This window comes from Aptenodytes patagonicus, chromosome 2 (genome assembly GCF_965638725.1).
Source record: "Aptenodytes patagonicus chromosome 2, bAptPat1.pri.cur, whole genome shotgun sequence".
In the NCBI taxonomy this organism is placed as follows: Eukaryota; Metazoa; Chordata; class Aves; order Sphenisciformes; family Spheniscidae; genus Aptenodytes; species Aptenodytes patagonicus.
Window position 1 is genome coordinate 126,231,051 of NC_134950.1, and position 144,179 is coordinate 126,375,229.

Below are 144,179 nucleotides of genomic sequence, written 5' to 3' on the forward strand. Positions count from 1 at the left end.
GGGGGGTAAGGAATTCTGCTTCTGTAGCTTGCTGTACAGCTCTGATAACACATCCTGCATCCCACATCGGTTTAGCTCATCCTAAATAAAGCACTCCCCTAAACACCACACGCAGCCAGCCTGTGGCTGAAGCACACTGCAAAAACCAGGACATTTCAAAGGTCCTTATGTTACGCTGGCAGGCGACTGAGCTCTACGCTACAGAAAAACCTGCTGCAGCAGGGCTGTAAATCTTGTAGGGGTATTTTCATTCCTGGCTCAGGGGATGGGATTCATGGCGGGGGTGAGAGCTGAGAGTGAAGGGGGGTAAAGCTTCACCCCGGGGGTGCCAGGAGGGGACAATGTGGTTGTCCTCTCCTTCTGGAAACTAGGGAGACAGCCCTGGTCCGTGGAGCCTCACGTAACTGCTCATGCTGGAGCAGAAAGCCAGTGAGCCTGGCCTGCGACCTGAACACCATCTCCATGCAAGTTGGTTAGAAACACATATGATGTGTATTTCTTTTGGGCTTTGCTTCCTCTGCATCGCTTCTGCCCTAAATAAGCAAAGCGGCAGTGTATTAAACAGATGTATGCAATGGGTTTACTCAGGTGCTGTTTCTGGAGGAGGACAGACCCTGGAGGTCAGGGCAGTCCCTGCTGGGGAGAGGAGCAGGCCAGAGGGGAGAGGGCCACAGGAGGAAGGGCACGGCTCCAGCCTGAGCAGAAGCAGCGATGAGGTGCCCTTTGGGAGGTCGTGCAAGGCTAAGCCCGATGTTTAAACCCCAATATCTGATGCAGGTCTTGTTCTGAAACACAAATACCATGAGTTGCTTTCATGAGAGAAAGACCAGCACCCCGATCCAAAACGGGAGGCAGGAGGGAGTGCACTGTGCAGCCCCGACTCAGGCACCTGAAGGTGCCTGGGAGGAGGAGAGGAGCGGCAGGGAGCGGAAGGCGGTGGCCTGGGCTTGAAGCCACAGATGGCTGAAAAAAGAGAGCGGGGTGAATTGCTTTTTGTTTCTTCTTCCACAGAAAAGCCTTGCTGCAGCAGAGGAGGAAGAGGGGAAGTGTTTTCAGCTGTGAGTGGTCCCTCCTGTGACACACACGAGATGGCTAACCTGGGAAGAAATGCCAGGGATCTTTGCTCTACTTGCTTTCACATGGCAGCACATTTGCAAAAGAGATGTTTCAGCAGTGAGAGTTTAATCATGCTGATTTGATCAGGTGGCCGTTTTATTTTTTAAGAATTTAGCTACGTAAATGCAACTGTCTGAAGAGATTGGTTTATCATCATTATAGCTGAGCAAATAATTCACAGCAGATAATTTATGAGCAGCCTTTTGCCTTTGCCTCTTCATGAAGTGATTAGACGGTGCTCAAAGCACTCAGTAGTCAAGAGTTTTAAATCTATTTCCTGGGCTCAGTCCTCCCAGGAGCCTCACAATTTGGCCATATTTCAACAAACCACTGACTTTGTCCTCAGCTTTCTGCTGATGAGCAAGGCCTTTCAGCTGCCGGAGGTCAAAAATAGGTGAGAGCTGCCAATAGGTCAAGGCACTGTGAGGAAACGGAGTCCAGACAGCTGGGCTGGGACACCATGGTCTCAGGCCAACTGGGCCTTGTGGGTCATGCTGGGAAATGTAACCCAGTAGGACACAGGTGCCTGAAAAAAACCCACCAAAATCCTGCAGTGAGGTTCATCACTTATACCGACCCAGGATGAGACTGGAATTTTTGGCACCCCCCAGCAAGAACCTTCTGAACACACACATGGTGTGCACCCACTTGCGTGAATGTTTGCCAAGTAATAAGCAGCATGAACACAGCCAAACTGCATTCAGGAACAACAAGCAGACAGTCTGGAACAGAATTCGCTCCATCTTCTTTGTGGCTGGAGGGAAAAATTGCCATAGGCAGCATTTTATTAAAAACATAATGCCAAAAAAAAAAAAAAGCAAGCAAGAGAGAGAGACAGAGCTAAGGATCAGGAAATAAATTAATCAGTGTTCCTCTGGAAGCAAAGGAAGCCCTTGGGTCCCAGCACAGCTGGCTTGACAAGAGGACAATATTGCAGGTGCTCTACATGTGGCTCAGTTTGTTTCCAGGAGCATTCAGAATAACAACATCTTAATGCCTTTCTTTTTCTTTTTTCCCCCCCTCGGGAGCTGGGTCATGATTTTTTCTTCTTTTATCGTTCATGTTTATTCCAGTAGCAGTTGGGAATATCTTAGAAGGGGGTGAAATCCCAATTGTGCTGGGAATTGTGTGAACTGGTAACACGGAAGCACTCTGCACTGGGAAACTTTGCCACCCAGTTTAGGCTATTGCTTGGTTCTGTAGTAAACCTAAGGATTGCCTTCTGCATTGCACAGCTGGCACCTCCTTGCTGTGTATCCTGGCGGTAAAATGGTGATTGACATGCTAATTAAGAGCTGCTCACAGAAGGATGTTGAACACCATATTTAGGATAAGAAAGGTGGGCAAAAGCCTTAACTGAAAAAATATTAACAGGATATAGTGTACTTTATTTCAAGGACATTGTGTACTTCATTTCAAGACTGAAAGGTCTCTGGAGTTTGCCTGTTACAGTTTCCTAATACACTTTATATTTCTTTTTGCAACACTTGCTTGCCTTGTTATGCCAAAAGGACTTTGCCTTTGAGCCAGTGTAAACAGGATGTCAGGGCTTGAAGATCTTTGCCAATACACGACCAGTGGTGGGGACTGGTGAGGGGTGGCCACTGCCACCAGTGCGCCAGCAAACGCTGGGGCCGACCACAGTGATGCTGGGCTTGCCTAGGACTTGGCAGGGTGCTGCTGGAAACCACAGAGCTGTGGGCAGTGAGTCTTTGCATGCCCCTAGGGAAGCTGAGAGCTGTTTTTGTACCTGGCCTTCGCTGAAGCAACAGCTGACAAGAGAAGGCTGCACTGTTAAGGCTTGCTGGGGAGGGGGAGGCTGTAGGGCACCCCACCATCCCTCAATGTTAGAGCAACTACAGCAAGGCTGGTGCTGACAACGCTGCCTTCCAGCTGGCGGGGGTCCTGACCCGTCCCCACTGCACCCTCGGCAGCAGCCCTGCAGCAAGGCTCCCTGCAGGCCCCTCCACGCTGTCCTCGGGCAGCTGGTTTCAGCTGGCTGCGGAGCATCCTCACTCTGTAGCTTGATTTATAGTCTGGTCATACGGGGCAGAGGGTAGCTGGCTTAAAGGAAGAGCTGGTCACCTGCACCTGTCTGCCTGGGGGGGCATCTAGGCAGCGCCTGCTTCACAAAGCCCCCGTTGGCCAATTTCAGACTAAATGTGGCCGCTGTGCTTTGCACCACGCCTGACACTGGCTATGTGTGTTTCTCTGTTCGGAGCACCAGGTGTCCAGAGAGGCTGTGAAATCAGTAGCGTTGAACATACTCAAAACTCAACAAGGTCTTGAGCAACTTGATCTAAGCCACCTGTTTTGAACAGGAGCCTGGACCAGACGACCAGCGAGCACAGCACCTGGACTGGAGGTCCCTGCCAGCCTCAGTTATTCTGTGATTCTGCTTGACTCATGAACGAAGACACCTGGGTGCCTGTTTGGGGAATCCCCGTGTGGAGGTTCAAAAGGAGATATTCAGAGCAGCCAAGCATGAGCTCTGGTGGAGGTTTTGGCACCAAAATGCATTCCCTGAAAAAAATGGTGATGCCTTGAGAGTCTCAGATGCCTAAATCAGGCACCAGTGGACTGCATCCTCTGTAGAGGCTTAGAGTCAACCCAAGTCACACTCAAGGCAATTTTTTTGGTGGGGAGGGAGGTATCTCACTTTTTGTTTATGTGGTGCTTGTGTTCTGCATGTCTTCCATGGGAGGGATATCAGCTTAAGAAGGTGAAAGCTCTGAGTGGAGAGCAGTAGCTGTAAGGCACAAGCACATTACTCATGTGCTTCTCAGTGACACAGATTTAGTGGGCTCTCTTCGGGCTCACTTTAATACCAACACCAAAACAGCTGAGGTTTAACTAAGGCCTTATCATAGAATCATAGCTCTGCAGACTGAAGAGGAAAGACCCATCACATCAGGAGAGATGCTGGAGCTGAGTAATGCAGCCCGATCTGCCCCCCTGTATAACAACCAGCGCAACTAAGAAAAGGCGACAGGTGATAGTAGTAGGCGACTCTCTTCTGAGAGGTACGGAGGCGCCCATTTGCCGACTGGACGCACTCTCTACAGAGGTGTGCTGCTTACCGGGGCCTCGCATCAGGGATTTCACCAAGAGGCTACGAAGCCTCCTACAATCCACTGACTGTTATCTGCTGCTGTTGTTTCACGTGGGCATCAGTGACACAGCCAGGAGCAGTCTGAGGACTATTGAGAAGGACTACAGAGCCCTGGGAGCGGCGGTAAGGGACTCAGGAGCGCAGGTAGTTTTTTCATCAATCCTGCCGGTCAAAGGGAAGGGGTTTGAAAGGGCCAGCCGAATCTGCCGAGTCAACAAATGGTTATGGGGTTCGGCTACTTAGACCACGGGACTCGCTTTGAGAAACCTGGTCTACTGGGGGCTGACGGGGTCCATCTGTCAGAGAAGGGGAAGAGCATCTTTGGTCATAGGCTTGCCAAGCTGGTGAAGAGGGCTTTAAACTAGAGATGCCGGGGGAGTGGAACCTCAATCCATTCCATTCCTACCAGTTTGACGCCAGGGCCAGCAATAGATGCCCAGAACCCGGAGAAGGAACATAGGTGAGCAGGAGAGTGCCTGAAGAGCAGCACAAAGGAACTCCAGCCAGTAAGACAGCTTCATCGGGGGCCCAACTTAAATGCCTCTACCCAAACGCACATAGCATGGGGAATGAACAAGAGGAGTTAGAGACGTGTGCACGCCTGCAGGGCTACGACCTTATTGGCATCACGGAGACATGGTGGGATGGCTCCTATGATTGGAGTGTTGGGATGGAGGGATACAGGCTCTTTAGGAAGGCCAGGCAGGGGAGATAGGGTGTCACCCTCTATGGCAATGACCAGCATTGAACTCTGCCTGGGGATGGATGAGGAGCCGACTGAGAGCTTATGGGTCAGGATTAAAGGGAAGGCAGGGACAGGTGACATTATGGTGGGGGTCTGCTACAGGCCACCTGACCAGGAAGACCAAGCGGATGAGGCCCTCTATAGACAGATAGGAGCAGCCTCATGCTCACAAGCCCTGGTCCTCATGGGGAACTTCAACCACCCCGACATCTGTTGGAGGGACAACAGGGCAGGGCATAAGCAGTCCGGGAGGTTCCTGGAATGCGTCAATGATAACTTCCTTCTCCAAGTGATAGAGGAGCCAACGAGGAGAGGTGTTATGCTGGACCTTGTTCTCACCAACAAGGAGGGGCTGGTGGGGAATGTGAAGCTCAAGGGCAGCCTTGGCTGCAGCGACCATGAAATGGTGGAGTTCAAGATCCTTAGGGCACCGAGGAGGGCGCACAGCAAGCTCACTCCCCTGGACTTCCGGAGAGCAGACTTTGGCCTCTTCAGGGATCTGCTTGGCAGAGTACCATGCAACAAAGCCCTGGAGGGAAGAGGGCCCCAAGAAAGCTGGGTAATATTCAAGGACTGCCTCCTCCAAGCTCAGGAGCGATGCATCCCAACGAAGAGGAAGTCAGGCAAAAATGCCAGGAGGCCTGCATGGATGAACAAGGAGCTCCTGGACAAACTCAAACACAAAAAGGAAGCCTACAGAGGGTGGAAGCAAGGGCAGGTAGCCTGGGAGGAATAGAGGGAAATTGTCGGAGCAGCCAGCGATCAGGTTAGGAAAGCTAAAGCCCTGATAGAATTAAATCTGGCCAGGGACATCAAGGGCAGCAGGAAAAGCTTCTATAGGTACGTCAGGGATAAAAGGAAGACAAGGGAAAATGTGGCCTCTCTCTGGAATGAAACAGGAGACCTGGTTACCCGGGATACGGAGAAGGCGGAGGTACTCAATGACTTTTTTGCCTCGGTCTTCACTGGCAAGTGCTCGAGCCTCACCGCCCAAGCCGCAGAAGGCAAAGGCGGGGACTGGGAGAATGAAGAGCCGCCCACTGTGGGAGAACATCAGGTTCGAGACCATCTAAGGCACCTGAAGGTGCACTAGTCCATGGGACCTGATGAGATCCATCCACGGGTCCTGAGGGAACTGGTGGATGAAATTGCTAAGCCACTATCCATCTTATTTGAGAAGTCGTGGCAGTCTGGTGGAGTTCCCACTGACTGGAAAAGGGGAAACATAACCCCCATTTTTAAAAAGGGAAAAAAGGAAGACCCGGGGAACTACAGACCAGTCAGTCTCACCTCTGTGCCTGGGAAGATCATGGAACAGCTCCTCCTGGAAGCTATGCTAAGGCACATGGAGGCCAGGGAGGTGATTTGAAACAGCCAGCATGGCTTCACCAAGGGCAAGTCCTGCCTGACCAACCTAGTGACCTTCTATGATGGAGTGACTACATCAGTGGACAAGGGAAGAGCTACAGATGTCATCTATCTGGACCTCTGTAAGGCCTTTGACATGGTCCCCCACAACATCCTTCTCTCTAAACTGGACAGGTATGGATTTGATGGGTGGACTGTCTGGTGGGTGAGGAATTGCTTGGATGGTCGCATCCAGAGGACAGTGGTCAATGGCTCAGTGTCCAGATGGAGACTGGTGATGAGTGGCGTCCCACAGGGGTCCAGATTAGGACCAGTACTGTTTAATATCTTCATCAATGACATAGACAGTGGGATCAGTGTACCCTCAGCAAGTTTGCAGATGGCACCAAGCTGAGTGGTGTGGTTGACATGCCAGAGGGATGGGATGCCATCCAGAGGGACCTGGACAAGCTGGAGAAGTGGGCCCGTGTGAACCTCATGAGGTTTAACAAGGCCAAGTGCAAGGTCCTGCACCTGGGTCGGGGCAACCCCCAGTATCAAGACAGGCTGGGGGACGAAGGGATGGAGAGCAGCCCTGCCGAGAAGGACTTGGGGGTACTGGTGGATGAAAAGCTGGACATGAGGCAGCAATGTGCGCTCGCAGCCCAGAAGGCCAACCGCATCCTGGGCTGCATCAAAAGAAGCGTGGCCAGCAGGTCGAGGGAGGTGATTCTGCCCCTCTACTCTGCTCTAATGAGACCCCACCTGGAGTACTGCGTCCAGCTCTGGAGCCCTCAGCATAAGAAAGACACGGACCCGTTGGAGCGGGTCCAGAGGAGGGCCACGAAAATGATCAGGGGGATGGAACACCTCTCCTATGAAGAAAGGCTGAGAGAGTTGGGGTTGTTCAGCCTAGAGCAGAGAAGGCTTCAGGGAGACCTTCTTGCAGCCTCTCAGTACTTAAAGGGGGCTTATAAGAAAGATGGCGGCAAACTTTTTAGCAGGGCCTGTTGCGACAGGACAAGGGGGAATGGCTTTAAACTTAAGGGGGGTAGATTTAGACTAGCTAGAAGGAAGAAATGTTTTACGCTGAGGGTGGTGAAACACTGGCACAGGTTGCCCAGAGAGGTGGTGGATGCCCTGTCTCTGGAAACATTCAAGGTCAGGTTGGACGGGGCTCTGAGCAACCTGATCTATTTGAAGATGTCCCTGCTCATTGCAGGGGGGTTGGACTAGATGACCTTTAGAGGTCCCTTCCAACCCAAACTATTCTATGATTTAGGTTGGAAAAGACCTTTAAGATCATCGAGTCCAACCGTTAACCTAACACTGCCAAGTCCACCACTAAACCATGTCCCTAAGTGCCACATCTACAGTGAGAATTGAGCAACGTAAAAGTAGGAGAGCGCCAGCTGTGAACCTTCTTCTCCCTCCCCTCCCCTGAAACTAGTGAAGGTTTTACACTGCAGGGGCTAACGGGCCAGCAAGTTTGGGTATTTGCTAGTGCTGTTCTGCTGAAGGGCAGGATGGAGACCGGGGGAAGTGGTCATTAGCAAAGCAGGACACATGCAAAGGCCATTGGCCACACCGAGCATGACATTCAGGCCTCTGGTGGGAAGGAATGGGCCTGAAGCATTTTAGGATAGGGTTCATTTTAGGAAGAGCCCTCTCCCTATTCCGGATGCTCCAGAGATGAAAGACAAACTTGAGTTGGTGTTATTTTATTTGCTCCAATAAACATTTGATTTATAGAAAACAAAACAAAACAGACCAAAAAAAACCCCAAACTCTTTACAAAGCAAGTTAAGTGCTTGAAACATTTGATATACAAGAGCATATATTGTTCACATTCCTATTTCATACATGATGTACAGGTGAAATATTCCTTAAAAGAATAAAAATTTTCCTTTACACGTAGTAGTTAAAAAAAAAAAACCCAAACCATAAAAATGTCAGTATTGTCAGGAACTACCGGACGCCGTTCCTTGACCTTCAGCGTGGATGGAGGAAGAGAAACGGGCCGCGACATCCCCTCTCCCCCTACCCCCGCCCCGCTCCGGGCAGCCGAGGCGGCGGCGCGGCAGCAGCGCGTCGCTAGAGGGCAGCGGGCCCCGCCGCCGCCGCCGCGCTCCCGCCGCCGCCGCCGCCGCCGCCGCCGCCGCCGCCGCGCTCCCGCCGCCGCCGCCGCCGCCGCCGCCGCCGCCGCGCTCCTCCGCCGCGCTCCCGCCGCCGTCGCCCGCTGCTCGACAGCCCCGCGCCTCTGCCCGCTTTCCTTTTTTTCCTACAGAAAACAAATCCCGCCCCCCCCCCCCAAAAAAAAAATTTTGACATAGTCTCCTCTGAATCCCACTGCAGTTGCTGAGGTTTTGCCCCGCTCTGTTTAAATATTTCTGAGTTGTTTGGTTAAGGGGAGGGGAGGAAAAAAGCTGATACAAAACCACTTCAAAAAAAATATTTGTCATCATAAATCTTAACTCTTATTTGAATAAGCACGATTCCTATTGACTTACGTGGCAATGTCTTCTAGAGAAATATCGATGTTTATCTGTCAAAGGTGTTTAATAAATGGCACCAGATACGTCTGTAAAGGACTGGTTTGTTCTGGCTGAATTTCTATTTGCCAAGGCCTGCTTACGTGCCCAGGGGGAAGAAAAAAGTGGAAAAATCACTGCAAAACTCCTGAAGACAAAATTGTTAGCACTTATTAAACACATTGCTGTCATTTATATGGGCCCAATGTGATGTCAACTGTCTTAAACATTTTGGAGAACTGAAGGAATGTAAGCAATGTCTGAGGGATCCTGTTGGAATAAATCGTCTTTCTTGGGGTTTGGGTTTTTTCTGTTAATTGCTGACTTGCTGAGGGCAGCCCTATATGCAAGCAGTGCTGAGGGCAGGATATGCCATTAACCTAATGCTACGGAGCTTTCCCTCACCTCCGAGGTCCTTTTGCAAAAATAAAGGCACTGGCCGTTGCCTCTTACTGTTCTCTAGAAAGCGTGGAACAGAGTCAGACTGTGGTGTGTCAAGCAATTAGACGCACTGTACAGGGAAATAAAACGTTTGCTCTTACAGCAACACAATCAAGGTAAAAGGAAGGAAAAAAAATAGTACTGCCCGCACTCAGAATGCACAGCAAATATAAAGCATCTCCTTGGATTATTGCTGGCCCTGTCTTGTTTTGTATGGTTTGGGGGGTGGGGATGGGAGGAGGGGAAAACTCAACCCGCTGATATTTTGCAACCTGCTTGCAAGCAGTGTGAATTCAAAGCAATAAACATACAACATTAATGGCCTCTGTATGGAAACACACGTGTGGGAGGGACCAAACCTCCTCGCGCTCCCGTTCTGGGATGCTATGAAGACACTGGGGTTACGGTGAGAGGGCAAAGGCATCCCTGAACCTTCCAAAAGGTGCTGCAGACAGGAATGCGTAGGTACAACTGCAAAGCCAAATTGGCCTGTCTGCTGTGACACTGCTCCTGCAACTGCGAACGGCAGGGCCACAGCCGGGTGTTCACAGCACGGTGTTCACAGCACATGCTTTGAAAGCCATCTTCTTATCGCGTATTATTCCCATCTTTTTGGCAGAGCGTTTAGTGCACAATGGCTGGTGTCGTGCTACGCCAGTCTCCCCAGGCTCCTTCCCTAAGGGGGAGGGATCTCTAATGCACCGGTAACTTTCTGGAAGCACTTTTTTTTCTTTTTTTAACTCTTTTTTTCAGAGCATGGCTGTTTATAGATATATAGATAGATAGATATATATACATACACACACATTTTTTATATATATATGTATATATATATATAAAAATAGCAATTTCATAGTTATATACAGGCATTAATAAAGTGCATAATGTTATTGGCTATTTTCAAATCTCATTTCCTGAGGAAGTGCTAACATACATAGCTCCTCCTACGACATGATGCCGGCAGCCAATGCTAGGGTATGACACCTACTCCCTGGCTTTCAATTCCCATGAATACATCTCCCTGTCCGGAGCCGGAGTCTAAAGGGAGTAGTGACAGCCTCAGTCCTCCAGGAAGCAAGTCAAGGCACCGATCGAGACTTCTTCCTTTGCCAAGGTGAACGCGTCTAGGAGCGACTTCCCTCCATTTCGGAGCTCTCGGGTGCGCGCTACTTGGCGGTGGTCACAGAGCCGTCTTCAGGGATCTTCTCCTCCGAACAGCTTCTTCCCGAGAACTTGTCGTGGTGCTTGAGCTCGCTGAAGCGCTCCGCAACGCACTGCGCCGTGAGCCGGGCCTCGGGGTCATGGTCCCAGCACTCAATAAGAGTTTCACACACCATCTGGATGCCCTGCAGAGAGCACAGAGAGAGCAGCCGTGACGGGGCCAGTCACCGCCGAAGCCCCGGTGTGAGAGTTGCTTTAGTGCCCTCTGAAGTTCAGGGGGTTATTCACGTGTGTCCTGGAGGTGCTTTATGGGCTCTGCTGCTACTGTCATGGGGGGCACGCTTTTCTTATCTTTTTAAAAGAAACCCTAATGCAGTATTTTCAGCACTTTAGTTGGTACTGTCATTTCTGGGCATATGTTCTGATACTTTGTAACAAGAAAAATAATGCTTTGCACTAGTGCTGTAGGATCAAGTACAGGTTTTTTTTTAATAAATAGGATCAGAATTCTTGGATAACGTGACTTCCTGCTCAACCCATGCCTTTGCGTGCCTGAATTCTGTTCGGGTTTTTCGGACAAAATTCTGATTGCCAGCAATATCAGGCCCTGCATCAGCCCTTTATGAATTCCTTGCAGACTAACTAAATCTATGTGCAAATATGGGCCACAGTCCCACAAACACTTAAACACATGTCACTCACAGATGTAACTATTTAACCTTCATTTCAATGCTGATGCACATGTTTACAGGAGCAAAAACCAGTTGCATCTCTGTAATGCATTTTATAAACATGAGGTATTTGCCAGGAAATTGTGTGCCTTGCCTTATGACACTAAAAGCCCATTAAGTAGGATTTATCTTAAACTTCTTATTTAAAAAAATAACATTTCACAACACTGCATTAATTGCATAATTTACCTAATTGGTGATGTTGACTGATGTCAATGTTAATAGCAGAACGTTATTGTCTGTATACAAATAACATTAGTTTTCTGCTGGCATTGAAATTACAAGCAGTAAATTAAATTAAATATTAAACATTAACTTGAAATCAATAGTGCAACAAATCTCATTAAGGGGGGGAAAAAATTGTAATATGTAAATCCATTCCAGAATTTTATCACGATGAATAATGAGTTCATTACAAAAACACGACTGCAGAGGAAGGAAATGAATATGGAAGAGCCGTTACAGTAAGAGCAACTTCTATGGCGTTCAGAGCAGATCCTCAGCTGCTGCAAACCGTCACAGCCCCGCGGAAGCTGATGCATCACCACATTTTAGATAGTGCAATGTGAAACGCTGAAGGGATTCAGGCGAAGGCAATTAAATCCACCTTCATTAAATGTCCTGTGAGTGTGCTATCAGGCACCCATTTCCTGCCTTAGACTCTTAGCTGAACCCTGCTGGAGCCAGCTGTGCCCGTCCCGGTGACACACAAGCGCAGACGCGTGGTCCTCCCAGTCGGTGGGGTGCCCTGTACTGGAGGCAGGCTGAGGTCTGGGTTTTACATAGGGAAGAAATCTTTGAAGTCGAATGCAGGACACCTAGGTCCAAATCTGCGATCATTTTACTTGCTATGTAAACCCAGCGGTGATGAAATTCACAGTATATCTCACAGCTCTGCTCCAGTACCTGGAGCTGCAGCCCTCCACACGCTCAGGCTTGCTGCCATGAGAGCAGCCGTGGGCCTGCCCTGTGCCTGAGCACCACAGGGAACTTGAGTCCAGTGCTTCCCTGCCCAGGCGCCCTGGGCACGCCGGCACACCTACGCTTGCCGCTATGCCTGGCTGTGCATGAAACGAGTGCCTGGACACTTCTCTCCAAGACATAACTGGCGATACTGCCTGTGTCTACTGCCACGTAATGCAGTGCCCTGCCGTAGTGCCCGCAGGAGTAGCCCTGTCCTGAACACAGACAAGTCTCTGGGCCACCTAACACTGCCCCATGCCTGCTTCAAGTGCCAATGACTTTTGCTTTATAGGAGCTTCCATCACCTTCTATTACATGTACATCATCTGACTTTTCCCAAATGCAGAACAGAAATATTTGCTGACCATGTCTGCCTTTGCATTAGCATAAGCAGTATCCTTCTTTCATATCCAGCAACAGATTGGTACTGTTAGATTTCCTTTTGCTCTTGAGAAAACTGTGGTTATCCTCAAGTTTGCTAACCACAGATCTTCCTGTTGTTCTTCTGTCTCCCTAATCAGTTCTCTACCCTTCTTTACTATAATTTTTTTCACACATGAAACCATGTCTTTTGAATATCCCGAGAAACGTTCTCACACTGTTCCTAATTTTAAGCATTTTCTACTATTTAATTTTTATCTCCCAAATGATCTGGCTCAGGATTCTTTTCTGCTTTGTCAATTGGGCTCTCCTAAACTACCACATATGTATTACCAGTTTGGACTTCATTTTGGCTTTGTGGAAAACAAACAACTGCAGTCAACTCATGATCCCTTTTACCAGCTCATCCACAATTTTTATAAAATTTCTGCAAACAGTTCTTTCCTATAAAGATGAGCGTTAGTATAATCTCTCCTTCCCAGCTTAACTTGTCATTTAGAAGATGGTTGTATCTATGGCATGTCAATCATATCATGGAAATGTCAAGGTCTTTTTAGTACTCGTAACACCAGATATCCAGGTGTCCCTCAAAATACAGCTCTCTTCCCCAGTTAAAGCAGCCCTCCTCAGTAACCATACTCATCACAGATGACTACATAAGGAGCAAGTGGTCCAGGAAGGGGCTGCACTCTGCCATAGTCATCAGGCAGCAGATGCATTGTTCTTGGTCAGAAAGATGATTGATTTTGGCCACTCACTTGGCCTTTCCTAAGTAGGTGTTAGACTGTGATTTTAACATCTCAACAGGAATGAAAAAGGGAGTGTTACATTGCTCCTGATGGAAATACTAGCTGATCTTCGTTGCCTGGGCTTTTATAAATGTCCACGATGCTTTCCTTTTGTCTGTAAAGACCGCTAACATATTTCATTGACAAGTGGAATGACCAAGCCTCACGTCTCCTCTGAGACGATTCTCATTTTATCTCTTCTGATAAAACTGCTCAGAGCAAAGGTGAAGAAATGCATGCCTTTGGCTTGTTTCCATTCCGTTTCATCTACTGAGAAATCGGGCTGCAACTATTGCCTAGGAAGTGCAACCATGGTGTCCGTGAATGGGGAAAGCTGACAGAGTGCTTCATGACATGCAAGGGAAATGGACTGCTAATGCGCAACCTGAATAAAAACAGACTGGCTTGCTGAAGACCCATTTCCTATTTTCTTAAACCTGTCAACAGCTGGGATACAACTATGACTGCTCTCCATGATAAAGTACTGAGATTTGTTTTCTCTGCTGAAGGGGCCCATGTGTGAAGTTGTTCTCTCTGACCTTTCAGAGCCTGCGCACAGTGTGCTTTAAGGCCCTAATTATTCTGTAGCTGTCTAGATGATTGTCGCATCTCAGGTTTCCAATCTTTTTGTTTTGATCACTTTTAGATTACACTGGTGGGCAGCAGAAATCCCAGGGCTTTGGGCTAGGCATGGTGCAGAGCACCGTGGTGTCTGAACCACGGCAGCACCGGTGTCACCATGTGACAGAGCTCTAATCTGTGCAAAAGAGAGGTCCAGCCTGTTGGACAGGACACTGAGTTAAGGTTCAGGCTTCAGGCAGCAGCTAAATGTATAATGCAGCTCCCAGCTGCTCACATGTGGTGCTCTTACCTGATGGTTAAGCCAGGAGCTGGGGATCTCGGGTCGCCCTCTGTCTCTTAGGACATTGTCCTTCATGCTTTCCACACAGGGGTGTTCTCGCACTTTAGAGCCGAACGGGGGCTCGTACTCTTTCACTTCTGCCAAGAGAATAAGCAAACACAAGGGTATTCAGCTGGGCTGCGCTGGTGCCAAGTGTGAAGGGAGCTGGCTGTTCTCTGGAGGAGTAGGAGCTACTGATTAGCTGCTCAGTGCCACTGTTCTGCTTGACCAGCTCCAAACAAAGCAAAGCCGGTTGGCATTTTCAAAAATGTTTCAAATGTGTTTCTCCCACACGCCCCCTCCCTCCCCTTTTCTTTCCCAGCCAGCTAAACAATTTTCATTTAAATCCTTTAGTACATAATCATATTAGCAACAGTCAGAGCAGCAGAGTAACCTATAATGGTTTGTGAGCCTTTCAATCTGTGCTGAAGCAAAACACACAGGAGCTTCAAGGTGAGTTTTGCTTCAGTCAGGCTTGCAAGAACTGGTCCCCCTTAGGTCCCCTGGAGTCCACACACACTTATCAGGTGAAATATAAACTGAAATCTATCTAGGTCATGATAGATGTTAATGTGCCAGATTGCTAGGAGGAAACAGTTGCTTGAAAAGGACAAAGGTACAGTAAGGAGCAGTGCTGGAAGCTGCCGTGCTGCCCTTGTTTATTACTGAGCTGCATTCCTTTATAGAAAGTAGTAGTCTGCTCTTATTTTAGGCCTCTTTCCCAAAATGGGTCAGTTTTGGCCCATGATGCAGGGGGCACAGCTTCCTGAAGGGGCTGCTGCCATTCTAGTTTTTGTTTGCATGTTGCATATTTTCTTCGCTTTTCTTTGGAGAGAGAAAGGAAGAGGCAGACATATGGGACCTTTGGAGAAAACTCAAGAAATCTCTGAGAGCGGAAATATTATAGTAGATGCTGACACAGTGTAGAAAATGCTGTGGTTTCTTTGGGAACAGATGGAGACTTTACTCACAGGCCTAATGACTTGCTAGTATTAGATAAAGATTTATGAAGTTGGCCTGTTCTGCTGCCTCTTATTTCTTTCTAGGAATTAATTGAGGGCAAGAAAAACTGAAGTGTAATCTACAAGGCAGTCTGAAGAATGCATGTGAGTGCCCAGAAGATGTGTGAAGAGTGATGAACGAGACAGGAGACACAGTACTGTTGTGTAATGTTACAACCAAAGTTCAAATGCAGTGTCCAGTACTGCTCACTCCTCTCAAGGGGCATTTTATGGTAAAAAGAAGCTCCTAGAAGGGTGATAACAATGATTAAAGGCCCCCCAAAAATGGGAAGAACCTCTAAAGCTTGGCTTTGTTTACTTTGGAGAGAAAGGTAAGGGGTCATATGATAAAATACTGAAAATAACTAACGGGTTTAGTTATCTGACACAGGTCAGATCCTTCTGTCATGTCTCATGATAAAAACAAGGTAGTATCGAACATAACTAAAAGGTGGACTTTTCTCCAAAACCTTAGTCAGGCTGTAGATCTCACTTCTACGTGATGGCCACGAGATGAAGACTTTATCAGGCTACAGAAAAAGAATTTCTAAAGCTTAAAAAGAATAGCCAAGTTATAATAACAAACATTTTGGAAGCGATATTAAACCTTGTGCTTCAAATGTTCAGCATTTAGAGATCCAGCTGCAAACAACTGTGTGTGCAGTGCAGCAGATCACCCCACAGATGCCTCCTGCAGAGCTCTCCTTCCTTCTCCTGAACCATCTGGTGCTGGCCACTGTCCACACAATGCTCTGGAGAGTGGCTATAGTCCCGAAACACAACTCCTACCTTCTCATACGTAAATCACTTTCTTTAAGACTCAAGGGCCAAAGTCTGCTTCCTTTCTTTCCTCTACAAGAAGGCATACCAGTTTCACCCGCATTAATCTGAGTTAGAGATTACTCAGCCAAAGTAAATTTACAAGACTTTAGCCCTAGAAGTTAATTGGGAAGTTGCCATCTTGCTGGTCAGACCTGGATTACTTATGCAGCAGATGCATAACGATTACAAAGCAGATACCTCTACTTTCAAAGCTAACCAAAGCATTAAAGTTTGCTGGGAAAATTTAAATAGCGTGACCTAGACAGCCATTTCCTACACCATCTCCATCAGTCATGGTTTGATTGTGGTAGTGGTCATGGACACCAGCCAAGGCTCTGAGATCTTCTTGCAGTATGAGGAGTCAGAGGAGTCCGAATGTCCAACAGAGGGAAGCTGGTGCTGCGGTGCTGACCTGTTCCCTCTTGATGAGCTTAATCCAAAGGCCATTCAGGTTCATGAGATGGTTCAAGTGGGGGAAGGGAAAGCCTTCCCGGGGAATTGATAGGTTTGTAATACATTTTCCCTGTTTCAGAAATTCTTTCTATGCTATGAGCCTTCCTCTTCCAAACATAAAGAGTGAAGAGGTTTTTCAGGTTTGGGTTTTTTGGGGGTTTGGGGGTTTTTTGTTTGTTTGTTTTCTTTTTTTTTTTAATGGTAGAGAAAGAGAAATTGAGGCCAGATGCCAATTCACAGTAATGACTTTATAGTACTACAGTTGTGCCTTCCCTCGGTTTGAAAAGCATGCAGCATCTTCTTGCTATTTATTATCTTGCTTCTCTTTCCCTTAGAAAGAAAAGCCCACCGAATCCTCTCACAGTAGATCATCCTTATGCTGTGGAATCTCAGGTGTCAGACACATTTTGCAGAAATAGCTGGGGCTATTCATGGATCATGTTGACGTGCTACAGTAGATGTAACAGATGTCAATTTGAGGTAGGTTAAGGTGTTTGTGCCTAGCTGCTTGTGCACGGCTGTATACAGATGCTGAATCTATTTTTCATGCCTTATATGTTTCTTTTGATTGTTTTTAGACCAGTCAGGCACTAAAAATGACAACTGGCTGAAGTACCATAAATACCTCAGGTACCATGAACTACAGCACCTTTAGTGTTCAGTAATGGCAGAGTTCCTTCAACTTTAACCTCCAGCATTTAATCTTTATGGTTGTGAGCTATCTTGCACTAATAATCGCTGTACTTCTGGTTTCCTTTGACAATGGCCTGGCCGTAACTCTCAGAAAGGCTGGGACTGGAATTTTAGCCCCAAACAGAGACAGTACTGAAAATCTATTTGTTGTGTCTGATGAATGCTTTGGAAAATTTGGCCGTGGCTTCCTCGTGAAAAATATGCCCCACTGATGTAATCTTTTTCTACTCTACTCTAAGCTCTTTGCAGTGAGATTCTCTTCCTTTGGGTCAGAACAGCACACCCACAAACCCTGTTGACACTCCCTCATGTGATGTGTCTTACTGATTTCTGTGGGGCAACTTCTCACGCTGGAAATGAAGGCTCATTTGTAGAATCAAAGCAGGAGTGAGGTGAAAGGCGGCCAGCAAAAATCAACTGTGAAGCACAGTCCACAGCAGTGGGCTTGTGTTCGGGAACTTTTAGGTCCTTTTGAAATGCCCCTCCCTTCAGAGTTTACAAAGGGAGAGCCACAGAAGGGATAAATCAATTGATGGTGGAGCTACTGTGACAGCTCATGCACGCGCACACACACAGACACACACCTCTGTGTGTGTGCAGATTGTGTCTTTCTTTACGCTAGAGGAATTTGGGTGGTGGATCTACTTAGCTGTTGCACAAAGGGATAATAACGCATAAAGCAGAGGCTCAAAAGCCATTTCATGGTCAAGTTAAAGGAGCTGTCAAATGCTTACTTCACATTTTCCCTAGGTTTCCCCATTCCATTCCTTCAGAATACGGATGCTAGCTGGGAAGGGTAAGGGTGTGTTGGGATGGGTGAACTCACTGCGCAGTTTCCCTTGCACAGACATGTTTTAAGTGACTTCACATCTGATGATCAAAGACACAGCCACCCTTCCAAAGGTTTGGGAGTGCACGAGCTCTGCCATCAGTGTACGGTTACAGGCTGCTTAGTCACTGTGTGCTGGATCCTGAGGTGGGAAAGTAGAGGAACACAGAGCACATCAGTGCCCAACATGGAGTGTAGTGCAGTGATCTTATCTACTGCTACCTGGGCTTGTTGAAGGACAGCACTTGCTACCTTATGTGTAGTACTGTGGTGACATTTAGAGAATTTCTAGGACATGAGTTACTGTCATGGGGTGCTGCTGCACTGTGTGGATGTACCAGCTCGGGGTTATATGCCACCACAAGCCAGTGCAGACGTGCCCTAACTGCGCTCTGCTCCACAGAAGGAGAGGTTTAAATCAGGCCCCAGCTGCAGCCACCTCAGGGCCCAATGCGCAGACACAGCCCCACTGTACAGGCTATCAAAATGCTCCCTGCTGCCAGAAACTGTCACCTTTCCACGTCAATATGATGAAAGCTGAGCATTTCATGCTCATGTTACCATGAGGTACAGGATGCACAAATGCTTAGTTACCAAACTGTGGCTCTTGGCTGACTCTTTCCAAGTAAGCATAAGATTAATCAGTGATTTTATTCACATTAAACACAGGTCTGGTAAAGCAAGGCTGCCATTTCAAACAAAGCCCTGCTGCTATACTGAAGCCAGCCACCGCTCCAAGCACTACAATACTGCATGAGCAACGTCGCCATTTTCTGAGGGGTTTCTCTTCTCTCTCTTCACCAACCCCGTGTATCCAGAAGTTCCTTTTCCTCTCCCTCTCCCCTGCCACTCCCAACAGTCCCCCACCCGTAGCAGCTCCGATACAAAACAGATGGTTTTCTTTTCTTTCTAGGAGGCTGTCAGAGAAATTACACTTGCCTCTGTCGCCAAAGCTGTGTCGCTCTGAAAGCAAGTGGTTGAGATGAAAATTATATTTCTTGCAACATGCAGCATCTGGTGCACAGCTGTTGCGCTGAATGAAATACCAAGTTAATGGCAGCGTGGAGCAGTTGAAGTTCTCCCCAAAGTAGTATCGCTGAGTTTCTAAATATGCCTCTTAAATTATACTCCAGTGAAAAATCAGTCAAACTCGATCTTTGCCTCTGTCTCCCTCTCCCTCGTGCCCCATTTCTGCTTCTCCATATTTAGCACAACAAAGTAACAATGAACAGCATGGCCTTTCTCAAAAGCCGATCCCCACCTGCTTATTTACTACGGCAGCTTCACAGTATGGATTATGCTGCTGGGTATTTTTGTTTAAACGTCTGCTGACTGAAAAGGCCTGGCATAGCATGGAGACTGTGTTTGACAAAGCTGCTGTAGCGAAAGGACCTGCCTCCATTGCCTCCCACACTCACTGAACACCTGCACGCTGACAAATGAATCCTGAGAGCTCCCTTTGAAAAAGAAATCAGTCACTGTACCTTTACGTGGCTGAATGGCAATTAGCCCCCCCACATGCTTCCCTCCCTAATTAAAGTTGCTAATGCTGCTATCTCAGCTTAGACTGCCACTCCTGCCCCTCTAAACTGCCACAGGTTTCTCTAGCGACAGGGAGCTGACACCACAGTCAAGCCTGCCCTGCAAAGACGGTGCCTACATCTTTTAGGCTCCTTTGGAAAGGCTGGCTGCAATCAGGTCAGCCTGCTCCAGCTTATACGTGAGGTCATTTCTCTCAGTGCCTAACACTATAGGAAGAAAAGAGGGGTTTGCGTGAGTGGAGGCAGCTCCTCGGGAAGGCTGCGAGGAGAGGAGGGAATCTCACGAGTGACAGATGGAGAAAGAAAGCAGAGGGGGAGCTGTAGTCATGAATCACTGTAAGGGTATTTCACCAGCTGGTTGCAAAGATAGCCAGACTGCACAAACCAGGGGAAAATCTAAGAAGGAAATGAGAGAAACCGTGCAATGCTGCTGCAGCTCAGTACCAGTGACAAGTTAAGGGAGCTACATCCTGGGAGTTGTATTTAACTGCTCTGCATGAAGACACTAAGCCCAAGTTCCACCCCCACAGATCTGCCCAAGTACTCCTGTGGTTTTGCTGGGGGCTTCAGCCCCTGAAAAGATGACTGAAATAGAGAAATGAAATTCAAGAAATGTGTTTCTGGGGATGAGGATCACTGAGGGATGAAATGAATAGGGAAAATCAGGATGTGGGTGGAGGTTAAGCTCCATCTTGAAAGCGAAGGGGATGCTGGGCCACAGAAATCTTTCCTTTTCCTGAAATGAGTTCAACTCTTCTTCTCAAGGTTATAACGGGTCAGTCTCTTCTAGCTAAACATGCTGGTGATTTTCCTTCCTTATGAAACTCCCTTTATATCCTCTTTTAGGCAGCTGCCTTCTGAGAACAGCAGCAATAAGGTTTGCTCTTGCCACAATCTCCATTTCACTGTACTCAGCAAATATGAACAGGAAGGGACTCGGGCATCAGCAAAGATAAAAGCCTCCACAGTGAACCGGTCATATTTATATTAATAAGGTGAGTTCCTAAATGCAAGAAACAGGGAGAGCTCAAGAGACAGGGCAAAGATCCTTTTTCTCGGGTTTTAAATCTCCTCAGCCACATTTACAAAGTGCTAATAAAAGGCTGAGATTGTGCCAATGCATTTAGAAACAGGCATGACCATGACAGTTAAATGTGGATAGGTTTGCCTTGGAATATGCCAGACTGAGGTTCAGTTCCTGAAGCACCAAATGTTTTTTCCCTGAAATGTTTGACTAGAAAAGAATTTTTTTTCATGCTTTTATGCTAGCACTAGCTGTTTGCACACATACTTGCTTTGTAGCTTTCCCAGCAGGGTGCAAACAGGGGCAAATCTGTTGCCCACAGTCCAGCCCACCCAACAAGACTAAATGCTCGTCAGGCATAGGAGGAGACTGAGGTGGAGGCATTCCTCCCGCCTGCACACGGACACCGTGATGCAGCCACACAGCCACTGTTGCAGAGTGGCTTCAGAGACCTCCATGGACACCCTTGTGGTATCCCACGGATGTTAGCAGAGAAACAAGGAGCAGCTATGCACATCTTCCCATGGGACATTGGTTTCCCTCCTGTACACTATGTTCCCCATACTGTGGTGCTCTAGCCTGCAAGATTGTCCTGTCTCTGTGGCAGCCCTTCGAGATGCAACCGTGCCAAGTCCGAAGAAAAAGGAGCCTCTGTGGTTTTGAAAGAAGGATAACAAATCAAATCATAGTTGCATGTCTACTGTAATACCCACATTAGTGTTACCTTTTACAGTCCCACTCCTTAGACTGGCTGTGAGAGCCCTGGACTGTGCAGCAGTTTTTGTTAGAATGAATGTTAGACAATACCAGCAGACTGAAGAATTTTATATGTAACTTAGTCTCATTTTAGTCCCTGAAGTAAGGTGAAAATCCTCAAACATGGCAATATGTAATGCAGATATCTCAACAGCAACTTTTCTGATTTCTAGCACATACCAGTGCTGCACACTGGGAATTCTGGGGCAGCTTTAGGCAAAGCAGAAATGGAGATTTTTGTTTCAGTGAACAAACTCTGAATATGAAGAAGCACAGCAGCTCTTCCTGGAGCTGTTCTGATAGTTCCAATCATTTTTATTTTGTTACTGCACTTCATACAACAAACATCCCTTGATTTCTCATATGGATGATCTCTTACAACATCACAAAAAATGACGAGCAGCAGCTGGGGATTTTGGGAAAGAAGGAAGGTTTCTGTATCACTATGATGGCTCTTACTGAAATGATCAATTAGTAAATGCGACACTTAACTGGCCCTCATTAGGTTTCAGAATTAACATTCTATGAAAGTAAATGGGAGGCAGTTATCACTTCTTGGTCGTAATATTTCAAATTGTCTTATGTTTCTAATCATTTTGGGTGAGGTCAACCAGACTGAGTCAATCCATGGCTACTCAAGATGTTATAGGAAAAATCAGACATTAATTATCTTTAAAAGTAGTCTACCTAACAGCAGATTTATCCTTACACCAATCCACGACCGATTTTCTCATTCTCTTAGGTGCTTACCCTTCAAGCCTGCTTATGCACATGCGCATCTCATACTACCAAAGGCCTGTTAATTTACAGCATCCAGGTACCCTAGAACAATTGGTGGGAGTTAAAAAGAATCATCCCCTCCCCAGACAACCACAAGAGCCTGTCTGTCCAAACATACTTTTAGAGAGAAGAAAACTGATGGCACTTACCTCCGACGCCGTTACAGCGAGATGTCATTTCCCAGAGGACCAAAGCCATGGAGTACACATCAGTTTGTTTGAAGGACTCCACGTTCTCCAGGTTCATCCTGGATTCCAGAACCTCAGGGGCCATGTACCTTGCTGTGCCAACCTATAGGAGAGGAGATTGGGAAGAGCTCAGGAGCTGCAATTGTAATTCATGTTTTGGATTCTGCTGTGATTTAACTTCAGCTTTCACAGAAACGGTGCCATTTGACATGTATCCAAAAATGCAGGCCATACTTGGCACAGGTTGTATTTTCTGCTGCCAGGGGAATCTGGCATTGTTCTGACTACCAACTTACTTGCACCTCCCTTGGTAAAGAAAGAAAAAGAAGCCCTTTTTAGTTCCTTAAGCAAATAATTTTGACACTAACAAGCTTTCTCACTCTTTGGCTGTTCACAGATAAACTCTGCCCTTTGGGCCTGAAGCAATTGCCACTGACCGAGTGTGTTTCGGATGAGCAAGAAACACATTGTATTCTTTTGCACTGCATATTACAGTGTTAGCTGTTTCTTTTCATGGTAGGCTTAAAAGGAAAGTGGTAAATGCAGGCCTGGCAGAAGAAAGCAAATACACAAATACTGAATGCAGAAGCACACATTTGAATCGAAACTAAAAATCAGCCCCTTTGTTTGAAAAACCGTTCTCATAAACTTTATTCATACTGTGCAATTTTTAGCAATTATTTTAGCAGCTTTGCTGAAATCTAGATTATGACCTTGCATTACAGAAGGCAAAGTTTAAACATCTGTTTTTATCACAAGAAAGGATTTAAGGAAGAATTTTTGGATCACTCAACAGTTGCTCTCAAATGACAAACTCTTCACAGGGTAGGTATAAAAAATTTACCCCCCTTGAAGAACTGCAAACATAATAAGTCTTTGATCAGGCAAAGACAGTTTCAGATTGGAGACTGGTTAATCACAGAGATGAACAAGCACAAGTGGGTGATGCAGTAGGACCTGTGATTCAAATGAGCTATTTGTAGACTGCACTACAGAGCCCAGCGGCAAGCAGGACTGCAACAGATCATTTCAGTTACTGGGTCTGCAATTGCAGGCAGCCACATAGTAAATGTACGGTCCCTGAGAGAGCCCTACAACATCCATTTTACAAGCTTCTCTAAACATGTCTTATCACCCCAGGCTCAGGGCAAATGGGAAGAAGTTCCACAAAAAATGCAGTGCACCGTAAGAAGACAGCAGGAAAGATCAAGGACATAGCTTTGTCATAGGACCCTGCAACAGCAGCAAATTTCTGTGTCAGAAACATCCAAGTGGTTGTAGGATCAAAGCCTTTATCAACAGAGGACAGAAAAAACCCTGTGCGATCAGTCCCAAAGTTAAATTCCCTCTTAGGTGGACTCTGTGATGAATTTAAGGCCAAGCATGTGAGCAACAGCCACACCCTGAATGGGTACTTGGGACAATCATGTCTCAGCACCACTGAATAGGCCAGCATCTCCCTCCCCTACAGAACATGAACCTATGGAAATTCTGCAGCAGAGGCTGTTCCTACCCCCAATCCGTTCCCCAACACACAACTTCTTCCCCAAGCAGACCCCATCCAAAGCTTAAGAAGGGTTACCTGTATACTATGGCCCACAGTCCCACACCCCCAAATCCTGCTGATTTTAACAAGAGCTAATGGTGCCTAAATACAGATTCTTAACATTGTCACAATGTGCTGTTCTGGTCTGGCATTTCACACTCTTTGCAGCAGTGAAAATTATTCTGCAGCTTTGCTGGACAATGGAGGATCAAGCCCTATAACTAAAAAGTACGGTGGCAAATGTGGAGAAAATTTAAAATTATTTGAAGAATTGTATCAAATCAATCCCATTTCCATCCTGCTTAGGATTTATCATGTGCTCCTCTCTGCTTGTGTCCTTTTATCTGCATTTAGATTATTAGGTCTTTGGGTCAGAGATACTTTTCCTGTATCTCACAGAAACCTGAGCCCTGAGTCTCAAAGCCATTTTAGGTATCTAAACTCCAGCAATTCAGAGTTGGTTGCCCCTCTGGAGTATGGATATGCTTTCTCTTTGCAAAGACCAGTCTGGTTTCAGTTCTTGCTGCTCCAAAACTTCTAGTGAGGGAACATCTCTCTTCCTGTGGTACATCATTATAATTTTTGTGACTTTTGGATCTTTTTTACTGGAGGCCTTACATTTCTTTCAAGCTGTTGAGGGATGCTTTGTGCCCTGAGGTGTGTCAGTCAGAGGGGTAGTAGATATCCCTCTTTATCTGATTAGAGAGACCATCTGTTACAAGGTTGCTGATGCTGCTGAGGTGAGGAACTGATGGCCTTGCTGGCACCTACCAGTCCTTTGAACACAATGGGACAAAGGTCCAGACTTATGTACTCACATTAAGTAATGTCTGCAAATATTATCCATCGTGGGTGGCCAAACCGAAAAGACTGCAAAGGTTCTAATGGGGAAAAAGACGGTTTCAGCCAGTCACTAAGGGCACTGGTACTGTATGGTCAATAACGGCTACATTTGCAGGATATGGAAGGTAGTTGGGTAGATGGGAAAGAAAATGGCTTTGTAACCCCAACAACTTGCCTTGAATATTACTAAGGCTGACCAGAAAAATGGTAAAATACTTACACTCTTTTATCTATTTCATAGGAAGCTGGAGGTTTCCTTGATTTAAGATTTGGGTCAGCTCCATTATATACCTTCAAAGATTGGACCTCCTGGTAGGAAAGGTTTGAGTCAAAGGGTAAAGTTTAGAAATTATGCATAAGGCAAATTCTGGTGCAAGACCCCTTTAGCAAAAGCTGCAGCACTGAAGTTGGCATGTTGGAGAATTTGAGTGGGTGGTGCCTGTGTGCCCAGAAGAAACAAGGTGGAGGTTGAAGTGGAGCCACTTCACATCATCTTACTCCTCCTCACAGAGAAGAATGACACTAGCTAGGTCACCCTCAAACAAATTCAATGAAGCTAAACAAAGTAAAACAGTGGGCCTCATCACCAGTGCCCAAGGACACCGATTCCAAAGCAGTAACCTGCTCTGGGCAGCACTGTACTCTGCCGTCAGTGTCGGTGTGGACTGTGGAAGTGGCAGTATCAATGCTACCCTCCTACTTTCAAGTGTCTGTGAGCAATGCCAGAGAAATCAGCTTAAAATATGAGTTGGCTTTAAGCAATCAAAGTGTCTGTGGGGCTGAGTTTCAGAGCACCTGCCTTACACTGCTGAATACTCTGTTTTCACTTTATTCCAAATGGAACCAGTCTTATGACTTACAATATGGTATGACTTCCCTGAACTCCAAAAAGGTCTGGCATGCTGGAGAGAAATTAGATGTAATTGTGAGTGATGTTTGTATTATTTTAAATACAGCTTCCTTGGTTATCATTGCCGGTGCTGGTTAATAAACCCTTTCAAAATGAGATCAGGACAGTTGCCGCTCACTAAGGAGACTTTCAAAGACAGAACTTCATTAGATAAACAACAGCAAAGCTCCCATGAACTTCACAGAGCACTACTGACTGAAGAAGTGTCCCTGAAAATGTTCTAAATCAAAATATTAGTTCCATGTGAAGTAAAAGTCAGTGTAAATGGACAGGCTTTGATGGTACCTATGTATGAAAATATAAATATAAAAATACATGTATAAATATATGTATAATTAAATAATTATGAATTAATTAACTTAACAAATGGTCTGAATTTATACGGGAGTTTTCATTAGAAGAGCCAATATTTAGAGATTTACTTGAAAAATTTCATCTTCAAAGCATTCATAAACATCCTCCTGGCATCCTTGTGAAGTAGATGAGCATTATCCATGTTAATTAGTTGAAAAAGCAACAACAGGGCAATTACTTTTATTTGAGATTCTTGCATTTGGAGAAAGTGCCATAATCTTAAACAAGTTTATTTTTGGCCTTTTAGACTTATTATCTATCACTCTAGTTATCTGCTTATGCCTCTCAAAGATAGAAGACTGACTTCACATATGCTGGGATACACCAGGAGTGGGTCTCCTCACACAAAACTGTAATGCCATCAGGCATGAAAACTGTGGCACAACCTCACAATGTGAAGCACATCCTTATCATATGTGTGTGTGTGCACTGCAGCAGCACCACAAACAGTTGCTAACGAGCTCATACACACTTAGTATAAGTGTATAAAGAGGATGGTTGTCTTGTATACATATGCAGCTCTCTGATCATAAAAAAACCTTCATTGCACATTTCTCACTGTAGCTTTAATGTTACGTTTAGAGCCTCTTTGTTTATAAATACTGTCACTTTCATTTTTTAAGATTTTAAATAAATATGGCAACATAGAATTCTTCCTCTTTTCACCCCAGGAACTGACACACCAACTGGTACAACACCCCCCGCTTCAAACTTTTGACTTACCTGCCCACTGTTAGCCAAGTCATCCACAGACAGAGAAGGGTCCAGTCTCAGGGATAACCCAAAGTCACAGAGACAGCAGGTTAAATCATTTTTCACCAGGATGTTGGAACTCTTCAGGTCTCTGTGCACGATAGGTGTTTTGGGGCGACCACAGGGTGTGTGATCACTATGCAGATGGGCAATCCCTCGGGCCAAGGACCCACCCAGTTTCCAGAGGTCCTCCCAGCTGATAATGTGCCGTGTGAGATATTCCTGCAAGTTTCCTCTAGCATGGAAGGCAGTGATCAACCAATACTGTTTACCAAGATCTGTCTTACGCTCCTCTGCTGTCAAGAATTGGAGGATGTTCTCGTGCTTGAGGTTTACATCTGAAAAAATGTCTTTCTCAGTTTTCCAGGAAGCATATTCTTCATAGGGGAAAATCTTGACTGCCACAGTTTCATACTGCTCCGATGTGTTTTGCTTCAATTTGGCTTTATACACTTCAGCAAACCTTCCTTTGCCAACAACAACATCCAACTCAATGGGCAGCAGTTCTGTGTTGTGGTTGATGTTGTTGGCACAGGTAGAGCTGATGTCTGAGCGGTCATCATCTAACATAATGGCACAAACATCACTGCAGTCCTTATGTTTCCTGGGCTTAACATTCTTCTCCCATGCCTTGTTGAGCTTTCTCTTCTTATGAGTGCGGTAGGCATAAAAGATAACAATCACAGCAACAGAGATCACCAGTAATGGGACAAGACTTATGATTGTGACTTTGGAAATTTCATCTTTCTCCTCTGGCTTATGAGGGTCATCTGTAAAGAAGAACAGAAGGCATACATTAAATGATATAATAGCTTTATGTATACAGGAGACTGTCAATAATTATAATTTTTATCCAGAGTGCAATACATGATCTCCTCCACTAACAGTAAATAATAAAAATTATCACTGCTTTCTTACCTCAAAATGTTGTTTGGTATATAGGCCTCCACTTACCAGGACTTCCCTGCCTGCTTATTTTATAAAAAGCCAGAACTGAATGAGCAAGAACCTAATGTAATTTAATAGCTTTGTTCTTCTCTCAGGCTCTTAATACATTATGGATGAAATCTTCACTTTCCTGAATACAATAGCCAAAGTCTCCTGCACTTATTCTGTCAATGTATTCTTGACAGATCTGCCCCTTTAACCAGTAATTACTAGAACACATTAATTTTTCTAAGAACTGGATTGATAAATAAATAGACAATGCAGCATGTGAATTCCCGCTTGCCCAGTTATCACTCTGGATCCAGTATATTTCAGTGGGATCTGTGTAAAGACATCTTCAGGAACCCTGTCCGCACACAACTACTGCAGGCTAATATTCAGGCGCAATATGTATGTCTGCATACACATCTGAAAAACAAAACTGATTCTGATACTTTGATGTATGTGAAAGAGTGTTGCTAGAACAAATTCAAACACCTGCGTGTACACAGGTGTTTGACTCTTGCAGGCACAATCAGGCATGTATGACACATCTGAGAACTGTCACCCCCCATGTACTTTTTGCATGGATTTATGTAACTGAAAACATCCTCTGTGTGTCACTTGCTGGCTGTACACTGGCTGTTTTGTTGTAAAGCAGTTGACGGTTCACTCCAAACTCAGCTGGTGTAGTCCACACACTAACGTACTCTTAGGTGGAACATATAGGGATAGGGAATAGAAGAACAATAGAGACATATTCTACAACAGGGAGATGTTCTGGAAATGGTACAGAACCATTCTGTACCATTGTTGGTACAGAACCAACAATGCCTCTGGTTCTAGAGGCGAGAGATCTATCACCTCTAGATGTGACCCTTCTAGTTCAGTTTGGGGAATTTTTTGGGAAGGTGAACAGTTTGAAAGAGAACAGTTTTATTCTGAAAAAAGATTAGAGAAGGAGGGTCAGAGTTTATCTGAACCGGATTTGATTGGACATGTGGAAACGTTCTCTCCCCGTCTATTTCTTCCTTTGAGTCAGAGCAAATGTACTATATTATCTTTCCATGAGGGAGGGGATTAATTGGAAGAAGCCCTGGGAGTCTAACCTAAATGAACTAAAACAACTGAAGCTGCAACTAGAGTTAAGCAAGTGGCTTGTGTTGGCAGCATGGCACTCTGGCGGATGCTTACAGCAATGTCACTGACTCAGGTTCTGTGTATCGGGCCAAATAAGTCAATAAGAAAAAGAAAAGCTTAACAAGCTCCGAAGGGAAGTTGCCACTAACTACATTAGCCACTAACCTCTGTTTCCCCTAATCTGTGCCTCTCAAAATGAAGGTGAGCAATGCTGAAAGGCGTGGCGGAAAAGAGTTTACAGTTAGAACAAGAAGTACCTCTGACCCTTCAATTTCACATATAATCACTTTTCCATTGGTAACACAGTTAGCTGGCAAGCAGCAGGAGCCATCAGCTATTCAAAAGGCAGGTGACGGGACATCTGAAGAGTATGTTCTTCTTGATTTGGAAGAAGGCCTGAATCCTGAACCAGGATGTGCTTCCTCTGTTTGAAAGGTTCATCAACCAGATGTAGAGCAAGTAATTAAATCCTAGCCTCTCTCACAGGGTTTCAAGGAAGAGGAAGTGCCTTTCTAGCACTGACATTCCCAGCTAGCACAGGTCAGTGGCATTCACTAGCAGCACCTACAAATAATGTATTTCCTTCATTTATGCAAAAGAATCTTTTAAGCCAATCCCTTCTTCCACATCTATGCAAACCACAAATCCTTATTCTCAAGTGATTTCCTTTGGCAACAAAATGTTAGTAAATTTGAAACTTTTTAACTTTTAAATAAAAAAAATACTTAAAAGTTCATCACAGATTACAGGCATCCCTTCTGCTTCTCAACATGTTGAACAGGGGAAAAAAAACCCCAGGTTTTTATGGCCCTTACTGGAGGAATATATTTAGAAAGTCTAATGTCACTGTCAGTAAACAGAAGATTTGCATTGCTTACTCCCATGAGCATTCTTCGCTCTCAGAAAATCTGCTTTATAAAGAACTTGTTTCCACTGGGAAACACCCCAGTGGAAGAGAACTGACTATGTTATGGGATGGCCATTTCGGAGTTTTGGCTGCAAGCAGGCCACAACTGCATGAACGCCACTATGATCTGTAACAATCAGATAAAATAGTTTTGATGAATGTTTGGAGTTCTGTTGTTTTGGTTTTTTTTTTTCTTGACCACAGGAAAGCATGCTTGAAGTTTGGGCTCTGCTCTTGAAACTGAGTAATATGTCATCTATATCATACAGTATACTTTTTAACAACGATGAACATGCCTCTTTAGGGCCCTTCAAGCCCTTTTTCTTTGCCACAGTGGTGCAATATGTAGCCCAGATTTTTGAAATACAAATGTCTTTCTAAATGAGGGAGAAAAAACCCAAGATGTATTAGTTCTCTTTCAAATTTCTCCCCATGAGTCCAAGCAGTTGGAGGTAGTTGGGTGCATGTTCGGCTCTAACTGAGAAGAAACTCACTCAAAGCCGCCAATCCTTGACTGTTATGGCTACCTGTCTGAGGGTCTCCGATCATTCCTATAATGCTCTAGAGCAGGCTGTATTATTTTGGCCTACAGCTGAGAAGTCTCCAGCAGACTTCACAGCCCCTTTGGCTTTTCCTCTTTTTGCAAAAGAAAAAGCTCTGCTGGTGGTGCAGGGGGATTTCTGGGTGGAAGGGAGAAACTGTTGATGTTGCAAATGTCACTTGAAAAAGAATGAAAAAAAAAATTTTAATCAAAGCAGAAGCTGAGCAGTTTGGCCACTTCCCCTAAGCACTGTATCGTCCTGCACTCCTGCTGCAAAGTGACACATCTGCTTTGGCACCATGCCTTGGAGGAAGTGGGAGGCAGGGGGTGAAAAGCACACGGCTGCACATCCCCACCTAAAGCAGCAGGGACGAAGGGTGTGCTCATTTTCAGTTTTTAAGACACTAGACAGGTCCCACTCAAGGCTTGAGAAGTGCAAGAATGAGCACCCAGCAGGGAGAACTGGGTGTCAGGACTGACGAGGCTGAACCCTGAGCTTAGAAGAAGGGGACTGAGCTGCCTGCCAGCAGAATTAAAGGGGACAGCAGCAGCAAAGAGCTGGTGGCACTGAGGGCTGGTCCGAGCAAGGCACTTCTGGAACTGCCTTTGATTTTGACTGCTGATATGAGCAGAACAAAATCACCCCTTCCAGCAAAAGGTTGGGGTACTTCTCTGTTGAATCTGTGTACAAAGTCAGGGCAGGATCAAAATTCAGAGCATATCTGTATGTTTGTATAGCGGCTAGCCAACATTTTCTGGCTTGACTACAGGGATCTAAGAATAAATATGTTCATTTGCTTATAAATAAATACCTATGACTCAAACCCCATAATTTCAAAAATGGGAGTGCAGCTTCCTCTTTCTGAGCACCGGAATGAGCAAAACCTGGCTGCACAGGCAGGCAAGGAAATGGTTAAATGAAATAGCCTTTCAGGTTTTGCAAACATGCTCCTAAATAACTTTCCCCACCCAGAACTATTATTTAGGCAGATCAGTCCTTTCTTAAGCTTCAAAAGAGCCTATTAATATAGCATAACAATAGAGAAGTTGAGCTAAAAGAAAGCTTCCTGTATGCGGTTTAAACTAAGCACAAACCTCTGCACAACCCTTAACACTACCTAAGCCTTTAGGGAACAGGGCTCAGGTGCCAAGGAAAATGGAAACACTGTACAGCCCCTGTTCAGTCAGGAAGCTTCAAAGCACAACAGCGCTTTGCCTGTAAATTCTTTAGGTTGGATTGGGTGCCTTTGATTGAACTCCGGTGTCACTGAACTTTGGAAACAAGAAATAAAACAATGGCAATAAAATTAGGACCCGCACTTTAATGCACAGGGCAGCAGAAATGCACAGCCAGTCCTGACAGAACGACTTCAGTGCTGTTTGCTGCTTGTGCGAGTTCTAAAGTTGTTGCCTATTCAACTGCTAGTCAAAGCCACACAGCAGGGCAAGAATATATATGATATTGGCAGAACTCAGGTTAAACATATTGACGCTGAGGTATTGCAAGCTTGTCTAGTGTCTTAAACCCCCCCAGAAACACACAGTCACAAAATATGGGCTCAGACCCGGCGCTGTGATCTAGTTATTTTGCAAGCTCCTGAGACACAAAGCAGCCCTTTGAGCTGACTGGAGGACAACTCTGTTTTGCAGCAATTCTGAGGTTTCAAAGTTTGGTTTCAATTCCACACTGGAATGAAAACTAACACTTTTTGAATGTTTTTGCATAAACAGAATTCTGTTCAAATGTTGCAATTTGGCAAGAGATGTAAGTGCTGAATCCCCACCAGTGAGGGGACTAGTCTGGGGTATGGGAGCTCCAAGTTCAAGTCCTGCTCTGTTTGATTCAGGGAAGGCCTTTTCATCTCTGATTATTCTGAATCAGGCAAATGTGAGTTTGAACCTTACATGAATACCGATTTCTGGGCAAGACGCTAGGCAATAAAATACAGAATAGTCTGCCCATCTCTTTAGTGCTACTTTCTGGATGAAAACTAATTCCATAAAATGTTTAATTTCCAGTGAAATGAAGTTCCACTCTGAGCAGCTGTTTGGGGTAACTTAGTTTATCTCTATTGAAGAATCCTCAAGTGACAATGAAATTCTGTAGTTCAGTGTCTCATGTACCTTCCTGATTTTGGTCTTTTTAGAATTAAAATGGCTTGGAAATGTTCAACAAAACATATTTAGATGGGAAGTGTTGATTTTCAAAACAGAAACTCTGCTTCTGACATTCCTGTACTTTTCCCTGAAACCCCTATCTTGAAGACGAAAGTGATCCAATTTTTATGTTTAAAAACTTCTGCTAATTTTACAGGCATCATTTTTTGGGCTTTGTGGATGGGGGTAGGGAGCTTTTTTATTGGAGGAGGGGGGCTTTTTCCTTAGGAAAATGCCTGATCCTGACACAAAATACTTGGAAGTAATCAAACTCAAATGCTGCACCTCAAACTAACCTGCATTTTTTTATCTTGACAGTTTCTTGGAAACATTGTAATTTTCCATCCTTGCTGGAGATGAAGAATTTTTTTTCAACTTAATAGTTTGTGGGGCAGGAAATCAGTTCCACCCCTCCCTCAGCTCTATGCTGAACCATCTGATGGCAGAAGACAGAGATTACTAGATTTTAAAACCAGAGTGGACTCTATCTTGCTATCCAGTGGAAAATAAACCCTGACATTTCTTGTAGACTTTCCTGAAAGTTAAATTCCTACAGCCAGTTCCTGAATTTGACAAGAATTTTTTTGGACTAGGTAAACCAAGTGTGTCAAGGCCAGTAACTTTCGTTTGAGCTGTACATCTTCACCTTTTAGTCTAATGAGGATATTGCCAGAGTATTCAGAACACAGTATCTGCTGAAGCAGCCTTCTGGAGAGGCACTAGCTCCAGTAGTTGGCAGGTCTGCCTGGCCTGCTATAGGGGCTCAAAGATAGTAGAAGTGACAAGGTAAAGCCATCTCTAGAGCCTGTTTCTAAAGCTGTCTTTCTAAAGCACTGCCATCCTCATGGCTCAGAATTTGGGCCCTAAGGATGTTTGCTCAAAGGTGTGGGAATGCATTCACTTGACCTTTTGGTTATTTGCCAGCCTGAATATTGCTCTGCAGTCAACATATGGCTGGCAAACCAGACCCAGCCCTTAAAGCACTTAATGCAGGCTACCACTTACCTCTTTTCCTGAGAGGTAGTAAGGCAAAGGTATGAGCAGTTTTGGGGAGCTGTGGCACACTCACTGCTGCTCTCCCGTGGGGGCCAGCAGCTTTGCCCCTGGCACATGACTACCCATGATCAGGGTGATCAGGACTCAAGACATCTCTGTTATGCCTGGGGAAAATCCTGTTATGTGACCCAGTTATACGTGTTACATGTTGGAAGAGTCATGCATATGCGTCTGTCACCTGATGGGAGTGGCTGCATCTTAGTCACGGGGGCGGGAAGCAGGCAACTTGATTGCCTCTGGGTGGCTTACTTCAGTGAAAAGGCTGGGCAGCAATGATGTAATGGATATTTTATCTATTGTAAGCAGAATTTCATTTTTCAACTGATTGCCAAGTATGCTATTCGGCACCCAGGAGGTTTAAGAAACTCTTAAGCTCCAAGACAGAACAAATAGTTTGTTGCTGTTTTATTCCCTCACCGCTGGCTAGAAAGTGTAATTCCTTGGTTTGCTGGCACAGCACCCATTTGTTTAAAATCTCCCACCCCTGGATGCATTCCCTTCTTATCTCTCCCATTCTAAGAGGTCACTTCACTGTGTGTACATGGCATCTCTCACACATTTTGACTTTTGTAGCTGAGCTTTCCTACTCAGCAATATGAAAGCCGACATATTCTAACTTTACATGATGTGACTGTGTTTCTGTGATACATGCCTCAGTTATACAACTCGGTGTCTGCTGCTGTTTGCTGGTGGTTTTCTGGAACAAATCAATCTCTCCAGTTTCAATATGTTCCAACAGATGCCACACATTAACCACTATTTTTATTCTCAGCCTGAGTTTCACCCCTCCAACCTTTCCCAAAATATTATGTTGCCAGTGTTAGTTACAGTTTGTTTCTGTCTGTAATTATTAAAGTCTCTTCCATGACAACCTGATAAAAGGTTGGCCACATTCCCACACTTATTAAGCTCTCAAGTGATGCAAATTGTAACAAATATGCCAACCAGACTGGAAGAGCTCTGCCTAGTTTGTTTTTACACAAATCTGTAACTGAGCTCTGCATGGTTATTTTCCTAGGAAGCAAACAATATAAATAATACAGAGCAAAACAAAATTTTGGCTTCTTTTGCCTCTTTCCATTCTATTTCCTTTCTATCCCGCTAAGTGAATCAGATGTTCAGTATTAGACAGCCTCTCCTTTGGTTACATACAGCTGCAGGCATTGGGTGGGACTCTGTGGCTGCAAATACCTAAGAGGAAACATAGAGAACAATGCCAATATACAAGCGGTGAGAGGCTCTGTGCAACGTTGTGTAATGCTACTGACCTCTTTCACGGGGCAGCTGGAAGACAGTTACCTTCTGAACGTGTTAGTTGGATAACAGAAAAACAGATTAATGAAAGCCTTTGTTAAAATCCACTTGGAAGCAGTCCAGCTGTAATCATCTCCCTTCTGCTGTTCCTTGAGCACTGGACAACTCATCACATGAGTATTTATGGCCTGGCGGCTGTTTGTGCACAGGTCTTAAGTCTGCTTTTAAGTCTGAGATCCTCCTATGTAGTCAAGTAAAATCACTAACGCTTTGACTCTAGTAAGGAAAGGAAGAGGAGAGAAAGAAAGGAAAAGACAGGGGCAACATGTTAGAGACAAGCGAGAGATACCAAGTTAAGGAAATTCTAAAACATTATCCATATCTCCTGCGATCTGAGCACAGGAGAAGGCACCACGCAGGCATGCTTGCGGTGGTTCAGGCAGCAGAACAATACCAGGTCTCCCAGGTAACAACCGTACACAGTGAGCAATCACAGCACTTGACACACTGCAAATCCATAGGCTGTAATTTGTTCGGGCAAATGACTCAGCCAGAATTGATTAATCAAATACTTACGTCTCTTACACTCTCAATTAGCAAACTTAGTAAAACCATGATCAATGTGAAGATTGTTAGCAGCAGAACACCCTTCCCCCGACACACTTTCCCAATTAGCTTCATTATTCTCATAAACTCTTGCTGACCTGTCAGTCACCTCTATCACTGAAGTTTTGATATTTCAAGGCAACTGTTTGGATGATTCAGATAATCATTAAAACTTGTACACATTGTTGCTGCTAAAGGTTTCTCCCATATTATGACCCGGTGCGGTGGGAATGCCCGAAATAATGACCTCATCTTTCAGTACATGAGGAATAAACAGCGACTACCTGACCAATCCAACAGGCACATCAGTTGCAAACTGCATGGAGATCTGCATAGCATGGCAAGACAGGTGAGGGTGAAAAAGGATCACCACGTAAATTATTAGAATGACTCTAAACCAAATAGAGCTGGGCTACAGGTCTGCAAATCCTGTTTCCAAATTTTGAGATCTCTGCATTTTTGCTTGGATTTGAACTCGATGCCCAGGATAATGACTGCATACATAACGACAACTGTACTTAAAGGATTTGTTTTCCTGTCTGCAGTCTTCACAGTGCTGGGGTCACCCTTTTGCACGCCACTGAATGAATGTGTCTGAACGAGCCTGCACAACAGGAAGAAGTTGCACTGCATAGCAGGTAGGTCATGCACTGAGTAACATGCAGGTATCCCGTTTCCGCAGCTACAATGAGTGCCTGGTCATCTCTGCCCATGGAGAATGGGTCAGACGTGAGGCTGGAAAGAGCACAGTCCTACTTGGTCCCTTTGCGTAAACAAGCCTTGACCTCAGCCAAATAGCTTAGGATTGTTAATAAAGAACAACTTTGTTAGGCATTTGTCATGCTTGCACTGGCTGATGAATAGAGGCTGTGAGATGGTGTGGCGAAGGGGAGGCTGAGGAACAAAGCTGCCCAAACACCAAGGGAGGCCTGGAACTGTGCAAACAGCTACAGACAGACCAGGTTCATCACAACAGGTCAAAACATAAGAAGGCAAAGCAAGATACAGAAGATCCACCAGACACAACTAGACATCAGGGAGGAAAAAATCCTGGTAGTCCAATCCTGCACTCATCTTTTCCATGACAGCAGGACCAGGCCCCTGCCTGCCACCTAGCCAACTTCTAGCCAGCCAGGGCCTTTCCCCCCCTGATTTTGGCTAATCTTTTCCAGTGGTTTTGCTCCCTGGCTTTGCCTTCTGGTAACACTGACATTAGACATTTGAATAAATAATAATTAAAACAGACTGGCATTGAGTTTTGCTGTGAGAAGCATTTTTCCACCACAGGGGTGTAAGCTGCTTGCCAGTCACCCACAATTTTGTTTGGCAAAAAAGAGAGGGATTAAAAAATAAACACAGAGTAGTCAGATTTGCAATGGCTACCTGTCTCCTGTATATTATTTCTCCAAGAACTACAGAACATTGTTTGGAGTGATTCTGTGCACAGTATTTTCCACCAGCTGCCCATGGCCTGAAATGCCAGGGATCTGAATCAGGGTCAGAAGCCCCCTGACACAGCAGAACTACAGACACATTAGGCAATTTAAATGAAAGTCAATACAAGAAACAGGCATTTGATTTGGATGTAACTAGTTCAAACATTTCCAAAGCCACACTTGGGTGAGTCACAACACCTCCCACTACCCCAAAACCTTTAGATGTTTGTGTCTAAAAATGGAGTCAGGAGGTTTACCCTTCACAATCAAGACTGATACAAACCAACAGTGCTATAAACCAATTCTTCTAAAAGCAATATCAGCTCAGCTGTGAATCACTGGAACGTAGTGACTAACCTCTGGTGGAAAGTAGAACTTGTTGCCTTACCCACAATTTTCTTCCTTACCTCAGAAACACCAGGAACAAACTAAATCTGGGCATCTTAAGTGTGCACCCAGGAGGAAGAAGAGCTAGAACACTGATCATTTATAGCAATAGCTTGAAAGGAAAGGCTGCAATTATCAGGTGAAAAAACACAATCATTTTTATTGTCTCAGTTTCTGCTAATAAATGAGTACAATCACTTTTTGATCAGGCTTTTTTAGACTAGCTTTTGTCCACTCTCTAAAACTATAGGTTGTGCAAAAACACTGCAAAAATTCTTGCTCTGGTGTACAAGAAATGTAGAGAGAAAAAAAGGCAAGAACAATGTACAGAATATATCTGGATGACAGTCATTCCAAAGGCAAAATTATTACAGGCTATTATCTAGTTGTCTGGAGGAGCCGTGGACCAGCTGGCTGTGATGTTCTGCTCAAAGTTAAACACAGACAGGAAACCGCATGTCTGATACTGTAAAAATCGTTTGTCTTCCTGCCATGGCTAACCAGGCAAGCAACCCAAAGGGGCTGTTTTCGTTTAAAAGAAACACTAATCCACAACAATAAAAAAGGAATGACAAAGCCTCAATTCTCCCCCCTCCCAGTTGGAGTTAATGCTTGTGTTTGTGAATGAAGTGGAAATATTACAAACTGAAGTTTTACATTAATTTTTATCTGTAGTTATTCACTTACTACATGTGAATGCAGGGCACAGTTTTCACGAGTCACCTAGAGTGCTTACAGCACATGACCTAGAAGGAAAAGCTCCACTCTGAAGAGTGAAAGGAATTAGGGTAAAAAGACTGGGTTTTAATCTATACTACAGCTCCTTTTAGGCTGCTCTGGAAGCGTGAGGGGGGCTGCAGAGTTGATGGGAATGAAGGCACTTGGTGTTGAATTCATAGAACAGTTTTCATAAACATACACACAGAAGACACACATTTGTCAGAGCAATTGTATTCAGCTACATAGCTCCAGGAGAAACAGTTATAATGTGACTAATTTATAACAAATTAGCCAAAATCCACAAGGGTGTGGTTCGCTTTGTATAAAAACTCTAGACAGCCAACACAGTAAGATCTTTTCACTGGGAACACGTTCTCTTCAATAAAATCAAGGCAATCTGTTAGAATTAGGTCTTGTGCTCACATCAGTACCAGTATTTACTCCAACTCCTTTAAAGCCCACTCAAGTAAGGGCTGGTCATACAACCATGCATCAGCAGTCAGGTTGTCTGGTTTCAAATCAAGCTTGGGGAGGGGATGAGGAAGAGGGGAGGAGGTGGCACTGTATATGGACAGCCTGGGCCAATGGAGGCAAAGACTTTCTAGCTTGCTTTTGGCTAATCTGGTGTGGTTTTGCAATCTAAACTTGTTAGCCTTCTTGGAGGGCTGGGAAGCGAGAGCTAGAAGCCACTCACATAGTTGTCCGCCCCAGTGCAGTCACGCACCATGCTTCCCAGGAGTGGAAACAGTGTCCCAACCCTTCATTATCTCAGATAACGAGAATTTGATTATATCCTTTTCTGAGGAACTTACAGGTGATAAGGATGGGTTCTGCCTGCCATTCTCATTTAGAAGTGTGTACACACAATTTCTCCACAGGAGGCCTCACACTTGCCTGCGAGAGACCTGACTTAGTCTTAGTAAAAGAATCATTGTGGGATCCAGCAGGTAGGGGAAAATACAGTGAGGTGTGTGCGTGCACACATGCACATCTGTGTGTGCAGCATGAGGTCCGCCAGCACTGTACACACCTGCACTGCCTTTACTGTATTCGCAGTGGTCTATATAGGCATTCACGAAGTAGAATGGGGACAGGTTATGCACTTGTGATTTGGTCTATACTCGGATTTCACTGGTTTAACTGAACTCACATAAACGTCCTTGTGCCGTAGTAAGCATGAGGTAGCATACCCACCAGTGAAGGAACCTTCTACCTACTTCAAGCCCACCACAGAACAAGTGCAGATGGTCAGTTACAACAGAGAAGCTGACTTTAAATTCACATCCTGTCAGTTACTCAGTAGTATATGACAGATGCCACACTATGGCAATACAGCCTTTTAGAAGAGGCAAGACCTTAAATATGGCATTTGCCTCTTGTTTATGTTTTATAATGTAACTGGCATATGTTGCATTTTGGTGTGTCAACAGAACAACTCTAAACATCTTGCTTTCATCTTTATTTTCATCAATTTTTAAGTGGAACGTCTTGAGCTGAGTATCAGACTTACTTCAAAAGGCGGACAGCCTGGCAGGAACAAATATCCTCTGAACACAGAAAAGAAAGGTTGAGATTTTGTGAGACTCGGAAGAGACCAAAATATCTCCTGCCACTAGAAGTTTTCCTCCACGAAATGCAATTCCAAAGTCCATTGGTATGACACAGTTAATATCACTTGCAAGGTATAGCCTAGGAATGCAGGGTAAATTATTAAACCTACCTGATGGAAAAATGAGCATATCATTGCATTCTTCACCTGTACAGGAACACATGAACATCAATCCCCCATCTTCCTTCTTTTCCCTCATCAAACACTTCTCTGAGCTGGAGTCATCCAAGATGTGACCATACAGTGTTTTCTGGGGATCATGGCATATTGTTTCTAATGTCACATTTTCATCATTCTGTCTCCTAAAAATGAAAAGGAGAAAATTGAAATCAAAGAAGGAATATTTTACAAAGGGAGCAGACAGGACTGTGCCTGCCCGAAATTTGCCTCTTTTGAGAACTCAAATGGGATTTAAAGAATATCATATGTTCTTTTCCGGCTTTCCTGAATGGGGTAAATTTGGCTGTGTCTGGGGTCCTCACACTGGGGCATTCGTACAATGGCACAGCTATTCCCGTATCATATTACCACTAAGCTCCAATGAGTGCCTTTGAAAATCTCACCCAGAATTATTCAAGCTAATGCTCAATGAACTGCTGTGAACCTCAGAACATACTTTTGGTTTTTGTGGTCACTGTGCAGACAGTAAAAATCTGTGGGAAATTATGATAAAAACTGAATTATTTCCTCAAAATCTGAGGAATTTCTAGTGACTTGGCCTTTTCATTTTGCTTTTGAAGCCTACAATTAGCACAATTTCTACACTGAAGGAGTTATCCTTACAATTTCTTTCTTTTTTTTTTTTTTAAATAAACCCAATACCAACCATAGAACTGGTGCAAGCTAGAGTTGCCTTGCTGTCAGGGAAATATTTACAGCTGATAATCTGGACCATATTCCTGTGTTTTGTCCTGGTCCACAGATTTCATTTAATTGACACAAGACCCAGAGGCAAAGAGCACTTTACAGTTCTCAACTTATTTGCCTTTTGGATAAATTGGCATGAAAAATCCAGATTGTATCTTAAATTGCACTACAGCCACTTTGTATGGCAATAATAGACACCGACCACTTAATAAAGGAGCACAGGACAAATATGGAACAGCACACTGGACTGATCCTGCATTTCAAGTGTCTACTTCCAATTATGCCGAACATCTCTTCAAGTCAATGGACACAACTAATCCCTCAATAAGTGAATTAATTATGTCTTTCTGTAAGTGGTTCTAATTACATTCCTAAATCAGCAGCAATGTTGCAAATACTCAGTTCTGTTCCTTTTGCTCACTTATGAACTCATTAAGAGTGTTTCTGGTTTTCTTTGGTAGGATTGGCTTACCATTTGTGGAAGGGCAAAACCCCAGTTTTTAGACTGGAATGCAAGTTTAGAGTCAACGAATCCTAAAAAAGTGTTACAACTCATTTTCATATACTCTTGATTTCTTTGAACCTAGACATATGCTATATAAAAAGCACCACGCTTACATCAGAGTCACTACATACACAGAAGATTTTTTTTACCATTAAGAGAAAGTATTTCTACCTATATATAGTAAATAAGCCTCCTGTGAGAGATCTACATAATCTAGTTCACTTTGAAACCTGAGAGAGAATTGTCTTTCTTCAGCAAATGCCACCACAATCCTCTCTGAGTCTCAAATCTGTTTCTACTCTGAGTGCTGTGGGTGGATGCAGCTTAATGACTTGAGCAAAAACATGCCTCTTTTCCAATAACAGCATAAGCTGGAACAGAACTTCTTTAGAAGAAAAAAATCCCCAGAACATTTCATATCAGAATTGTTGTTAACCTCAAGCAACTCTCAATATGCTGAGCACAGATATGAGTTGGAAGCAAGAGAGCAAAGCCTGGTGAGGTAGCAGGGACATTCTGAATATCAGAGCAATCGAGAAAAGTACTAAGTAATGATGAATGTGGGTGTGCTCCCCTCCCCACCTATACGAAGAAATAACTTACCATATAGCGACACAGACTTCATTATTCTTCTCACAGATAGCAGTGATGTTGCAGTTGCTCTTGCACTGATATTGGTTCGAGCAGGTTGTTACTTTAATGTCACAAAATTTGCATAGGTTCGGCATTTGCAATCCATTTTCCTTACTTCCGTCTATAGGTGACGTAATTTCAGCTTAAGGAAAAAAAAGAGAACGAAACTTAATAATGGTAGATTATCAGATTGCATTATTGCTCATTATGAAGATAAGGATTTCATCAGCAGCAAACATTCCCTCCCACCTTAAATTAGAAAATCTTTGATCTTTCACAGCTACCAATTTTCTTTACAACAGGGCAAGTGCCACAGCGTCAAGACCAGGTTAATCAAAGTGAATTTGAAAAGTGAAATAAAATTCTATTGACTTCAGAGGGAGTAAAAGTTGCTTTGTAATTTGCAGAATCAAGCTTATTCTGAGTCCAGTTTGCACTGCAATAACCACTCTGCACTCACCCATTTGCATTATTCACAAGCAGCATATCTGTCCCCCATGTACAATATGTTGCATCATGATCTGTGTGCCAGAGTAACTGTGGATACCATAGTGTGAATGCACATTAGGTGGGTGACATCACTATGACACAGACCGTGATGAATTTTGCAAGTTTGTCTTTACTAACCTGAGGTATAACCTGGGTGTCGTCCCTAATCTGATTACTGTTCACATAGAAAACCACAGAGCTGGAAGCGACTTTCAACTTAAGGTAGATGGTCTGCCAGAGGTTGTGGTGAAACTCAAGCTGGAAATGCAATAGGGCATCTGTGCAGCTCATGTAATCTGCTACTGGAGTCTTCCTGGGCTAACTCAAGGGGACTTGAACTCAAACCAACTTGCAATGACAGTCTGTCTTGTAGAAGTCTACTTTGACCCAACAGCTACATTTCTGCACCCAGGCATTGAAGAATTACTTGCTTACTGGTTCCGAGTCTTAGTATTCACCATCTGCTTCAGTGTGGTAGCAGTAAGGGAAGAAATATTTTTTGTCCCAGTGTGTGAATTTCAGGAAAGATATTTTTATTTCAAAAACTATTTTGAAAAGCCAGTGTGACTACAAGGAACAGAAAATGCCAACATAAACTTTTTTCTAAAGCTAAAATGAATATGCAACTATCTGAAGTGGAGCAGACTATCTACAACGGTTTCAGTCTGACTCACTTTGTAATATATTTGGAAAAGTAGGTTGAACCACTTCAAGGAGATACTAGGCTTCATATAGCACAGTTCTTCTCTTGTAGCCACCTGCATGTTAAAACTATGTTCATATTGCTCTCTGTGGTCAAATGTTGCTAGTCAACCGATAATAGGCAACCAGGGATTCGTAATTTCCCCCTCTCTCCTCCGTTAGCTGAGAAATCAATTTTTTCATTCTAGAACTTCACTATTTACTACCATTAGAATATTTTATTACAGGAATTAAATATACATGCTTTTTCCAGAAGAAAATAAAAAGGCCTCTTGCTAACAATTTCAATGGATTTCTGAGCCATTGTGAGGGACTGAGAGAAAAGTCTTCCCTCTTCATCCAAATCATACATCCTTCTCATGACTAGCATGCTCTGGTACTGACCTAGGGTGTCTGATCTTACTACCATTGTAATCAGTGGCAAAACTCTCAGTGATTTTAATGGTATAGAAGAAGCTCCTACACAGAGGGGAGGGTTATGATGAGCTCACTGGGAGCACTTGGGTGGAGAATGCTGGCAGCATGTTACAGGCTGGCTGAATTTTAAGCCCCAGGCAAACATTTCTTGTTCTTAATTATTTGTGTTGCAACAACTCCCAGAAGCCATGCAGAAGAACAAAGCCTCGTTGAAGTAGGTGTGGTAGGAACTCAAAAGGTCTTGAATCTAGTGTTCTATAAAATATGTGTTAATACAATCATCATTATGGCAAATTGCTCCTCTCTTCTGGATGGTACCTTTTATTTACCAGATGTTGAGAAGAAACTAATAGTTGTATTGATTTATTTAGGTTCCATTAATGATCAAAATAACGTGATAATGAGGGACTGTCCCTCTACCCAGTAAGAGACAATCTATGGTCCTAAAAGCCTGGATGAACAATACAGACAAATGTCAAGGGAGAGGTGAAGTGACTCACCCAAGTTCACACAGCAAACCTGTGGCAGGGTGCCAAGCGGCTCACAACTGAGCACGGGGGAAAGACATCTACTGCTTAAACTGCAAACACTTTATCTGCATCTACACTGCTTTCAGCTCTGAGCTCACATGTTTCCGTGTTTCACTGGGCAGCTGTGTCGCGATGGATGCCTCTGCCACAGACACGACTCAGTCCTCTCTAGTGCCCGCAGCACTGGAGCTAAAGGCCACATGAAGGCGGGTCCTTAGGTAAACTGCTTCAAGCACATTATGTTTGTTGAGAGGCAGGGCTCCTTCCTGTGCTGTCCCCGGCGATGCCAGGTTCTGCCAAGACTCACCCACTGGAACAAACGTATGAAAATATGTTTGGACCTCTTCCAAGGAGGGCTCTCCAAACCAAGCAACTTGATTAAAAAAACCCAACAACCAACTATCTGGAATGCAGCAATCCGCTGCAAGGTCACAAACCTTAAGTTTCTAAGTTACAGTGGTAGGCCTTAATTCAATTACTAGCAAACAGCTGGGTAGTTAGGCCCAGCTAATTTCTGAACAGGTTATATTAATGGCAAAAGCTAAAGGGGTTTTAGGACTTCCAGAACTGACTACATTTGAATTTTCTTCCAAAAATTCTTGTAATAGAGGCTGACAGTGCAGTGCCTCTCTATTCATTCCTCTGACAGTTCAAGGTACTGGATAAACTGCCCAGGTGGACAAACTTCCTTCCATGCTTCAGCATCTAATTTAAAGCAAGTGCAGTTTACTTTCTCTAATACTGTCACATTGCTCTAGCAGGTGTTGGTGTGTTGGTCATTAATACAGCTCGGCTTTGCCCACTCTGATAACCCATCTAGTTCCAAACTAACTGGGTTAAAGCCAAGTTTGACTTTCCCCCATCAGACTGATGCTGAAATCAACCTCTGCAAAGGGCCTGAGATTAAATCTGGAGCCAGATGTGAACCTCAACATCACTCTCTTCTGATTACAGCCTGCTATTAGCCTCTGAGGACTCAGAAATCCAGGAAAGATTGGTCTCATGTCACATGAACTCAGACCTGTCTCTAATCAAGAAAATCCTGCCCAGAGAATGACAAGTTGGTAGGGTTCTTCCCTAGGGAAGTGTATTCACTCATTCCCTAAGGGACCCACAAGCAGTGAGTGGTTCATGACCAGCAAGATTGCTCCTCTTCTTGTAGTCATTTGAATGTCCATCTCTAAAAATGCTTGACTATCCTGTTGTGCACTTCATACCACATGAGCCAACTCCTCAAGGTTTTCTCCAGTTCAGACAACCAAAGTCACTTGAACACTGCGGACAGAAGCAATCTTTCATTTTGCATGAAAGAAAAGAAGTGGATATAATGGGAAAGTCAATGGAGAAAACACAGATTTACAAATCTGAAACAAGCCATCCTAAAATGTGTGCTTGTCTCCTAAAATGTGAGTTTTGCCATCTACTCTCTGTTAGTTTTCTTATTTTGACTTCTACAGGAAGCCTAATTCTAGCTTTCCTTGCTTCCTTGTCCATGGAGAGGGCTCCAAATAAAAGGCTACGGTTTCTTTGCTATGAAGCTTTCAACCAACCAGTTCAGCATAGATCAGTCACCGTGGTTAAAATGCATGGAACATGCAAGCCAACACGTGGGCTGGATATTATGGAAGAGACACCAGAGCAGCCACATAGGAAATATCAACTCCGTGGATACTGGTGAACAGGCTTGCGGGACAATATTTTTACTCTATGGTTCACATCTTTTTTATGATTTCTCAGGACCTTATAAACAGTATGCCTCACCCAAAGTCTATTGACTGTCTTGAAGTTGTTGCTTTGTGTCTGCTGTTTGTAGATGCGTAACTTTCATTGAGGCCTCAGGCTATAGTTTACATTCCTCTTATTTTTTAGTATCATTACAGAACTCTCAAAAGCCAACAACATTTAAATAAAGCCCAAACCAACATGCTGTCTTTTTGGGAATATCTACACTGGAAAACTTTATTTATGTCTTAGGATGCATTTCAGAAACAGCAGCCAATTTCTCTTATTCCTATCTTGTAAAAATAGTTACTGTATTTCTCTTCTTTCATCCAGTGCCTCTGGCACATGTATACATATAAAATAGCACTGCTGAGCAGCTAGATCCCATCCCTTCAAAAAAAAAAAATGCTGAGGGAGATGTTGGGATGAGAACTCAACTACTCAGCTGCTGTCAAAGAATTCCACCTGATGGGAGAGGCTTCAATTTAAGACTTCACTCCACTACATCATGGAAATCTGCGAGGAGGAGGATGCCTTTATCAGAAAGCCTTGGAGGAGATTGTCCTTGTTCTCCCAAAGAACACAGCTCCATGACATCATGTCTCAGTGGTTGGAAAGCACAGTAGCAGCTATGAAGAACGTCCAAGCTGTATTACCTTCTCCATCCAACAGAAAGACACCAGGTTTTGTAGGAACAGTACTAAAGACAGCATTTTTTCTGTTTTGCCTACCACCCCCAGTACACAATCTATAACCTCAGCAGAACTTTGATAGTGATGGGGACACTGCCAGCATCATGAAAGTGGAGTTGTGATGATGCAAAAGCACATTCTTTGCCTTACAGATGCCGATGAATCAACTGCAGGAGGGAAGGAGTCAAGGAAAATGAGTGATCCGAGCTTTGCTTTTAAGACCTGGATATAACCTCATGGTTATTCTTAATTATATTGATTATGTTCATTGCAGTAATACAAGAAAGAAAAGATAGAACCATAATCAACCCCAAAGATTAAAAAATCATGAGTTACAAAATCGCAAGACTAGCCAGAGAGATCATGGAAATAAAGGAAGGAAAAAAACCAAAACAAACCCAACCAAAACCCAGCTGCTGGGTTGTCTTTTATTTGCCATTGCTGCCTGTACTCTTAGAGTGCATTTGAGTCATGTTTTGAAACTTTGGCCATAAGCGGGGGGTTGGAATTACTGTCTAACTTACAAAATGAAAAGATAAAAAGAAAATAAATCACTGGAATCCAGGAGCTTGATCTTCAAGAAAAATGTCAGCTATCATATTAGTCATCATAAAATCACAGTAGTTGGCAACACTGCAGATCACCTAGTAACCCCCATGGCAACACCTTCAGTGGTATGAAATACATACTTTCAAATTTTCAGTTATTGCTGCCAATTCTGAGCTTAATGCCATCATGAGTTGAAATGGAGTGTCACTCTGTGACACATGCTCCCATACTCACTATGTGAGTACAAACTCACATAATTCATACTGTCTTGGACCCTGCTTTGGGCTGCAGTCCTTTATCTCAACTTTGATTTACCCCAGTAGGATTACCATGTGCACAGGACTTTTGTGACTGTTTCTATTAAGATTAACAACAATGATTATCAAGAATGCTGAGACAGCCTCTGTAAAGCCAAATACGAGCTATCTTTTACACACAACTAAAATATGTCAGAGGAAAACAGGTTCCATAAATGTTTAACTCACCAGATATTTAACTGTCCCTGTGGCAGGACTCCAGAAAACCACATTCCTACAGATTCTTTCGCAGAATCTCTCTGCCTTGACCTGTATCATATGTAGTCACAGATCACTGACGTCATCCTGGTCTGCCCCTAGCAACTTACTCCCTTTTTTCCTTCAGAAGGTGTTTCACCTCTTAGATTTCCTTTTGATCTTCAGCCTTCCGGCCTAGCACAACAGCTGCCTTGGTGCTTAAAGACGTGCCTTTAAGTGTACTGATTGCACTTTTGTTTGCAAAGTGGTTGGGACCTTTGTGTTGCTTTCCTGCCTGATCAAACCTCATGGGGGCTCTGCAAAGGATAAAGACCAAAATAACTTCCCTTTGTGAAGTATTTGGAGGAGATGCATGTCATGGCTTCTCCCTATCACGTAATGGCTCTTGCCTGTCATATGAAAAAAATGCAAGTCACGCCTATCAGATGGCAACAATGCAATGAGACACACATGCAGCCCTGCAACCCACCCTATCGCAAAGCAGCCACTATGAGATGGGGGAAAGAACGGTCTGGTGGGGCCCACAGGCCTTCAAACAGTTTATGTGGGCTACAACCTGCTCTTCAGCCATACCCGAGAAGTCTGCTAGGAAAGAAGAGGGCAGACTAGGTAAGCCGTTCTGACAAGCTAGGCCTAGCCAGAAGTAGTTTGGCCACCCCCAGCTGAAGGAAGGCCAAAGCAGAAGAACTGGTTCACGCTGGGAAGGCCACTGATGGGCTGCACTGAAATCTGGGAAACCACTATTTCCCACCTACCGGCAGGCAAGGAGCAGAGGAAGGTACATGCAGAGGGAGAAGACAAAAGGAAAAGGAGCAGGAGTTAGAAAACTTCGTTTAACTCATCTCTGCAGTGGAAGTGCCTGGCTTTTAAAAGCAAGTGGAACTGGCAAAACTTTGCTTTAGGGATTGCTGCAGGCACTGACACAGAAACAGAATCAAATCTGGCAGGAGCTCGGGGGAGGGACACAACCAGAGAAAATAAAGGAGGGAACAGCATACTAAGCTGGAGATCTTGAAGATAAAAATCATTCTTGTATTTAAAGCATTAAAATAACACTATTTTTATCCACTACTTCCAAAATGAGCTAGCATTGGCAGTTTTAATCATGGGCTGGGCTCTCCTCACTGGTACAGGGCATGGCAGTGAACTGCCTCAAACACGCCTAAGAATGGAGCTCGCTGCCGTGACTCCTGACTGACATTAGTGCAGGTGTGAGGAGACTCCAGCTCAGCACTTGCAATAAAAGTGTGAACACATTCTGAAAACAGGGAATAAAACCAACATTATTGTTATTTTTATTTTTTTAACAAATAATGAGATGGATTTTTACCTGCGGATTTTTAACTTGCTGCTCTCTTCCACATTTTCTGGCCACTGTTTAGCACTCCATGGTAGACGGAACAAAAGAATACTGTCTCCAGGCAAAAAGGCTGAAAAAAAATCTAAATGATGGCTTCCCATAGGGCAGTCAAAGGGACGTTTCATCTTCTGACTTTAACCCGCAGCCTCCCTAACACAACCGTTAAACAGCACGCAGCACTGGAGAACCGTATGTGATATAACACGAAGATCAACTTATTCAACTATTACTACAGGGTCTAGTTTTTTTCTGCATAATGCATTAAGTTTGGAATTTACTGGAAGCTGTCTTTGGTGGTTAACTCCTTCTGTGACTTCAGATATATAGTGAGTATCGAGTACAGCAATGCTCATCTGGTTCACAAGATTAGGAAAAACAGCTTTCCTGCTTTGTTGGAATAAGCATGATTCATGGTTCAGGACTGACATTTGCATAGCTAATTCTGACCTGTCCATTAAAAAGCATATCCTGCAACTTCACCTCCTTTTGTATTCTTGCCTGCCCAGTGAAAGCTGTCATTACTTCACTTGAAACAGAGCTGAAAGAGTATAAACACTTCAGCTTTGTACAAATACTATATTTCCAACTTATGTGTCTGAAAATAGACAGCAGTCATTCAAGCATTATACAGTTATTTCTGTGATATAAAAGGAAGCAAAGATTTTTTTCATGACAGAAGAGTCTCTGTGGCAAAACCCCCAACATTTAAAACATACACAATTAGGAACAATTCTGACTCAGAAAAACACAAGTGTGCCTCCGCTCTCAGCTACAAAGCCTCACCAGAACAAAACCATGCAATTGAATCTTCTAAGTAGGTTGAACGGAGTTTCTCAACCTATCGTACCTCTCCCTTCAGCTAGTTAAGAAAGCCTGTTTATAGAAACATTCTTCTCTCCACTCCTGCCCACTCAACAGTCACACCACTACCAATGGCCTTCTTTGAAATGTGATAGGGCTCTTCATTCTTCATAATGGAATTGGGGAAGGTGAATCATTTGTCCTGAAAGAGGCACATATTCCCTCCAAAATCTTAGTTTATATTTCTTCCCTTTATCTCTCTTACTACAAGAGAAATGGGGAATGTCCACCTTAAAGAGTCATTCAACCCTATTTTCAAGGGCCTATTTATTAAACTCCCAGTTTCCAACAGGGAAATTCAGGAGTCCACCCAGTACAGGTAGAACAGTACTTTAGGACATTTTCCAGCAACGTTATGGCCAAGCTATTTCTGTTAGCCATGAAGTATTCCATAGAGACACATCCTGGCTCTTCAGTTTACCTGCAAGGCTACTGAACGTGCTCAGTGCCACATACAAACTGAAAAATCCATAAGGTCATCAAAAAATTAACCATATTCTTAAGGTATCAGTGCTGCTTACCTAAAGGCATCCCTTTATTACTTACTAGCAGTCCTAAGTGTCTGTCTTGTGATATCTGCTTAACGCAAAGACAAATCTTGTCTGCTTTTTTAGGAGCATCCTCACTGAACAGGCTACAGGTGGGAGGACGGCAGAGAAGTTTTGAAGTTTATGTCACAGGGCAAGTGACTGCACTTTCTGCTGAACTTCTGGGCAGCAGAACACATTAGGATCTACGGTAGGGGCAAAGAGGCTAACTTCAAAAGTATTATGAGCTTCCTGCTATACTGTATTGCCAAACCCTATCGGCCTTCCCATGGGAATTGCAGTTGTGGTACCTGTGATGGACAGAGTAGGTGGGCACATGGGTACAGTTCCTACTTCTCCCTTACACAGACAACTCATGCCGGCTCATCACTGTGACACCAGAGCGGGCAGCCACACAGCAAGCTGTGCAGATGGAGTCCTGCCCTCAGCTCCCACAGACCACTGCACAACCAAAGCCACACAGAAATCAAAAATAGTAACATACTTGCTTGGCCAAACACTCACAAATGACACTCCTACAGGGCTTTACTCATATTTAGTATATGGTCTTGTCATGCTTTAACTTTCCGAACGGCTTCAAGTAACTAAGTGCTGGCCTGGCAAACACACACCACCACATGAGTTTAACTGGTTAAATTAAAGGGGTGGAGGTTTTACAGTTTTGCATGTGGATCTTCAAGTCCTTTTAAAGCTGATTTACCTCAGTATAGGTTATATTAGGAACAAGTCTAGCCAGCGTCAGAATTGAGAATTACCACACACAAAGTTGCCGTGGTTTACTCAATTACTTTTAAATCAACTATAAGTTCAAGAGGTGTGAATTCTGTATGTGGAAAAAGCTTTCATAATGTTACTTGACTATCTAACTGCAGCATCTTCAACGGGAGTAAGGAAGGTTAGATGGATGGCAGAAAATCAGCTCTTCCAAATGCAAAATGGTAATGGTTTGAAGACTGATCTCTACGCTGGCAGCATGCAGCAACTCAGGTGGCAAAAAGCCAAACCTTTCTCCTGAAACTACAGTTAACTCTTGCTAAAGTTAACTCTTGCTAGAGTTAAACTCTTGCTAAATGTATGTGCACTGGACTCTAGTGTATTCAAAAGAGCGGACTAAGATAAATAAAATGTAGAGGAAACTGTAAATAATACCTAAAAGCAGCTGCTGTACCTTATGAAGAGTTAATACAGACAGGCAGATGTTTATTAACACTGTTCGTTCACTCAGGAGACTGGCAGGCACTTGCAAACCCTCACTGGTCTCAGAGAAGAACCTCCAGGAAAGGTCATGAAATATGTTAGTTTGGGGGGAGATTTTTGTTCGCTTTTTAAAGTAGTGAAAATGAAGCACAGACATTAAGACTGTGACAAAAAGCACAAAACAGGAAATTCAAAGTTACGTCTGACTCTCCCAGGTTCCCTTTGATACAGCTAGGTTGCTTAGTGAATCAGAAAAGGTATCACTCCTGTATTTGCCGTTTCATGCTTTTATTTTTCATTTTATTTGCTTTTAGTAATATCCCCTTAAAACTACTGACACACTTTCCGGACAGGTTTTGGAAGGCATAAGGCCATACCCATCTTCCCTTTTGAAAGGCTCCTGCCACATGTGGCTTTCCAGAGCCCTCAGTGGATCACTCCTTTGGGGATGCCACTGCAGAGCCTCCTTCACACTCACGCCTTTTCTGACATCTTATTTTTAGTGTCGTTCCTTTTTGGTGCAAGAAAAGGCGTATTTTGAGAACAATTGTCTGCCTCATGGAGAAGTCCTCAGAGCATTTTAAGAAAAATGACTAGTTTGTTTCTTAAGCACTGTGAACACAAAAGATCTTCCCTTTTCTTTTTCTCTCTAGTGAGGCCATACAGAAAATATCTGCACAAACAGTTTCAGTTTGCAAAAAACAGCAGTGCTGCTCCCCTGCTCTGGTTATTTGTTCACATCCCTCATTGCACTTTCTCCTCCCTCACAGAGGAATCAGACCTCACCTTACCACACCTCCCTCCCCCTCCAAAAGACCAGTTTGACCCAGAGCAGTTCTCCAGTCTAGACAACTATCTGACTACACAAACACAATAAAGAATGTGGTATGAGGAGTGGGAACCCACGGCTAGGGTAATGCAAAACTGCGTATTTCAACAGCAGCAGCACTTCTGAGGGCAGAGAAAAGTCTCTGTGGATCTGTGGCTGCAGTTACTTCTGGGGCAAGGTCAGGCTGCCCACTGCACCAGGGACGTGGGGGACCTGCTGTCTGCTGCTGTCTCCAACCTGAGCACAGTCTGCTTTCAAATGCCACTTGCCCTGAGACAGGAGATGTCACAGCCCTTCCAGGAGAGGAAACAAGGGCTCTGCAGTTATTCTTTTCTGCCAGGCATCATCACTGCAGGACTTGCCTAGGACTCAGCCACATGGGTTATGACACTTTGGGGAGCACTCCAAGGATTGATGTTTCTCCCCAGAAATATTTGCAGAGGCACCTCAGCATGGGCCCCATAGCTGTTTAAATCCACCATGAAAGTAGTCAGGAGGTTATTTTGACTTTGAAGTGTAGAAAAAGTATTTTTGGTGTCTCAAGTCAGTTAACAACATTTATGGGAGATGCCTGAGAAGACAGACATTACTCTCTGTGACTGTTCCCTCAACAGTACACGGACCTAGCAGATGTCTCCTCTTCACAGGATGCTGAAAGAGTCACAGCAGTTTTGTTTTTAGAATACCCTTTTTCAAGAGAAAGGACTATATAAATGGAACAGATAGTACTATGAAGCACAGATATCCTCTGTCTGAAGTGAAACATCTGATTTTGCTGCAGATCTGTAAAGTGAACACAAAAATAAAATTCAGCCAGTCACCCCAATTCTGCTTTGTTTCAGGGGAAAAGTCTGATGAGTATTTACCTGAAACTACCACTAGTCTGGGAAAATGCTCTGTAAACCCAGACAAACAAAAGTATTGCCTGAGTTTCAGCTTTTGCTCTGAAACTTTTGCTGAACTTTAATTCACACCTCTGATTTCAAAGGGCCTGATTCCGACTGCACTTCCTTTTCTGTAAACTTGAAGCAAGATCCTGTGGGCCAAGTAACAAAACCCTAGTCAAATGGAGCCAAACCTAAATAATGGATTTGGGATTTAAAAAAAAACCAAAAGCAGTCTTAAAATGTAACACAGTAATGGGAATGGGCTGCATCTGTTCAAATACCCGTTTAAGTGTCACATTCACAAGTAGGAAATACTTCATAATTATGAAGCACAGGGGGCACAAATAGCGTAAGTAAGACCTAGAAAGATTTTAGGTACAATGGCATGGTTTGGAGTACATAAATCACAGTCCTACTGTTCAGTGGGGTTTTTTTACCTAGGTGGAGGAATTCAAACTAGAGTTCCTTGATCTTTTTCCATGCGCAACTCCATATTGTGCCTCTGTACTGGCCCTTCACAACTGCACCTTTTGTGTCAACTGCTGGAGCATGTTCAAGTCATGAGTTAGGGGGTGCTTTGTGCCTCTGACCAGGACCCGCACATTCTTTAAGCATGATCTCAGCAACCTATACAGCCAGGATTGGAACTGGCTTCAGCCACAGCTCTTAAGTCCACCTTAAGCAAGGATGTGCTGTGCATGGGGAGAGTGTCTACCTTGTACAATAGAAAACTGTATGTGTGTACGACGGTTGCTACTGAACCAGACCAGAATTTCTATGGTATTTTATAACACACCAGTAAGTATGGGGAGAAGCTGTGTGCACACAAAGACTCACAGCTGCCCATTCAAAATAAGCATTTAAATGGATTAACCAGACAACTGTGCTTTCAAACTGGCAATCGTTACACAGTTACATGATTCAGAGGGATTTATAAATATTTGTTTTTCCAGATAAAAGGAGGGTATTAGTGGGATTTTTTTAAAGTGCATTCACTGCCAGTATCCCTCCCTCCTAGCCATAAACAAACAAACAGGGAAACAAAACAAAAACAAGGATGTGTTTAGTGTGCAAAATTTGCAGTCACAGTTTTAGACTTGGGGATTTTGGTTTAAGCTTAATATAAAAAGACAACTTACTAATGTAAAGAGCATAAAAGACCTCGTTTTGCTTAGCTTTTTGAAGACCTCTGAGCTTGAGGAATATTTGAGAGATCTAGAATTTAAGTTAAGGCACATCCCCTGACCAAAGGATGCTCCCACTATGGTACAAGTTCACAATATCATCTATAGATTTTGGCAAAACAGAATCCTATGCAATTTCTTTTTCTAGATCTGAATATAACCCATCCTTCCTAGTCTATTTGAAAAACTGTTTCCAAATAAGAAGTCTTATTTAACAAGTCCACATCCTTTACACACACAGAGGCTTCTCTGTCAGTCACTGATGGGCAAACATGTTTATGTGGAAGCTCTGTTCAGAGCTCCTTTTTACTGTAAGGAGCCATTTTCCTCCAGGAAAATAGTGTTTATGAACCATTCTGTCCCCACACAGCAAGTTTTGAATGACAGATTCAGAAAAACAGTATGAAAAAGAAATTACTCTCTTTCATAATCCATCAGCTCAGCTAAACAGTAAATCAGAGGAAAGTTAGACTTAAATGTAATCCCTTGGGAGTAGAATCACTTTGAATGGATTTGGGGAAAAATACACATCCTTCTCAAATTCAGTAGCTTGGATGGTTATATTTGTCTCTGTCAAGTTACATGCAAAGAAGCAGAATAACAGAATTTAATACCCTGGGGATATGTTCTCTTGATAGATGCATCTAACTTCCACAACCGTTAACAGGATTTATATACTAAGTATTGAGAAAAGGGCACATGCATGAAAATACACACTTCTAATGATATTCAACCTTAGGAAAACTTTCTTTTGCTGACTTCTGTTGCAGAAATCCTACTGGTGTGGCATGCCGTTCCAGAGTTATCAGATTTCTTGGTAAAGAAGTCTCTCTACCAACAAAGCAACATCTCCTTTATCTGCCAGGGGTAAATTTGCTAACATATCCCCCAGGTATTAGCTGTTCCTTTTAATGCGTTTGCAAATGACTCCCTCCAGTTACCTTTGAGACTGTGCATCAGTAGCTGGCAATACCATCCTGCTGAAATAAGGGGAAGAGTAATCAGCTCCTTCATTTCTGTTTGAGGCTGAAATTTTACTGGGCTTAAAGGAAAATAAAAGCCATGTGTGAAAGCTGCACATTCTGAAATAAATAGGTTTTTCACCCGTAAATACATCCCTTGAAAGTTCACTGAAAGATCCTTATCTTTGCTATTATTTCTAAACCACATGTGCGAAGAATTCATTCACTATACTATAAAATCGAATATTTTAAGGACAGTCTCTCCCGCATGTGTGCATGGCCCAGCAGGTAAGCCCCCACATTAAAAAAATTAGCCCTGGACACTAAACAATCTGCATGTAGGAATACAACAATTCTCACTCCATGCAACAATACAACGTTACTCACTGCTTGCGGCAGCCAGCCCCCAGCAGGGTTGGCATTACAGCGTAAGGTGAAGACATTTCCTACATTAGACGCAGCTCAGTGGGAAGGAACTTGCCAGTCTAAAATGTTTAGTCTACCTGCCTGAAGATGTGTGAGGGACTGCAGACTCTTCCACTTTGTTTATGATGAGGCAGAATAAAATTATAAATAAACTCAGAATGTGAAAGGTACACATGGAGTTGGATTTCTAGGGTTTTCCCCTCCCGATTGCTCTTGATATGGTCACTGTTTCCCTAAACCCACTATTTCAGGTTCTCAAGCTATATCTTAAGTCATTCTCAAGACCATAATCTTTCAGCAGCACTCCAAGACAGCATATACACTGACAAGCTTGTTTAGAAAAAATATTGCAAAAAAGAAACTAATTTAAGTGTCTACAAAACAAATACTTCTATTGAAGGAATTGTTTCAGGGAGAAAGCTGGGAAGAGATAAGACAAAAACACAAGACCAAACGTATCAAGCAGCAGCTCAGAAGCAAACCTTCCATTGCCTCCTAATTTTCATCTGAATATCTCAAATTTCATCCAATTACTTCAACAATTTTTTCTAACAACAGAATTATGAAAAGCAAAATATGATGACACTTCATAAACTTTTAAATGGTGCAATTCATTTCTGGCAACAGCATAACATTCCTCATCCTGGCTACCACACGACAGAAGATGTTTATTGTCACATGTATTAGCTAAATTTAATAGGATAAGATCTTCAGCAGATGCTAATCCGTGATTTCTGAGTGCTGCTATGTCAAATTATACTAGCTGATGTTTAACAGTTTAGAGTCACTGAATGTTTCTGGATATTGGTCATATAGCACATCATCATCCTTCATCTGGAGGGCACTTATTCAGCTGTAGAAATCGGTAATAGTCTGCAGGATGTCTAAGGGCTTCTATGAAATGCCTTGATCATTTTAATCAAATGCCAAGTGGATTAATAATTATGTCATGAAAATACTATTTCAACAACTGTCATTGAGGAGGCTGTGCATAACATGGACGTAGTAGCTGAACCACTCAGCATCCCCTTAAACATCAGGAGCCAATTGCATGGTTTGTTATAGTTTCTGGTATAACTGTTCAGTGACACGGGCAGCTCATTCTCTAAAGCTGTCACTTTGGCATTTTTCACAAATATTGTACTCATGTAGAACACAATATGTTTTAAAAAGTGTTCTCACAAACCACAACAATCCCAAGCTTTCCAAACGCAGTAATAGCTTAGGTTATACCAGAGGAAAGTGCTCCGTAGGAATAGAGACTTTTTTTAATTCCTTGGGTGCAAAATTTTATAACTCACACATATTTGAAATATCCTTGCACAGGGTTAGTTAGCAGAGTAGCTTAACTGTTTGTTACTTCTGGAGATGCTAGTCCTGATTCTGAGAGGGACATGAGTGATACGTACCAGCCTGATGGCAGTAACTTGCTGCATCACAGATCCGTAGGTTACAAAACCTCTATGTCAGGAAGAGCTGGGATGGTATTCCCAGTCCGGCCTTCTGCAAGTGAAATCATTCCACTTAGCTAGTTTTGCAAAGCCCTAACTTCTCTGGGTATATGTTTAACAAGCAAAACCCTATCTTGATTTAGAGATTCGCATTGGGAAGTCCATCACATCCCTTGGCAAGGCTCTAATAACGAAATTATCCTGTTTGTTAAAAATGCACACCTTGTTTCTGGAGTGATTTAGTTCACCTACAGCTTTCATTTGTTGGAATGGATGCTTGTTCACCTTTCATGATCTCATCCCCCGCAGAGTCTAAAATATCAAGTTAGCACAGCTTAACACCTTATTCTCCATCAACTAACTGTGGTGAACTTCCACATGAGCTCTCCTACCCACAGCTTAGCATTCTGGCAGAGCAGATTTAGCTAGCTTGCACCACCTTACATTTGCCTTGAGGCAAATGCTCCCAGTTACTGGCGTTTATGTGACGTGTGGTATCTTATTAAGGCATGGCAAACTGCCTGTATATCTGACCAAATTATGTATCCAGCCAGGGACTAGCAGCTGTAGCTACTATTCCTAATTCTTTTGTTCTTCATACGTTCAAAACCCCAACAGTCTGTCATTTTCAAAAGGCAAGCAATCGTTAACATTAAACTCTCATATGAAAATGCTGAAAAGGCAGTATGGTTCCCTAAACAAACAGTACGACCTCCTTCCTAACCCACTGCAGGCCTAAGGACAACTGAGTGGAAATTACTGCTCTGGTCAAAGCTATCTACACCTCCGTTTCAAAAGCACAAAATGGAAACTTAAAACAAAATCCACCTTTTAAAGGGAGGAGTGGTGATTGTATGGGTAGTCTAACTACTCATGCTAAGCAACAGCTTGGAAAGGCAGGTGTCAGTGTTTTCTATTTCTAGGTATGTGGTTACGATAGTGGTAAATGTGCCTTGTCATTAACCTTCAAGGGTAAGACACTTCAAATAATTAGTGGTTTGCTTCTAGCATTTGCTACCCACCTTCATGCATGAGAAGTCCAATATGTTTCTGACTTCAAACCACCAGTAGGTATGTGCCTGACAATCAAACTACAAGTCACCAGAACTAAAAAGCCAAGTTAGGGGAAGTGCAAGTTGGCTGAACCATGAATAGTATATACATAGATAATTGAGGGAAGGGTTAGGCCTTAAATGGTCAAACTGAAGCAAGCAACCAAAGCTTCCTTGTGCCTCACCATTCCTTGGCAGCTCCTAGCAGACAGCCTCTTAACCTGAGAAAAATAGGGGAGAAAAAAATGCTAATTGAATCTTACTGAACTTGGCAGGGTATTTGAGGCTGACGAGAATTTCTGGATACTCTGAGGGCTTTAATCCAGAATTTCTGTTGAGAAATAACAGCGGTTATTACTCTCTTTGAACCTCAATTTCCCAATCACAGTAGACCAGTGTTGAAACAATCTCTGTTCATTTCCCATAAATTCTATAATTGTCTATAGAAACTGTAATTAACACACCAATGCATTAATTTTTTGACACATATTAAAGAACTAGTTGAAACTGTGGAAATTCTAATACAAATAACTACTGAAGTTTAACAGTGGCATCAAAAATCCAATGGATGAAATCATGGGAAGCTAGAGATCTGGGTTTGGGTCTCCAGAGACTAAGAGACTGAGCCCAGGCTTTTCACTTTCCAGCTCACTGCTTTAGCCATGGGTCAAGATGCAAAAGCTGTTCCCAGTTACAAGTGACCAACAAGTCTTGCCTCCTCCTCCCATGTAAAAGAATGAGCCTGTAACTCCTTCCAACACATATGGAAGGAGTCTTCATGCCTAATAGAGATACTTTGAAATCTTCCTTCTAGGGTCAAGCGCCTAGTTTTTAAACAACTCAAAATCTACAGGGGATATGCCTGGCTCCTCATTCTGAATCCCACGTTCCTGGATTTTGGTGATTTAATTTGAATCACATTTTTATCTTCCTTTATACACATTAAAGGCAGGGGACATGTACATACGGGAAGCTCTAGGCTGCTTCTTGTTGCACTAATATTCGTGGTACCAGTGTGGCCTCAGGGAAGAGTGGGAACAGCAAAGCCCCCAGCCAGGCAGAAACTTCAAGGCAAAAGTATAAAATGTGAGAAGTACGGACTGTGTGAGAAAGGAGTTGAAGGAGAAAGAAAAACAATGATGAAGAAACACTTCTTAGTTGTATTCCCTTTTCCAGAATAGTTCACCAATCTTTTCCCGCTGGACATCTTCCTGTTTCTATTATCTAGAGGCAAAGAGAGAGCAGATATGGCTTTAGTTACAACTAGACAATGTGGTATTGCTGTTTACACGCAAACTTGGGCTATGCCAGCTTTGCAAGCCTGATGGCCTGGCACTGTACGTACATACCAGATGAGAATACTACAAATGCAATAAAAGGATCAACTTCCCAGATTTTTGACTTAAGGCATTCCCTGGTGGTAAAGCTGGGTGAGGAAATGGAAGAACAGACTGAGGGGAAGAGGGGAAATTCAATAGCCCAGAAGCATGTATCGCTGACCTAGTTACTTTGTGAAAGCTTCAATAAAGAGGCTTACAAAGTCATGACTATTACATGGTCCTCTCTGATCTTTTCATGAGGATGAGAAACGGTTGTTTTCAGTTTAAAAAAGAAAAAAAGATTCTGTATGTAAAGTCCCTCTTTGTTGTGCTGTGAACTCCCTGGAGAGAATATCAGTCACCCTGCAGGGGCTGGAATAATGAATGAATCCATCAGGGAACAGGCTTTCTTCTCCTCTGACATGTTTCAGGAGACCACAGGCTTTCTTCTCCTCTGGTGTGCTTTGGGAGACCACCCGCACACACGTCAGCCCTTCCTCTGCAGAGTGCCGCCTCTACAGCCCTGCCCAGTCTCAGCCAGCAACGATCATTCCTCTCAGAGCCCATCACTGATGGAGTTTAGATACTCTCAGGCTGAGGAGCGGCATGACCACGGGCCTCCCACTTTCTGGGCAAAGGCTCTAACCACTGCAGGAAAAGGAGGCAATGCAACCGTGAAAATCGGTAATGGGAACTGTGGGGAGGTAGAAGGTACACAGCAGGGCAGCTGGCCAACTGCCACAGCACAGTCACTGCAGAATCATAGATCTCCTTGTATGCAGGAGACAAATGAGAAGGGTAATTACTGCATGCTTGCAGGCAGAACCAGCCAAAGGAAATAAAGGATCAACCACCACCTGCATATGACAGCTCTTCTCTTGAAATCTTCATGGGTTCTTGATCACAGATTGACAAATTTGTGCTGTTCAAAACCTCATTAAATTCTTCCCATTAGTGAAACACACAAAGATTTACTTCTTCATTCCTGCACTCTTTCTATGAGTTTCTCAAGAAGAATGGGACACCCTGGAGTCACTACCCCATCATGTTACAGGAAAGCTTAAGATAGCTACGGAGCTGAGGGTGGAGCATCCTGAGAGCAGGAAGCGACCAACTATCATGTGAACTCTGGAAGCAACTCAGTGCTGGTCAGGAGCTGAACTCCTGCATGTGATTTTATTGTCATTCCATCTTATCACTATTGATAACATAATGAAAAAGATACATCCTTAATTATGCATATTTTTACAATGCAGCCCATTTTAGGCTAAAAGCTAAAAAAAAAAAGCAGCCTATGTAATGTCTTGCTCAGCATAACAGAGAAGTGCTACTCCATGTTAATTAGTAGCTTTACGGTGAGTTGAAGTAAAATAAACTAACATGTAGCTACAGACCTCCCTTTAGCACTGGCCTGAAATTGCACAGTGGATACTGACTATCCAATGAGGGAATATTTTAAGAGACTAGAGAGCTGGAGGAAAAAACTGGAAAGGAAGAAAGTCTAGTTACATCTACCGTGTTTCCCCAAGCATGCACTTTAATGGACAGAAGTTATTGACACACACTACTCTCCTAGAGCACTCTAAGTGCACAAGGTATGATAAGTCCCGATGTAACTATGACTTCAGATTTGCTCCAGCCACAGAGCTCCCTAACAAAGCATATGGAAGTTAGTCAGGAGAGCCAGGTAACACTAAAAACAGGGGAGCAGTCAAAATGGTAAGAAATTTCAGCTCCCTTTGAGCACTAAGACCTTTCTTAAACTGTTGCCTAAGTATTATAGCTGTGTTATCAAAACCACTGCTGTTCTACAGCTTTATATAGTGGCTTGTCAATAGAATCTGAGCTACTAATTAGACCTCAAGGATCAAACCAGATCAGTGTCTCAAGAAACAAAAGAATCCTGGACAGCTGCTTCTGCTGCCTTCCCTGAAAATAACAAGAAGTGATAATCCATTAGTAATCATCTGTGGTCTGTTTCAAAGTTCACCCTCTTGTACAGCAACATTAAAAATGTACTTATATTAGTTAGTGAGATGAAATCTACAAAATTACCACATTATTATCCAAAAGCCCCAGGCACCACCTAACCGTGCCAACAGGTGCCGTATACGTGTGATGTGCTTACTCCCATTCTGGGCTGTAGAATCCACAGCCGGATTAAAACCAGAGCGAGGTGGCTCACCTGCATCTCACATCTAAAATATCTAGACTCAGGAGAACTACAGGTTAACTCTTGGAAAATCTATCTGAACCCCCTTTTCTAAGTCAATAAAATGAGTACCAGCTCACTTATGACCCTTCTGGGTGAAACCTTAAACAAAATCAAACATCCACATTATGGGGAGTTTGCCCCTTAGTCCTCATTTCCCTTTCTCCACTTTGCTTCCTTATTAATTACACCAGCACTAGCAGCTTATCAGTGGTAAGGGAGCACCAGTTTTCATACAGCTTGGGAAATGTACACGAGTGCTTTCAAAGGAAAGGCCTGGTCTTGATGGGAAATCATCCCTCTTACACATTTCTCTTCTTTTGGGACTACCGATCCCAAATCAATTAATCTCCATCCTCCAAAATTCTCCTCCCATGATTCTTCCTGGGCAAAAATCCTTAATGATACATTACAAGAAGTTTGGAAACATCTTCTTTCCCTCGACTGCTTGAAATCTCTCCTTCCTAAAGTTCTGAGGACTTCAAAATACTGCAGTCAAATTACTCTTTTGCTCCAAGAAAGAGAACTGGATCACTCTGACTCCTGTAAGACTGATATCACAAAAGCCCTCTCAAGGGAATTACAGCCTCATAACATACAGTTGCTTATTATTTATTCTGTGGCCAGATTCTCAGCTGGTATAAATCAGGGCAGGTTCCTTGCCTTCAACAGAGTAAAGCTGATTTATGCCAGCTGACAGTCTGGCCCTGCATGCGTTCCACTTGAACAATGCTAGTTTTTAAAGAGGCCCATTAAAGTGCCCCAGGCATGTAAGAACCACATTTGGGTCTTTACTTGGAAAACGTTGCTTCGAGGAGTAAGGCTGTGAAACCTTCCTGCGGCTCTCTGAGTATTTACTGTTCAAATTCATTTGCTTTTCTAACAGAAGGAAGTCTCTAAGCCCTGACAGAGCCACCACGACCTTGGGAACAAAAGATGGATTTTATGTCTTCTGCATAGGCCATTTTTTTAACTGAGTTTTACTGCTGAATTAAATGAAGCCCACAGGTATACCAATGCAATGTTTTGGAAGAACTGATCAACTGCACAGAGGGCAGAGGCTATCTTTCAAAACTTGTATTACTGGTGACTATAAACAAGCCAGAAAGAATATGGTGTGACTTTCAAGCACTGGCTGAGCTTACGGCTTTGGCTGCTTGAGAAGTCTTTCTTTTTTACCTTAAAATCTCAGATGTCTACTTACAGAGCAGGGCAACAGCTCTTTTGTGGATGTGGGCCGAAGTCCTTGGGTACAAACAGAAAGTATGTAGGAAATAGAAGACAGTTTTCCGTCTCTGGTCCCAGATTACCGTTTCAAAGGCACAATGTTAACCCTAGGTGTCATTGTAGTGATGTATCTGCTGGGTTGTAAACTGAAGGATGCTTTAAGTATGAGGAAGCAGACTCCTCTATCGGTTCCTGAAATCTATTCATTTCAGTCAAATTTTTGCCAAAATAGTACTCCGGGTGAGTGGAGAACTGGAATCCTGGAATCAGACTATCAGGACTGTTAGTAATAAAAATTGTGGTTCCTTTGCATGACAGAAATATCTGAATACAGCTTGTTATGATATGAAACAAAGACTGGAAGACACCAGTCATTCAGAGCACTGCCATTCCCACCCAACAAGGACAAAATGAACACATGGCTACAGGTCAACCTAAAAAACACTGTCAGGAAAATGTTTTTCCTGCCCCACAAAGTGCTGTAACATTTCATAAATTTTCATATTCACCACCAGAGTGAAACCAAAATCATTTGAAGTGGTGGGTGTGGGGGTGTTTGTGCATGCATGCACAACGAGAGAGTGACAGCCCTCCAATGCCCTGGGCAGAGTGGATAGGGGGAGCTCCAGAGTCAAATGTGCACTCTATGAGTCAGACCAGGCACTTGATCCTGCCTTTCTTTCATCCTCAACCAGTGATTATTCTAATTATTGATTAATGATGGTTTCTCTTTCTCTCTCTCTCTCTTTCTATATCAGAAATTCCATCCTGGACTGGGGGGGGGGGGGGGAGAAAGGTTTCCTGATGAAAGTTTAATGGAAACTGGTACATTTCCACAAATTGTTTCAGTTTTGACAAATCAGCATTTTCCCATGAAAAACAGTGTCAAAAACTCTCAACCAGCTCTAATTCTAACCAGATTAACTCAGGGATGAATGCCAGCAGGAAGTTCTTGCTAAATACCAGTTGTTTGAGCAAAGGAAAACTACTCCTTCCCCAGACGATCTTCCCAGAGGTGAAAAGGCTTTAAAACCCATGTAAAAAAAGGACAGGTAGTTCCAGCTGTAACAACCACAATGGCATTCAGAGCAAGAGAAAGAGCAAGGAAATGGCATATTAAAAAAAAAAAATGCACAAACATGGACAAATCGGCAACAAGTATTTCTCCTGCCACTGCTAATGTTATTGTTTCTTAGAATCTGAAACAGTTGCTAAACTTCGCAGCAATGCAAACAAATGGACATTAGTCCCTGACTCAGGAATCTGTACCGGACTGCAGGGCAAACCCCTTAATACATGCTCCAGTTTAAATTCTGCTTAAATGCCTAGAAGTTAATGGACACAAACAAACGATGGCATGCTGTCACCAACAGAAATAGAATTAAGCAACTCCTGGTGAGATGTTAGTTCTAACTACTAATTCGGATGAGTTTTTCGTCACTGGATGGCGTTTGAAGTGGTTTGCTCTCTCTACGTATCTTACCCTAAACATCTGTACGCTAAGTCTGTGTTCTTTCAGGCAGTAGGATATAAATGGTTGTATTCAACCAATGCCAGTGCTGCTGCGCTGTCTTTATGCCAGAATGAAGACATACTATGAAAAATAACGGTTGAAGACTTAGCTGGGTCACTGAGAACCCAATCTTGCAAATATCTAGTATCAACTCATTGCTCACAGTGGCATACAGATCAGCGGCATTTGCCTTAACTACAATGCCCTGCCCCAGTGTGTATGCCCACTCCTTGCTGTAAAAGCAATCTATCCCCTGTAGTAAGAAGTTCTCCACTGTTTCTTAATACAACTCTTATCATTTCCACCTCCAGTGAAGTTAAACTTCAAAAGGACTTCTAACTAGTCTGTTGAAAACAAGGCATATTCTTTCTGATTTATTTTGGTCTATTTTAACCTTCCAGAATTATGGTTCATAAAAAAAAGCACAAGTATTTTGTCGTGACCTTTTCATTGTGTTCTTGATTATAAGAGTTTAAAAACCAGTTCCCATTATCCTATAGGAAAAAAGAAATGAAAAACCCTCTAACCCCAACAAAATTTAAGGCTAAAGACCTATTAAGTAAACCAAAATCTCAGCACTAAATGTCTTAAGACTAGGACTCAGCCAAATTTCTTTTTCACAACAGGACTGGCTCTCCACTACTCCACGCTGGAAATCCCTTGTACTCTCCAATATCGGCACTGAACTGGTTGATATCTTAGTCCATTTTACTGAGTTTGCAATGCTCTGGCAATACAAATTAGCTGATGTCCCTGGGACGTGCCTACCTGCTAATTTCCCCTGAGTCCAAGGGCTCCTATGTGGCAAAGGAGACACTGCACCGCTGGTCTCCCACCCGCCTCAGGACATCCCTTCGTTCCTCTGCTCACCAGGTGCCAGCGGGGCTATGGGGACCACAGGCTGACCGGGACTGTAACAACTTACCTCCCTCCTGCTGAGCCCAGGACCACAGGGTCACAAAGGTGGCTGGAAGCCCTGACTTTCACTGTGCCACCAACACTCAACTGTAGCCATGCCAGCCAGTGTGGAAACTGCACGGACCGCTTTCAGATCAAAATCTGTCATTGCGCTAGTGATAATACTTCATACCTAGCTGATACATATGCACCTGGTTATGCGCAATCCATGAGAGTAACAAGTTGGGCCCAACCAGTTGGTTTTGCTCACTCTTGCTATACCATAAGTGAGGTATAGTGAGGCTCTTTGGAAGTCAGGGGAGTGACAGTGATACAAAGTGAATGTTAGCAAAGTGCATATAGCATAGACATACATTATTGAGGGAAAACAGTTCCTATGCCACAAATGCAAAAATATCATCTTTAAAATATCCTGCAGAGGAAATATAATCATGGGGAACTCCAACAACTGGTGCTACGGTGATACTACACTCCTTTTTTTCTCCCCCCAAAAGAGCAACTCCTTTCTAAAAGCCTAGTCCTGAAAAAAAAACCCCACAAAAACCCAAAAACCAAACCGTGAAGAATTTTCCTTCTGGTAAGAGCCTGACACCATCTTTGCTCCTAAGTTCAGAATTAACCTTCTCACAATGACAACTTTTATCAGCCACCATTATATGAAACTGTAACAATTCATCCCAGAAAGGAGTATTTCATTTTGAAGCAATGCTGTTGGGCTAAATGTAGCTCATATAATATTAAGTGTTTATAAAATATAAGTGAAAAAATATTATGAATATGAAAAAATCTGAATTATTCCATTGCCCTTTTTTTGAAATTACTTTTGAAACTCTTTCAGGAAACCTATATGCTATAACTCTGTGTAACACTACTGATGCTAATGGAACTATATCCATTTGCAGCAGCTTAAGATCTGGCTCATCATTTTTTGATAGAAACCATTCCTATATGGAATTCACCACCTGAATATTATAGAAGCATGTTAATGCCAAGGAGATCAAAATAGCAATTAAATAAAAGTGATTTTCAAAGTCCCAGGTATAAAAGTCTTAGAATTCAAGGATACCCCATAAATAGAAGAAAATGCAATAATATCTCTGTTCTATTCCTACTTCCCTCCCGAAATAACTGGAAATTTACCAGTTTTAATGGGGGGCAGGAATGCATTTTAGATTTGATCGTGTTACAAACATGTTCTACCATGTTACGAAGATGTTTGTTCTCATACTTCCCTCTTGCAAATATCTGAAGCTCTAAATTTGATTTTGTTACTATAAAATTAACTGACAATGATATGGCTTTTAAAAAATAAGGAGACAATAATGCAAGTAGAGTTTGGCTGAATGGAGAAATTAAGTTCCTGATCTTCAGAAATGAACAATTATTACACAGATTATTCCAAAGAACAAATTTCTGGTTTTGATACTCCAAAGACAAATTACAGATTCATATTCACTTGGACACAGCAGCGTCGATTTCTTATGTGGGCAACTGCTGGTTTGCACTGCCATTTATTGATTAAACGCTCAATATAGCATTCACAATCATTCAAAAAATCACACCTTGTCCCTTTACTCTATGGAAAAAATTTCAATTACTTGTGTGTAGTACAGGACATGAGAGCATCTTTTTCAAAGTAGATAGTTCCTATTGGACCTGCTCACAAATTTGTGGTTTTGTCCAGAATCTTTACGGGAATGTACCATTCCTGTCTAATATTTTGCTGTGAAGAATGTTAAAATGAAATTTTAGCTGGGGCTTTATTAATATCTTCACCAACAAGAGCCAGCTGGTTAGAAGGCATACCCGGGAAGTGAGCTCTCCTGAGACTGGTATCTCTCCTGCCTCATCCTTGCTGAACTGCTGAGCTATTGATTATTACAAAGTAAGTAGCTGTTTTTTTCTGTTTTGTTTTCCCCAAAACATTTGGCAGCTTTAGTTTTCATTTTGATGCCAAATAACAACCAATATCCAAACCTCACACTTTCTGCCCCCACAGAACTGTTGTTTTCTGACCAATTCTTCCTGTTCTACACACAACAGAATCCTACGGCGATTATTAAAACAACTTTTGGAGCTATAGGACAGATTATCTGACAGCAGGTCTACTCAGTTTTAGTTACTGTAGGGTGTAGATGAAGATCAGTATGAAAAACACTGAATTGTAACCAATCTCTATATATTTTTTCCTCACTGGACCTACGACAAGAAAGAAGAACAATTCTTAAGCTATGTCCATTTTTAAAATCTACCTGTAGTACTAGTCTGTCTATACTGGTTGAGTGGAAAAAAAAAGCATAATAATAAGTAACACAAGATTAACAAAAGTGGAGCTTTTTCATTTAAAGTTTTTTGTGATGGGAATCTGCAAAAAATTTGGGGCTGGGGTCAAAATAAAAGCCATCACTAGTTGAGTATGATTTACATTAATCAGAAATAATAAAAACAGATATCAAAATCAACAAGAAGCTTCACACTTCACATTTAAAATAATATCATTTTGAGCTCTGGGACACCGTAGTGTCTTATTCTTAAACTGTTTTTTTCATCTGCCCTAAGCTTCCATGAGTAACTTTGCAGGTATGTAAAACCTGTTGACTTTGACAGGATTATTAATGAAGCATGAAGTTATTCATACTGTACATAGCTATTGGCAGTAGCTATACAAGAGCTATCTAGTTTATGTTATTATGTTTTAGCAACAATTTTGAGATCATTATTGACCATGAATGACCACAAGGGAGAATCAGAGGGCACAGAGCGAAGTTTGGAGAAGCTCAGGTGTCTTACCTGAAGACTAAAACTGGGTGTGATATCACAAGACATCTCAGAAATCTACTTAATTCTTCAAAACTCTTGCAGATGTAGCTGTGCTGCAATCTGATGTTCTCTTTTTAGGTTCACCAGTTGCACTGCAGCATGATTTAGGGCCTAACTTTGCAGTTACAGATGTTAGTTCACGTATGTGGGTTAGTACTGGTAGGGCTGAGATCGAAAGCTCCTCAGAGCAGGGACCTTGTTTTTGCAGCAGCACTTTAAGCTCTTGGTACATTCCAAATCATCCTATGAAGAATGCTGCAAGCCACAGCTTCAAAAACCTATCTAAGGATGTCTTGGTAAAAACAGAATAAGGGATGTAAACTGTCATTAAAAGTGAATCAAACAACATGTGCACTAAGTGCTACAGGAATGACTGCTACTCTCAGTCCAACTGCTCACAATCACGGCTTAATTCTGCTGTAGGCAGAAACTCAGGCGTAAAATAACATTTTGGTAAGCAACTGCTGACCCACACAGCAGCGAGCCCTGTGGCCAGGCACCGGCCCTCAGCTCTGAGAGCCGGCACGCACCGGCTCAGGCCATGTAGCGCCCGTAGCACCTTCTAGCCCCTCTCCCTACGGGTGTGCAGGGCGAGCCGGTCCCCATCGCAGAGGGCATCGCAAAAGCTGTGCCGGGGGCTGGATCCGGCACCCGCGAGCACGCACCGAAGGGGGCGGGAGGCGCGGGCCGCGGCCGGCTGGTTCCCCCGGGGCCCGCCGCCCCCCGGCACACGGTGCGGCCCGGCACCAGGTGCGGGAGCTGCCGCAGCAGCTGCAGCGCCGGGCAGCCGCTCCCCCCGGGGACAGCAGTCAGCTCCCGAGGTGCCCTCTCCGGGCTCCTCCGGCCGGACCAGACCCCGCTGCGTTTCCTGCCAAATCCTCTCTTTTCTCCCCCCTCTTCCCTCCACAGACGGTCCTCAGTTTTTGCCGCGAAACCCCCAGATTCCCAGCCCTTTCTTCCCCGCTGACTTCCCAGCAGGGCAATAAACAAACACGCTCACCCCTCCCGAAACGTTTCCAGCCTCAAAACTTTCTTAGCAACCGCGTCCCCCCCTCCCGCGGCGGACGCCTGCCTCCTGCCCCGCTCCTGCCTCCGGCCCCGCTCCTGCCTCCGGCCCCAGCAACTGTCAAGCGGGAGCGCCGGGCCGGCGCGCACTTACCCCGAAGCAGAGCGGGGACCGAGCTGCCCATGAGGACCCAGAGGGAAACGCGCAGAAGCAGCCGCCGCAGGCTCCTCGGCAGACGGGGAGTCATCGCGGAGCCGGATCGGCATAGACGGCGAGCCGCGGGCGGGGCGCGGGGGGCGGCCGGGCCGGCCGGGTAGCGGGGGAGGCCGCGGCGGCGGGGCTGGCAGGGCGGCGGGGGAGCGGGCTGCGCGGCTCCGCTGCTCGGGACTGCGGGTGACTCACTGAAAACTTCACTTCGGCGCTGCAGGGGAAACAGGAAATCTTAAACTTCGCAAACAGCTGGGCAGGACTTTCTTACTCTTACAGTAGTTCCTTCTCCCCCTTCCCACAGTCACCCCCTCCCCTGCGCTCGCCCTTTTTCTTTCTTTCTTTTTTTTTTTTTTTACATGAAACCTCACCCAGTTTGGTGTCAATCATCTGCCAGAGGCCAGCCCCTCTCAGGTCTGGCTCTCCCACCACGAGCACGCCGGGACCAGCCCCGACGTGCAGCCCGGATCCCTGCGCCTGCCTCCCTCCCGAGGCGGGGACCGGGCACAGCCACCCGCCCGCGCTGCCGGGCCCCGGAGCGGCGGCCTGGCTTGCGAGGGCGCCCGAGGTCGTCGGGAACCCGCCAGCTCGAACGGGCCCTTCTCCCCCACGAGTTGACAAGGGCCCAGTCCTGTCATCTGGGGCACGGCGCCTTCCCAGAGCTCCTCCTTGCATCCGTATCCCTGTCCTTACCGATGCTGCTGCAGCCTGTTTCCCCCTCTGCAGAACCGGTATCTGCAAGACGGACGTAACCCCCAGATGAACTAAAGCAGAGGGCAGGGGAGGTTGAAGTCAGGGTAATAACAGGAAACGTTCACACAGACTAGCTGGGCACTCAGCTTGCAGATGTTGAAGCTGACTGTGACAACTTGTCACCTGCCTCTTTTTTTGCATTTTGCTCCCAAATGGGCTGGACGCACACCACTTGGTCCCAAACGCTGTGTGTGCGACACAGATGAAGTTCATCTCCATTCCCCTGCGAAGCAGGTTTACCTTTTCCCAGAGATTTTGCCTTCTCCAGAAGGGAGAAATTGCACATAGGATTCAGGGAGTAGGACCACACTGGTGATGCCAGCTTTGCATGGCTCAGACAGGGACGATAAGAACCATTAGACTCTCAACCCGCATAAGGCCTGAGCTTTCTGCCAATATAAATCCAGCCACCGCATAGCCAGCAGTTGTCTTGAGACTAATTTTTGGTTCACAGTCTTCCTTCCTCTCTGAGTTAAACGGCAGGTCATTGATTGAAAGGTAAACTGATGCACATGGGGTAATTTGAGAGTGCCTGTTCAAATTTTGGCAATTCGCTTTCGTCTCGGTTACAGCACTTAGAGGTACAGATTTGGGTATTTCAGAAAAAGGGCTAAGTCCTCAGGGGGAATGTACGTAATCAAGCTCTGACTGTCCCAGATCAACTCTGTATGAATTTGGAAACATTTGCATAATGCACTTAATTGGCCTATAATAGACATAAAAAATCTCATTGTGATTTTATGTAAATTTCATTTTAAAAACTCCCTAAATGCATATTTTCACAGTGCAGTCCCAGTTTATGGTGCAAATTCTCATAAACCTGTCCAAGCATTTTCCTCGTCTCCACCCCCTTTAAATACAGTCAAGATTCACTCAAACAGTCGCCACCTTCCAGAGGTAAGAAAAATGTTGGACTCCCCTTTCAGCACAGACTGGAGTGTTCTTATCAGTTCCTGTGCACCAGCTCTGTGCTAGAAGCTGGCTGTGTTTTCAGTAATCCACTTAAATGAAAGCATTTCTCAACCTCCATCAGTATATACTGTATGCTGTGTACACTTCTCTCCCCTTGTAGCTGTCAAGCTGCAGGTGCCAAAGAGTTGCTGTTTGCTTAGAAAGTTGGCTGTGTATACTGAACTCTTCTGTTAGTTTTTGGTGACCAACTTTCAATATGAAAAGAAGGTTAAAACCCATTAAATACAGATTTAATGTTACTATTCAAACCTGTCACAATCCAGGTGTGACTTGGGAAGCCGGCCTCTGCCTCACTTGCATCTCTCTCCCTCGCATGAGTGCCATGGCTCTTCTCCTACCTGGGCACCTTCTGACCAGCCTCTCTCATCCAGGGTCAGCGAGTAGGAGGGGGGCTTGCAGGAGATGGAGGCCTTGGGGAGGGCTGTACTCAGGTCACCAGTAGTCTCACATCCCTGACTGCAGCCTGGCATCACAGCCCCTCTCTCTCACATGAGGTGATACAGCGCCTGTTACCCAGTAAGTGAGGGGTCTACTACAAATGGATTTCAGAAGTCTGATATTTCCATATAAGCATTGCTTTTATTTCCACAGACACATCATGCAGTGAGGATTATGCTACAGCTGCACTTTGGATGTTCAGAGAGCCCATGAGAGTGGTAGGTGCTACCAGAAAGTTTTTGGGTGGAAGGAATATATCTTACCTGGATATCCTCAGTGGAGGAGTAACTTTGTCACCAAAAGTCAACGTGGAAGTTGAAGTAAAGCCCAATTCGGTTCACAGGTTTGTCCCAGCCAGGCTTATTAACAAAAGCTCACTTCCTGCCTTTTTGAGTACTATAAGCTTCCCTGTTAGGGCCCAAATGCAGCTTCATCAGGATTTCCTGGACAACCACAATATATAAAATAAGACTAAGCTGGTCATTTCTTTCCATTTCCTTGTTCATAGTTCCCAGTTCCTTATTTGCAGATGGCAGTTTATTACTTACTTCTAGATTGAAACTGTGAATATTTAACCTCAGCCTGACTGAGGTAAGAAAGAGCCCGCTTCGAAGAGCCGCAGATTAAAGCTGTAAATAATTAACTCCATCCTGACAGGGTAAGGAAGGGTCAGCTAATTTCAGTTCGCTACTCAGAAAGGCAAAATATTGAAGCACTGAATATTGTGTTTTCTTTCTGAGCCTTAAAAAGAGATACCCAGAACACAAACAAGCTAGTACCTCTTGTATCTCAGGGCCTCCTAGTGAAGGCAAGCTAAGTGCTTCTTGCTGCAGTTTTAGGTACAGCTTTTTAAAACAGTCCATAAAAACTACTGAGTACGAATGATCCCTCTTTAGTATTCCAACCACTTCTCAGCTTGCAGTATCATATTTCTGTCAAAATCCCATGTGAACTACGGCGTTATTCTCAAATGAAGAACACTTTCAAGCTTCCACAAAACTTGCGTTGTTACTAAAAACTGTCATTTCACTGTACGCAACATACACTTTTAACCCACAATCATTCTACCCACAGCCAAGAACTGCTGATGTGCCCAGCGAAGCCATTATTTTGATTAGTTTATTAGCTCCAGTGTTGCTTTGTTTAAGAATCCCACAACAAGCTACTTCCCAGATCCACTGACTCAGAATTAAATAAGGCCTACACAGCTGCACTCACACAACGTAATGTTCATGCCTATATAAAGCTGACATATGTGGCTTAAGGTGAAGACATCTCACCTTACTTTAGCTGTCTAAATGTTAGCCTCGGAGTGAAGTTCCAGGAGATGGCTGAGACAACCTAGCACCTTTCCTGCCATCTAAAGGAGCAGTCTCATTTGTTTGACCGTGGTGGGTTAGTCCCAGATCAGGTTCAAGGACCAAAGGATGGAGGACAAAGGCTGGATGAACAGAACTGCCATTACGGTGGCAGCAAGCTATTAGGTCACCTACATTCCCTCAGTCATCAAAGGATGGAGAAGAGTCTAGATATTTTAAAAACCTCTAGATACATGAGCTGGTGACAGAGAGCATAGTGAGTCCAGACATCAACTTCTTAGGTATCTGATGTTAGATGACGTGAATCCTAAAGAAAATGTTCTTTGAATTGTATACATCATATAATGTAAGCTACAAGATGCTTTACTGACTGGCAATCGTTGGAATTACTGCCTGTGATTTTTGTTTGGAATGAAACAAGGCAATTGGGTACATAATATGCTGATATTGCCTTGATGAAATTATTAATGACATACCTGGAATAAGTTGTTCGACCAAAATAAAAACACTGATGACTGAATAAGTTTTGTCATAACTACTTTTGAAAGAAAAATAGGAAATCTGCTTTGAAAAGTTGACACGTCCCATTTTGACATTTTTGGTATGACATAGATTGGGTTTTGTTTTGAAGCAGCCAATTAGTTTTGAAATTTTTTTGTTCTCTCCATGTTACATATAAAAACAAAACATGGGAGCAACGTACAACACTTTGATTTCATTGCAGTGAAGGAAGAGGTTTATTTTCAGGGAAATTTTGGCATTTCAGTTCAAATCAAAGTCAAATTTTGTAACCCTGTATTACTTGCAACCCAAAACTTCTGTTCCCTGCAGCGCTCTGTTCACAAAGCTGACATTTGCCTGCTAATTTTCAAATTGAGGGTGCTTGGCATGGAGTATTGCCCTTTCAGCGTTCTTGATAAAAGCTCTGCCTGTCTTGTGCATCATTTGCTGAAGAACACATAGTCCTCTTTGGAGTAGTTTTAAACTATTGTGCCTTGTATCACTGCTTGCATCATATTTCTCTCTTAATTTAGGTTAACATAGAGCACAGAGTTACAGCTACTATTGAACGCAGTTTTCTTCTTTTGCATAATCACTGGTTTCAACTTGTTACTAATAATTCGCACCATTATGAGAACACACGCAGCCTCAAGCAAGGACATTTACAAAAGGTTACATTCATTGCAAAATGTTTTGAAAGACTCATAAAAAGTGTTTGGACTTAACACAGCATTATGCTTATCTCACAGATATAATCAAATTAAAACATCTGTTGTGTGTAATCATCCATCAGAAGGAGGCAATCAGCTTGTTATCAACTCCTGCATACATCAGAGGCAACAAGAATAATGTTATCTTCAAGATTTATCTTAGTAATGCTTTCTGTACATATCTCCTGAATGACACTTAGCAAAATAAAGTTTTGAAATATTATTCAAATTAGCACTAGACTCTCAGGGCACTGCTGTTCACATGATCTCTGACTTTTAGCTATAATGCAAATCAACCATTTTTAAGCTTCACTGAATTGGCTTGTTCTGTGTTTACTGTATCTCTATAAATACCCCCAACAGTGAAAGCAGAAGTACGTTAGTGTCGGAAGAGATACCGTTCCAGAAGCAGGAAGCACCATTAATCTCACCACACAACCTTTTACATGAAGAATTCCATTCTATTTTTCCAAAAGCAAAGGATGTGGAGAATTTTATACTGTTTTCTTCAGTTTCTTGTACTTCTCACAATGGATATCTGAGCTGGGGAAAAACCATGCACATTTCCATAAGCATGTTCTATCTTTTGTCTTAAGTCTTTTACATGTACAAAGAACTAGTAAAACTAAGTCTAGATGAAGTGGTATTTTTAAAAGACATGGAACAAGACTATTACAGCTGTACTTGGGACATAAATTTAAGTTGCTCAAAAATATGGTTACCCGTGGAACTTGTCTCCATTACCACATAATTTGTAGCATTTATTATCATCAAAGCTTGTTATTTTAGGCTCTTCGTTAGAAAGAATTTGAACATTGGATTCAGAAAGTATCTGAAGATATCAAAGAACCTAAGTAGCATAACACAGAGGCCCTTCTGTTTCATTTTTCCACTGGAACAAAAGGGAGTTGTGACTCTATGATAGAGTATATCCCTAAATCTAATCTAAAGAATCCCAATACTTTAACCGCAAAGCCCCAGAACTGAGGAAAGTATCCTCCCCCCCCACCAAGCAGAAGATCATGTCTGTGTTATTCAGGAATGCAGTACGCTGATGATGTTAAACTGACTCATTTGACCAGGATCTTTAAACAAGTTTATTTGCGATAGCACAGCTGTTCCTCTCAGGAGGGAAATGCATGGTTCCATAATTTTTATCTGCAAGGCAACTTTATGATCTGTGGTCACAGGAGGTGGCTACTGTGCTTTAGAGGTCAGAAGCAAGCAGTACAGGAGGATTCAGAATGCCTTGGGAGTTGGATATTGTTCCAACAGAGCTGACCCTGGAACAAATGGGCTAACTATGGCTTGCAAATAACTCAGCTAATATAATTCACTTTTGCTATTTTCCTTTTCTGTGACTGAGAGCATCACCAAACTAGCCTGTGAGCCCCATTTTCAGGCTGTGCACACACAGTCTCCCACATCTTCCAGCTGGTATGACATCTCCCCAGTTGGAAGATGCTCTCCGTGCAATCCTACCAGCCCTGAATGTTGGGCAGGCATTTCCCTTCACAACTCAGGCCAGACTAGCCCGGCTACCATCAATAGTCTCAGTTCGTGGCTGGAGCTGTCTAATACTGGGCAGTGAAAATTACATAGTGCTCACCTGAAATTCTCAATAGGTGTGAAGGATACCAGCTCCATCTGGTAGATTGGGACCAGCCTTGGGGGCATTAAAGACTTCTGCAAGGATCAGGGAGAGGTTGTTAATCCACAGCCTCAGTGATATTCAAGGCTCTCTGCATCACTATAACAAGATAGGGGCTATTAGAGAAAGCTTTAGTGCAATTCACACCCATTTTATTACCCTTTTACAACGTTAAAGTGTTATAAATAGTCCTTAACATAACTGAGAATTAGATGCTTTGCAGTTAGTAAAAGATGCATGATTGACTCAACTGTCTATGGAGAAATAACACAATGCATTTTCTGTCAATTTGGCGTTTCTGGAGTGTCAATTCCCCAGGTTCTACGTCCAGATATTGACTGCAGTGAGGGAACAAATGAGCGTTGCTGGTTTAAAGTCAGTCTTCCCTTCTATACAAAGGTGCATAACATTTCTCGCTCAACTTTGCCCTGCCTGTAAGAACATTTTCCTGTCTCTGGTGACATATGGCTGGAGAAAGTGATTTGGTAATTCTCCTGCCTACTACAAATCGAGGTGCAATTGAGACTGATGAGGGATGAGAGTGTCAGTGAATATTTGTTGTCTCTTCACATGCTTTGAAGTATAGATAAGGACACATCTTGTCCAGTGCTACCACAGTTTGATCTCTGAATCATGCAGCAGCTGGAGCCCTCCTGTCCTGAGGGACCGCTGCTCACCTAATAAAAACTGCTTAGAAATTGAGGAGTTTGTAGGCTTTATGGTGAGGTAAACAGGACAGCCAGGTAACGGGGTGGGATGTTGTACAGAAAAGTGTAGTGATGCTCATTAGTGAGTGAGGAGATCCTGTTGAAGTCGGACTGAATTTTCTGAAGAGCTTTTATAGTACTTGCTATTTGATGCATGTATTTGCTTGCCATAAAAATTAGTCTGGTTTTCATCTCTACCTTTCTTTGATGATTTTTTACTGTGATTCAAAAATAAGAAAAGATTGAAAAATCAACTTCAGTAATCTCCATCACAAATGAAAAGTAATTTACAGCTGTCTGCATGACGTTACTCTTGTATGATTTCAATGTTTTTCCTTTAAAGGGTATGCTGTTCTGAATTGGCATGTCTCTCTTTTCTTCATTTTATTGCCTTTTTTTGCCTCCTTTCCTTGGGTTCCTTTCCTTTATTTCTCCTATTGTCTAATGTCTCTTTCCTTCTTTTCTTTCAGTTTATTTGTTCTGAGTGTTTTAATCTATCCCCATTGACTTTTCCTCTGGGTGTTAATTACAGACTGCTATTTTAAAAATAAATCCTTTTTTTAACATCCTTGCAACTACTGCTATTTCAAACTACGGTACTGTTAGACTTAACAAGCTGCTTCTTCAAAAGTGTGTCTGCTTGTGTGTTTGTGTGTGCACATTAACATTTCATTCAGAAGAAATTCCTGACAATAGTTTCACAACTAGCAACAACCACACTCAGTTAATTTATCAGTGGTAAAACTTCTGGGTCTTATATAGTACCTTTTAGTCAAAGCCCAGAGTAAAGGGCATTGTGAAATGGGAGTGGCATAATGTACTTTACAGGTCTCTTATTTGCCCTGTTAACCACAATGAAGAGTCCCAGCCCAGGCTGGTCTCCATTCCATTACGGCCCTCAACAATTTCTTCTAGTTATTCTCAGATGTGCTGATAAGTTGATACGTAGAGCCCTGGAAAAAGCCACGACACTGAGGTCCGCTTTTTCTACCAGTGCAATCATATAGACGTGTGTGGTGCTGGCAGGGTGTAGCTGGACCGGGGTTGGCATTGCAGAATGAGCTTGGCCTCCTGTACAGAACCTGTTTCCGCCCCTCTCTGATCTGCTCAGGAAGCTTAGTGGCATATCGGGGAGTATAGATCCTATTTGCACTGCAACAATGTGCTTAATTTGCAGCAAGGACACAAACTGACTCATGAGAGCGCTGAACATCTTCCGGTGCTGTCCCACAGTTTGCCCCAGCTGTGAGTTCTTCCACCTTTCCCAGGGACTGGATCATTAGCTCAGATGAATGCTGCACCGAGACGGACTCCCAGACTTGCTTGACACGCTCTTCCTGGGAGTCCCAGAGGGGACAAAGGTAGATTAGGCTAATTTACACACCCAGCTCCAGGTTACCAGAGCCTATGGTGACTGCAGTGAAGACCTATCTTCCATGTAACTAAACTGGAAGCTAAAACACCAGCAGACTTTCACCATAACCCAGAGCTGTAGCAGGATGTTTCAGTCTCAGAGCATCCCCTTTCTGTCCTGCCTTCCCCTCTGCCATCAGTGCATTCTCTCACCTGCTCCTTCCAGTTCCCGAGTCCTCTCCTGGCTCTAGTCTCCCCACTGCTATTTCTAGCCTCTCTGAGTTCCTGCCAGCTGCCACTGCCTGCTCAGCCCACTCAGCCCACTGCCTGGCTTGCTGGGCAGCAGCCCTGGCTGGCAGGGTTTGTCGTACTTGCCTTGGGTTGCTGTGCCCCTCAAAGGAATGCTGGAGTACGTGTCCCTGCCCATCCTGTATGGAACATCCTCCATGGCTCTTGTGGAAGCTTTTACATGGTATTTCATGTAAAGTTTCTTAAAACCAATAAAGAGTCAAGAAAAAAAAAAAGCAATCTAAAACACCTACTATGTCATTGTTGAATTTCTTTCCTTAGTTAGCTGCAGTGGGCGAAAGAATTTAAAAGGTAAACATGATTTTTAGCACTGAATTGCCTTTAATACTGTGATTAAATTTTGCTGGTGCCACATTCATATAACCATTGACAAGAGGCTTTTCATCACTGCCTTTCTACACCAAACACATTGAGTAAGTGCTGTCTCGGACTCTTTAAGAACTTGGATATCTAGCTGCTGTTTATTGATTAGTTTTGATGTTGTTCATCCTCCTGGGTGTTGGTGAGAACAGTAAGAGTCTGGCAAAGAACAAATTTACACAGACAGCTCCAGTATTGTTCCTTTCGTTCCCCATACCAAGCCAGACATGGCTGTCAGCCCAATCATTTAGTACACAGGCTCCAAAAGTCTTCAGTCACACAGAACATCCCCTGAAAGTCACAATTCCTTCCACATGCCATGACAAATGGGTCCAGCTGCGGTTGTATTGCATGATACAGCTGGAGCATGGAGCCAAGCTCAGTTGCCATCCTGTTTTCTGCTTACTGTCCACCCACCTCATGGCAAAGGAAGCTGTGCTTTTGAAGGGGCTTCACTGGCAACCAGAAGGCAGGCAGCTCACGGAGGTGATGAGGGGAGCAAGGTACCATTTTGCCTGTTCTACACAGACACGTAGACCTTCACCTCACTGAACTGCAGTCAAGTAGCTGTAAGTGTAACCCATAATCTTCCACTGGAGACAACGGCTGGAGGTAACCACTAGAAGGACCTGAGTCTTTTTTTCCCCTGCTATTTTTTGCAAAAAACTATTTTTTTGCATTGGAATAAACCACTCAAGCTACAAATTATCACAGTTGCACCATGCATGCCAACAGCCTGCACCTCTCTCCAGGGAGCCATACGAGCTTTCTAAGAATCAGAGGAAACCCAATGATTCTCATAGACTAAGAGACACACTACTCCCTGTGAAGTGCTCGAAGATCGTCAGCTGGAATACACGGTGGAGAAAGAGACCCCTGGGAAGCACAGGTAAGTTTCTTTTCTCATGAGTGGTCATTATGACCTAAAAAAATAGTCCCTTTTCTTACAGCACTGAGCAGATTTTTAGACAAGGATGTACATCTGTTCTTATTTCTGTTGTTGACTTTTGTGTGTGGCGCATGAAGGGACAAGATGGGGGATAACTCATACCTCTGTGGACATGTTTTCTCATGTGTGACATGGAAATAATAATTACTACCCCACAGTGTGGATGAGACTTATATATTAGGGTATATAAGGCATACTTTATTTCCCAGGTGGAAAGCACCATAAATGATATATGTACTTCATAACTCTAGTATGTTTTCTTCTACATGGCCTCTCTTTGCAGCGTTCATGTTGATGACTCTTAAGAAGACATCTGCAGTATCAAATGTGATTCATCTGGGGCATGCTAACATCACCACTTACTACTTGTAACTCAGTGCCAATCATAGACCGGCAACGTGAGCTTCCAGGTGTGAAAGAAGTGGTGACAACTGAGAACTGGCAGGTGCTGATAGAGCGTGTAAGCCAACATGCAATAAGCAGGAACCAGTGTGAACTTTGGTTTCAAAACCTAACACATATTTTGCAAAGGCTGCATTTGCAGCACTAGACAGGAATTAGAGGTTGTTTTGCAGCAGCCACAGAATAACCTTCTGCTATTGTGCTACCAAGGATGCACACCACTTTCAGCTTTTGCAAACCAGTTTACCACAGAGACTTCCTTGTGGGCTTACCCCTGCTGTGTTGATACTATTGTGCACAGGCAGCTAGGCTGCTCAGAGTGTGCAGCTGGTGGGGGGCTTTCTGCCTCCTTTTACAGCAGGCAGCCATTTCTGGCCTTCATCTACACCATTTTAGGAGATGGGGCCCAAGTTGTAAAGTCTGAATTTGGAGCCAAACACAATTTTCTTCAGCATTCACAAGAGATCTCATCCTAGGTTTGGGCTTGCTCCATTCATATCAAAGCCCAGCTGCAAAGCTTGTCTTCCAACCAAAACTTCCTCAAAGCTTTGGGGTCTGGGCTTGTAGTTCTGGTTTTAGCTCCATTTCTAGATGTTTTTGAAAACTCTATATGTAGGAAATTTAAGGCCAGACCTTTGTCCCACTGAAGTCAGTACAGTCTTGCTTTCTTGACACTGATTTAAAAAAGGGATTTAGGTCATACAGGTAAGATCAATGCCAACTGGAATTTTCAGGAGTTTTCCTACATGCTTAACATTGTGTTGCCAATCAGACACCTTAGGTCTGTAGATATCTCCATTTTGTGATCACATTTTATTTCATTAGACACATGGCCTTCTCTATTTAGTATTAGTTCAACGAACCTGTCCAAAAAAAGTCCTTGTTTGGTTTGACCTCATACATTCTAATAGTTGCTTCTAGGGTGGTGGGTTGTTTCCTCTAACAGCTTTAGCGCTGAGATAGGATAACAGATGAGAGTGGACTGCCAAGCCGTTCCAAGGCAATGATTTTTATGTTTCTGCCATTGTGTGAAGCCAAGGTCCAACCCAAGCAGGTGAGGGCTGATGGTGCGCTGAACGTCTCAGAACACCGGTTGTCCGAAGGAGAGGACAGCAATGTACGTGGAACACAGCACTCGCCAGGCTCTCACAGGAGTTTTTAGGACAGTTTTTGCTCTTAGCTCTATGTTGGAAAGGGTTTTGGAAAACATTTTGCTCTAGGAAAAAGAGTTTTTCTAAAGCGTATGTTATTAGTTATCTTTGTTTGTTTGTTTGTAACAAAATTAAAATTGAATGGGTTGTGCTCACAGAGCAGCACAGAAACAGCAGTTGGCTTGAAATGAAATGAGCTCAACTTGAACATGCTCAGCTTCAGATGCATGTTAAGCAATTTCCTGGTAAAAGTGTGATAAGGATTATTTGTATAAACAGTCGCTTCTCCAGCCATGTAGAAAGAAACACTATCAGTAGCAGGGGGTGGCTGTGGTCACTGTTAAGCAGTCTCAGTGACCTCTGATTACCAACCTAGCACTCCTCCACAACGCTGTACGGTGCTCCTGGGGTGCTGTCAGCCTCTGAAACACACCAGCGGTTTCTCTTCAGAGTCTGTGTGAAACTTCATTGTGTTGGATGAAGGAAATCTTCATATATCTGAATTTCATTTCAGAGGCCCGATAATGACAGCTGGTTTTTAAGCGCTTAGAAAAGCAGCAAGAGCAAAAAGACTCTATCGGACTTTAGAGATCAGAACAGACCCCTGGAAAAATCTGCAGTTGCAGCAGCACCTGTCACATCAAGCTACTATGCATGTAGGTTAGGCTGTGTAAGGAAAGAAAGAGGGAAGAAACTCATGTCGTTACTTATGGTCACTTCTCAGCTCTGTTACCGCTCTTACCACGTGAGTATAGGCAAGAGATTTAAGATTTAAACACATAAAAAAAAGGTTCTGCAAGGAACAATCTACTAAATGTCTATGTCACTGTACAATAAGACACTTGGAATACTTTCACATTTATAAAAGAGGCAGGGAGCATTTTTTAAGGGATCAGCCTCACAATACAACAGCTCTGTGAGGCTCACATAACTATGTACAACGATTTCCAGCAATTGGGAAGTGGGCAGAGAAGTATCTGGATAAAGTGAAGTCCGTTGTTACCAAGGTCGTGATTTTAACTCTTTCCACACATTGGCTTTTCTATAAGCAGAAGTTCCCTAGCACTGTGAAGTGCTTCAGGCTTTTATCCAGAAAACAGCTTTATTACAGTACATGCACAAGTCCTTAAGTAAGGGAAGAATTGAATTCTGTAAGAAACCATGATAGTGAATTGTTCCCTCAAGAGAAACAGCAGTGCACCCCTGTGCACCCCTTCCAGAGCCACCAGGACAGCCCTGCGGGCAACCTCTGCAGAAGCACCCCCAGCACCACAGGGCAGAGAGAGAGGTGAGCCCTTCCAGTCAGTGAAGCTTGTCCTTCAGTTGTACATTGCCTTTTCTAGGAGAGTTAGTGTCTTTACATCTTCTACTGTAAAAAGACTGTTCAAGCTGATGGCAATACTTCAGTATGAGTATATGCATACAATTCATGGAAAAACCTTTCCCTACCTTAAAATTGAAAGGAAAAAAAAGAGCAGATTTTAAAGTTCTGTGAGCTGCTGGATATTTGGGAACAAGCTGTTATTTAGCTCATTTTCTCTTTCACAAACCACACCTTGTCCTGCCTTTTACATCGTATGTCTTTTCTTTCCTGTAGCGTACCTTCCAAATGTGCTTTAAAACTCTTAGTATGTATCATTTCTTTCAGTAAAGTAAGTTCAGGCAAAATAATCTGCAGTAGAATTGTTTTAATTAGGGAGAGAGTTGTTGGAGAGACTGCCAAGGGAAATGAGAGAAAAAGTCCCACCCCTTTTTAACTGGCTGGAAAGATGTTCTTGGAGAGTTATGTGCTGAGAATTCATTTGTAGCATAATGTCTTGGCACTGTACAATATTTTGTTTGATTGCTGTGGCAGCAGACTTACCTACAATGGTTTCACAGAGAGATTAAAGCCAGGAAAGCAATTTTTACTGGTGAGAACTAGAAAGAAATGGCTCACCAGTGACAATAAGCAGTTCTTCAAGGACTACCAGTTTATACACGCAGATTAGCAGAATTAGCAAGAGTTTTTGCAACAGTGCCATCTGGTCTTCCTTTGGAGGAGAAGAGTGCTGTACGCATATGACTTGTTCAGATGGAGCACTGCACAAAGGCATTGTTTAAAACTAACTGATATTTGTAATGAAGTTAGTGTTCAAGCTCAAGCCCTTTTGCAACTTGGTTAGCACAGTTAATTCCACAGGTGATGGGGTCTCCCTCTGAGCTGTGGCAAAGAATAAAATATGGGCAGTCAAATTCAAAGGTGTCCAACCTTCATCCTTGAACAAACCGTGCCTTTCTCAGAGGTTCTCGAATTGTAATCAGAACCAAATAGATCAAATCAGTGTCTTAAGAGAGAGTTCTGTGGATTTATTTATCTTTGCTAATGTCCTACATTGGACAATCAGGATTCAGTGTGAGTATTTCTGGAAAAGGTGAAGGCATTAGTGCTCCTTTAGCTTAACTAGCAAGGTGCTGCTTTTAATACTAAAGCAAAATACTAAACCTTTTCCCAGGGACTGTAACTATTTTACCGTCACTTACTCTGGGTGATTTTGTAATTTCTAATGTCACTGATCCTAAATTACTGAAGTCTTACCGGGTAGGAAGAACTTGCACGCTGGGAGCGTAAGCATCCATATTGCTCAACTGATCAGGAATGTTGTTTTCCTTCAGTGCAAGCTACAGCCATTGGATCCATGCATTAATTTGTTGTGACACCCCTGAGAAATAACTCCTCTGTGTTGCTGTTCCACAAAGGAAGGAAAACAGGGAAGCAGTAAATATAAAAGGTTTCCCTGATCTGAGGAAGTTGCAGGAGAAAAATTCTTTATGATTTCCCTAAGAGGATCTGTTGGATCAACCGGCTTAGTTGCATATTCCCCAGGAGTTCCCCTTATCCGTGACATTAGAAAGGACTGAGATTTGGTGAAGACTTTTTAGGAAATTTAAAGAAATATATATTTTGTATGCTTTGAAAGGGAACGGCATTTCATTCCCTAGGCATCTTCCATTAAAATATTTTTAAAAAATTTAGAATTTTCTCAAGCTTTTATCTTCCTGTTTTTACTGCCACTCCTCTTCCCCCTGAACACCTCATTTTGCCCCTAAAATGATGGAATGGAGGAACACTCAGAAAAACACTAAAGTTTAGTTTCAGGCTGCCCTGAAGAATCTTCTCCAGATTTGAATAAAAAAAGAACATAATTTTCAAAATAATGCAACTTTCTTATTAAAGAAAACATGCAATTTATTTGTTCATTAACTTTTTAGGTTTTAGAAGCACTGACAATAATTATGGTGACTGTTATTACTATCCTGCTATAAAGAACACAGCAGCTTTTGTGGCAGGGTTCAAAAGATTAATCAGAACAGCTGGAGATGGAAAGAATGATAGGTAACCGTAAACAACTTGCCACATTAGCTTGTTTTCTTAAGTTATTTTTCTTGTTGATATTTTCCACATCCAATAAAGGTGTATGTAAATGAAAAAGTATGGCCAGTGGTTGGATTTGAAGAGCTTACAAAGCATTGGAACTGCTGTATATTCCCACCTGCAGAAACTGAAGAACAGTGGCACTTCCTTGTTCTCATCAGAGCTTTCTCATACATTATTAGTGTTCACTGTTACAAAGACATACAGATGAGATCAGGACATTGGTGCTAGCTATTCTACAAAAATAAATGTAAGTGCAATGAAAGTACAGCTGTCATCCTAAAGGGTTATAGTCTTACAAGGCTGGATGAGTGGTGAGGGACAGAATGACACGTCCATGGTCGTACATTAGCTGTATTGTAACAATGTCCAAGGTCTCTACAGAAGGAGGGTGATGGGGGAGAGTCCTCTGTGCTAAGCAAAACACAAAACTAAAATGAATTATTTGAGTTAAACCAATGCTGTTTCTCCATGGACACTGTTAGATAGCTTGTTGTTATAGATTAATTCAGAGTGGGAAGTCACCTTCACAAGTAGGAGAGGGCCACCTAGAATAAGACTGAGAAGTCTCCATTAATTACCCTCATCTGGAGAAAATACCAGGAAAAAATCATACATAACCAATGACCAGAAGCTTAAAAGAGATGCCTTTGAAATTAGATACTTTCTTTTAAAAATTGTGAGGATAACTGATCATTGGACAAACTGTTGCAGGCAGTGGTGGATTCTGTATTTCTTGATGTCTTCAGATTGGGAAGGTAGAAGTTGCAACTAAACACAGGCTACTGGAGTAAGTTAGAATGAAAAAAATGTGGGTCAGACTAAATCAACTGATAGTCCTTTCTAGCCATAAATTCCAGGAATCTCTGAAAGAGTGTGAGAATAGTAGGAAAAGTGTGGGTAGCAGCTCTATCTGTCTAGCTCCAGCTGCTTCTTCTCACTGGCTGTGGGCTCAGGGCAGAGCACTTCTCTAATCCATAGCTACCAGGAAAATGAGGTTCTTCAGCTTTCTTATTTTGGACTAATCTTTCCTCGTCTCTGAGCTTCTCTGCCATTTGTACTAGGCTCTTTTTACTTGTATAAATTTGGATTTCTTGTAGAAATTCCTCCATGTATGGCAGAAAGGAAGAGCCATGGCTTCAGCCTCATGGGGTCTGCCTTGGGACAAACAACTTCAATCTGGCAGGGATGTAGAAATTTATGCTGAGGTATTTCTATGAATTTTATTAATTAACCTCATAACAAATGCCTTGTCTAAACTCTCTGGGCTGCCCATTCTCTGCAGCAATAATCCCTATGAATGGGAAAAAGGCTCTTCCCCTGAATGGCTCCCACAGGTAGTGTCTGTGCTGGATGTGCCTGCCTGCCTTTTCTACAACAATGAGTTTGGAATGACTATTTCTTTCTTTCTTGCAGCTGTGACATACATGAAATAGAGCAAATCATTCATTTAATCATAGAATCATAGAATAGCCCAGGTTGGAAGGGACCTTGAAAGATCATCTGGCCCAACCTTTAAATTTAAATTAAAATTAAAATTGCTACGGTGAGTGTCCACTGTGGGAACATGGAAATGCAGTTGGCAGTTGTCATCTGATTGTATACATCACTGAATGCACAGCACCGAAAGACAGGCCCTGCTCCTAAAACATTGACAGTCATACATAAATGTGTATTTTCTACAAGACTTTACTTGGTCTACTTTGTGGACTAATTACATGCATCAGATGTTGAGTTTAGGCTGTAAGGTTGTCCCAAAGCATAGCCAGGCTTTGTTTTGCCAATGTATGTCCCTTAACCAGAAATGAACGCAGCCAGAATGGTGATGGAAAGGGAAACTGGGGGAGAGCTTTACAGACACACAACTGCTCTCTTGCCATTCGAACAACCAAGACAACAACCCCTGACTGTTGTGAAGGAGCTTTTAATCCTCCTCTCCATAGAAATCCATGTTAGCCACAAATTTACAGCTGGCTTTCTGTCGTATGAATTCCAGTCAGGTCTATTGCTCAGTTTAATTCAACGCAGCTCTGTTTCCCAACTGGTGCGTTACAACTTAGGCTCAAGCACATCTCCAAAATCTGAGTCTGGTCTATACAGACAGGTAAAACTTTTGGCCATGGGCCTTATAGGTCTCAAAGATATTCCACAACGAAAAAGGATGGAGGCAAGCCAGTTTGCCCATGAATTTTCCTTGTGATGGGAATACTGACTCAAGAGTGATTTATACTTTGAAGACCAAAAGCATTTTTGCTATGCAATTTACATACTCTTGCATGCATTTTGAAGTCTTGGCCTCAGTGCAGTAACAGTCTGTGTATGCTCACTTCTATCTAAGCCTTCTGCATCAACCCTTACTGTCCTGCTCTTCCAAAGAAAAATGTACATTTTGATGGAGTATTCCTTTCAGTTTAGTTTATTTCTATTCACATTCTTTACTATTGTATGAATACCACCCTCTCTACAGTGGTTTGACGTGTACTCCCTTGGATTTAGTCACTTGTCAAAATAACCCTAAATATTAAACTATTTCACTGTTTTAGAAGCAAACTCTAAATACTGCCTCATTCCACCCTCCTGTGTTTTCATTCTAAATAAAACAGTTGCCTTGACTTGACTAATTCCAACATTTTTGTTATCACATCAGAAACGCAGTACCTTAACAACCTCAAATAGAGTTTGAAGCAGCAGAGATCATCTCAGTATTTAAGCATTTTGAAACAAATTGTATTCCACAGATAGCCAAGTGAATAAACCACATGAACTGACTTTTGCCCTCAGGAGGTCTCACTCATGGAACTTCAGAATTCAAATTGTTTAAAACTCAGAGTACTTGAAAACCTTTATGGCCTCCCTTGAAATAAAAGTAACAGAAGCTGGAAAGAGCTTGAAGGTGAAAAAATGAGCTACTAAGACTTAAATCCTAAACAGAACAAGGTACTATCTGAGTACCTGCCACAGGACATCAAAAGCAATGGTGAAGTCCTTGGTTGCCTGGGTAGGTTTCTTTGCATATGCTCTGTGGGATCAACATTCATTAAGTGTTTTTTGGTGGGAGAAAGCTGGGAGAAAGAATGAAGGGATTATGGAATAAAAACAGCTGTTGAATTGTGTCATATATGGTAATGAGCCCCCCCCGCCCAATCACATAAGGAAAACTGCAATATTTCATGAAGATTGCCGGAATCCAGCAGAGCATTCCACAGCAGGATTACCTTGGCAAGAGGTGCAGACATAGCAAAGCAAAACCAGATTCATATTGTGAGTAGTTCTCACACATTTTTTCCTGAACTTCCTGATCTAAAGCACATCAGAGGTATGCAGCTGTCCCTGACATTTCTTCAGTTGCTTTGAAAATGATGGCCAAGGCTGTAAACAGGTACTGAGAGAAAGTGGAAGCCTGCTGCGGGACTTGAATTCAGACATACTGTGCTAAAAGCACCTTACACCATGGAAAAAGTTAGCAGTCACCTTCTGGATCCATTCACAGGTTTCGGATTCCACACCTGTTATAGGAGTTCAGGCTGGAGGTGACAACTGCATGAATCACTGCGGCGAGATGCCCATCTACAAGGAAATGACAGAGTTTCCTAGTGAGCTGAAGGTGAGAGAAAGCATTTCTGGAAATTGCTGCAAATTTGATCATCCAAGTCTAGCAAGGAGTCAGCCACAACTTTGATGAATAAGGGCTGTGTATCTTTGAGGAAGGATGGTGACAATGTTTTGGCCAGCTCTTCAAAGTGTTTCCCCTTTCAGCCAGACACACTTTGGTCTTGCCTCCATTCAGGCTGAGCTGACTGTTCTTCATCTAGATAGTTACTAGTAGGCATTCTGACATGGTAGAAGAGGTGGTGGTTGCATTGCTCGACAGTGGGTGTACAAGAAGGCAAACAAGACGAGGTAAGCTTGACACACTTCACAGTAACTGTGATGTAACTTATATTAAGGCAGAATTCCCTTCTAGGTATTTCACTAACACCCTAGCAAAATCTATAGCCATGCCATGTACTCTGAACACTCAGCAAAAGGTGCCAACCCTCGTCTCCTGGTAGAAGCTCACCTGCAAGACAGAACTGAACCAGAGGAGTTGGGCTAATGGGGATTAATTGGCAGAGCCTCCTAGTGGAGGCCTTCTGTATAACTGCTCATGACACAAAATACATCAGAAGACACCCTTTTCTTTGGCATAGCTATGCCTACCCTGTGTTGTTGGTAGGTTTTGAACAGGCTCTGCTGGCTAAGAGAGATTTTTTCCCACACTTCTGTCCTGTATGAATATGCATGCAAAACACTGCAGTACAAGCTTGCCTTTCAGAAGGGCTGAACATCTCAAATAAATGACCAGATTTTCAAAAGCCCCAGCACCCATGCAGGAACCAGAAAGAAGCTTTCCAAACTGAATAAAACAAAACCCACTTTGGCTCTGTCGTGGTTTAACCCCAGCTGGCAACTAAGCACCACACAGCTGCTCACTCCCCCCCGGTGGGATGGGGGAGAGAATTGGAAGGGTAAAAGTGAGAAAACTCGTGGGTTGAGATAAAGACAGTTTAATAGGGAAAGCAAAAGCTGCACATGCAAGCAAAGCAAAACAAGGAATTCATTCACTGCTTCCCATGGGCAGGCAGGTGTTCAGCCATCTCCAGGAAAGCAGGCCTCCATCACGCCTGACGGTTACTTGGGAAGACAAAACGCCATCACTCTGAACGTCCCCCCCTTCCTCCTTCTTCCCCCAGCTTTATATGCTGAGCATGATGTCATATGGTATGGAATATCCCTGTGGTCAGTTGGGGTCAGCTGTCCCAGCTGTGTCCCCTCCTAACCTCTTGTGCACCCCCAGCCTACTCGCTGGTGGGGTGGGGTGAGAAGCAGAAAAGGCCTTGACTCTGTGTAAGCACTGCTCAGCAGTAACAAAAACATCCCTGTGTTATCAACACCGTTTCCAGCACAAATCCAAAACACAGTCCCATACTAGCTACTATGAAGAAAATTAACTCTATCCCAGCCAAAACCAGCACAGGCTCCCATGAGAGCAATAGGAATCTTGGACAGTCTGTGACTGAAATGGCCCAAAGGAACTGAGCTCCAAGAATCTGTCCCTGCATGGGGCTGCTAAGTCCTTCCAGAATACAACCTTCATTGCTGCGGCCCCATACTTAGGTATGACAAAATCATCACTAGATGCATTTAGCTATTTATATGAAATTAATGAAACCAGTGGATTCTCGGATTGTAAAACTGAGACCGCCATCTGCTCAGTGTTCCTGCTTTCTGAGTGCTTGCGTGCTGTTCTTTGATTCTGCCTAACACACATTCTTGTTGCCACTGAGGTCAAGAGTTTATTGTTACAGGTGGCCAGAGAGATTGTACCTGCAGAAGATGGTAAGTTCAGCACCCATAGTGCAAAGCTGCTTCATAATGAATCAAAGAAATAAAAGCAAGGTTTAAGAACAACAAAATATATGCTGGTCAGTATTTCTCTGCATTATACTATTGCTGAAAGGATGTATGTGAAATAATACATACAACAGTGTTCAAGAGCACTAAATAAACTCTTCTTTTCCTTTAGCTGAAGATTTGCAAACTGAAAATAGTGTCCCTTTTGTGTGAGGAAAAATGCTCTAGGTTGGAATGGTTCAAGAAAATCTGCACAAACTCAAACTATTCCCAAAGACAGAGAGCAAGTCCCTGAAAAATTTGCCCCTAAAATCACTATGCTGATTGCACTTGCCTACTACTTTATTTTCTCTTCCTGCAGTTCATTCACATTCTTCAAACTTGCAGTCCCAGGATAATCAGTGTTCTCTGCTCAAGAAACTGCTCATTCCACAGTGCACATAAGCAGTATTCTCTGTGAGACTTAGGAGTATGCCGAAAAAGGCAAGCTGTGTGTTCGGTTGTTTGATGGGCTGAAAGTTAGTGGATGGCTGCTGTGCTCATCCAGTTTTGGAGGTTTCCTTTCTGTCTTTGTTTCACAACGGAGCCTGGAATTACTGGATTCGAATGGGTATCCATACTTTATGGGTTCTTAAAGAACAATTTAATACTTAAAGCTGAGACATCGAACCCCTAAGACAAAGAGCTCTACTTTTATTTATGGATAGATTTTTTTTCAAATATCAGATAATATAAATTGGAAACCAGAACTATACCGTATCAGTAATTTCTTTTACTTGGTATTTAAGACATATGTAGGCAAGAAAGGGAGAGAGATGGGGGGATTGGACAGATGATGGGGACTTTAAAATGTCTGTTACATTTCCAGAATTTCTTTCCTGGTAAGACTTTGAAATCTCACAGCTGCTGCCCTTTTGCTTGTATGATTATTTCTCCAGCTGTGTGGAAATGCTGCAAAACCATTTTGTGACCTGTCATAGAAAATATTTTGACTCAACGATCAGTGACATAGAAGTTCCTGCTGAATGCTATTGCCTAACTCTGGTGTTAGAGTGGATAAAAAAATGTTGTTGATTCTTAATCATTGTATTTGGAACTGAGGTATTTAGGATGCTTTTTAGCAGCAAAGTTGCATTCTTTATCCTTTTAAGAATTTTGAACCTCGTTCCTCCTATCTCCTCTGTGCTTTAAAGCCCTAGTTAAGGAAAGGGTTAAAAGGCAGTTAAGGGGGAGTCTTTCTCCTTCAGTGGAGCCTGATTTCTGGCCCTGTACTATGTGCAGGGATAAAAACCCTGCAAATCAGAAAGAATGTTTTTCAACACTAGACTTCAGGATGGCTACCCAAGTACCTGAGAAAATGAAGATGGAGGAGAGGGAAAAGTGATCTAGGAGAGCTGTGAGGCAGGAAAAGTCTGGGAAAGTGCTACAGAGAAGTGATTCCTGTTGCTTTATAAATGCTTCCCCTGATGGTTCTGGGTTCTTTTGCAAAATGTCTCAGTTATCAAACCCCGCAAAGAGACACAGTCCAGCCATTCCTCAGACAGGGCTGACTGACTGATGGCCACCTGGCAAAGTGGGGAGATGCTCATTGATGGCAAGTGGCTGCTGAGCTGCCAAGTAAGGCCAGTGGTCTGCAGCATGGCGGGGGACACAGGCAGGCTCACTTCAGCTCCCCATATTGCCATGAGAGGACACCAGAAGTCTTGCTAACTCTGTTTTCATTCAAATCTTTCCTTTTTTTTTTTTTTCTTAAACACTTGCTGCTTCGTAACCAGTAGGCCGTTGTTAAAAAAATAATTCTACTTTCTCATGCTTGCCCTGTGTTAGCACAAGTTAAAAGAGCCAAGCTCCCAGACTGTAGCACAAATGCGTATCATAGGCCTTGACAATGTTTGACAAAACAGTGATTAATCTTTCATAATTACACAAAAAAAGGAAAAAAAAAATAGAAACCTAGAAGGAAGCCTGACTACTTGTCTCCACAGCTAAGGGTCTGTTTTCTACTGTCTTGTGATACTGCCCCATGAGATCAGGCTATGACCTAAAAATGTTGCTTCTCTTCATAGTCAGTCTTCAGGGCATAAGCTAATGGCTGGAGAGATCAAGAAGGAATCCTGTCGCACACACAAGTACAAGAGCAACATTATATACCTGGCTAAGTGCACAGTGATGTTCATTATCTTAACTTATGTCTCAAAATGTTGGCTGTGTCTGAAGGGAGGAAACTAGGCTAAAACTGATGAATTTTTTGGACAGAAAATTAGGTGAAACTACTGCTGGTAACAACTGCCCACAGATTTCCCAGTCTGCCTTTACAAAGATATTGAGAAGGAGATGCAAAATTTGGCAAAGGAAATGATTTTCAGACAGATGCTTTCCCACCTCGCTTAAGGCTGTCTTTAAGAAGCACCATTCATCCCTCTCACAAAAATGGTGTTGCCTGGCTTTTGCTTCCCATAAGAAAGCGCTCCCAAGGGTCACTTCTTTTGACTTCTTCCAGTAATACTTGCACATATAAGAAAATCCCAGGGTGACAGAGTCCGGACTGACAAGGCACATTCTATGGTTACATTGGATTCATTTCTTAGAAAAACATCACGTTTTCTGTAATTTGTTTCATAATCTGGCATTTAAGGTCAACTATTTACCCCGAGAAGAAAAGAAAAAGGGCAGCCAAATTTGTGGATGAATTATACTGAATTCATTGGCATTTCTCAAGATGTTAATGGGTGCAGAATTAGGCTGTTGCCACTGTTTTCAAAGACCTATTTGTCTGAAGTAGTGCCGTGTTTCACAGTTACTCTAGAGGCTCTGTAGGGAGTTAGGGTCTAGGACACTAAAAAGGTATCAGAATCTGAGCTGATGGTGCTCTTGTTCAGTCCTTCAGACTTGCACCCAAAACTCCTGACTGGGCTGCATTTTCACTGGAACTCATGTGGGAAAAGTAAAGAGAAACAGGGTTATCAGAGACTAGGAAGTGAAAATCGGAAACTGGGAAATGAGGATTTAGTGCTAGAAGTGGGATAGAATTCTGAATGCATTTCCTTCTGTCAAGCCTCCTATGACAAAGTATGGTGAGGTAAGCCAGGATGTGGATTCAAGTATGGGTGATAATTTGCCTCTCTTTTTAAAATATCCCAGTGGTAAATGTGGTTTATCAAGGGATAAACCTTGATGTGGCACAGTGACTTACTCATCTTTCTATAAGTCTTAAGTATCGGAAGTTGATGCTGTGCAAAAAATTCACAAGCGGAACAACGGCTGGAGCTTCCCAGGAAGTCTGTATTCAGATCTAATTCAGAGAAACGTGTGCAATCCACCAAGTTCAAAACAGATGAAGTAATACACCCTGCTCCATAAAACCAGTTTCAAGTACTTTCTAAACAATTTCCCTTGAAAATGATAAATCACTAGTTTCTAGAGTGATGCAGAGCACTCTCTCTTAAAACTTTTCCTAATTCTTCCATAAGATTTCAGAAACCCTCAATTTTTCTTTGTCAATTCCATACCCCAGCTAACATGTTCCCAGACAATGAAATTAAAATGACATGAACCTGACAGTCTTTAGGATAAAGGAAGAAACCACACAAGAGGGAAATGGACAAAAAAATTACAGGTTTTTCATTTTTTCCCCTGAACAATCCAGTGGGCAAAATTCTCCCAGGAGTTCTCTCTCTGAAGTAAGGACAATTGCCGTGCTGTAATTAGGACAGAAAGATTACCAGTTGCCTCTAATTACATTTTGATTTCTACTATTTTTTATGGTTCATTTTTCTTTGAAAGCTATTTTTCACTGGAATGAGCCTGAACAGCTGTGAGCCTTTGTTGGTGATGTGGGTTAGCAAATACTATCATTTGAACTGATTAAGTGTGCACATTCCACTTGTCTTTATCTCATTAAATTGTAACACAGTATACACTGTACACACTGGAAAACACACAGATCACATGTGTACTTGTAGGAGACTGGCACTTGATAACTAGAGACACCGGGCTTGCCTAGCGGTCACCTGGGATTAATTCCCACATTGCACAATATATATCAGTTTCATAGGCCTCATAAAACGGGGGTTAAGATTTCAACCCTATATTGAGGTACATGACATATTTTCAGCTGTTTTAAAAATGGAAGAGAGAGAGCAAAGAAAATTTTCTTAGGAGAAAATGTGGGGCACAATTTACATTACAAAAACCTCCTTATCTAGGCAATATGGTATTTTGCCCAGTGCTCTATGTCAGGAGGCAGCAACCTATCTGAAAGGATTGCATCAGGATGTAATTTTCTTTCCCCAAAATAGAGATTAAAACCTGCCTAGTAAAAATACACCAGAATCCAGGACGTGTTGCACCTCCATGAGAGAAAGTTTTACTGATGGCATCTCAATTCTTTACGAGACAATGGTTTCCAGCTCAATTTAGATTTAAACAGAAGCAGGGAGGTGTTGCCTTTTACAGATCTCTCTTTTACAAAGTTGCTCCTAGCTCTAGCCCACATGGCATGAAGAAATGCCTGTGTGCCATCTTTGGCTTTCCTGCCTTTCTTGCCAATCTCTGTTGTGGAGTATTGCAGCTCTTAGATCTATTCTTGGTAAATGCGGTGACTCAGAATAAAGTTTTATTATGCACTGTATGTTTCCTATATGAATAACAGAAAAAGACAAACTCCTGATACACTCCATATCCCCTATGCCATTCCTATTCTCGGTTTGCTGAAGCGATAGGGACTAGTCAGATATGAACCATCTTTAAAGCCTTTGCAAATGCCAAGTCTGTTTTGCCCCAGGCCAGAAATTATAAAAACATTTTCTTAATGAAAAAAATACTTTAAAAGCCTGATTGAGTGCCACATATATGGAGGTCAGGTTATTCTCCAGTGAACTGCACTAAAAAGCTCAAAGCCTCATTTAGTAATGCCCAGCCTGCCTCTCTTAGCCTGGGTCAGTTGCCATGGCATCTGCACAGCTCTTTAAAAAGAACCAAAAGCCAGTGTAGGCTACATCTGAGTCAGCTCAGTGCCTGACCTAACAAAAATACTGTTGCCTAAAACTGGGCACTCCTGGTTGCTTTTACATGAAGCATACTAGTTTAAGCCAGGTGATAACACTACCAAGGTAAGATGGTGCATGTAACAGTTATGAGCAATAAAATAATTAATTTAGCTACTGGGCTTGTCAAAGGATTAGAAGGTGCCTCTGTGTCATAACACCAGGTGTCAGAGAAGCTGGCAACTGAAGACAAAATAATACACCAATGCCCAAACAAGCACTTATTACCCAGAGTAAAAGGACTCCACAGCTTTTTTGTATTGGGCAAGGGTTAAAACTTCAGTTTTGTCTTCGCTCTGATGTTTCCAAAAATACACAGATAGGAAACATAGGTTTGCTAGGAAGGAAGGAGGTGACAGAGACTGTGGTCACACAATTAGTGCTGATGTGGCACATTTACCTCCGGTCTAGCGATGGAGAGATGCCTGTTCAGGAGAGGACCATGTTCACCTCCAAAGGGACGTCTGGGGTCTCTTTTTATTAGCTGTTCATTTCTCAGCATGTGTGGGATCTCATTCAATGCCCAGGCTTATTACAGGTTTTGAAAACCAGCACGAGAAACAGAGGCCAACAGTTTTGTTTCTCAAGCCTCTGATCAGCCCCTGTCAAACTAATTTTCCTGCCAATAACAGCAAAAGAGTGTAGTGCTTGAGTGTGTAATAGCGGGAGCCAGAATTCATAAGCACATGGAGAAATTCCTCCTAAACTTTTAGGAGCTACTAAAGATTTTGAACACCGCCTTATACTGCCATGCAAAATGCTGGACATCTCCTATTTTAGTGCAACATGCTATCTCTTCCTAAAGCAATCACTGTTAAACCTTCTTTGCTGTACATGAAAGAGAAGGGGAGTTTTGTCTTGTAAATTGTCATTTTTTTACAGTATCATGGGTGGTTTTTTTAAATCTACCTGAACTAACACCTATTTCTTCAGTCATTCATAACTACTATGAAAATAATAAAAAGTATATGTGGTTACTAAATAGAAGTAGTAGGGAGTGTCCCTGGGTAATTTGCCTATGCTCCAGACTCCAGTTTTAAAAAACAGGGACTGGCCATATCCTGCTGCTAATTCTGCTTCTGTTACCATTTGGGTCTAGAGAGCTAGAGGTGAGTGACTGCATCTGATAAGGAACACTCTTTTGCCCCCAAGCTCTCAAAAACACAGAAAATGCTCCTAGCCTTACAGCCAGGGCTCAAGAAGGAAAAATATCTCAGATGCAATCTAACGGGTTCATAATCTAGGACGAAGATACTCACATTATGTGAACCAAACACTGCCCATTTGGCCCTGTGACACCCAAGCCGTCTGTACTCCTGCTAATGGAAAGAGCACACGGGCAGACGCATGCAGGTTCCTTTGGAACATTCTGCCCACTGGAAGAGAAGAAATCTGCCTTTCACATGAAGTAATTTTGCCAGTGTTTTGAATAGTATTTTCCGCATGTTTTTTCTATGAGATCAGCAGTCATGCCCTACTGTTCCACATTATCAGCCTTTTTTTTTTCCACCCTGTGTTTTACATTAGCAAATCAGCCAGCTCTGAGATCATATTACGTAAGTTTCTTGTTTTCTTTTTTCAATTTCTGTGTTTCTCTAATTAATAGGAAGTGGCTCTCCATTATGGCCTAGAGATGATAAATGGCTTCCTTTCCTCATTTGCGCGCGGCTCAGCTACGAGCCCATTGTTCCTTGAGCCGTTCTTTCCCAGTGCTGCCAGCCCCAGGGCTGTTGTGCTTTGCAGAGCAAGAACCACTCCACGGACAGGGCAACCATGTCACGAATGCGCTTGGCCCTCACCAGCCGGAGGCTCTTGCGACAAAGAACTGTTTGCATAGTGGAAATGTGTTTACTGCACAGGATAATCTTCGACCCGTAATTTTGGCTTTGACTGGAAGCTAGGCCCTCCTGTAAGTAGGAGTTGTCTCACCTAACATTAACCTACTGAAAGATAGTTGTCTGAGCTATTGAGCTGGTTACTGAGGCTTCCTCTGTAATCAGTGTGGAGGAGTATTTAACCCATCTGAAGTGGATGACTTTTCTCAGGAGGTGCCCACTTGCCACTGGATATAGAGCGAACTGAGGCTGCTACTAAATTAAACATCTACTTTCCAAATGACTGAAGTGACATGATATGAATTCCATCTTACATGGTTTGCTGCACCAGTTGAAGCCTGATCTGTGTGCACAAATCTCTTCCTTACACTGTAGCCTAAGACATTCAACGCTACTTCCATTTTCTGTGTTGAAGCTGTTGTACGACTTTCCTTTCTCTCTCTCTCTCTCTCTCTCTCTCTCATTAGTGGAACTTGTAAATAACTTGCAACAAATCACATACTTCAATGAAATAAAAATTTTGAAAAAACTTCTGTGAGCACCTTCCAATTTTCCTCCAATGCATATGCTTTTCAAAGTTCAGTGACTGCATCATTTGCAGACAGTTGGGTATGGATATTCAATACTTAAAATTCAAAGACTGTGGGTTGGTCTGGTTTGGATACATTGACCACAAAGTATTTTTCCTGTTCTGTGGCAGAATAACAACTAGCGGTTATTTGCAGTAACTCATTTGACTCTGCTCAACACTAGTTTAAAAGCATGGCGATGGTCTGTTACAATGGCTTAGTTGCATGGTAATAATTTTGAGCTGAGGTGGAATTATTTAAGCTGCTGAAACATGATTGCTTGAGATTATCTTGTCTAAAAATTAGGTTTCATGAGTCAAAAATTTATTTTCTGCAGATGAACCCTAATATGCACTTAAAATTCATAGTTTCTAAGAATGTTATTAGTGAATTTATTTGCTACAATATTCCTGAAAAAAAAATATGTAAAGGAGAAGGATATATTGGAAATACATCCACTACTTTTGTTTAGCAAGTTAGAAGCTGAGAATTAACAGTGAACTAGTAACAGGTTTTACAAAACAAAAAGAAATGTTGAATCGTTATTGCCAATTAACAGTGAACTAGTAACAGGTTTTACAAAACAAAAGGAAATGTTGAATCATTATTGCCTTATAATCATTAAATTTCTTCTCAGAGAAAATGTGGGCAATCATTTGGCTGTTTCTGGTATTTAAGATGTTACAAGGGAGTGGTCATTTCAAGCCTAGCCATTCTTGCTTGCATATAGAAGTCTGAAGATAATTTCAGATTTTGACTTGGGAAACCAATTCTTGGGTCCTGCAGTTATTTTTAAAACAAGGCTGGAATAGTTAGAACTAGACGGTGTCACTGAACAGAACACAATTGTAACAACTGTTAAAATGAGATGCCTTATTGACAAAGCTCAGGAGACAACAGCTGGTAAGAAAACAGTCTACGTTACATACATGATCTTCTCTTAGTGTCTTCACTGAGAATCCTTTCCTGAGAGTCCTGGACACAGCACCCTTACAAAGAATCTGGAATCTCTTTTGGCTTCCTAGCCTTGTCCTCATGTCTTGCTAGAAAGTGAGTTGCCTTCCAACAGGCGGTTCTAATGCATTACTTCTTTCTTGTCCTTCCTTTGTTTAAATTTTGTTATTCCATATTTCTGCCCTGCATGGGCTGGGATTTCCAAGTCTGTGTTCCTTGCAATGGAACAGACTACTCAGCCAGCTGGTATTCTCTATCCCATATATTAATTAGTCACAAAATCCAAAGGTTAGACCTCTGGACATATTTCAGTTAGTGAGATGAGTAAAGGAAATGGGATGTGTCAGAACTGATACTTGGGTCTCTGGCAACTGAATGCTAGAGCAGCACATGCTGATGAGAGATACTAGACAGAAGATCTGTTCCATGGAGGTGTGCTGGTAAGCTGATTTAGAAGCTGTGCCTAGACACAGCTCCAGACAAACAGGGATCTGAAAGCTGGCTCCAACTCAGCAATCTGGTGACCATTCACCTAGGCTTAGAAAACATTTTGTTCTAAAGCTTTTAGTGATTTCTATTTTCTACAGGAAAATGTCTACTGAATTATTATTATTATGCACCTTGCACTCAACAGAGGAAAAGATGTGGTGATTTCTTTGCAGTCTGAAGAGTTGATTTAATACTGTATCCTTGTTGGTAATTTGGCACTGCAACCGATAAACTCCCACAAATTTCAGAAGTGACTGTTCAAAGAGGATGACAGGCATTAGCATGCTTGGCACCCCCCCCCACACACACACACAGTGATTGCTCAGCACATTCCTCCCTGTTTTCCTTGTCAGGTTCTCTGGAGGAAGCATGTTGTAACCACACTCACAGAAATTCCATTTTGGTTGCAAGACCTTTGCCCACTCTGGAGAAAGCTACGCCAGCATTGGAGTAAAGTTACATCCAGAACTGTAAGGGAAGTAAAATATTCGTGAACATTCGTCTTTCAAAAAGTATCTGTAAGAATGGCAGTCAGTGTCCCCTAAGGTTTGGACCTTCTTCCAAAATTTCTGTTGCAGTTTCCAAAGCTCCATCTCCAAGGCCCTGTCTGACTGATGCAAATCTGTGAGATCACATATGTTTAAAGATTTTCCTTAACAAAAACTACACCGTTAATGCACACCCCCCCACACACCCCCCAACAGGAGCACTCACTAGCTAAAAGAAGCTTCTTTAAAAGTAATAGTTTTCAGGAAACCCCAGAAGTGAAAGGCAAATTGCTTGAAAATATATGACAAGTCCAAATTATTAGGGAACCAAAATTTCCTTATTCCCTTGAACAGGAATCTCCATCAGCCTGACCACTGGTCAGATGCAGCAGGTCCACTTTCTGGTTGAGGAATCCAGAGATTTACAGGATTAATAAGGTAATTCTGAGTGAGTTTTTTAGGTCACTAGCTTTTATCTGGCCTACTTTGGTAATGACTAGAAAGCATTATCATCACTGAAAGTGATTGTGTTCACATTGATGTTCATGGTGGGTTTATGCAACTTGAATGGAATAAGTTTTTTTTTATGGAAAATGGTGATGGTCTTACTCCATTATCTGGAGAAGGCAGACAGCTCCAACATAAAGAAATCAAGTCAAACAAGAAATATGGTCACAGGTCAGAGTGGAAAAGCCCAAACATCAGAAGTGTATATGATCTGTGGCAAGACAAATGAGTATTCTCTAAGCTTGTCAGTCTAGTATGCTCCACAAGTGTAGAAAAAGTCAAAACAACCAGGAAAAGGAGGCTGGGAAAATTTCCATCCTTACTATTGTAATCCATACACAACACCTGGAAATGCTTAGGATTCCAGTAACAACTCAGAATATAGCTTTTTTTAATGAGCAGTACTAGTACTAGTATTCTTCACTCTATTGTTAATCTGAGCAACATAGCCTGGCAAATACTATAAACATTTCTGGAGATATTCACTCAAATTTTGCTTCACCCAGACTTAAAGCATTTGTGTTTACTTTCTTGGGTTACTTTCTTCCCTGGGAACAGAGCCAGCATCAGAGTGAATGTCACCCTCTGAGAATATTAAATGATTGACAGGTAGGTTATATCTATAAAGTAAGAGAAAAGGGTGCTTAGCTAATGCAGCTATAATGCCCCAGTAATACTCAAATATCTATGTGTACCACTGAGAAGTGGTTTTGTAAGCCAAACACCAAAACTAGGAACTGAATATCTGATTCCCCTGGATCCATCGCACATTTTCTTTGTTTCCTGTTTCTTTGTTTCATTCTTTAAAACAGTTACTACACAAAGTGATATAAAACAATTTATTAAGGACTTACTAGAAAAAACGTACTGTAGTCTCTCCCCCATAATAATAGTACTTAAGTATCTTATCTGGGCTGGGCTCCCCTGAAGTGATGACTTGTGCTTTGTTTCGGACAGCTAGTTTTTCTTCCAAAGCCTGCTGAAAACTTCCGTTTGCTGCAATGCTCATAATGACACAGTCTAATAAGAGCAGGGCTGCTCAGACCTACCACCCCACCCTGTAGTGCTTAGTTGTGCCCTCCTGCTTTCCTGCTCATCCACCCCTTACACCTGGACAAGGAGGTGTCTGATGCTGTGCTGCCCGCGTTTGTGTCGTGTTCGCACAGTGCCTGGTCCCACAGCATCCCTGTCCGTATGCGTATGCCCAGGATCTCTGACTTACATAACATACAATAATAAAAACAAGCTCCCCCTTCTACTTACACATAAAAGGCAAAGAAAAGTAATGGAAATAGTCACCTATAAAATATTCACAACAGGAGAGCTTGAAAGTTAGTTTTGAAGACAAGGAGGAGTCACAACTCCCTAGAGAAGCCTAGCCCCTAGAGAAGAGCCTGCCTCTAGCTCAGGCCAAGGTGAATTTTGGGCGGGAAACAGGACAGGCTCTGTGAAACAGGAAGGTTGGCAGTTACAAAGGACAAGGGACCGTCCTTGCCAGTCCACACATTTTGTAGCCAGGCCAGCTGGATTTGATGGCAGCCTACTCCGGCAACCTGAAAATTCTGTGCCAGACAATTTCAATAGAAAATGGAGATTTTTACAAAATGAAACAGAAAAAAGTTACCACCCACACTGCTTGTCTTCCTGCAGTATTTACCACATGATATCGTCATTTGCAGCTTACATAGTACTACAGGTTTCTGCACCTATGCCAACTTGCAGAAGCTACAGATGAGAAAGGTGAAGGTATTGGTAGCTCACTAGATAGCAGGTGGGGCAGGTGAGTAAGGGGGTGAGTGAGTAAGGAGGCAGTACGGAGCTGTGTCACACGCACAGTAACAGCTCAAGTGAAATAACTGGCAGTACCGACGCTTACGCAGTCACTTCAACGGTCAAAGGTTCTGAAGTGATTGGAGTAGGTCACATCTGAAACTTTTGCGTTAGCCTGTCCACACACCCAGGAAAATGCAAGTGCTTTGGTTTGACCCAGGTCTTTATGACCAAGAGCTAGAATTGGATTTGAGATGAAAGCCCTTATTCTGGAAACCAGTTTTATGCCATAGAGCGCTCTCCATAACCTGTGCCAAGGCTGCATGAGTGCAGGTCACCTGCAGCTGCAGCTCTGGTATTAGACTACTAAGTACTCGTTTAACAACCAAACATGCTGGGACCATGTCTTTGAACAGGGCTTATTTCAGCATAGCATTAAAGTTTAAATTTCAAAACAGCATATCCCTCAGTTAATGTTTCCTTTAGCCTTTGATGTCTGTTTACTGTTCCACATACCTGTTTCTATTTTAGGTCAGAGAGCATTTGTATGTATCTAAGAGTATACATATCTAAGAGACTATTTCTGCGTGGATAATACAGAAGGTAATTTTAGGTCTAGAACACATACTGAGAAGTGGACAGGCTGCCAGAAGGATTATAAAACCAGTCGTGTGTTTTTCAAATCTAAAGAACAGGTTTCAATTAAGCAAAGCTAGGTTCAGCTGTAACAGAAATCAGTGCCAGGTAGACAAGGCTTCTCCGATCCCTCTCCTGCCTCACCCACCCTTCCCATTTTGTTCTTTTGGCCAGCTATGAAATGAACATTTGTTCTGAACTCGCAGAAACCCTTGCAGCATGACGGTCTATGGTAAGGAGTTCTAAGGTAAAGGGTTTCTATATAGCTAAAAGACTGGATCGGTGCAAGAGGTATGTCAGAGGCTGGCCCATTGCCAGGAAGATAACCTACCAGTTGGTATTCTGGAGCTTACTTGCATTAAACAGGCAGGAAGATGCTGTATATTTTACCATTGTATAGGCTCTGACCCTCTGCCAAAATAAGCTCCTGAAATGGATGCACAGCGCAGCATCTAAAACACTGCACTGTCCCAACTGCGGTAAAAGGAAAACACTTTTTTCCCTGTTGCTATGTACTTTGGCAGATATCCCATCCAAAGAATTGTGCTCAAAGTACTCTGGAAACACCTGCCAGGAGACTACTTGGGAATGTTGTTTAAACAAGCGTACCTGCCAACTTTCCAGCACTGTTGACTTTGCAGTACCAGAAATGCGTCCTATTTTAAAACAGACTTGATGGATAACAGGAACTGGGCCATAAGGACGAAGCAGAGAATATGCTTAAAAATTTGCTTGTAATTTTGAAGGTGCTTAAAGTAAGTAACTGTCTAATGTACAGACATTTCCATATGTAGCAGTACCTGTGGTGGGACTCGAGACAGGAACACATATGTAATAATGGTATGTGTTGATGTTGTGTGAGGAGACAAAGGATGTATTTTTCTTACAGTAATTTATTCTAACAGGGCTTCCACATTATTTTATGCTGATAAGTCATCTTTTTAAGTGTGTGTGTGTACAATATTTTTAGTAAAGCTATAAAAATTTGCAGGGGAAAGCTTTCATATACAGTGTTTGTTCTCAGGAGAGGTCATGCAGAAGCAGAGGTAAAGGCAGTAACCACCTGCCAGATTTGTCCACTGAAGGGAAGAGAAGGTGAAGAAAGATAGAGAAAAAAGTCCTTTTTACACGCACAGACTTTGCATGCACAAATACACTGGCAGAGCCAGAGTTACCAGGCAATGATGAAAATATAGTCTGCTTCATTAACATCAGTCAATGCACAACACATGCCAGATCTTCTAGTGGGGAAACTGAATTTCCTGCCATCCCCACAATGCACGTACTTCTTCTATTCCCCCACACAGTGTGTTTATTTCCAGACATGGGTAGCTCAGTGTCCATTTACTTAAATCACATCTGGTCCCTTTGAGGATTTCAGAGATCAGTTTACACCTTTGTTCTTGACCCACTCCTAACATGTCCTTGTGCTGGAGAACTTGAATCCCATAGCAATTTTCTAGCTGTGAAGATCTGTGAGGTTCTCCCACCCCCATCCACTAGTTCTAGTAATAGCCTCACTCCACATATTTAATCTCTCCAGGAAACTTGAGCAAACATGGAAAATGGCTCTCTCAAGGATCCTCTCAGGCACAGGGAGGAGGCTCAGCCTCTCTGAATCAATCATTCACACTGTACAAGTCCAGTCATGCAATAACTCCAAGAAAGGCTGCATTAGAGTTCTGCTGACCCATGGATGTGCCAAAATGCTCAAATCCAAAGTTGCAGTTAACCCCCAAGAACATGCAGCCATTTAGTAACTGTCCATCAACATGGCACATGGCAAGTTCTCTCGAGCTGTTTTACTTTCCCACTTTCCCAGTGTTTCACATTGACTCACAGTAGTAAGGAATACATCTGCCACTTGTAATGCAGTATTTTGTGAATTTTAAAACTCTGCTCTAACCAGCTAAAATCCAGAAGTTGGCTGAAATGCTCTTTATGTCCAGATAAAAAGAAACTGTCTGCTGTGTCAGCACAAGTATATAACTTCATCCTGAAATATTTACAGCCTTTTTGGGCTGCTTTTCTCCAGATGAAGCCAAAGGAGTTTTGTCCGACGACTACCGACTTTGCAGGTCTATCTATATCCAGCTTCTCTCGAATGTCAACAGAAAGACTCTTGTTGACTTCAGTAGGAGCTGGATCAAACCTGAAGTCATAATTCATGAGACAAAAGGCTCACAAAATTTAGCTGCAGCTATTCCTGCACTAATTAAATACTGTTTTGGGTAACATTTATTGCTGACCTTTCCACTGCAAAGGTGCCTGTGCCATCAGAAGAGAGAGTCTCAGCTGTTATTCAATAATTTAGAAAACATTCACAACTATTAGGCATCTTTTCTTCATGTAAGGTGCTATGGCTCTATCACTTCATCTTGCTTGTTGCACAGGCACAGATATCACTAACAATTAGAGCAGGGTGAGTATTGTACAACCAGCTCCATGGACAACACTGAAACGCAGAGCTCTAAGCTTGGCTTGAGGACGTTTGGCATTTCTTTTTGCAAGCATCCATCTTTCACGTGCAGTATACTGTCAAGGAGAGAGTTTATATCCCCAAGAAAACAGCAGACCCATAAAAATGTAAAAACCTCCCAAATCCTTAATCAACCGTTGAAATCCATAGATGTATGGCAGGGAGAAGTAAATCCAACAGAATGCCTGTGAATGTTTAGGTTATCTTTTTTTATTCTATGTAGTGGGATTGACTTAGCTTTACATCTAGTTTCCCTTTCCTAATGTGGCATATGTGATTCCCTTCACTGCCATTGCAATCTCACCCTGGATAGCTCAGTACATCTTCACCCATAGTGGGTTTTTGTTTGTTTGTTTACTTTTCTACAGGAACACTACAGCGTTTGCTCTGTTTTCTGGCTTCTGCTTCATCAGATTTTCTTTTCTTCTTTTGAACAATATAGAAAGCAGAAACACAATTGTGCTTCCTAAAAATATTTTTAGGAGGAATAGTGCTCTAAGTAAGGTATTTATTTTTAAAAGCCTCTATGGTATTTTAAAATATTTAGTTTAGTGCACAGAAAATATATGCAATACTTTGATATTCCTGCAAGGTTCAGATCTCTGACTTCATGGGAGGAAATTTTGTTTTAGTTATTATGAGCTCTTTTATCCATTGTCTAATTCTTGTTTCCTGTATTTTTAAGTATAGGAGATTGAAGAATTAAGCTGATTAAAATTGGAAAAATATTATTTTAAAAAGCTAAACATAATTTCTGAGGTAAACCGTCTTATACATAAAAATCTTAAGCATGAGATTTTTGCAGCACTCTTGACACTGAAATGCTTTCTATTATAAGATATTGTGCTTCCAAACTCTGAAAGATGCTTGAGATACTTGGCTCAGATTTGTCTTCTATGTGTAATGAAACCATTTGGGCAACATGATAACAGATACTAAATTACTTCAGCAAATATGACTGAGAGGTGGAGGCTGTATTCAGTGCTGTTTGTGATGAAGATCAGAAACTCAGCATTCATATTGTGCCTGTCAAGAACTCAAACAGCTATGATGTTTCTCATATTAAATTTTGCATTTAGAATTCTCTTATCTATGTCTAAACCTACAGTGTAGCAGTCATATGCAAAGCCCTTTCCTTAAAAATGGGGCCTTTTTTTTTTTCCCCAAGAGGAACAATATTTTGCAAGCAGTCATTGAAGGCAGTTGTAATCTTTCCTGATAATTTAGTCAGGAAAAATTTAATCTTTCACATAGCAACACACTGAATTTTCTGAGTGGGGTCTTGAAGAAACAGGAGTTTGGGAACTAAAGGCATCTAACCAAAAAGCCTCTCTAACCTTACCAGAGGTTTGGTGAGACCGGTTTAAGAATTATGAAAGGTTCTTTCACTTTATTTCTGGGGTGACAGTTTTGCTCCATTGCAAATGCTTTTATTTTCCTTCCCCCTTCTTTCTCCCTCTACCTTTAATAGTTGAGATGGAGCTACTAAAGATCCGGTCACTTTATTCAAGCAGCAACTAGACCCTAGAGTTCCTTTCAGAATTGACTGTACTTGACTTTAGCCATAAAACCCTAAGTCTGAAATGCTGGCTGAGCTTGGCAACCTAAAAACCCTAGTAACAGGAAAAAGCAGATTCAGCTAGGAATTACAGAGCAAGTTGCTGGAACTTCACCAACAAATAGCGTCAGACCTGTCTGTGCTGGGCAACTGTCACTGCAAGAGACTGTAGAGCCCTTTGGGATAAATGGGTCAGAGCAAGGTTGCTGCCAGTCTAGCGAGAACCGATAGCTCTACGACAACCTGCTGAGCATGGCAAGAAGGAAAGAATACAGAGAGTAGTGTGAGGAAGTGTGACATATTGCTGATGCACAGGCTTTTCTAATCTTAAACCAAAATCTTGTTGGGGTTGCTCCAATGTACACTATTGGTTGGTGTCCAGTGTTCACCCTACATCATTTGAGAAGTCTTTGAAGGACAGGAAAAATCTGCACTGGACTTCATATCTCCATAGCAAAGAATTAAGAAGAGTGGGTGTAAGAACCAGCTACCTTGGTCTTATGCCATCTGAGGACTTCTGGATATTATACACAATTTTGGCTGGACACCTTGAGCCAGTTCCAGCCCCCTCAGTAGTAAAAAAGAAAAAGAGCAGTGGACAAGAACCTATTAGTGTTTTTCACTAAATTATTAGAAATAATAATAATGAAAAAATGGTTCATAATATAGCCCACAGAAACACAGTGATAAACGGCAGGGAACCAACCATATGTACACAGCAAAAGTAACTCTCTCCTACACTATTACTGACTTTGTGTTTTTCTACTGAGGCCAAGAAGCAAAGGAGCAAAGCATCAGGCCCAAACTCGAGCATACATCTAAGGAGCATTCTGGGCCTAGAGCAATATCCCCAGCCAGCCAAATCAGGTGAGAAGAGCATACACGTGAAGGGACCAGTTCTCACCCCCAACGTGTACTGTGCTCCTCCCCATCACCTGCCTCTGCTACTGGTTGTGCTCATGGCAGGCTGGCTGTGGCATCTCTAAATGGCAGGAGGAGAGAGGGAAGGAGGGAGAGGGAGAGGGAGAAGGGGATCATGCGGCAGTACCAGCAGCAGATGCCTTGTGGGTCCAGGACTCCCTGGATGGCATCCAGGCAGGGCACTCCTGTCTCCCTGCCTGTGCTACCACTCTGATTGTGGCATGTAGCCCAGGTGACATTTTGGTGACTCCTTACATGCCTGATAGTGTTAAAGAGTTTTGCTGAAGTCACAACAGTTTGTTCTTCTATTGAAAAGTGCTAATCGGGTTCTTTTCCAGCAACTAGCTCCAACAGCACTGGCAATCACCTTTTCATTTATGGCCACTAACCTGCTTTCTTAAAGTACATTTTATTTAGCAACCTGCTGTTTTGTAATGGCATCTGTTCCATTCTGATACAGGTGCAGATGCAAAATTTAACAGTTTTATTTATTCACAGATTTTACATCTTTAGCGCTTCCTCTGTTTGCTGCACTCTGACAGGCAACATTATTATAGTTTACTGGGCATAAAATAGCAGTCTTGAAACGATTCTGCCTTTTTTTTAATGAAGATACTAATGAATGTGGAAAATGTCTCATGTTAATTGGTTCTTCTCAGAGGGACGGGAATGGGAAAAGGAAATGACAAGGGAAATAGGTATAAAAATAAACCATTCTTGTGCTCTAGATTTCCTCATCCCCTGGAATTTTTCATAAGCTGAAGTAAAGGCAAAATCTCACAGCTGGTGCATTTGTGCATTTTAGATGCATATGAATAGGAATATTTATGCTTTAAAATACCAACATAATTTTAAAACACCATTTTCTAGTTGTAGCTGATATATGCTTCATGTGTTTCTTGGCTGCTTCATTTGGAAAAGACACAGGGACCTCAAAAAGTGTAGGATTTCATTAGGAAAAAAAAAAAGCACAGGCTGCTGTGTATATTGAGGAGCTTGCCAAGGCTCTGGGAAATCAGAGGCACAGATAGGCCAGCCTCCTTCCCCCAAGCTCCACCTCTATGAACTAAAACCAGGAACATTTGCTGCCTGGGACAGGACCACTTTACTGAAGAAAGCCGTATGTGCCTAGGTAAAAAAGAACAGTATGTCCTTAGGCTAAGCCAATCGCCCAAACTCATTTTCCATAAACAAGGCTCTGCTACGGAGACGTAAGTCTGTTTAATCCCGTCTGGATGACTTCATTCGCTAGGCACTCCAGAGCTTGCCATAGACCATGTGATTCACCCAGCTCCATTCACTCTGGAAAGCGGCTCTCCCTTTGACTCTGAAGCAGCAAAAGAGGTCATTTATCAAAGCAGTAGAAGAAGTACTTGTCCCACTGGATCATGAATACCCTAAAAGCTATATCTCTCTTCCAGGAAAAGTCTTTCCAAACCATTGTATTTCATTGATTTTTATTCTTTTCCCTTTGTTTTAAAATAACCTCAAAACCACTTCCAACATGGATTCACAGTCATTTAGTGATTCCAGCTACTGGATAGTGTAGGGAAGACTTTCATTCTGAATATAAAAGAAATCCATGTTTTGATTTCCTACCAATATTGTATTTTAGGTGCATATTACATAACTGCTTCATGCAGGAAATAATTTTTAGTTAACTTTTATGCTTTTTTTTTTCTTTGCCCCTTTCTGCACCCCCGTATTCACAGCATAAAATCTTTTTTCTCTTCCTTAAAAAAATTATTTAAACACTTCTGGAGTGATTGTAATGCTTGCTGGCTTGGAGTAGAACTACAGACCAAAGGCCTTTTTCTGTAGCAAACGTTGAGTTCTGGCAGCACTGCAGCAAGTTTTCCTGATACTATTCCTCAAGCTCTTTTGGAGCGCAGTGGGTTGGGGATGATGCTAGGAAGCAGTGGCTTCTCCATCCTACCTCCCCAGGTGGCTGCTCTTAGCTCCGCCACTACATGTCCAGTAGCAAAGCAGAGCAAGCTGGATTTTGAGTGCCTTTATGCCTTATGTCCTAACTCTCTGTGAGCTAGCTCTAGCATGCAGACAACGTCTCAACTGAGAGGTCAGGGCTGACTCCAGGACAGTGCAGGTTTTGGCCTTGAAGGTGAGGTTTTCAAAGCTGCCGACGAATGCGAGGTGCCACACGGGTTTCTCAGGCTGAACTTCTTTCCACCATGTCCTTGAGCTGGAAAAGCAGGCCAGGGAATAACAATCCCTTGAGTCTAGTTAAAAGATCCCGGCTTGTAGTGTAGGAAATGCCTCTGTGCTATTCCATCATGAATACTGCTTCGCTGCACTGAACAATCTGTGTAGAATCTGTTTCTTAAAATACAAAATGGATGTGCTGATTGTAAATTGTGGATCTGTTTTTATTTTATTTTTACTGAACTAAGGAGTTTGGCTACATGATTATGAATAGGAACTGGGCAAATCATTAGAACTATTCAAGAATGGGCTCCAGCAGTAATCAGAGGGCAGTGACTGTTAATGCAAAAAGAAATCTGATCTGGAACATAATTGATGTGAAACTCGGCAAAATCTTCAAAGCCTGAATTTGTCATATCTTTGCTGTACAACAGAGTGCAGTGCAGGGGGCCCAGAGCTGGAACAGAATAAGGTAGCTCAGAAATATCCACCCTGGTGCTGCACCAAATATTGCTTTGGATGGCTCAACTGCATTTGGCTAATATAAATTCATTCATGTTCACAGTTTACACCAAGAGGCCTAGAGCAAGTTTTCTGTTAGTCCTAATCCATTGTCAGGTTCTTTTAACAGATCAGAAAACCAAAACAGATACCATGCCTTAAATCTGGAAAAACCTATGATCTCTTGCAAACAGGAGATGCTAAAACCTAGACTGAAACAATTTGTTAGTCTCACACTTGGACCACAAATTCCTGGAACTAAAAAATATTTTCCAATTAAAATTTTGTCATAAGTGATACATTATCCTTAAAAATTTTAGTTTCAGTATTTTTTTGACCAAAAAGAAAAAAAAAATCTGTGGAAGGTTTCAAACCACCTTCCGAGAGCTGACTAGAGTGTGTGGATCTGGGGGCCAAGTTTCTCAGGAAGGGATGAGGATTGAGAGCAAATACAGGCATTGACTGTTAGAAATAGCTAAACAGAAACAAAGCCCAGCATGTAAGGCGCTTTGCTTGGTGCAAAATACCAAGATGTGGTCAGCCAGTGCTAAGGAGGTCTTGTAACATAATGTATATTCATGTTGGATACTGGGGGGGGAGGGGGAGCAATTTTCCTATGAGGTGCTGTATACTGTAGCTTACTCAAAAGTTTTGTTGTTTCTCCTGTTGGCTTTGTATTAATATGGCTTTCAGAATGGTTTTAAGTTTTTTATGATCCCAACTGTTGTAAGCTTTGTTGGTTTTTGTTTGTTTATTGCTGCTCAGTTGAGCTGATCCCAAATTCTGGGACCGTGTCTCTTGCAGAGAGATCAGTATCTCATTTCTGCATTGCCTCCTTTTGTAGGCTTGGCTTTTATTCCATTTGCTAATCTCACTGAGATTGCCTGTAAATCATTCCCATCGGGGCTGTTTTTCTCATTTTCTTCTTTTGTTTCTAGGGTATTTTGCTGGCTGCCTTCCTCTAAGGAACAATTCCTGCAGCCAGGCCAAAGAGCTTCTTCAAAAGGGACTTATTTAAGCGCCTGTAAAAATTGAAAGGAAGAAGACAAAATAGTCAAACTTGAAACTGTCTTACTCAACATAGAAATAAGGAAAGGGAATGAGAGGTGGAGGTGCCTTAGGAACCGGGCAGCACCACCACAGGGTCCTACTCAGTCTCACAGCACACCAGCCCTGCTGCCCTTGTACAGGTCGGCGTGCAAGGAAGTACTTAGTTATTCAGCTGCCAACTCTCCCTCGGTGTCACAATAGTTAACTTAGTTTCTTTTCAGATTTTACAATGCAGACATCAGTACCTTCAGATAGCATATATAGTCTAGTAACTCCATAAAGCACCATGCTCTCTCATACACTAGAATTACAAGCATATACATAAATATATACATATGTATACATGTACTGCATATATTTCTTTTGATGACAAATGCTGTCATCAAAATTATTAGGAAAGGCTACAGCTTGGAAAGACAAATGTTACATACTAAAATGTGAATTATGTACTAAATCTATCTCCTGCCACATGAGGATTCAGAAGAGTTCCCCGCCCACAGTGTCACAGGCTGAGTGTATTCTGTGCAGAAAGATGTTTTTTAATCAGGTTCTGCAGGTGAAAAAAACCAATAAAATCTGTTTGTCTTTTTCACGCCTCAAAAAATGAAATCTGTTAAAAAAAAAGTAACAGGTGGAAAAATAAAAGACCAGATTTCTGAAGCTAATAAAAAATAGTTGATTCCCAGTTAACCCTGCATTTCAGTGGCAAGAAGTATCAGACTTGCCTAGGCATTTCGAAACTCCCAACCAAAAATACTACAAACAAGATATGGGCTACAATCAAGTCATCATCACAAAATGGATATTAGGAAGAGAGGAAAGAGAAATAGGTTTTTTGTTTTTCAGATGAAGTGTTTAGATATAATGCGCATGAGTCAATCCCACTCCTCACTGGATACTGAGACAAGGACTCTCTGGCCATGATAAATTGTTCTTCAGAACAACTTAATTGGCGTTAATGGGCTGGACCTTGAAGGGCTTGCAGGAAAAAACTCTACTGGTTTGTCCCCCAATTAACACTCCCAAATATGTTGTCCAAAATCCAATTTTTACGAACTTGGCCTACTTTGTAGATCAGCTCTTTTCTCCCATCCAGCTTGTCTTACTGCTTGAATAAGAAAAAGAAAGCAAAAGTCACTTCTTGGGCTAATGATATGTCTTTAGGACAAAGAGGGAAAGAGAAAGACCTGCATCTTGATTAAAATTTACTTGTCACTGGGGTTGTCTCTCTGCAACTCTTGTGAGACTACCACAAATCAGCCCAGTTAAAATATCACACTATGCATCTCGCTCCTTGCTGCTGCCATGACATTTTGATTTTAGGAAGAATAATGTCAGCCCATGTCAGCTGGCTTTGCTTGGTAATTCCTTTTTTCCTTTTTGGTCTGTGTGCTTCTCACTTTCCCAGTGTCTTGCTGATGGAAACTCTTGTACTTTTGCCTTTTCCTCTAATATTTCCTGCAAGTCTCTTTTTTTAATGACAACTGATGTCGCAAAATAAATGAGAAAAGGATATACCGTAAATACCACATTTTGGTTAAAATCACGTGCCTAGGAAGAGCTAAGACAATTTCATATGAAAAGTGAAGCTGTCCCAGTCCCACAGCTGGACTGAACATTGATGAAACACAGAGCTCTTAGCAATTGCTGGGGTAAGATGAGGTGCGGTCCCTAGCCATTTTCCTAGATAACTAGAATGGACAGTATTGTAAGTCAGAGACCCCCCCTCCACCCTTACCTCTCCAGTTTGCTTCCTTCGTCTAAAACTAATCTGTATTGCCCCCAGCATGGGGCTTTTATCAAAAGGATTGAACAGAGACAGGGTGGGGATCCTGTTATGGCAGGGTGTGGTTTCTCTGTAGTTGAAAAGACTCATCCCTCCATTGTATTTACAGGAAAAGAAAATCAATCTTTTGAGCATGTCCTCATCCTAACCCAGTTGCTGCACATACAGATAAGAATGAAGTCCAAACTCCCCACCTCGCCTAGGCTTCATCTAACTGACTGTAAACCTCTAGATCTGCCAAGTCCTCTAACACTGAGATATTACTTGTAGTTTGGGAAGAGAATCCTCAAGCAAGCAAAATCTTTATAAAATCATGAATAAATCTGGATCAAAGTATTATAATAGATTTTAAAACAGGCATCTGAAATAGGTAATAGTAGAACTCTATTTAGCTCCTAGGCAGTATTGAAGGCCAATAAGTTAAAAAACAAATCAAAACCCCACAGTAAGTTTTATTCTAACTCTAAACAATCCTTATTAGGAATATGCAAAGCCATATCATCTCCAAAGCTGCTCCTCTCTCAGTTTTAACACAGGACTCGTGCCCAGACCTTTCCGTTCCTGACTTTTGCTCAGCTTCCTGCTATAGATGTAGAGGAAGAGACTAGAGAGCTGCACAGCAGAGGGGAGGGGGGAAGGAGCACGCACTGGGGCTAAGCTGCAAGGGGACATTAAAGCTGCAGTCCAGGTTCATCCTCTGGCGAAGGGAGATGCCGAATGAATAAACTGGAAGTACAAGAGCTTTGGGGGAGTCAAGCATTCCCCCTAATCCCAGCCCCCCGAAAATTTTTCAATTTTTCAGTCCTAACCATTATTGACAAACTGATCCCAGTTTGTCCATGGACTACACCTCCAAAGGTCCTTTCTCCAGCTCCGCCAGACGACTTCCTCCTCATGTGTCACCCCAGATGACCCAAGGGGAGGAATCACATTCTCTGTGCCAGCTGGGGCAAGGAGGAGCGGAGGAATCCTCCGCAGGTGATAGGGCTTTTTGTGTGGGCTCCACTGAAGGGTTGGTGCACACCAAGAGACCCACGTGGCTCAGCAGCCACAGCGCCAGGCTGCGTCCCTGCAGAGTGCTGCTCAGGTTTGAAAAGGCAGCGTGATTTCTGGACTTCCACGTGGCTTGCCCCACAGAAAACCTTTTCTGTCATGGGGGCCCAAATTACACAGACTTAGAGAGAAACAGAAACCAGATAAATATGGAAAGAGCAGTATGATTCTTACTCTACAGAAGCTGTAAGAATACAGTTCTCCTGGTCTGTCATACGGCCACCACAGCACAGGGGTTAACAGAGCTCCTTGTTGACAAATTTTCCTGTCTTTAGGCTTGTTATTTCAGGGTACTAAAAATAGTTTCAATGCTAAAAATAAGTTTCAAAGTGTTCTTAGCTTATTCTTAATACTTAAAAAGTTATTTGAGTAATTTCTTCTTTTTTTTTTTTTAAACAGATGAGAAAACCCAAGGGAGTGATACAGTTCAGGTATTTTTCTCAAAATGGTGGAAGAATTATGGGGAAAGCTCTTATATGAACCATGTAACAGCAGGTGCATCAACACAGCTATGGAATAAAGCAGATAGATATGACCATTTTTGACAGGATATTTTGAAAAAAATGTTGTATCATGATTTTTCTCCTAACATTTTTTTTTTTTTTAGAAATTAAAATGATGCCTTTTTTGTATGCCCCCCTCCTTTTTCCTTTCCAGAACGAATGATTTTGAACAAAATATGCTTTTCCCATGAAAAAAAAATCCTTTGGTCAAAAAGACCTTTTTGCTTTTGTTGAAAAAATGTTTCACAAACACCCACAGAATAGCTGCAGTCAAGAATTTGGTTTCACTCTTACAGTTAATACTACTGCACTATTTCCCCTCACACGTAGTGAGTACAACCATTAACAGCATGGTTATGGCATATGGAAAATACAGTTTCATACTGTTTCATAGAGCAGCATTCCTTACCAGAACTTCATTACCTGAAATATTAAAAATTAAGGCACGATAAGGTAGAAACAGACAGGTAAATGCTACGGAGCCAGAGAACAAAGCTGGGAGGACTTTTTTTCCTGAGGCACTGTGCAGATGGAGGACAGGCAACGTGCTTGGCAGAAATGAAGTGGTTGCATTTTTTAAAGTGTGGGAGGAAGCTTAAGTGAAGGTACACAGTCAAAAGGGGGACGAGAAGATGGAGGGAGTTGTCCTCGGAACAAACACGCCTGAAAGCTTTTAGCAGTGCTGCCTGACTTGCAAATTCAGCAGCCCACTGTATAGCCCATCTATAGTGCATTTAATAGCACCGGTGTGTACATTAGTGACAGCCCCTGGAATACAACCCTTTTTCTGCTCCGCTATCATGTTAAGCCACCGGATGGACATGTTTGCATAAAAACATTAAAATACAGCATTGAGAACATGCAGTATTTACCAGGAACTGTCAGCTCTCTATCTCCTACAGCCATTTTGCTTCCTCACATATGCATATATTTACATCATTTTCAAAATGCATATTATTAAGCTGACTGTTATGGCTTCTCTGGAGTGGATACCGTCTATTATGTAAACATATCACTGCTACAATTTATAACACTCCTGTTATTTACCCAATAGAATGTGTAACTGTTCCAAGTGAGCCATTACCGTCTGCCACGTAAAGTAAATCCATCTTCAGCTGCTTTTGCAAGCATGAGTTATAATGACACTTAACATTTCAATAGTGCCATACACATTGGAATATCTCAGTGCGCCTTATAAACATTAATGAATGAATTTAGATTTAAAAGCAGTCCCATGTGGCAAGAATTAGAGCTAAGCCAATAATTCACAACTAGGTCCCGATTCAGGAAGAGGCTTAATCACGGGCACTGACTTCAACGTGGCTGCTTATGTGTCGGAAGCTTCATATGTGCCCAAGTTCCCAGGTGACAACGAATGTGCGGGGTCCACAGCATTCATTTTTCATCTCTTTCTGTTTGCAGAACATGATCAGCTTACAATCTTAACACAGGAGGTCCCTCTGCAAGCCAGTCTTAATTCTGTAAGACATTTGGTTTGAATTTCATGCACACACAGTGAGTTCATTCTTTTCAGGTTCCTTGTATTTTGTGCTAACTCTTCCCAGAAGAGTGTTTCACCCGTTAGTCACCCCACTGCACAGTGTTCTTAGAAGCGCTGGGGGGAGGCAGACGGTAAAGTCAAGCAGAGCTTTCCCCAGCTGGACAGCAAGGACACAGCTCTGCAGTCGGACATTTCTGCTTGCTGGAGGTTTGGAGTCTTGAAAGCTGTTAACGGAGAGAGGAGCTGCAGGTGTCCAGACCATAATGTTAAAATCCCACACGTGCTCACTGCAGGACAGTGCGAGGACAGGGAAATGGTAGGGAATAGTAAACAAAAATCACCTCTGGTTACTGATTTTTTTCATTTGGAATCCAGCTTTTGGGTTTCTTAGATATGCCATGACCAAAAGGTATTGCCCTGAACTTATTTTCTCATGACAGCTCATCTGGGAATAAGGGAAATGGAAATGGAATTTCATATTAACTTCATTAGGAACATAAATACAAAAAGTCACATTGTCCTCTGAATTACACTGGCTGCTGAAACACTAAAAGCAATGGAGTTACAGTAGGACAAATAAGAAAAATTTGTCATATATTTTTACTTGATTTAACTAAAAAGTCCAAAACTCTTGATAAAATGTCTTAATAAATACAGTCCCTATAATAAATAGTAGTAAATTCATTTACAAGGGCTCATAAGAGACATCAGTTTTTTAAGGATGCTGTTGATGTATGCTCCTGTAACTGTGAGCTGGCGTAGTATGACCTATGCATGATAGCATTTCTCCACGAGAGAAGGCATAGTGAAGTGAGTCAAGTCTTTGCACTTTAAGAAAGGGAAGAAGTATTTAAGCTCTAAAAACTGTCCAGGTTGCTAGTGATGAGTTATACTGGATTGTATTTTGTTCTGACAAACTGTTTCTAGAGCGTATACACTGTGCAACTACTCTAAGTAGCAGACACTGTACAAGCCTACTTCTGATCACGGACCGATTTTAGAACTGAAACTCGGGTACCAAAAGTGTTTTCAGGAGCAAATTCCTACACAATTTGGTGCACAGATATCGGATGATTTACTGCATTTCCAAAGGTGCCAGACCACTGAAAATCGCCATGAACAACATTTCAGGTTCATACACATGCATATGTACCTTCTTAGATGGTACTTGCAAGCCAGGTTGCACGTGTACAGTGCATCAGGTAAACACCGGTTGGAGAATTGACAGATGTGCTAAAACAGTGTGTCTTGCAACAGCTTGACATTCTGTGGGCTGGCAAACTGACTGCAGGGGAAAGCAATGTGTAGCAGGAAAACAATTCACAGGAAGGTTACAGTTAACCTCCCCCCTCTACTTTATCATATCCTCTTCTGTTATTTACTGCTGCTTATAGCTTCCCATTCACCCTTCAATGATACGAGAAAATGCAACGTCTGGAAAATTGGTGGAAGTCACTCCCTTAGCACTTAATGAACCTGGTTCTTGTCTGGCAGCTGATCGACCTTGCTGCACCTCCATTTAAATCCATGGAGCTTTGTTTTGATTAACACTTGCGTAACTAAGGTGAGCATCATTTCCATAGTCTCTCACACCTGATATTTAATTTTCTGCGGTGACTGAGCAGAGACTTCTATGTAAGTAGCACTCCTTGCATTAAAAGCTGAATTCTGGGCTCTGTGAAGTTGATGGCAAAATGCTCACTGCTTCTGGTTTTTTTCTGGTTTTCCAAGGATATCTAAGCAATTTAGAATGGACAAGACAGGTGCACAGTCTTACAGTACAGAGAGACACTGACGTGACAGATGAAGATGAATGATACACTCATAAAAATAGAGAACTTTGAATATCCCTTCTTCTGTAGATTTAATTTAAGTCAGATCCTTCAATATTGTATGGATGTAGTTTATATTAAAGAGTTTGAGAACAATCCCTAAGCAGTGAATTGAACACTTTATAATTCAAAAACATAATACAAAAGTGAGTTAAAAAATACAAGATATGAAAGACCTGGGAAAAAAATTAATGGTCATGCTCTCATAGCTCCTAATGGTAAATGATGTCTCGCATGTAGATTGAAAATTGCTTGCCTTTTGCTTATGCTGAGTATTTCCATTTTAGATTACTGAAATAGAAAAAGAGGACTTGAAATATTTCTAATTACAGGGAAATTCTGAACTGGAAAATACATCTCATTTCTTTACATGCCTCTTAGTGGTTTTCTGAGACATATGTAAAGTGCCAATTTGAAATCCAGCAGATGTGGATGGATTCCAACTCCCTCCAGATAGCAGAAGTTTGTATGCAGCTGGGCCCTGTGTATTAGCAAACATGGTTATTTGAAACGTAAATGTATGGGTCCTTTGTATTATCCCTTTGAGTACAGCAAAAGACGTAAGAAAGGTTTACATTTGATCTTTCGGCATGAAAGGTACTGTGGGGCTAGGCGAAGGAGCCTCCCCCATCAGCACAGGTTGTGGGAATGACCCTATTCCAGCTCTTCTCTCAGCTCCCACTGTAATGGCACTCCTCTAAAATGGGAACAAAAGACACAGGCAGAGTAGGGAATGCTAAAACTGTATTTTCTTTCTCACGGCCCATTAACAAAACATACTTTAGAGAGGTCTCAATTTACAGTGGGAGCCAGGCAGACCTAAGAGCACAAAAATACAGGAAAATCAAAGAGGTGGTTTAAAATCTCTCTCTCTTTCCCCAGTCTCTACACTAACCACAGTGACTGAAATCAAAGAACACGGTTTATGCCACTGACAGCAAAGATTTTGAAGTTAGAAATTCTGAACATTTTCATTAGCCTTCTTTGACCAGTAGTTTAATCAATTGACTTCCAAGGGTCCCTTCCCAATTAATTTTTTCTATGTTTCTATGATGATTACGTAACAATAGGTCTACCAGTGCAAAGAATCAAGTGACATCAGCTTTTTGGAGCTTTTAATCCACCTTCTATTTAGGAAACTAACTTCACGCATTTCAGGAAGTAAAGTTCAAATGAGAAGACGCAGATCAGAATAACTTTCAAATGACCAGCTTCCAGAAAACTGACCTCCTCTTACATGTGTTCCCGTAACAGTGAAGAGATTTACAGAGTCTATTTTCCTTCCTTTTGCAATCGTAAAACTTCAAACTTAACACTAAGGCATCCCTGAGTGGTGCCTTCCCATTTCATTCTTTCCCAAATGCCTTGCAGGCATGCCACACAGCAGTTTAACTGCTTCTTTTAGCCATGTAGTTTTGCAGCCTTGATTCCCAGCACTATTCCCCTCTTCAGAAACGGATCGTGTTTCTGGATGAGAAATTTCAAGGGCATGTCACGTACACTGATGATATCTCATTGTGCTTTCCACACCTATTTTGGGCACCATCAGATTTGCCTCTTGACTACATGTAATTGGCTTTTGATATCCTCCTGAAAAGACTATGATTGGCACTATTTCCGCCCAAATTCAGGGATTTAAGTGAGGGCCCAGAATTAGGAGCATATTCACCACCTGTATTCAGTGAACGGCCTTCTGGAAGTCCTTAACCACCTTTGCAGACAGAGGCACGCAGAACCTTAGTTAGGTGCAAAGTATCAGACAGTAAAGAAGCTGCAAGTTTAGACTTGGTTATCCATTTGAAGAAAATGCAGTGGAGCTAATAATTCCATGTGACTACTCAGATGCTTGCAACTAGGTTTATTTGCATGTTTCATGGGATCAGAGCGCTTGACATTTAACAAGACTAGCATTGAGTGTGTCAGGGATAACATTTTTCTTCCATTTCTGTTGCTGCACAACTACTGGGTGTAACAAACATTAGTGTTTATTTACAGAATTTGGATTTCTTATTCCTACTAATCATACTTTGCCAGCATAAGGTGCAATTGTTTGTACTGAACCGTGCACACATTAGCCTACTAGTCTTGCTCACTTAAGCACACTCCTGAATTTTTCTGCCAAGACATTGGCTTTACCAGTATACATTAAATCAACATGCTTTGGATTTGTTGCCTGTTGTCTTGGCTTGAAAGCATATGTTGAGCTTCTATCAGCTCCATCTCTTTTCACATCAAATCCATTAGAGTGAATGGAGTTGCATGAGGTAATCACTGAAGATGAGATTTGGCCCCAAACTGATAAATGGTCCAATCACTCTATCGAGCTGCATAGTATTTTTATATGACAGTTTTCTTTTTGGCTGACTGGAGATGACTGTAAGGAGAAGTGGCTTCCCGGCAAAATCTAAAGCAAAGGCCAAAGTCTAATGACTTCATATTTGTAGAAGTAGATCCAGGTAAATTTATTCTTAAAAGTATCAATTTAATTATTGCAGTTACAGCCTTTTCTAAGGAAAAGAGAAATAAAAAGATAGGGTAAAATAACCAATGAGAAATGGCACCTTTATTTTGGGGAAAAACATCTGTTTCAAAATACCCAGATTAAAGTTTACCCAGAAATTACTTCTGTGGGTTTTGAGGCTCCTAGAAAGTGGTTAGATGCCTCTGAGATGCAGAGTAGGCTCTACTATCAGTACTGAAATGAGTCACTCCCCAGTTCTGATAAAGGCTGAAGGAAAGAGTCTTTTGATGGGATCTGCAAGACTGCATTTTTCTCCAATAAAGGCTGTTACTGCATATTGACTAGTAACATTTTTGCAGAGACCTGTGGCTAGGTGGAAATGTGATCCACACTGGAGAGAGCGCCCCATGCAAGGACTCTACATAGGGGGTCCCCACACAGTCTGAAGAGCCATTGCTCCGCAGCTTACTTTAGGATCAGGCCACACCACGGTAAATATTTCTGGGAACGTAAAGACCCCCCTCGAAGTGGACTGTTCTGGTCATATTTCCCTGGCCTTGAAAAGGAAGTTTATCTCATATAATTTTCTTTATAAACTACAACTGTAAATAAGGGGCTGATTCTGCAAAATACAAGCCTCCCTGTGCCCCACTGATCCCGTCAGCATGAAGAATGCTCAGGGTCTTCTAGGCTTTAAATCAAATGTAAATTGCTCCAGCCGTATTGCCTTTACCACCAGGATCCCCAGGATTAAACTATCCAAACCTCCTCGTGGAACAAGGATCCCCACTTTCCCCTCTTCATCAGAGTTACCACAGGCACAGGATTGTATAGCCACCGAGTCTGGCTCCGCTTTACAGCATGTCTCCTAGAACACTGCTTTGGCTGTATAAAGTGTTGATTACTGCACCTCTAGGGCCCTTTACAATATAGGGATAAATGCTTTGCATTTTATTTCTGCCAAATGTAGAGAATTCTTTATAGATTGTACAATATCACTGCAGCTTTTTTTTTCCCTTTTCTTTTTTTTTTAAAAAAAAAAGATAAGAAGAGAGGCATCATCCTGCAGGGATCCTGCCAACTGATTCTATATGCACTTTTTTCCTTTAGTGCTTCTGAGAAAGACAGATCAATTAATAGGAAGGGGGGATGGGGGAAAATCTAGGGTTTCACTTTGGGAAATGGGGCTCATCTCACCTAACTTCAGCTATCTTGAAGAAAGGCAATCCAAAGAAATCACACATGACTATTTTTCCTCTCTTAAGAGAGGTGGGTTGAATTACTCGCAGGAGCTGCCTGCCTCTGTTACTCTGTCTCCAGACAGAACTAAGATAATTCATGTGGATTAAGGGGCAAGCCTTAAGGTGGCTGAAATTAAGACGTAATTAATATGACCCATATATTGAATCCTGCTTGTTGCATGAGAGAAAAAAATGTAAATTCCAGTGAGTAAATGACAGGCTCTATTTTCCTTTTAATTCAGGATATAGTTTCAAGCAGCTTCTTATACCCGCTGTTTCTAATCTGGGATTTAAATGATGAGTTCTTGCTTCCTTGCTTGCCTAATAGATTTTGCTCTTATTTACAAACTGAAAAGTCTCATGCCCGGTCTTAATATTTTGTAAACATAAAGGCATTATTATGGATATGAATGGACACCAGAGAACCAGTCTTCGGGTTAGAAGGAAAATGAAGCTCTGCAGGGCTGAGGGAATATGGCCTGGCAACTGAAACAAGGCGAAAGAAAGGAATGCAATCTTAAAGATGCCTGCTGATAAATACTTTTGTGACCCTGTAAGTGGGTCATATTCACTCTGGAGTCAGATTTGTGCAAGTACAAATCTAGGAAAAACGCCAAACAAAATAATTTCAGTTTGGGGAACTGTTTCTCATGCAGAATACTAAAAATTTTAAGTACCCCTCCCCAGATTTCCTATTTCTCTGGCATTTTTACAGAAAACATTACAAAACAATAGTAGTGGCGTTTTTGTAGCCACGATGGCTGAGCAATAATGTGAGCCTGCCTGCTGCTTCTCCCTCAGACCAGAAGAAAGGTTTGCATGCGTGAAGACTTGTCTGTGTTCTCCAAGTGTTTCAGCTCGTCTAATGCAAACTATGGCCTCGCCCTTCAAGCTTGTAGTTGCTTCAAAGAGAACATGCAGACACCTTTAGTGTCAGAGGTTGCTGAACAAGACCAGGATCAATGCTTCCCTGCAACAAAGGCCTAGCAAGAACTGAACGCATGTTTCAATCTAGCAAGCAAAAAGGCAGGAGCAATGCTGGGGGAATACAACAGCAAGCACGGAATGTGAAGAGGACTTGGGGAATAACACCCGACACCTGCAGCCGCACTAGCAGGCAGATATTCAGCTCTCTGCAAAAAAATGACTCATACTAATTTGAAAGCGTAGAGGAAAAGCTTTGGCAGCGCAGTGAAAGAGGCAGCTCTCCTTCCATGGAACCAAAAGGCTGTTCTTTAAAAAACAGCATATTCCATGTCATTTTAATCTCACCAGGATCATTTCCCAAGATCGAAGATGACGGATCAACATCCCCCTGCTAACAAGCGCTATTGAAGAGCTATAACATCACCCACTGATAAACAGGTAACTTCAGATTTGTTAAAAAGCTCTAATTTTTCCAAGTTGTTTATGGAAGGAAAAGGTGACAACGGGATGTTGGGGAAGGGGTGGCAGAGATGAGATTTCAAAAAAGCTATGCTTTTTCCAAAAATTCTTTTCTGTAATTTCTGAGGGCGATGCTACTTCTTAATAGAAGTAACAGTTGAAAAATCCCAATGTGAGAACAGCACAACATGTGGGCAAGGTTTGGCAGTACAGATGACTGCATCCAAAACTCTCACCTCTTACGATTTGCAGGCAAGTCTGCATCCCTACATACATTACAGCTAGAGCTTATTGTGATTTTGGCTGTCAAGGCATTAGCACTCTGCTGTTCCCAGATAAAAATAAAACGACATCACAGAAAACAGACACTTCAGATTGCCTCCAGCTATTCTATCCAGCTCCCATTATTCCTAAGGCTGCAAATGCTGTAGCCTCTAGCAAGGATATTCCTGAGAACGCCACGTTAAAAGTTGACATGTCTTCTCTGTAGGAAATTCTAGACTTTTTTCTTCCTTCTTTGGAATAAAAAAATAGAAATTTCAAGAGTTTCCCATGAAAGTGAAAAGTTCCCAAATATTTTGTTTCCAAATAGCTAAAATGACTGATTTTTTTTCAAAAATGTTGAAGAAAATGAAACTGGAGACCATGACAGACTGTTGCTTAATGCCCAGCTCCTAGGGTAACAACAGGGAGTCAGAAATGGCTAAGCCCTGAGAGTCCATGGGTGAGGCAGCAGACTGGGAGTGCGGGAATCGGCATTCCAGCTCACTGGCAGAGGTGCCCAGAGCAGGGCTTTTACACAGAGCAGGCTTTTTAGTTGGCTTATTTAAGTCCTGCTTTCCACACGAGCCACCATCAAAAAACAGAAAACAACATCTCAACCTTTCTTTCTCCCAAATATGGAAGGAAAACTGTTCTGGGCAGAATGAAATGTTGGAGTTTGAGGATTTGTGGTGGTTTTTGGTTTTTGGTTTTTTTTAAACTTTAAATTTAGGTCAATTTAAGAAAGAAATTTGTTGACTCTCTTTTTCACTCAAAGTATCTGTAAATTACTTGTATGGATATAAATAGCTATTTTTTCAGAAAAAAAAAAAGGCAGTTTGTATCTGGCAAATTTCAACAGCGTCTACATGAAAGCCCTGAGAGAGGCCCCCAGCATGAGCTCTCAGCTGCACAACAGTGGGACAAACTCCAAGTGGACCAAAGGCTCCTTGGGCTTCTGGCCTCCAAATGCCTGTGAGAGTTCCTGGCAGCTATAAAACCCCATAGAAGTCCCATGGTACTGAAGAAGTCACTGTTGCTGGGGTCTACAACCTCCTGCCAGGCAAACAAGTGTGAAATGATGAAAACCTCCTTACGGTTCGCTGCCAGTTTGCTAAAACTGACAAAGTTCCACAAATCATTCCAGATGTGATGAGTCACCATTTTCTGACAAAAAAAATGGTTTGACTGGAGAACATCCAACCCATTCTATTCTTGGGATGGTTAGAAATTCCATCGTACTAGACTTCCTCTTGTTCTTTGACCTACGACAAAACACGGCCACAGCTAATGGAGCCCAGAGCAGCATGCTTCAGTTGGTCAGGCCTCCAAGCACACTTCCCACGCGTATCTCATTTCAAGGAGTACCACTAGTTTCAAGCTAAAAGCACCTTCAGCACTGCCACACAAATGTGCTATCCCTTTCGCTGTGACTGCCAAAAATATTTGCCTTCAGAAACAGAGTTAAAGAGCAGAGATAACAGAAAGACCAATTTATATTAAGAGAATTCATCCAAGTGCAGTTTACTTTTCAAAATGACTGATTTTTTTAAACATCCCAAAATTTGTTCTACAATTGAATTTTGGCAGATGGAGAGGCATGTATCAGAGTCTTACAGTAAACTGGAAGAAAGTTAATGATCCCCTGAAAATCAGGTATGTCCTGAAATGTGAGTTTGACTAGCCTAGCTACAAGCAACACTGTTTTCTACCCTTGTTAGTAAGGTACCTACCCTCATGTGACTTGTTAAGTGCTGTGCTTATCTGTCCATGCAGTTCCCAATAATATGCTCAAGCAAGCATGGCAGAGTGACGGCAGTCTCAGAGACATTATGTTCCTAGCAGTTCCATGAAGTCTGGGTAGAGTCAGGCTCTCAGTGCCTTCCGTGAGGGAAAAAGGTGCAGTGTTTATTAGATATCAGAAAGCCTGCAATATCAAAAGCCCCTTTAAACGACCCCACTGTTGGTAAGGCTTGAGCAAGACCTTGCATCTTAGGCTGTGAAGTCAACCACCAAAGGAATTAGTAGGAAAGTAAGTTTCCTTCCCTTTGATGCTTACAGAAAAACTGGATTTTTCTAATAGAAGAAAGCAAGACAATGGTGTTAGGAGATTTAGGGTTTTTTTCCAACTTTTAGCAGACCAGTCTTGGTCATTCACTGCTTCTTCTTTAGTACAAGGATTAATGCAATTAGGAGTTTGCCAGTTTTGTATAGTTACAGACTTGGAGTCAATCTGGCTGTGATAATCTGTGTGAGACAAGGTGAAAACAGCTCGCACAGGCAAAAACTTGGCTATCTTTTAACAACTCTATCAGTCAGTCTAACAAGATATCTAACACCTCCATACAGAGAATACTTCATCAGTCATTACATTGGCATAGCTTGCAGTGATTTTGAAGGAAGCTTTGCAAAAACAATAGATGGCAGAATAACTGTAGGATTTTGCATGAACAGCAATATTGTCACCTGTGTTGACTCTGGTTTTGGTAAAACAAGAAATTATATTAAAAACGAACATTTTGTCATTTTTTTGAAAGACTGTTGGCACAGAGTCCCCTCCATATTTTAGATGAAGTGGTGGACATACTCATACATTGCAGAAAGGAGAAATAGGGAAACCTGGAACCTCCTGCAGCAAGCGAGAAGAGGCCCAGAGTGGATATTGAAAAGACCATTATGATTTAAAACATTTTATCTAATTTGGAGAGCAGAATGTTTGAATTGCTAAATATTAAGAAAGAAAGCAAACCATTCCAAGATCCTTAAGCGAATTATTGACACACAGTGTAAAATCTGCAAGGACTCAGCAGCAGTGTAAATTTGCATTTCCATAGTCATCCCTGCTGAGATGATCTCAGATGAAACAGTGGGATCCACATATGTAATTTAGTGCAGGAACTATTCAAGCCTGCTCTAGTGAAATGTATAGTATATTCAATTATTTTTATGCATCCTTATTTGCCAAATGCTGATGTTCCTTAAAAAAAATTTTAACCACTTTAGCTTCATTCCTGTTAGGAAATTAGTATGAAATGACAACTGGCTTTTCTTAAGAAGTGTTGTCTTGACTGTTCTGATGTGTTTAGCAGGATGATGCAGTACAGCAGATGTTGTTAGGGCCAAAGCAAAGAGAAAAAAGTAACAAAATGGGGAATCTGACCTTATGCTCTTGTTTAAATCCATCCTTGTTTAGCAGAACATTTAAACATCTGCCTTGCTGACTCAAGGGCCAATGGGTATCCACTGCGTATCTAGTACTTGCTTACACAACTCTCTTTTATAATGTCCAAATGCCTCCAAATTATTCACTTCACAACACAGTTGGTATAGTGAAATATTCATCCTATCACTGGGGAACCGAAGTATATGTTTCCCCCTTTTGTGCTTTCCACCTATGGGTGGGCCTGTTGCCTTGGCCAAGGGTTCCAGAGTAGCTCATGTTGTCAGTGCTTTTGCATAGCCACACCCAGCACCAGCCAGTCAATTCCACCCTGCACACCACTTCATGCAAACCCTGGTTCCACAGCTGTCCCATACACCTCTATTTTTCCTCTGTCAAAGGCATTTCTAGCACATGGCTCATGCCATGCACAATACTTGTCTGCCCTGTGCTCGACATGGCAGTTAGTATAGATCCCATTTAGTTTCAGTGCTGTTTTTAAACTCCTCTAGATGAAGCCACTCCACATCCCTGTAGGTGACCAATATCACAGTCATGAACTCTCCTATCTCATGTGGCATAGCTTGAGGAACATTGGTACCAAGATCCCATCTCTCCTCCAGGTCCCTTGTGGTCCCTCTTTTGGGTTGGGACATCTTAAAAACCTTTTAAAGGTTCTCTAAGCATTAATCTCTCTATGCTATTGCAGGAGGTCATGTGCCGATATGATGCTTTCTGGAATGGCAGTGGATGACCAGACTGGTTGGAGAACCAATACCAGAGGACCCTCCTGCCCAGTGGAACAATCTTTGTTCAAACCCTATGTAGCTGCTAATTTTGTCCAGAAAGAGACCTAGTTATTCCATTCCAGGTGAAATCTCAGGATTGGTCTAGCAAGCAGACGGTGCGTACAGTCAGGGAAATGAGATGTTGAAACATAGCCAGGAGTCAGTCACACTAGTAAGTGCAGTGGAATAAAAGCAGATCAAGCAGTTGGTACTGAGGATCCTGTGAAAGTAATTTTGTGTATTTTACTTCAGACTTGAGTTAGCCTGATTCCCCAAACTGAATGTTCTCACATTTCAAGGTGTCTCTCTCTAGGTAAGGTGTCCCACAAGCCCAACTAGGCCTAGTAAGTCTGCACAAGCCAGACACCACCAGAAAAGACCTAAACATTGCAGCATTTACTGCCTTTTGTTTGCATACGGCAATAAGAGATTTGTGGCAGGTCACCAGATACAGGTCCATGGCAAAGCTGCTCATCAAATTCAAATTTCAGTCTAACCACTGGATTATCCTTTCACCTGGACAAGGGGGCTTAAAGCTTTATCAGTGTGTAGGTGGCAAACAGAACAAGTGGTTATCTACACACACAGAGCAAAGGTAGAAAATATGGTTAGCAATGACATTTTAAGCCTTTCTGTGAAATGATCCATTACTAAATACACCTTTTCTTTTACATACCATATCTGAAAGGGGGATTATGATCAAATGTAATTTTTAATTGTATTTTCTATCCTTGACTTTGTAACATTTAGAATAAACTCCAACCCTTTTCCCCTAAAAAAAGAGAGACTGTACTCTTCCCAGGCAAATAACATAAAATGAGTTATTTACAGCTCCAGGAGAGAGATTTCTTTTTAATTAGTGGTATAATTTGTGAATCTTTAGTGTCTGTTTTTACAAATGGTTAGTACTTTGTAAATTCTTAGAAAACTGATTTTTACATGATGATTTGTATGGTAGCCATGTAAACCTGAGCAAAAATGACCTGTTTTACAAGACAGACACAAAAGCAGGAGGAAAACATATACAAACTTTGCCATTACTTCATTTAGGATTTGGTACGTATGGTCCCACATAGAGTTTAGTACACAAATAAAAAGCTGTTTAAGATACTACTTTTACCAATGCACATGTGAACCACAGAGAGTATGAACAGGAAGAGATGTATATGCTGTGCGGCAAACAGTGTGAACAGAAGGTGAATTCCAAAAAAACCTTTTAAAGGAAATGTGTCACTTTCTGCCATTCAAGTATGTTTATTTTGACTCTAGGAAACTTATAGCTGATGTAATTTTATGAGGGTTTTTTTTTTTAGTAACCTGAGAAATCAGAATCCCTAATTTCAACACTAATTTTACTGTAAACGAACAGAATTAGACACAAAGAGCAGACTATTTTTATCTTCTGACGTAAGGACAGAAGCTGCAGCTGTTTCAAAGGTACTAAAGCTTTCACATCCCTAATCAAGGGCAATGGTGTAAGAGATTAAGAACTCAAAAAGTGAAGCAACCATCAGCTGCATTTGGACTATTTATATGAGAAAAGGATTCTGTTGTGTTCATCTGCATTTTGGACTTCTTGATAAAGAAAATTCTCAGGCAGACTCCTGGCCTCCTTGGAGTCATGGCACAGCTGCCTGGACCCATCCTGTATCAGAACTGCTGGCACAGTACAGTCTGGCAGCACCAGGTTATATATTAGAGAGTAAAAGCAGGCAAGGGAACTATGGTCGTGACTTGTGCTCCTAAATACATCAGAAGTTAGGAACTTTTGCAAATATCTTTCATAATAATTTATAATGTGCAAAGCAATCAAATAATTTTCTTTAGCACTGAGACTGATTTGAGAGGGAATCGGCAATCTTGTAAAGCTTTTCATATTGAGACCTGTGAGATTTTGTTTGGATTTGCTGAAAAAGCGTGACTGAAAAAAGCACCAAGGTTACTGACGCTGTCTTCCATCCTTTGCCAGTGGCAGGAAGTCTGAGGCAATGAAGCGTTTTAAATTTCAAATCTTAACATGTTCATGAAGAGGGAATATGCCAAGACGCTAGGGAGAAAGCAGTTCATGTAACAGCAAAAGTAGTCTTTGAGGCAGAGCAGTGACTGAAGTTAACCTGAATATCTGAAGTTAACCATTTCAAGACACACAACTATCTCCTCCAAGCACAGAGTGGCTGTCTTCATTATATGCCACCCTAAATGTCTAAAGAACAGGCATAGAAAATCAAGCATGGCCTGCAACAAAGAACCAGAAGGAAAAAGGAAAGGTTTGCAGGAAAGAGAGGAAGCAGCAAATTGACAAGGATCTGACAGTTTAGACTCCTAAGGCTTGAGGATGTGTTGAATTATCATTTTTTTCTAATTTACCAGTCATGGACAGATGTTTTAAGTCACCCTCCAAGTCAGCAGCAGTTTTGCTATTCACTTCCGGAGGATAAGGAACTCAGAACTTCATCACATTAATTCCTCTGGTTCTTTAGCTGCAAACTTCTGTTTTGATGTCCTTGCATTGCATTTCTAGGCAAATTCTGTTTCAAGTCCAGACAGTATTGTCAAGGTAGTGCAAAAGCAATATTGCTACACTAAGGTTATATATTTTTAAAATATCCAGATGGAGCTAACAGCCCAATCTACTGATTCCAAACATGACACAAAACAAAACGGCTTTTATTTGTACCATTATTCTTAATAGTGGCTCGGGAATCTGGAGAGATGGGCATCTATTTATAATTTTATGTGGTGTCAAATATTATTAAGGAAATACTAATGCTTGCTGCTTTGCACCTGCAAAAGTCTCTATTTTGAAAAAAAGACTTTTTTTCCTCTGCCCTTCTACCAGCCAAAATGTCCATCGCTAAAATTACCATTTATGTGACTATAAAATCAGAATCAGGATCCAGTTCATAAATTCCTTTGAGGTAGGTAAATATTTCTTCCATTACACAGAAAAGGTAATGAGTTGTGTAAGCTGAGCAATTTTCCCTTAAAAGCACATCATTAGAACTGGAGAATTCTTGTATTTCTTTTTGTTCATTTCTCTACCATGTTGTATTTCAAACTGGAATTCTTTGAGGATTTACACTAGGTCATGTGTGGACAATATGACAATATGAGGGTGAAGTTTTTTTATTTTCTTTCTTGAGATTTTTCCATCTCAGTTCATAAACTGAGTGGCTTTTATAGCTTTCTAATAAGGAAGGCCAAGCAATTGCTGGATGGCTATGAAAAAAATACAAATCAAGATTTCAACATCAATTGAAACTGAATTTTCTCAAGTTATCTTGTCTTCAGTGTGTTAATTTTCTTTAGAAATATATGTGCAGTTGCCTTCTTACCTTCCCCTCCCCATCTCAGTTTATTCTTGTCCTTTCAGATTTTTTGAATTTATGTGACAGGGAGAGAAAAGAACACACGGATGCTTAAGGTCATCTTCATAATTTTGTACTTTGACAACATCTCCATCTACTTTCTCCTTGTCTCCTCTACAGAACTGACTGAACAACTTACTTGGTTATGACCAACATGAACAGAGACATGTCATAGAATCATAGAATGGTTTGGGTTAGAAGGGAATATAAAGATCATCTAGTTCCAACCCCCCTGCCATGGGCAGGGACACCTTCCACTAGAACAGGTTGCTCAAAGCCCCATCCAACCTGACCAGTTTTCTTCCCTAGCGAAAAAAAGCCAGTTTTCTTCCTTAGCACAACACTGAGTCCACCTTAACTTGCTACTGACTGCAGAGCTGAGATAACTACACAGTTTTGGTGAATCAAAGTGAATAATCAGTTCCTCAAAACTAAATAGGTATTTTCTATTGAAATATAGGCTTGCTAGGTTCTTCCAGCTAACCTTACCATCTCAACATCATCAGATGAAACTTTCTGAAGCTGGTCTATATTCATTTCAACACTCTCATTTATTTCCCCCATTCTAGTAATAAGAGCATCTAAAAAGCTTTTCCCTTATAAACTAGCCACTAATTGGAGACTGCTCTTTGCCCTGAGGTGTCTTTGTATTCTCCCCTCCCCTTGGCCACAAGAATGCAGCTTTGGGTGCCTGGCCATTCACTTGTCTCTTCCATCTGAAAAAAAAAATTCTATTCCAACATCCTTTTTAGAGATAATTCTGCCCTTTGCTGGCCATCTTATTCCATTTTGAAATCGAGGAATGTGGCAAATAACACATCAGTAAGCTGTGCTTTGAGGACTCCACAGCTGACTTAGAGTTTTGTTTTCTTTATGCTTACAAAGTTTTATATCTGGAAGCTAGAGCCTATTTGAAGATGTTAAGCACTTGGTTATTTCCACTGACAAGATCAATTTGGTACCAAATTAGAAACTGTCTAACCTTTGGTAGTTTGAACAAAATGAGTGTTGAAGAGGCAGAGCCTGTATTTGTTGAACTCAAAGTGAAAAAATCTCTAAACTCCAAGTAACGTTCCTGAGCTCACTCGTACTCAGATTACCATCAAACATCATGGGTCAGATTTTGAACTTGTTCAACAATGTAAGAGAATCTCAGTAGCCTCTTAGAGAATTTTCCATAATGCAAGATTGATGCTAAACTTGTATGTAAAACCTCAAGCTGCTCCCTTAGAAGACTAGCACAGGAGTGAGGCCAAAGAAGCTGTAAAGCTTCAACCATTCTGGGTCTCAGGGTTGTTTCTAAACACTAATTGAAAAATAGCAGAAGTTACTGTCCCCAGTGGGCTGCTCTAACTTCCAGTGCTGGTAACATTATCACTAGGCTAGGCAAGGAACTTGGTGTGTTCCAAGTCAGAACATCATAAAAAAGCAAAAGCAAAGACCAAAAAGTTAATTTTTAATTAACCAGGAATGTTTGCAAATGAGGGTGGGGGGAAATCTGCTTTTTGTGGAGCATGGCTCTTTTTCTTAAAAAGTTTTCTTAAAACATTTCTTCTTTTAGATAACAAACTCTCCCCTCCTTCTTTCAAGAATATTCTGGACAAGAAATACCAATATTTTTGTGCTCAAGTCAACATTTATAAAAAAGGAATTTTGACCAGCTGTACATACAAGTATAGCTCTGTTCCCAAGAGGTCAAGTGTGATAAGCATCTTACAGTGATTTTTAGGCAGCGCACATCCTGTATCTTTCAGCACAATCAAGCAAGCACAACTCATATTTTAACGATACGATTTGGCTGAATGTTTCTGGAGCAATGCTGTAGGAATGTGCCCACATCCTCAAGAGCCTGGGATTTAACATAATTTGATTTTTGAGAAGGTATGGCTGAGACTGATGTAAACTGCACCACTGTTCTTGCTGAGGGATTTCTGTGAAGTAGCTTTTCTCGTGCATTCTGACTTCACCCTGAATTATTCTTCAGGAAGGGGCCTCGTTCAGAGGTGCCGAGAATCCTCAGTTCCTCTGAAAATTAGTGAGCTAGTGAGTTTTTTGCACATTGCTATGGGATGCTAACATTTTGAATGCTGCTTCAAACCATACCTATCTCAGCTGACTGTGTTTTCTGCTCTAATTTGGGATTTGGCCAGAGCACAACATTCACATCAGTCCTATCTTGACATGAACAGTTACTTATGTTTCTTCATTATTCCACTTTTACCAGCTGGCCTATTATATTATAACATGTCACAAGGGACTGTATCAATTACATGAGGTTATACTACATCTGTGAGCATAATGTAAAACTGGGTTTGGGAGAATGGGGTTTTCTCACAACTGTGGGTAAGCAAAATGGCAGCTTTATAAGAATGGGTGCTAAGCAGTAAATTAGAAACCTAGAGATCTCCTGATTTATGAATTACTGTTATGTGAATGAATTATGTTACCACAAACATATACCAAGCAAATATGCAGTTAAACTGCTTGAGCAAGTCAAGGACTCTCTTCGCTTATCTATCCAGAGGCACTCTGGAAGCTTAGGCTTAATGTTTTAAGTTGAAAAAAAAAAAATCCTTAAAAGCACTTCAGATACTCTATTGTGTAAACTGCGGTGGAAAAGAAGTCTACTTCTAAATGAGAGCTCCCTGATGGGGTGGGGGAAAAAGCGCTCAACTTCTGCATTGACTTCATATCACTGAAGAGGCTGTCAAATTCTCTAGGTAAATGAATCCTGAGCCAGGATAACATAACTGTGCCAAAATGTTTCCCTTAAACCATATGGTGGCATATGACAAAAGAAAGACTTCAACAAATCTAAGTTAATTGATACCGTCTGGGAGTTTGCTCCAAAAATCACGGTTTTCCTTCTATTTTACAAATCACGAAGCCGTATTCACATTTTGTGAAGGTGTATTTCATGCAGTAATACTTTTATGCCCATGGATATTATGAAACAGTATACATTTGGTGAGCGAAACCAACACCTGCATCTTCTATGTCCATGGGTGCAGAAGAAAATGGTACAACATATAGGACCGTACTGTGGCATTCAGCCTGCTACTATTCAACTAGTGCGGTGAAGAGAGCTTTTGAGAAACTAAAACAATAATGTTACTATTGTCACCAAACAATACTGCTCAAAGAATCAGTGCTATATATAAACTGCTAAGAATGTTTTCATCAGGTTGGGAAGCCAAGTCTTTGTGAGGCTGAAAAGAAGTTTTAGTAACTGAACAAGTGTCCATTCTGCACTGCATTCCCCAAGGGTTAGAAAAATGGCAGAAGGCTACATAGTTTATGGCATATCAGCATTTTTTTCATATGCAGAACTAGAGAAATGAAAATATATCTTTGTTTTATACGGATTTTCTTTAGCCCTCAGACTACTGAGCTATTCTTCAAATGCCTTTCACTAACAAAGACTTAACATTTACCAGAGGATCGGGCAAATTCCTCAGGCATTAGAAGCATGGTTGATTAAAAAAGCCTGCATTTAGTAATTAAAACAATGCAACTAATCCACAACTTGAAATATGTTGGAAGCATATCATAGGGTGAATAATGCAGCTGTCAAGCAAAGAAGAGCTTTTCTCATAAAGGATCACTTCAGAATATGAGCATCTCCAGATCCCCTCCAGCTATAGTGCACTTTTGCATAGTTGGAGATTTTTAATATTTCTTAATAGCCAATATAAATCACAAAATTTCATAACAGTGCAAGATTTCCTAGGGTTGGTTTAACACTTACAGAGAACAGCAATTTGCTGTATTATCCAGCTAATGCTTACATGCAAGTGGTTTTGATTCAAGCAATGTAATTAAGATGGGTTTTATATATTGCTGGTCATCCTTTTATAAGAGCTTTGCCATTCCATATACTAAGTGGCTTAAAACTTTAGGTTATGTAATTAATCATGACAGACACATCAGGAGGACTGTGGAACCCCCAAACTGATATGAAACAAGCCTCAAGGAATGAAACACTGTGAACTTAATAGTGGGAAGGCCCCTTTCCTTTTCTGTCATCTTGCTGATGGACATGGTATGCTTCCCTCACATCTGTACTGCTTTTTCAGAACATGCGAGTCTCACAGAACATTTGTGGCAGCCTCAGTAAGAGCACCTGTTATTTTTCAAGCCTGAACGAAGTCAAGGTATTTTCTTATGTAGATTTTCAGTCAAGAAAGTAATAAGGGAATGTTATTCACAACATTTTTTTCCCCGAATCTCTGTTACTTCAGTCGATAAATATGTTAATCTCTCTCAATTATGTTCACCTCTATCAGTTATGGAGAAAAAAAGGTCTTGTATGCTACAGAGGAAAATAACGAGGATACTTATTCTGTGTCAGGCATTTCAGAAACTATGACTGGGGTCACAATCACCAGGAAAGCCACTTTACTTGTGGCTACCATCAACCATAGCTGTCTCTCTTCATACTCATTCACTCACTCTTCACCACAGGAAGCCAAACTTGCCACATTGGAGGTATTGAAACCTGAGGAGCAGTCATTACTCCCAACTGCAATAAAAGGGGAATCACAAGTAAAGGGAGTTCCTGGGTGTAACACCAATGTCCGAGACAGAGATTCCTCAGCAGCACCCTACCAAGCTACCAGCAGGTACTACTATGCCAGTTCTTCTCTTCAAGTTGCATCGGTCTTCATAGACCCTCAGTCACAAGAGGAAAAAGGCAGGAGTGTCTTAAGGCTCACATGGAATTCAGTCCAAGAGATAAATAACACCTAACTGGGTAGCTCATCTAGGCCTGGCTGCAAGGAGAACAAGCTACTCAGTTGTGAACTGGCAAAAGGTTACAATGTATTTTGGGGGGATTTCACTTTCAATATCTTTAGGCATTGAGACTAAAGAAAGAAAAATATGGGAGATTTCCTTTCTATTATTTCTGTACTATGCATATTTATGTAATATACTACAACGGACAGGTAGTATCTGCTAGCACCTTCCTATTTAAACTAGTCGCACTGAAAATGATCCATGTAAATTACACAGCCTCTTAACAAAGGGCGCATTACTGCTTGCCTTTACCTCCTACAAAAATATCTCTGCAGATATTCTCAAATCACAAAAGAATACAAATGCACATAGTCAAATTGGATCACACTGAGGTGATTATTTCTGCATTGATTAAAAGGCACTACTAAATCCCTCCAACATTCCTACAACCCTCCAAAAGAGGTGAACACAGTTTCTCCAAGAAATTTTCCCTGCACTCCCAGTTGTCTTCTTGGTACTCAAGATTACAAAAATGGAAATGTAAAATACAGAGCTGATGGGATATGGAACGATAACACAGTGGTTATTTCTAAAGGAACAATACAGATGAATCACCAGGCTCTTAATTGTTGTTAAATTTAACCTGGAGTTTTAAGAATAAAAAAAAAAATAACCTTTTCCTCAAGATTACTTTTAGCCCATTCAAAGCCTTACCTCTGTTACAGTACCACAAGAGAAACACAAATTGCATTGCGATATGTCAGTAGAAAGGTAAGCATGGGAGGTCCTAGCTAGTATCAGACAGTAGAAAACCTTAATTGGTATTTATAACTGTAGTAGAAGATGACTGTTGATCTTGGATATTACAGAGTACAAAATGAACATTTCCTTCCTCAGCGTATAGTAAACTGTGCCTGTGCATGTTTCTGCATGTATTATGTTAATGACATTAAACAAGAAATCCTTGTTTCAGAAAAAAAAGTGTGAATACATAGACACATCTGAGAGACAATCTCAAAAAGTTGGTGGTTGTGGGTCATCTTAGTTTGTGTACGTTCTCCCACAGCCAAACAAACTGCATCATGATGTGCCTGCTTTCACTTCACTATGGAGGCTACACAGCCGAACACTGACCTCCGCATTTCTTTTTCCTCAAAAGGGGTGGCATGGGAGAAGGCTCTGTTGGCTTTCACCCAGGTAAGGACTGCTTACCTCCAGGCAAACAGTTGGCTGGCTGGCCAGGGTCAGAGGTTGACTCTTTGTCCTTAATGACTTGATTCAGGACTTGGCTATTACACAGCCCTTATATTCTCTCCCTTGTCTTTTCATGATACTTGTTTGGAAGCTGGGACTGAATCATTCACGTACATGGAGTCACAGCAAGCTTTGCTTTTGGCTTTGGCGGGAGCAGTATCCTGTGTGAGCACACTGTGAGCTCTATCTCCCTTTAACTTGCAACATGTCAACACATTTTTGCAGCTCTATAGAAAGTACTGTAATCTTAAAACAGATGCTCATTGTAGATAAGCAGGGAATGGCATACTCTGTGCTGATTCTAAATCAAAACAGTGCTATCTCTGCGAGCTATTAAAAACACTTTGGTCTTCTTCACCAGCCAGCAGCAGCGTAAGGGATACTTTGCTGCTAGCTTGGAAAACTGTCAGTCATTTGTTTCCTAGAGCCAATATTACCTGCAGTTCTTGTACGATAGTGTTCGCAATACACAAGAAGGAGGAATGGAAAACAGACTTCTCCAAACATTTCCACTACGTGCTCATTTTAATCCCTGGGAACCATCAAATAAAGAGAGGATTTTATTTTTCACTCTGATTCCCAACTTGTTTTGTTTTTAAATCAAAAAAGAGTCACTACCTCTTCACTCTGTGTTCAAATCTAGTGACAGCTTTCAATGCATTATTTTAATTAGGCTTCCAAATTTGTTCATAAGCTGTCCAGGTCACAAGGAGAATTAAAAACAAACACTGGTAATGTATTTCTGCATTACTTGTACAGGCAGCTATATTTGACTTGTATCCAGAAGCAAAGCTAGCAGAATCCACATGACTAGAAAGGGCATCAGTGAAGTTTGACATTGTTTAAGCTTCTGGAAGCTCTGCTCTGAACTCTGCAGTGCCCCTGTTACTTTGGGATTTGTATGAGAGAGAGGCTTAGTAACTCTCAAACAACACACAGGTATTAGAATGAAAAGCTCACCACTAAACTGCATAAATTATTTATGCAGGGATAATAGTTGTGTTTTCAATACACATAATAGATTCCTCATTCATATATACTCCTGGAGACCATACATTAATAACGCCTCACCTACAATTTTCATGATTATCAGTAATTTTGCTCTCATTCTAAAATTTGCCCCCCTACTCCCCCACCCCTCCCAAGTCAAGTTTCAAAGCAAGGGCTAAGATATAATTTCCCCTAAGCTTGTGGTTATGTAGAAAAGAAAATTTTATAATTAATAGAATATTCTGCGCCTTCCAGGAATTCCAAGACGGGCAGTTTTTCAGCATTTCAGCATTTATGAGACAAAACAGAAAACCCACATTCCTTCCTCGCCATCTCACAGCAAAAACATGACAAAAAAAGAGAGATAACATCATGATGCAATGGATATATCAGTCAGAGCTAAACGCACAGAACCAGAGTTTATACGTGATTAGTTCCCAGCAACCCATCCTGACATTCTAATTTTAGCTCATCAGCAGCTCAGGGACAGAGAAGAGCCAGCCAGAAATACAAACACACACACATTTTGATCCCTTCCTGGATTCTCTGTGGAAGTACAAGTGCAATGGCTTTTTCAAATTTGCTACCTTCTTAAAGTATTTAAAAAATGCTTGAGCAAAAAATACCATTTACTACAATGTAGATAAAGAAGAATTTGGGGAGGCTGCTATCATCCATGGGAGCGAGCCAAGTGAGTTTGTGGACCTTAACTATGAATTTTCAAACTTTCAAGTGTTTGATGGCTTGTGAATTTAATCTTAACTCTGAATTCCCTGGGCTTTTAAAGTCCACGTATAAATACCTTTCTGCTAACTACAACATTCTTGTAGGAGTCTTACTCTGTAATTTACTACTGTTCACACTGAAGCCAAACTGTTTTCACTTAAAAAGCAGGTTTTTTAAGGCATGTGCCATTTCTGGTACCTCTTGCTTTAGTGCTTTGCTCTCCTTTTATGCACACTGAAGATTTTTACGTAACGGTTACTATCAATACCTTTAATCCCAGAGATGCTACAGGCAGAGAAAGGAGATTCTTCCTCCTGCTCCCCCAGGCAGTTCTGTAGGGTGGCGGATCCGACGTGCAAAGACCTTGCACCAGCTGCTGCAAATTTTCTGTGAACCAATTAACAGAAGACTTCACTGTACAGAGCTGTCAATCTCGATCTTTTCACAAGTGCTACAATAAACTTCTGAAAATTACTATGCAAACTAAGCTATTATAATGCCAAATATCGCATGAAGTCCTGTGAATGTTAGTAGAAAAGCAGACTATGGCTCAGACACTGGCTAGGGGCTCTGAGGTGAGACTGAAGTGCGATCATTTGTGTTTTTTGCTCTCTCCATTTCTCAGATGCTATTGACCTAAATACAGAAGAAACTGAACACACAGCTGTACTCCAGTGGAAACTACAACCATGTTTGGGTTTGGTTTTTTCTTTTTTTCTTTTTTTTTTTTTCCTCTTTAGTTTACAATCAGTCTGCATATCATGAACCAGCAAACAAGTTGTACGACATTTGTTAATCACCTTAAAATTAATTTTGTTATTCAAGTTGCCATGATAACCCTGTATGTAACCAGAGGAAAACCCATTCCTTTAGGAGACACCTGGAAATCTTTTTTTCATGTTTTCAAGCCTGCAAAGTAAGCGGTAAATGCTTGCATTTCCAAATTATATACAGATACAGTCTGTACAGTCTTTTCTGTGGTATTGACTGTGAAACAGTAACCACAACGTTCAATTTAAAAAAAAAGAAATATTTCAAAATGTATTCAGCCTCATCGTTCCATTACAGTGAAGCATTCCTGCATTGACTTATCATTTGTCTGCATAATTTCTCATTTCCTACAGTGGTATTTCCTTTTGCAATGAAATAATATTGCTATTATTTTCTCACTGTAACCTAGAGATCTGTTTTACATATAGCCCATTGAAACAATTCTGGTCTTTCTGTCCCCTTGTTAATCAACATTCAGGATTACCAAGTTCACCCAAATCATTCTCTGCATTTCTGTAATATTATCTACAAAGCAGTCTTTGTGAAGAACTTGGAAACATCTTTTTTGTGAATAATGAATTTATCAAAGAAAAATAATGATAAGGCAACTGAAATTATTCTACTAGTCACAAAGCTTGGCAAATATTTTTGATTAAAAACCTGCAGAAGTGTCAAAAACATTTAAAAGTTCAATTTAAAACTTTTAGTTAAAAAATTAGAGAAAAAAGGAAAGTAGAAGGGCTAAAAAGGGATTAAGAAACATCAGAAACACTTAAAGACTTGAAGACCTACCCTATAAGCATGGGAAATACTAATATAAGAATGCATCCTGAGGAAAAGTCCATAAAAGGAAGTAGTAGTCAAAGAGTGTTACTTAAATACAATTGTTCAGTATAAAATAAATATCATTGTTAAATATCACAAATTGTTTAAATAAATTGTGACCTTTTTCTTAAAGTAAAAATTTATATCTGACAACCCACAGCTGTTAAGAAATACATAGTGTAATTTGTTTTGCTGGATTACCAGAGGTATTTAGTTATTCACCTCCTAAAAATGGTTTCTATGTTTTATTATTTTAGTTTGAGACAACAGAAATGACTAAGCATCACTGTAGCTGAAGGAGCTACAGGATTTTCATGTTTTATTAAACAAAGACTCATAAGAAATAACACTGATTTGGAAATTCAGAGAAGGGAATTAGAAATATAAGGTTATTTTAACTTTGCTATCAGGAAGAAATAAAAATTAAATTTTCGTAAAGCTACATGTTGCCTTTCAATTTTGAGGTCTCATTCATCTTTCAATCTTCCCAATCTTGGAAAAAATAGTGTAACAGCAGGAATAGAAACAGAACATTCTGAGCAGCAGAGGGTTTGAGAGTCATACTTCTTCACTATATTCAGTTGCAATCAGAGTATCTTAAATGACGATTAGCCTGTAGCAGCCAATACACCAGCTGTTCCTGGGATACTCAGGGTCTGATGGTCTGATCATGTATTTAGATGTGTACTAACTTAGAAGGGCCACTAAGAGTTTCACATCTGCAATATGAAATGTCTTTAAAAATTATTCTTGCCCTTTCTACTTTCATGTGAGGTGGCATAACAATGAAAAGAATGAAATGAAAAAGGTATCTTTTGTGGCAGAGATTTATTGGGAGATAATTGCATATATTACATCTCTCAGCAGGCAGCCAAATCATTAAGTCTGCATAGAGCTCTTTGCTGCTGGAAAGAAATTGGTGCAAAGAAATCTATCTTGTTTGCATTTTGACTCAATGCATAATGTAAGTGGAAGTAGCCTAAAGATTTGCCTGTGCCCTTGTTTCCCTCCAAGATAGCAAGTCCTCCCATGACAGTACCTTCTGGGGTGACAGGGCGAAAGTGCTGTGGATCGTTTTGGACAGGGGCTATCCTTCAATCAAGGCAGGTCTCAATACTGCAACAGAACTGTGCAAGGCAGCCTAAAGAACCAGCAAACTGGGCTAAAACTTGCTCCTCTGATGCTGTATGTTGTTGAGCAGACATGCTCAACAACAGAAAGGAGGAAACACTACCTAGAAATATAGGGAAAACAACCATATATACAGAATCACCTCACCACCTGTAAACAGTCATCAAATCTATCATTTTGCCAATATACCAAGCCCTCCAATAGGGGCTGCAGCTGCCTCTGGAAAGTGCTGAGGAAGGCAAAACAGAGCTTCTCTTTGCAGCAGCTGTACACAGGGTAAGTAAAGTTTAATATCAAGAACTCCAACCAACTTTCCCACAGTGCCATTATCTGCAGACTGGTTTGGAGGTGCAGCTTGATGGAATGGATGGAGCAAGAACCTTGAACAAGAAGCAAGTATGGCTGTGGACAAGCTAGACTCCAGTGTAGAGGTCTTCTACCCTTTTCCCCAGTAGTGGCAGAAAATAGCAGCAGGCATAATTGTTGCTAAGGAATCTGAATTATTTTAAGTTCACTAAGTTTCACTTCCTTGGGCTCAGTAGGTTGACAAATGTCAGCAGCAATATTTAAAAAGAGATGGCAGATACAGCAAGAGTGTCAGATTACACAGAAGCAGTTAATGTTCAGTCCCAGAAAGTTTCCTTCCTCCACACCAAATTAAATCAATGATATTGAAAATGAATGTCAATTCATTTTCCTTATTTTAAACAAAAAAAAAATCCTCACTGACCTGTGAAATGCAAAGTATAACAGGCAAAGATCTGGTTTAAGCACTACGATGCAATTAAAAATGAATACATAAGTCTCCCACGGATGACCACAGAAAACCTGCTATCCCAACTTTGCAACGTGACTTAATTGCTAGCAATCATTTTCACATGCTGCTAATTAGTTTCAATTCGTATTAAAAGCAAAGCATGCACTATTTGAACAGCTGACCTTAGAAGCATCATTCAGGAGGAAGCACTGACTATCTATGATACGTGAAGTGTACAGACAGTGTGTTTTTTGTAGGTGCTTCATATAAGAATCAAGAGGTGAACAGTGAAGACACTTAGCTAATACTAAGGCCCAAGCATTTGGGTCAAGAAACAAGTTCTATTTTCAAACTCTACTCATAAAAGTCCTAACTGCAACTTACTCTATTCTAGAGCTGTTGGTGACTCAAAATCAACTTCTTCTGAGTGACTGGCTCTGTGTAATATCAAAGCAGAGGTTCTAACAGTCTCAAGAATAAATAAACTAGCACTTTCACTTCTGTGAAAGTTTGAGTGCTTTGTGCCTGTTGCCAGAACTCGGTGCTGTATAGATAAGCTTGGTTGATATGACCCTTCCTGGTTTCTGTCCGTGTCATGTAGCAGAGTAGTACTATTTTAACAGAAATAAAAGGAAAAGGTAGGTATTCTCTGAACTAGGCTTTTTACTTTTGATCACTATTATGATATTTTTCTCTGTCAAAACCTAGAGTCTTTACAACCAGCCATGAAAGTCCTACTTTGAGAAATCCCATTTCCTCTAACTTCACTACACATCCTGCATAGTGACTTGAGGACACTTTCTGTGTAAATACAGAAATGGTAACTCATGTAAGGATTTTAAGCCCTTGTTTCCAGACAAGATTCTAACCCATCCCCCTGCAGCTAAGCAAACCAACTAAGGAAGAATGTAGTGCAGACCTATAGGTTCTCCCAAGGTTGTAGAAAACCTCACATGGCTTTTCCAGCTGACTTTGCAGTTGATTTATAGGCTGTCACCAAAACAGCGGTCAGAAGCTGACACAAAATGTCTTCTGCAAGCTTTGATTCCTTATTCATTATAATGTCTTCTTCATTTATATTCTATTGAACCAAACAACCCAGGATTTCCTCTCCCTTTGTTGGATAGCTTCCTGTCCCTGCAGCTGCCTTCTGTGATGTCAAAACATGAGAGTTAAGTGTTGTCCAAGGATTATGTTGCCCAAGTCCACCAAAATAAATCAGATTCGAGTGTTTAATCCTTTTAGCACCTCTGAATATCTGAGTTTAAACAGCAAAACCTCCTGTAATGAGGCAACTCCTCCCCTTCCCCAGACAACTTCTTGACAAGTAAAGATTCAGTATGACTTGCCTTGAATCTTACACATTGCAATATACTGAAAGTTTCCTGTTATCTTTTCTCCTTTACTGTAGCAGAAAAAGACTTTTACTGCATCAAAGTCTTATATGAGCAGGTTTCACTGTAGGTATAATTACATATCATTCTTGCCTTCCCATCTGAGCTAAATCAATTCTTCTGGTGGCAGAGTCTGTACTCTGACTCTGTATTTGAATAAAGCATCAGTTGTATTGAATGTGCTGGAATTGGCAGATGGTCGGTCAGTCATTCAGTTTGATATTAATTGCTTCTTTGAGATCCCTTCCAGAGAACTGAGGACAAAATACATAGTGTCTTATTACATTAAGAAAAAAATCACATCTGAAATTCTTTGATGGAAGATTCATCTGCCTGGCAGACAATGCACTTTCTCCTTAAGAGTTAAAAAATGACTAACAAATTCCATGATTTAAAGATGATCTCATTTCCTTCCAGTGAGTAAAAAAAATCAGACATAATTTTGTTTGGAAGAAAAAATAATTTTTTTAATTACTATTTGAACAATACTTGTAACTCATGAACAGAGGTGGGTTTGGGGTTTTTTTTTCAGGAAGAAGGTCATGTAATTTTTTTTTTTTTTTTAATTCCTCACCACTCATTTATGAACATGTTCAGCTGTGTTCATGTGTGCCTTGTAATGGCTCATGTTGAAGACTACAGTAGCAAGCAGTGGCAGGATCAGGTAAAATCAAGAATATTTAGCACTTGTTTTTAATGACTGGACATCTAGAAGATGAACTAAACATCTGGGATGAGGGCTGTAGGTCTGCTCTTCATGTATTATGGTGGGTCCAGTGCTGGAGCCAAACAATTTTCTTCAGGTATAGAAGGTACTCCCAGGAACTAGCCAACATACTTGTAATTACATTCATACTTCACATCAAAAGCAGTTTTTTCCTCAGTATATTAAATGTGTCTAGCACCTGAAAATCATTATGTATGAATTAATCTCAAATTTATTACTTCACAGATATGTAAAATGTATGTCGCATCATTTATTCATTGGCCATTAGAAATACATAAAATAGCTGTAAGCTTTTTAAAAGTGTGGCACCCTTTCTTCTGATAGTTATGTATTGCTATTTCCATCATAGCAATTACAGCAGGTGCCAAATGCCACCTATTTCTTTTTGATAAATGATATCTTATGCAGTATTTAAGTAAGTAGTGTGTCTGCTCACCCTAAATATTTTTTAAGAAGAGATAATCAGTTAAAACTGGAGGCTGTCTGCTTCTGCCACTGTAACATTGTACTAGATAAGCGAGCTAAACACCTTGTTTCAAAGGTAAGTCTCTCTCACATCAATGTACACAAAATTCCTGTGCCATTTCTATGTTCTCCCTTCTGCACTTTTCCCTGGGTCCTCTACACAGTAATATTTTCTTTTTCCATAAGAGTATCCATAAGTGGACACTCCAGTGTTCTCCCCCTCCTATCCTACTTTTGAAGTCACAGTGGATAATATCTGGACCTCACACTCAGACACTGCAAATCATGAATGTTTTAACATCTGCAGCCTATTTACAAGCAACTAGGAGGTACAACAGTAACACACCTGGTGTTTCTAATTTGAGTAAAATCCTCCGCTGAGTCTCGGGGCTAGATCCTGAGCTAGCAAGAATCACATTAGCTCCATTAAGTTTAAATGGACAATGTAAATTTACACCAGCCAAGCCTTTGACTTCAGAAAGCCACAAGACCTCTTGGCACCTCTCATGCTTCATCTGGAACAATGGATAAACTTGGGACCAAATTTAAAAAAGAAGAGATTTTGCCTCTAAGCTGAGCTTTCTTAGGTAAATAAAAATGGCTTAGTCGTATATTGCTGCATTTTGCTCTACAACTGTAAAAATACGCACTAACCAGATATTATTG

General features: G+C 42.1%; 1 protein-coding gene across 2 annotated transcripts; it reads right to left on the bottom strand.

The window, feature by feature from the left end:
• Positions 1–8,643: 8,643 nt before the first annotated feature.
• TGFBR2 (transforming growth factor beta receptor 2) lies at positions 8,644–71,651 on the bottom strand. 2 transcript variants are annotated; one of them, XM_076331136.1, is made up of 7 exons: positions 71,477–71,651; positions 41,426–41,597; positions 39,562–39,752; positions 26,681–27,480; positions 22,266–22,407; positions 14,188–14,315; positions 8,644–10,638 (listed from the first exon to the last, which is right to left on the bottom strand). In XM_076331136.1, exons 2-7 carry the CDS (start codon positions 41,548–41,550, stop codon positions 10,459–10,461), a joined length of 1,566 nt encoding a protein of 521 aa, XP_076187251.1. In that variant the 5' UTR covers positions 41,551–41,597; positions 71,477–71,651; the 3' UTR covers positions 8,644–10,458. The 2 variants fall into 2 exon arrangements, with proteins under 2 accessions (XP_076187251.1, XP_076187250.1); XM_076331135.1 differs by lacking the exon at positions 71,477–71,651 and adding an exon at positions 68,997–69,147.
• Positions 71,652–144,179: the final 72,528 nt, after the last annotated feature.

Bases quoted from the DNA above. Each gene is read 5' to 3' on its own strand.
- TGFBR2 (XM_076331135.1), bottom strand. From the start codon at position 69,090: ATGACTCCCCGTCTGCCGAGGAGCCTGCGGCGGCTGCTTCTGCGCGTT. The intron at 39,753-41,425 runs GTAAGTTATTTC...TTTCATTTTTAG, and splicing joins GAAGTCTGTGTCGCTATATG to GAGACAGAATGATGAAAATG. The intron at 10,639-14,187 runs GTAAGAGCACCA...TGCTCTCTGCAG, and splicing joins GCTCCTGGCTTAACCATCAG to GGCATCCAGATGGTGTGTGA.